The sequence below is a fragment of the Chelonia mydas genome, chromosome 10 (genome assembly GCF_015237465.2).
Source record: "Chelonia mydas isolate rCheMyd1 chromosome 10, rCheMyd1.pri.v2, whole genome shotgun sequence".
Taxonomy (NCBI): domain Eukaryota; kingdom Metazoa; phylum Chordata; order Testudines; family Cheloniidae; genus Chelonia; species Chelonia mydas.
This window is the reverse complement of record NC_051250.2, coordinates 47,040,074-47,168,008: the sequence shown is the minus strand read 5'-3', so window position 1 is coordinate 47,168,008 and position 127,935 is coordinate 47,040,074. Positions and strand designations below refer to the sequence as shown.

The 127,935-nt window shown below is 46.7% G+C and overlaps 1 protein-coding gene and 1 pseudogene across 9 annotated transcripts; one reads left to right on the top strand and one right to left on the bottom strand.

Annotated features, from left to right (window-relative positions):
• The first annotated feature begins 31,687 nt into the window (after positions 1-31,687).
• On the top strand, positions 31,688-91,665 carry SIN3A (SIN3 transcription regulator family member A). Of its 9 annotated transcripts, none has more exons than XM_043523460.1 (21): positions 31,688-31,774; positions 52,439-52,660; positions 55,425-55,601; positions 57,748-57,854; positions 58,442-58,724; positions 61,869-62,120; positions 62,778-62,930; positions 63,257-63,415; positions 65,240-65,329; positions 66,975-67,093; positions 71,449-71,659; positions 73,383-73,499; positions 74,828-75,066; positions 78,067-78,250; positions 78,806-79,379; positions 81,040-81,209; positions 83,618-83,791; positions 84,950-85,042; positions 85,449-85,543; positions 86,163-86,370; positions 88,858-91,665. In XM_043523460.1, the coding sequence occupies exons 2-21, from the start codon at positions 52,472-52,474 to the stop codon at positions 89,086-89,088; spliced, it is 3,825 nt and encodes a 1,274-aa protein (XP_043379395.1). In that variant the 5' UTR covers positions 31,688-31,774; positions 52,439-52,471; the 3' UTR covers positions 89,089-91,665. The 9 variants fall into 9 exon arrangements, with proteins under 9 accessions (XP_043379395.1, XP_037765855.1, XP_037765859.1 ...); XM_037909927.2 differs by having other exon boundaries at positions 31,759-31,774; positions 52,436-52,660; positions 58,442-58,781; positions 86,145-86,370; XM_037909926.2 differs by lacking the exon at positions 31,688-31,774 and adding an exon at positions 37,770-38,190 and having other exon boundaries at positions 58,442-58,781; positions 86,145-86,370.
• Positions 91,636-119,053, bottom strand: LOC122462025 (annotated as a pseudogene).
• Positions 119,054-127,935: the final 8,882 nt, after the last annotated feature.

Here is a 127,935-nt window from a genome sequence, read left to right as displayed (position 1 = left end):
GCGTGGCTGGTGGGGTTTTCCTTTCACAAAAGCTAGCGCTCTTTTCTGTAAGCGATGGGTTTGGCCCAGACACCTCTGCCCCTTCACTATAAAGGAAAAGGTATGTGCAAAGTCCACTGACCCCGCCCCCTGAGCTCTGGATGAGAAGGCTGACAAATTGTGTGTGCCTCTTTAAGGGTTTCGTTTGCTGATTTTCTGCACAATTTAATACAGACGCCTCAATTATATAGTTAATTACAGCTCACTCAACAGGCTCAATACAAAGGTGGGGCAGGGTTTTGAGCTGCTCAGGTAAATCGGAGACACCCTGACACGTATTATTTATGTCCATTATATTAGCACGTAGAGGGTCCCACCCCTGATCAGAGCTGAACATACACATAATCCCTCTGCGGACGAGTTTACAACTGAAACAGAGGAGACAAAGGAAGGGGAGGGGAAACTAGCACAGCGAAGGGAAGTGGTTTGCTCATGCTCATGGTCACCCAGCAGGACAGTGGCAGAGCCTGGATTAGAACCCAGCTCTCCTGGCTCCCAGTCTAGTGCCCTATGCATTGGACCACGTTGCCTATCTGACACACACATGCACAGCCTCCCTCCTCAATCATCATCATCCAAAAGATGATGTCAAAGAGCTGCATGTCTTACAGGTGTATTTATGCACCCAGTATAATACTGTGTCCAACAGGGACAGGATTAATGTTACCTGTTTTCCTTGGATGCAGAAGGTGCTTCTGTATGCATGGGGATACAGATGGATAAAGGTATATGCTTACCTACTGGAGTATGCCGAGGTGTGTGTACACATAAAGCATCATGTACGCATAAACATCAGACACACACATATTGGGAGAGTGTCAACCATGGGCCTTCAACCACTGAATCACTGCTATCCAGTATAACCATGCTACTTGAAGGTCCATATTGCTTTTATTCACTTTTTTAAATATTTAAGTGGGAGGGTGGTTAAAAATCTGTTGTTGTTGTTTAAGTGACTATTTTTAATTCTGTCCCCCTCCCCCCCGTTGAGGTACTACAGCCACCAAGTGTTTCCCTCACTGCTATTGTTTCTTTAATTTAAGGCTTCTAACATCTGTAGCTGCTTTTTGCAAACCCAGTGCTCGCTGTTGATGCCTGTTCGATCCCGTTTCTGTGGAAACAGTCGCCAACAGGTGCTAGGACCCTGCAGAGAGCTGTGGAGTCATTCTGCAGCCTGACAGCCAGACCAGGTGGGTCTCCTTAGCTCCAGCTCAGGAGAATACAGGTATTGAGAGCTTCCCTATGGCTGAGGGAACTAGGGGCAGGGCCAGAGGGGGCTGTGTAGCAAGGAGCCCCAAAAATAAGCAAGCTCAGGAGGAAGCTCACTTAGATGTATGTCCTGAAGAGCGTACAGTCTAAAGAAACAAGCCAGGCAGGCAGCAGGAGGGGAAGTGACTTGCCCATGGTCACTCTGTAGTCGAGCTGGGACCAGAACCCACAACTTCGGAGGCCCGATTCAGTGCTCTATGCACTAAACCGCACAAGGGATTCATTAATTAAAAAAGCCAAAACAGTTTAGGTGACATTCTGGTCCCTTGTCCCATTGTAGTCAATGGCTGTTTTACTACTGAAGTCTATGGAGCCGGGATGTTCACCCTTATCTTATTTTTGCCATTCCAATGCCCCTTTGCTGTAGAAAGGGAGAGAGCACCAGCAGCTCCATCTGCAGTTGGTCAGCTCGTGATTCTGTTGAATTGAAATGGACGCTGGATCAGTCCAAAATAGGAGACTTTAAATCCCTTGGTTTGCTGGTCCCTCCTTCTTCCCTTCACAGGTGAGATTGGAAAGGCAGCTGGCAGCTGAAGGATTGCAGCAGCTGGCTGTCCACTGAGTAAGATAAATCCTGATTTGCAATAACAGCTTTAGCCTTTGGGATCCTTGGAAATAGGCAGTAAGAAAACTCTTCTGCCCTGTGGGCATACCACCCCCAAGAGACACGTTCTCAGAGAAACCCAGAGCTGGACAGTTACAAGAGCAGCCAGAGCCTCCTCCAGCCATTTGAATGCCTCCTTTCCTGATGCCATGTGTGTTTATATGGAGGCAGGACCAAATTGTGCTCTCCATTACACCTGTGTGAATCTGGGGTAACACGATTGGCTTCATTCGTTACCTGAGATTTACACCAGCGTGACAGAGAGCAGGATTTGGTCCAGGCACCGTGTACACTTAACAGTGAGCTGCAAAGCTCGATAAATATACGTATCTACACATTCTGATATCATGGAACTAGTATGCCAGTTCTGCCATCCTTGGGCATCCAGATCTCTCCACTGATTTACAAAGGGAGTAAACAAGGGCCTAGTAGCCTGTGTTATCAGAACACTGTCTCCTTCCAGTTCACCTATTCTGTGTTACATTCTAGTGGGGTTTTGCTCTTGACTTATCAGAGTGAAAGTTGCAGAAGAGTTTCCATTCCAATCCCCTGTTTTCGGTTGCTCATAATTTTTTAGGGCTGAGATTTTTCTAGGCGTGGTCTCTAAACTGAGTAAACCCATTCCGCTGGGTTTGAGTACAAGGAGGTGGGCGCGCGTTTCCCATTCTAAAAAAAATCATCTTGCAACTTTTTGTTTGTTTAACACAGCCTTGCAGTCAAAATGACAGATGTGAATGTTGCAATTTGGTCTGGAACTAGCCTTAAATGAGGAGCAGTGTGCAGCCTTCTTCCCAAAGGTGACAGGGTTTGATTTTAACTGTGTTATGAGCGTTTGAAACTCGCATGCTGAGCAAGTGCTGTAGGTTGTTTTCACTAAGTTCATTAGGGCCCCAGTCCTGCCAACACTTATGCACATGCTTGACTTTAACCACACAAGTAGATTCCATTGATGTCAAGGGGCTGATGGAGGCAGCAGGAATCTTGCACTTGACTACAGTGAGCATTGGATTGCACCTGAAGTGCAGACCTGAAGCAGGCTGCTCTGTGCACAGCTGCGTCGGGCTCCTGGTTAGTGTTCTGTCGCTGAAATTGGCAGGGACAACTGGAGCTGAGAGAAGAGCTCTTGTAAGGTGCACGGGGACCGAGGCCAATGCAGGCTCCTCGCCACAGCATCTGTAGATCTTGCGAAGCAGAGCCCTGCAGTCCTGTGTCCGGTGTGCAGGAGGGAGCCCTGCTTTGATGCGTCTCATCACCTGTGTCAATGATCAAAATTCAAATCCCCTTCACCAGCTGTGGACTCCCTGAGGTGTACAGGCAAGGACAGAGCTCCTATGAATTCTGAAGGCGCATGGCAGGGATGCTCGCTCTGGCTCACTGTGGGAACCCAGCAGCTGGGTGCAGAGTTCCTGTGGTGCACAGGTGAGCACCCTGCCTCCTCCTAGGGTGCCGGGGGCAGGGGCCTTCAGGTGGGGTCTCCCCACATATTTCTCGGTGACGGGATTGACACTTACTTACCGCGGTTTTGGAAAGTCGGCAGAACATCCAAAGGCTGGAGGCTCAAGTGCTGCTTTTTTCTGTATAAAACCTAAGAAATTTTATTTTCAAAAAAGCTTGTTTGGAGAACAGAGAGGAGGCAACAGAGAGGCATTCTAAAGGCAGGGAACGCCAGCACACAGCTGGCACCCACAACCTTAGCTCTGCCCCAGCCTTAATTACACGATCAGATATAATGTTTTCTACAATACTGTTCATGTTAACATCTTGTTAATACCTAGCTCTTCATCTGTTGATCTCAAAGCACCTCACAAAGGAGGTTTAGCATCATTAACCTCATTTTACAGATGGGCAAACTGAGGCACAGAGCTAGGAAAGCGACTTGCCCAAGGTCACCCAGCAGGCTAGCAGGAGTAGAATAGAATCCAGGTCTCCTGAGTTCCAATCCAGTGCACTATCCACTAGGCCACACTGCCCACTGTACAAAAAATACACAGTTAAAAGTACACACACACACACGGTAATCTGTATACAGTAATTGTGACAATTAGCTAGCAGATATAGACCACCAAATGAGCTTTCTAGTCAACTGTTTCATCCCCTGAATTGCACCCAAGGAAGTCGGTACTATTGGTTGAAAACAACATTGTGCAGCTGTTGATTAAATTCTTCCTATGTACATTAGAAAGGTGAACTGTATGAAAAGTCTGATGATAAAGTGATACTGAACTATTATGACAATAAAATTAGTGTTAGGATTAAACATTGGAGGAAAAAAGTGCAAGCTATGTTACACTTATGTAAGAATGTGAGGCAAAATGTCTGATTACACTGCATTATTGAAAAATTGGAGAATCATAGATTTTTAAAGCAAAAAGGGACCATTCAATCATCTAATCTGCCCTCCTGTACAATATAGGCTACGTAAGGCATGGACATAGAAGGAATGGTCTTATGGATTGAACACTGAACTGGTATTTGGGAGACCTACACTCCTTCCCTAGATCAGACAGACATCCTGTGTGACCTCAGGGAGGTCCCTTAATCTCTCTATGCCTCGGTTTCCCATCTGTAAAATGGGGTTAATAGTAATTCAGTAGCACTGTAAGAATAAAATCCATTGATTAATGATGACTCTTAGTTATTCAGATCATTTGGGGAAGAGGAGCTATACAAGGACCTAGTTAGATGAAAAATGAGGAAGTGCAACCCTAACTCTGCCGTTGTAGAGGGGTTATCTGCACAGTCTTAGCATTCATTGAATGTTTGTTTCTTTTGCGGGGGGAAATACTGGGAGAATGTGACAGCATTTTAACAGGAAGAACCTTATTCCCACGCCCTCCCGCATCATGTTTTAGAGAACCAGGGAAATGGGATGCTTTTAAATCTCTCCGTGATCTCAAGAGAGTTAGTAACCATGGGATTTTGACCGCTGGAGAGGACTGATCAAATTTGCGTCATTAAGCCCTTTGCCTGCGGCACTCTATGGACTAAAATACTAGAAAACCGATTCTGGGTCTCTCTTGCACTTTAAAGAAGTCATCTAACAGCTGTGACCCCTGGTCCTTGGGGGTTGTGTCACCACTTTGAAAAGTGGCCTGTTTCTATCCTGCCTGGCAGGGGCTCGGGTGTAAATCAGTGGAGATGTAAATCTTTAGAAAGCTCTGTTCAGGCCGGGGCTGCTTGCCTCACCTAAAGCGACAGAAAAGCCAGGCGTGCTGATGAGCCAACGTGTTGCTAGAATCTCCAAGCTTGCAGTGGTGGGGGGGCTAAGGACAGAGTTCAGCCTGAGTGCTGACATTCCTCCCCCCCCCCCGCTTTTTTTTTTTAAATTAAACATTACAGGGTTTCTTTAAATATTTAAGGTCTCTTATCACAAATAATATTATTTACAGTACAAACTCGAGGCCCCAGTTGAGATCAGGGCCCCATTGTGCCAGGCCCTGTACAGACACCTAGTAAGATACTGCCCCATCCCAAGATGTTCACACGCTAAATAAAAAGGCATAGGGTGGGAGAGGAAACACAGGCAAAGTAAGTGATTTTGCCTAAGGTCACCCAGCAGGCCGCCCTTCCCGCAGCCCCCATTGGCCTGGAGCGGTGAACTGCAGCCAGTGGGAGCCGTGATCGGCCGAACCTGCGGACGCGGCAGGTAAACAAAATGGTCCGGCCCGCCAGGTGCTTTCCCTGAACAAGCAGCGGACGGGCTTTTAGACCCACTAGCCTAGCACATTTTGAACAATGTGCTGGTTAGCAACGAATGCTCCCCACCTGAATATTTCCAAAGAGGGGTTTCCTCCCTTAAATATTTTCTTTTATTACCTAGCTCAAAAATATTTTATTCATAGATTCCACAGCCAGAAGGGACCATTGTGTCTGACCTCCGGTATTACACAAGCCACAGGACTTCCCCAAAACAATTCCTAGAGCAGCTCTTTTAGGCTATTATTTACGTAGCATCCAGAACAAAATATATGAGGCATCTCACAAACATGATAAGAAAACAGGGCTCTGCCCAAAGATGTTTACAAATCCCTGAGTTTAAAAAAAAAACCAAAAAACCACACACACACTTTGCATGACCCTCTCTGCAACTAGTACACGTAACATCACAAATGGAGCATTCTGACTTCAGCTGGGGGATAAGCAGCAGGTGTAGCAATACAAGATCAATGTGCTTCCGATCCAGAGGTGATGTGCCTCATGCATTTCTGGATGCTACGTAAATAATAACCATCACAAAGCAGACGAAAGCAAACAAAATACTTTTTTTGAGCGAGGTAATGACAGAAAAACTTGGAGCCAGTGTAATTGGTTATGTCTGTAGCATAAAAACCATCAGCAGCAAAATGCAGTGGGTTAAAATCATACTTCTCTCTAAAAAAGCTTTAACCCACTGTTGCTGTAAATAACACCTGAGATTAGAGGAACAAGGGTCTGTATTTATTTCCAGGTGGCAGTGCTTTGCATATAGTCAGTTTCCCTTGTTGTTTGTTAGGGTCTCTCCTGCAGTAACAGAGGAGGTAAAAACACTATTGTAAACCCACAAAATTTGGCAGGAGGACTCCAAGGCAGGTCTAGAGGCCTGCTTTTAACTCCCTGTGTGAAACTGACCAGATTTCAGGTTGGTGTTGCTTTATTCTGTAGCTCTGTTCTGAACAGCTAGTGCACAGATTTAAAAATAAACAGAACAAAACCGATCAAACGAGATGGCCTCTATCCTTGATATGACTCCCTATGTTATTCAGGTCTCTTAACTTGCATTTTATTGCAAAGCCTTTAAAAAAGGAAAACAGAAATCTCAATTTTATACTAACTTGAGGAATTTTATTTAAAGGGAGAAGAAACTTAGATGTAATCTAATGTAAAGAAGATCCTTAGATGTAAATATGGCAAAACTTTATCCCTCCCCATTCTTCAGACTGTTCCTTAAAGGCAGCGGCCATAGAAATTAAATGTTCAAATAAAAATAATACATAGCTCTTACATAGCACTTTTCATCCATAAATCTCCAAGCACTTTACAAAGGAGGTTAGTATGACATCCCAATTTTACATTTGGGGAAACCGAGGCACATATATGTGACATGACTCGACGTTTTGTGTCTGTAAGTATAATCAACAACTCGCCCTTCTTTAAGATGCTCTTTGGATTTATAGCCACTCCTTCCTGTAGTTGCCCTGGCAGCTTTTGTAGTCTCAGCCAGTGGTGAACATCTCCAAACTGGCCTTTAGAGGTGATTAAAGGGAAGCAGAGAGGTTGGGGACATAGGAGGTGGAAACAGAACGGTGACTGATTAAGATATCTGACACACATATGGGGAAAAGCTTGTCATATGAAGGTAGCCTGTTGCAGGTGCATAGTAGTTATTTGGATTAAAGCTATTTTTCCCCTCTTCCCCCTCCCCCGGAGGATAGGAACTGGGCTATAGGCTGGGCTGGAGGCCCAGATTTTCAGAAGTGCACAAGCATTTTGCTTGTGTTCGACTTGTCCCTGTGCAATGCACCTGGTGTGAGTGCCCGCATGGGTATGTGCATATCCCTTGTGTGTGCACACTAGGGATTGCACATGGACAGAAGCATGCACACTTTGAACGTTTGGGCCATTTTCTTCCCTCCTGTATACAAGCACCATTCCCCGTAAGGCCAGTGGGAGCTGCACATGTAATGGTAGCTAAAGGCAGAATAAGGCCACTAGAGAGGAAACTAGATGGGTAACTGCGAGCTAGGTGGCTAGCGAGAGAGATCCATTCTGATCACACTGTGATCAGCACAAGAGTGAAGCGTGAGTGACTGGAGGTGTCTGTAAGATATACAGTCATGTTGGGCCTTAACATTTTCCATGCAGTGTTCAGACCACAGGATGTTAGCCAGAAAACCAGAGGTGTCATGGCAGTGACTGACTGCCAGTATCTTAACCCAGGGTCCCAACAACAGGCTTCCCTAGCCAGTAATAACCCCTGCGTCCCAGCTGTACATGTGCTGCAGAGAAGATGGACAGGGACGGGGCAAAATGTCAGAGGCAGGGAAACCATCCTAACCTTCCTTTCAATTCATTTCAAGAATTTTTACCAAGTGCCTCCTGCCACACGTCATGGTTTGATGGGCACCCCATCAAAGCTGATCTATTCCCCCTTGCTCTCTTTGCTCCCCCTTTCCTGGCCATGGCTCCCTCTAGCCCCTGCTTCTGGAAGGGTTGCTGGTGAACTAGATGGTTCTTTCTCTCCATACGATGCATGGGAGCAAGGAAATGTTGTCTTCACAAGAGCACCTGTGCTGATTGATCCCTCCTGCCCGCTGATTTTCGTAAGTGTCTGTGCAGAATGGGAGAGAAACGTTGGGGTTTTCTCCTTGCCAGCTGCCCTTGTTGTTGAGGGCAGGAGGCCGCAGGGCAAGGCTGGTTATGCAGTGGTTACAGGACCCGTCGTGCCAGGGCAGGCCAGTCACTGCTCAGTAGGTTGCGCACTCCTGCGTTTTGTCCTCTTTTTTTTTTTTAAAAAGAGCAGTGTGCACTCCTGGCGAGCATGTGACACCAGCTTGTGTGCTTACCAAATGGGCTCTTGGCCATGCCCCCTTTCCAGCAGTTCTTGTCAGTAACTTGCCTATCAGCCACACCCTCTTGTAGGGATTCTGCCTTGCTGGTGGTGGGGAGAAAATGCTCCTGTCGTGCTTTGGCCCCCAGTAACTGGCCCTGGCAGTCAAAGGCAGGATCTAGCCCTCCGATTGCGAGACAGTGCTGAACAGCTGATTGTTGTGATGCCAGAGGTAACACAGCAGTTGCCATGCAGCTGTTTGCACATTGCAGACCTGCTGACTACAACTGCTGTAGGATTGGGCTTTCCTTGCGCTAAAAAAGACCTTTCATGGCTATAATCCTTCCTGCTGTGAAATGCAGCCCTCTGCCTCCCTCGTGGCAGAGACACATTTCTCTCCCTGTCAGCAGTGGGACTGGCACTGTTGAATGTATAGACACAAGCGATGGTGTGGCCGTGCAGTGCCCTTTCTCCCAGAGTCAGACGGTGATCCCACCCTAAGGCTGCTGGAAATACGCATCACGCGGCTCCGCTGATTCCGCTCTGCTCCACCTGGAAAAGAATGAACCCTTGTGAGTCAGAGGGCGGCTTGGAGCAGGAAAGGGATAGTCAATTCTGAAGTCTAACTGAGGAAAAGACAACAGGGTCGAGCCCCATCCAGTGGGATGGAGCCCAAGTGGGGGCATCGCTGGGTTGGGATGCAGCCTCTTGGAAGCTTGGGTATGGGAGCTTTGCGACAGCTGGAAGGGCTGGTGCAGCTTCCTCCCTGGTTTGCAGCAGCTGTGCCAACACGAGGGACAATTGTTGCACGATTTACTTACTAAAATAAAATCTCCACCAGCTTTGGGGGATAAACTCCCTGTAGAAGCTTGAATCTGTGGATTCCCAGCAGCCTTTCGCAATCCCCAGAACTCATGAGCAGCAGAATTCCTCCATGCACTTAATATAGTCTGGTGAAATACTACAATTCACTGATCTGCACCCGTATGGGTGGGAAACTCCTTTATCTGTAGGTACTATACATCTGCTGAGCTACTGAACACTTCTTTTGAGAGCTGGAGCTTCAGAGGATGCCAGGACATGCATTATCCAGCCTTCAAAGTGGAGCTGCCCAAATAGATATATCCAGCCGTGTCCTAAGGAATGTGTAAGCCAAGAGCTGATGGACCAATGAAGCAGCAATCGCTGAGAGGGGCACATGGTGAAAGCTGCATGCTCAGAGCAGCTATGATGTTGCCGGGGGACCCAGCTAACTTCTTCACAAATGTGCTCTCTCCTCTTGGTCCATGTAATATCTTGTATCCATTATATAACCAAACGGCCATACAGTCATATGAAGTAACAGTCTGTGGTCCTAAAGATATATGCACGCCTTGTGGGAGGAGTACAGCAGCACTCTCTGGAGTAAGTTATTCCACTTATAAAATTGTACTTTTAAAAAAAAAAACAAAAAAACACGTTAAATGGTTAATCCCCTCCACCCAGGGCTATGAGTTGTATTTTAAGTGTGTGCATGGAGGAGAGGAGATTGCGTCCATGGCCATGTCCAGGTTTTATTGTCAGATGTTTGGTAGGGGTGGACACAAGCTGTGGCATTGGCGGGGGAATGAATGAGACATTCTCGTGGCTGTCACCAAATGCCCCAATTCTGGAGAGTTCCAAAATCCACCATTATCAGGGTGACGGACCAGTCAGGGGCACATCCTCATGGCGACGTTCAGCTGAACTCCGATCACAGTCTGTTGCACTTGGGTGCAGCAGTTTACTGGGAGCCGGAACAGAGTAGAAGAGACTCCCCTTCAGAACTTGGAGGGATTCCATCCGGACTTATCCCTGGAAGCTGCAACAGGTGCATCTTACACGTTGATAAGATTCATGTTTTTAATCAGTTAAACCTTCCTCTGTGATAGGCAACATTCCCAGAACATAAGAACGGCCATACTGGGTCAGATCAAAAGTCCATCTAGCCCAGTATCCTGTCTTCCGACAGGTGCCCCAAAGGGAATGAACAGAACAGGTAATCATCAAGTGATCCATCCCCTCTCGCCCATTTCCAGCTTCTGGCAAACAGAGGCTAGGGACACCATCCCTGCCCATCCTGGCTATAGCCATTGATGGACCTGTCTTCCATGAACTTACCTAGTTCTTTTTTGAACCCTGTTATAGGCTTGGCCTTCACAACATCCCCTGCCAAAGAGTTCCACAGGGTGACTGTGTGTTGTGTGAAGAAATACTTCCTTTTGTTTGTTTTAAACCAGTTGCCTATTAATTTCATTGGGTGACCCCTAGTTCTTATGTTATGAGAAGGAGTAAATAACACTTCCTTATTTACTTTCTCCACACGTCATGATTTTAATAGACCTCTATCATATCCCCCCTTAGTTGTCTCTTTTCCAAGCTGAAAAGCCCCAATCTTATTAATCTCTCCTCATATGGAAGCCGATCCATACCACTAATAATTTTTGTTGCCCTTCTCTGAATCTTTTCCAATTCCAATACATATTTTTGAGATGGGGCGACCACATCTGCACACAATATTCAAGATGTGGACGTACCATGGATTTATATTGAGGCAATAGGATATTTTCTGTCTTATTATCTATCCCTTTCCTAATACCCAACATTCTGTTCGCTTTTTTGACTCCCGCTGCACATGAAGGTGCATCCTCCTTCTCTACTCTGATTGGCAAAGTTTGCAGACTGGTTGCATTGTATCATTTGCCTTGGGGGCTGTAAATTGGGAGCAGCACCCTGTTATGCAAGGACAGGCTGCACATAGAGTTCCTGCCCCCAAAGAGCTTACTGTAGGAAGGACATGGCAGGAGGGTAGAGTAGGTGGATACAAGCGCATGGGGAAAGCCTGAGTGGACGGTGAGCCAATTGCAATCAGCATGATTAGCAGGGGTCATTGCACACCAGCTGCCTAGAGTGTTTAGTAAGCATCCCAGCAGAAAGGAGTCTTAATGAGGACAGGGCGGTGGCTGTGGACTTTTGAGGAGCTCCTTCCATGCCAAATGGGCAGCACAGAAGAAAGGGCAAAAATACTTGTGCGCAGACTGACGCGTGAGAGCGGCTGTCATCACTGGCAGGGTGGAGGCAGGAGGGGACATCATGGTGGCATGTATAAGGCGATAGGCAGGCAGGAGCTAAGCTCTGAAGGGCCTTGGCAGTGAAATCACGATAATACCTGGCACTTCTCAGCAGCAGATCTCAAAGTGCTCCCCACAGGCGGGCAGGGTCACTGCTACCCTTTTGCAGCTGGGGAAATTGAGGTGTGGCGATGGGAAGCGACCAGCCCAAGGTCGCCCAGGAGTAGAGCTGGGAATGGAATCCAGCTCTCCCGAGGCCGTCCACTGCTCCGCGCACTAGGGCACATTTGCTCCCTCCAGGGAGATTGTGTTGGATGCGGTGGAGAAGGGGGAGCCGGTGGAGGGATACCAAGAAGCGGGTGACATGGTTAGAGCCCCAAACCAGGAAGAAGGCTGCAGCAGCAATCTGACTGGGTAAGAGGGGCCGGAGGGCATTAGTCTGTGACAGAGAGAAGAAGACGCAACTGTCAATCTGTGTGCTGATATGGGCCTAGGCAAATTGCATTTCTTTCCATCTCCCCTGCAGGGGCTGACTGCAATGGATTTTCCCCACGATGGGGGGAAGGTGTGGAGGCAAGGGAGTGTGTTTCCATCCCAGCGAGTGGTGGATTTGCAAACGGGGCTGCAGGCTGGCAGAGGTCTATCGAGCACGTCTAGCTGGTCTGCGGAGCTGTTCCTATCACAGCGATTACACCTCTGTGGCTCTCCTTGCTAGCTGAGCTTCACTCCAGAACTGGTAGGGTGGCCAGAGGCTTATTATCGCCCGTCCAGGTTCAGTAAATCCAAGCGCCCCTCTAGCCACTGGCTTCAGGTGTTGCCTTGGGGGGGAATTCCACCCTGGTCCAATTTGCAGGGGTCACTAAAACAGGAAGAGCAGCCGCAAACAGCCAGGCCAGAGCCAAACCGCAACAGTGGCCAGAGAACGGGGAAGGCTGCATGTAATGGAGGGCGCCTTGGTCCCAGCGTGTACAAAGTGCTACAGCCGGCAAGAGGAGAGAAAAAGCCCAGCTACAGCTGAGGGGTCTAGCACAGGAGCCGTGCCCACCGCATCAGAGCGGGTGGACTGCCAGCGGGGTTCTAGGATGCCATTCTGATTCGCTTCCAGGGGCCGGGCGTGGGGACCCTCCGTGTTGAACACTGTTGTAACAGAGCAGGAGACCCACTTGTCTCCTTTCTCCTGCCTGGTTGAGAAGTGGGAGCGGACCTGCCATCCAAAGCATAGTCCTCAGGTGAGCAGGCAGTGTGTCTGCCTAGTCCTGGCTGGCTGCTGGCAGAGCTGGTGGGCTCAGCATTTAGGCAGCTCAACACCCCTCTTCACTATCTGAGCATGTGGCTGCATGGGTCAGTGGACAGGGCACTGAACTGGGCTTCGGGAGACCTAGGTTCTAGTCCTGCCACTGCTCTGCTGCATGACCATGAGCAAATCACTTCCTGGGCTTTGTGCCTCAGTCTCCCCTCTGTCTTGTCCATTTAGACAGTACGCCCTCCAGGGCAGGGACTGGCCTTACTTTGTGTTTGTACCGCACCTAGCACACTGGGGCCATCCTCTCTGTTGGAGGCTGTTGAAATGCAAATGATAATCAGCAGCGTCATTAAGAAGTGACTGATTCTGGGGAGAAGGAGGATCTCATCTAACCAGAGTCTCACGTGGGAATGCCGTCCCTTTGAAACAAACAACGGGTCAGTGCCAGCCACTGAAGTGTTTGCTCAGCTGCAGCCTAGACGGTGCTAAAAGGTGCTAAAGTCAGCAAGAATTGCAGCATTTTAGGCACACACTGAGAAGCATCATCTGTGCTCGAGAGGGGGAGAGATCTGGCTGCATGAGACAGTCCTGCAAAAGGACTGGAGCCAATGGAGCTGAAAGCACCCAGCAGGAGTGAATCCCAGAGTGGCAGGGATGAAAGGTGTCGGGGCAGTTCTAAAAGGCCACTGGCAAGAAAATCCAATCCTCTGATTGACTGATGCGTAGGGCTCTGAGGAGCGCAGATGTCACAAAGTAAATAGTTTCTGACTGGTGCTCCTCCTCCTGCTAAAGTCAACACAGCCAGTAACGTAGGTGTTTTCTTCCTTTGGAGAACACGGAACCAGAAGGCGCTCCAGGCACCAGACACTTGGCTCCGGGCCTTACAACACACCTGAAACACGTATTCTAGGAGACCGTCCCACCACACCCTAGGCCTGCATATAAAGCCCAACAAAGTCAAGGGGAATCTTTCCACCAGCTCCACTGGGCTTTGGATCAGGCCCTTCCTGCATCCACCATCCCTTTCAGAGTCTTTCTTACATCCTCTCTCTGGCCCTGGACATGCTATTCCCCACCCCCCCAGAAGTGTGTGTAGGTTTTGTGTTGTGGTTAACGAATGGTGCGAATGGCTCCTGCACTGTAAGCAGTGACATGGCTCACGAGTGCTGCTTTGTGCAGGACCCTGGGCTTGCCTTTAGCTAGGTGCACTGTTCCGTGAACTACCTCCGGGACTGCTTGTTCAATCTCATCTCATCTTCTTCTGCCTGATCCTGTGTGTGAGGATAAACTGTACAACTCCTGAAGCTCTCCCCACCCGGGAATCAATACATCTATTGCCAACCTGCAGAAGAGGAGAGTGGAGTTGAGATGGAGCTACTAAAAGGTGGGTGCATAACTGAATGGAAAACCATTCCCAGAGAGTAATCATCAGTGGTTCACAGTCATGCTGGAAGGGCAGATTGAGTGGGGTCCTGCAGGGATTAGTTCTGGGTCTCGTTCTGTTCAATATCTTCATCAATTATTTAGATAATGTCATAGAGAGTATGCTTATAAAATTTGCAGATGATACCAAGCTGGGAGGGGTTGCAAGTGCTTTGGAGGATAGGATTAAAATTCAAAATTATCTGGACAAACTGGAGAAATGGTATGAAGTAAATAGGATGAAATTCAATAAGGACAAATGCAAAGTACTCCACTTAGGAAGGAAAAATCACTTGCACACATACAAAATGGGAAATGACTGCCTAGGAAGGAGTATTGCGGAAAGGGATCTGGGGGTCATAGTGGATCACAAGCTAAATATGAGTCAGTGTAAAACTGTTGCAAAAAAAAAAAAAAAAAAAAAGCAAACCTCATTCTGGGCTGTATTAGCAGAGCATTGTAAGCAAGACACGAGAAGTAATTCTTCCGCTCTACTCTGCGCTGATTAGGCCTCAACTGGGTATTGTGTTCAGTTCTGGACACCACATTTCAGGAAAGACGTGGACAAACTGGAGAAAGTCCAGAAAAGAGCAACAAAAATGATTAAAGGTCTAGAAAACATGACCTATGAAGGAAGATTGAAAAAATTGGGTTTGCTTAGTCTGAAGAAGAGAAGACTGAGAGGGGACATGATAACGGTTTTCAAGTACATAAAAGGTTGTTACAAGGAGGAAGGAGAAAAAAATTGTTCTTGTTAACCTCCGAGGATAGGACAAGAAGCAATGAGCTTAAATAGCAGTGACGGCAGTTGAGGTTGGACATTAGGAAAAACTTCCTAACTATCAGGGTGGTTAAGCATTGGAACAAATTGCCTAGGGAGGTTGTGGAATCTCCATCATTGAAGGTTTTTAAGAGCAGGTTAGACAAACACCTGTCAGGGATGGTCTAGATCATACTTAGTCCTGCCAGGAGTGCAGGGGACTGGACTGGATGACCTCTCCAGGTCCCTTCCAATCCTACAATTCTATAATGATGATACTAATAGTGAAATATATCACCCTCTCCCTGGACTATGGGAAGAGTTCCCTCTCTAGTGAGGTGCTGCCATGGTGCTCCCAACACCCTGTCAGTCTGGGAAGAGAGTCTGTTACTTTTGGAAGCAAACCCAAATTTCAGCTCAGGCATTAACCATTAGGCCACCATGCCACCCCATCTCTGTCTTCAGCCGCAAGGGACCATTATGATCATCTTGTGTGACCTCTTGCATAACAAAGGCCAGAGAGCCTCACCTAATAATTCTTGCATCAAGCCCATAACTTGTGGGTGAGCTAGAGCATCTTTTTAGAAAGACATCCAGGCTTGACTTAAATGATAAAGAATCTACTGCCTAAATTGGCAAGGAATGACTCTTGGCCCTCTTCCAGAGAGACACAAGTCCACTTCTAGATGCTTGTCAGGTTAAAAACAAAAAAACCAATCTACAAACAGAAGCATGTCTGGCTAGAGCTGGTCAAAACTGTTAAAATTAAAATTTGTCATCAAAAAATGGCACTTATTTTAATCAAAATGTTTTGCAAAAAAAGTCAACATTGTCCACATTTTAAATGAAAAAATGTGCCTAAAAAAATTTACAATTTTCGTTTACCAAAAAACCCAATTTGTCAGTAAATAAAAATTGTTGATTGATATTTTGATTTGAAAAACAAGTCACAAATATTAAAATAAAACCCAAACCACAGTGCTGCACTGAACAGCTTTTGAAACAATCAGGTTCAAATTTGTTTGTGAAACTACTTTTGGTTTTTTGGGACCACCTCTGGTGTCATTCAAGGGTTTAATTGCATAAACATGTTGGTAACTTGGACTCCTGGCCATGCTCCCCATTCGACAGCTACATTCTGCCCTCCTAACATTCCCTTCCAGCTCCAGTTGGATACAATATTCATCACTTCCTCTCCTAAAGCGGCATGCCCTACTGCTGAGAGCTGTCTAACCGTTGCCACATTTCACCCCGGAAGTGGCTGCATTTCAGTGGCACGTGAAGTGATTTATTCAGAGAGCTTATTGCGAGATCTAGGCCCTGTTACAACTATTAAAATTATACTGTGTGATTATAGGAGTTTGTAACCTTAAAATTCCCCCTCTCCTGCAGGGAGAGTCATCTTTTACAGGAACCCATTGTTATGCAGGAGAGGGGGAATTTTAAGCTTCTGGTCCAGTACATCGTTTGTAGAACACAGGAATGCTGTTGGATGGAGGTGGTAGATGAGTTCATGCCCGACATTGCCTTTAGCATGGAAAAGGTTCAGGATTTCCTTGTCAGCACACTTCACAAGGGAAGGGGAACCTTCTCCTAACGCTTATGGATCTCCTGGGAGAGATTCAGCTGGTGCAAATGATTTTAGTGGAACCAAGATTTGGGCCAGTATCTCTAAGAACCAAAACCCAAGGCGAACAGAATGGGTGTCAGGCTCTATCTCGTATCACCAGTCTCCTTCCTCTACCAGGTCACGGGTTCATATCAACCTCAGGTCAAACTAGGTGATCAAAATGGAAACTCTGTCAAGTGTGCTCACCTCGGAATGGGATGGCGTGTAACATCCCTTAGACTTTTATATAACATCCCTGCATGGGAGTCAAAAGCCAATTAGTCATCTTTGCTGCTGCTACAAGCTGCATGGATTGTTAAAAAATTGACTATCAATACACCTGATCCTTTTCTTCTACCGTACTAACTAATGCAATGCCATTTAAACTACACTCAGCTTTTGCATTATTTCTACTTGCATGTATCATTGCACACTTATGCTATGTCTACACTAGGAAAACAGGTGTGTGTTTAGAACCTGGTAGCTGGCACTACAGAGGAGGGTTCACCTCAATCAGCTAACAGGTGTTAAATTACCACTTGCTCTGTCTACACAGTTAGCTAAATGCTACTAAAATGTGCTAGTTCTCATGTTTTAACATGACTTGTTTCTTAACCTGGACAGAGCCTTAGCTACAATTGGCCCATTTCATCCCAGCTGTAATTCTATTGACTCGAGGAAGGTCGCAGCAGGGATGAATTTGGATCCTTACATTTCATATTCTATCTCTGAGCCCATTTATCTGGTCTGTCACGACTGTCTTGTGAACCAGAACTTTGGCTTCTACGTGTTTGGGATCCAATCCTTAGCTGGTGTAAATAGCTGCAGCTCCACTGAAGCTCGTGCCATTTAAACCCGCTGAAGGTCTCACCTTTGCTTTTCTCTCATGCTAACAAGCTTCCTCAAGGACTAAAAGTTAAGCCTTTGAAAAAAGTCCCTGCTGATTGGCCACTTGGATATAGCTCCTCCCACAATCAAGTTCTCTCTGCTCCAGGAGAACCAAGGCTGCCTCCTCACAGACCCTGTTCAGTCCCGGTCTGTGCTCTTCGGCCATTTGCTGTGGCTAAGGGCTTAAGGGAAAGAGCCTTGATAGTTTTGCATTATAGACCAACACTTAACAGCTTGGAAGCTGGACTGGAAAAGGCATAAATCAAATGCATGGATGCTATGAAGCTGGAGCCCCACAAACACTCTGGAGACAGGATTAAAAGGAAGCACCCTTGTGACAGGTCAGTGTAATTAGCTGAAATCAGGAAGGTTAGATTTAACTAAAGAACAGCATGAAATGGTTCCTGCAGGAAGGACTACGCGTAGGCAAAGCACCAGCTGGCAGGGTCAGGGCACCAAATGGGAGGGAATGGTGACGGGAGATCCTGACATGGCGGCGGCCCCGCAGAAAGAATCTGGAGAACCACTGGCTGAAGCCGAAGCCATGCAAGACAGGTGGTGCTGGTGGGCAGAGGAGAATCATAGAATCATAGACTATCAGGGTTGGAAGGGACCTCAGGAGGTCATCTAATCCAACCCCCTGCTCAAAGCAGGACCAATCCCCAATTTTTGCCCCATATCCCTAAATGGCCCCCTCAAGGAGTGAACTCACAACCCTGGGTTTAGCAGGCCAATGCTCAAACCACTGAGGTATCCCTCCCGCCTAAAAGCACTGTGAAGAGTTAGCAGCTGCACTCCCACCCCTTTGGTTGAAATGATCCACAGTTGGTCAGTTCTGTCCACAGTGTGGGAGTGCTCTTGGATTCCTTGCTGATGCTAAGCTCTTGCATTGCAGTCTCCACAGGTAACGCTCTCTGCCATCTCCAGCGGGCTAGGAGATTCTGTCTCATTCTGGCAGATGATGACCTGGTCTCAGTTATTCACCCCATTGTCACCTCTTGGCCGGACTACAGCCCTGCAATGTACTTGGGCATGAAGCCTGCAGCACTTTGGAAACTCCAACTTGTACCGACCGCTGCACTAGGTCTCCTCGGCAATACAAGCAGCTATGGGCACACCAAACCTGGCCTCTGCTCTCTACACTGGCGTCCCATAGAATATCAAATCAAAGTCACAGTCCTTATTAAGGCTCTCCATGGGTCCTGGGTATCTAAAAGACTGCCTAAAGCTCTGGGACAAAGACTGTGGGTGACAACTGTGCTTCTCGGGCACAACAGGACTCTCAACAAAGCTCGTCTGTGCAGGAGAGAGAATTTTTGTCAGGGTCTGGCTAAGACTGTAGAACAAACTCCCCCAGGAGCTAAGGACCATCCCAAATCTCATCATCTTCCACTCAGTGCAAAGTACATTTCCTTGGCCTTGCCTTCTCTACCACAAATACACAGCAACATGTGTATTTAAATGAAAAACAGAAACAAAAAATAACCTACCGAAATCAGACACTCCATTACACGCCCAGCAGAGGTACTCACTTTAAGTAATTCTCTACTGGAAGGTGCTCACATACTACGGTAATGAGCATGGTCTAAGAACTTACACAGCATAGAATCCAGGGAGGATGGAGAATGATAAACAGCATGACCCCACAATGCAATACAGCTGCATAAAAAGCAAATGCTACACTGGGTTGATTTAATAAGTGTGTGTCAAATAAGCAAGGTAATCAGTTCTATTGAGCGCTGATCAGGCCTCCACTGGAGCATCCTGTTCAGCATTTGTTCAGCACTGCATCTGGAAAAAGACAGACAAATTGGAGGGAGAGTCAGAGGTGATCAGCAGGAATGGCTAGAGATTTGGAAACTGGCCCCTGTGGGAGAGGTGATGAGAACTGAGCAGGCTCAGCCTAGAGTCTAGACGACAGAAGGGAAATTCAGTAATTGTCTACAGCTACATAAAGGGATGCTCTAACGAGGAGAGGGGCCAATTATTCTCATTAGTCAACAGGGCAGAACAAGCAGCAATGAGCTTCAGGGGCAGCATGGGTGAAATGAAGCTTAATATTAAAGAGAACAAAATGGTCTAACTAGGAGGGTAGCTCAGTGATGGAACGAGCTGTCCAGGGAAGCTGTGGAATCACTGACCCTGGAGATCAGACCAGATGCATCATCGTTACATCTGGTTTAGGGACAATGAAATTGACCCTGCAAGGAGGATTTGGGCTAGATGACCTGCTAGATGCACCTGCCAGCTCAAGTGGCTCTAGGAGTTGTTCATTTCCATCCTCAAACTTCACTTTCCAGCCCCACTCCTGATTAAGCTGGCCACTTGGGGCAGATGTACCAGAGCTGTGTACAGCTCCTGATTGCAGGTGAGCCCTGATTACCAAGTCTGTGCTTTGGAGGCCGCTGGCCTAAAGCCCCTAGAGACTGCTGAAGGCATCAGCAAGTTCATGAGAAGCCCCCTTTCAGACTCCTCTCTCAGGAGTTGCATTTAAAGAGGCAGTGTAAGGCATAGGAGGTTGGCTGGGAACAAGGACAGGGAAGCTCCACATTAGTCATATGCGGGCGCCGTGAATGCTGGACCTTGTTGGGTGGCTGTGGAGAGCCCCAGATCCAGTATGAACAATGTGACTCCATGGCACAGGGTGAGAAACACTGGAGGAGACCACACGCCCTAGTAGCTGGTTCCCTCCGAAGTTTCCCTTAGGATAGCTGGCACTCGTCCGTCTCCACAGCCCAGGTACAAGGAAGCTTCCGGCCCACCCTTACACAGCAGGGCTAGGAGGCAGATCAGAGGAAGAGCGTTGGCAGGGCTGGTAGATCTGCTGTTATGTGGAGAGCTAGGAATCAGGACCATGGTAGCACCAGCCTGCTACTCCAAGGCCTAGGGGAAGGACTCCTTCTCCTCCATGCCAGGCCCCTCTGAATCAAGCCCAGCTCAGCAAGCAGGATGTATTGGAATAGCACTGGGGTGAAGGAGAACCCCTGACAAGAGGACTCACTTATTCTTTTTGCTGCTATATTTAAAACTAAAGTGGAACTCCTTCTCGGCATCCAGGGTCACAGACTGAGCCTACAAAGACCCTGATACTGGCAGCTACTAAGCAGCCCCAAGTCCTGTTGGATCAGGCACAGATCCTTGTTTTGTCAAACATGGACTGGATTTTCCACTGGAATTCTCAAAGGCGCCAGATCCCCTGGAAATCTGATGGGAGCTGGCTCCTAACTCCCTCACATGGCTTTGGAAACTCCATCCTCACCCTCTGTCTGCAAGCAATGTTCTCTGTTCTGTTCCAGAGCCTGGTACACCTTTAGTTGCAAAATAATTAGCGGTAGTAATAATTCTTTCTCAAGGGCTCTGAACAGAGTGCATTTCCCTGGATATTGCTCATTAAACACAAGCCAAGAAAAGACAATTGTCATTAAGAACTAAATTTAAAAACATTGGATTGGACATTCCAATCTCTGGCAATGTTTTGCATTTACTCTTAAAAGACAAAATCTTGTTTTGTTACTGTTTGCACTGCGGTAATGCAAAGATCCGAGCTCCATTGTGCTAGGTGCAGTACTAAAGCATAGTGTGAGATTCCTTTATAGTCCAACAAGAGACGGAAGAGGGGAAAGAGACTTGCCCATGATCACACAGCAGCTCAGAACCAGGAACAGAACCCAGGTTAGGGTGAACAGACAGCAAGTGTGAAAAATTGGGACAGAGGGTGGGGGGGTAATAGGCACCTCTATAAGACAAAGCCCCAGATATCAGGACTGTCCCTATAAAATTGGGACATCTGGTCACCCTAACCCAGGTGTCTTAAATCTCAGTCCAGTGCCCTATCCAATAGACCATTCTGCTTCTCATTTTAATAATCACCATTCTGCTTATGGTTTTTTATTGCTCAGATGAGAAACCAATAAAATAATTATGGAAGGGATGATTTGGTGTGTGATACAGCTTTTGCTCAGCTGATAAATGTGATCAACTGAATTTTCCTTATCAATGATCAATGTCTCTTCCTCTTTTCAGATATATGCACTTTGGGAATCTGTCTAGAGAACTTGATGGGAGAGGATGGACCCCAACTATTGGCAGAAGATTTGCCACTTGTCATTAGCAAAGTCATTTTTCCCATGCAGATTACCAGGTGTGGGTTTTTAGAGGAGACCTCAGAAGCATAGGGCCAATTACTTTGTCCCCTCCCTGCTTTGATGGTACTGCCCAGTGCAGACCCAGCATAGTTCTGTACCCCCATTCACCCCTCTCTCCATGTAGTGGACATCCCAGGGAGGCAGAAGAATCTGAGTGTGTCGGATATAGGGTAGAACACAGCTCTCTAGTGGTCCCTGGCTGGGGCAGCCACCCCTGTGGGACAGCCTGCCATAGGCTGCCCCAAAATACACCAAGGGCCAGTTTGGCCCCAGACTGCCCCTGGACTGACAGAGTGGAAAGGTGGCTCTCTTCAGGGTGAGGATGAGAATCTGGTCCAGGGATGCTATCTGTTCACAGCCAAGGGAGGCTGGGCTTAAGAGGCCTACATCAGGAATGGCAGAGTTCAAGAAAGCAGCAAGCTGACATTAAATGAATTTACAAGCTTGTAAACTCTGAGAGCTGAACTATTCTGACTTTTTTTTTTTTTTAAATTAAAAACAAGCGGGGAAATTGATCCAAAGGATGGGCAAATGCCCAATCAAGGCTGAATAGCAGAGTATGCCAAATTTAGGAAATTCCAAAAGTTAGGGATGAGCTCGCAACATGACCTCAGCCACACTGCTGAGAATAGAGACGTTCTTTTTCATCCCTCTATTCCTTGCAATGTGCAAATCTTCATGTCTTAGTTGTTATTAACAGATACTGTACAACATAGAGTTTGCACAAAACAGCAGAATTAAGTCCTGCGTGTTTTGAAATATCCTGATTTTGGAGTGCTTACTTTCTCCACCTTAATATTGAATTGCCACAAGGTATATATTTTATTTTATTTAGCATTTCAGGACTGCCCTTTCTTTTACTGAAGTCAACGGCAAAACTCTCAGTGAACTACATGAGAGTAAGATCAAACCTGTTATATGAATATATTTTATATTTACCAGCCTTACTGGAGAACCTTCAAACTACCACTGTAATTTTAAGCCTCCAGGTCTTGCAAAGAAACTGACTTTCCTAGAGACAGTTCCTGATCCTTCTGTCCTAATTACTCATGTTTTGTTAGTTCCTCATGGGGCCTTCTGATGTGTTCATTGATCCTCAAATGTAGAGACTCCAGTTTTTTGCCTGATAATTGCATGTCTGTCTGCAGACTTTACGAACACTGAAATAAAGGGTGAATCTTGGAGAGGGGAACGTGACATAATTTCTCCTTAAAGGTGATGTGGGTGTGTGACTGTATTTTTTGCTTCATTGTGTCGAATGAAGAGGGCTGCATTATTTTTCTGCCTTAAAAAAGAAGAAGAAGAAATTCAGATCTTTTATTTTTCCTGGAATTTCTCTCTGGATGACTGGAGAACTAAATGAAACTGACCTAAGTGTTTCTGGGTGGGGGAACCTTAAGAAATAATTCCCCTTTCAGATATTTTTAATATACTATAAAGCAGCACAAAAGGGCCCATTCCCCCCCTCACCACACACACACCTTTATCTTTCTCTGATTTAGGGATATTGTCACCCCATAAATGCACCTAGAATAGTCAGAGATTTTTTTGTCTCACTCACACTGTTTCTCAGCTGCTCTAAGTTTACCCCACTCTGGAAGCACAAAGCGCTGTGAAGTGGGTGTAACCAGCCCCCTGAGAACACCAGTTGTGCAGGGAGCGTCCCCAGCCCATGCAGAGCAAGTGAGTCCACCACTGGGTTAGTGGGGATCCATCCACAACATGCTGACAGGCCTCAGGATAATGGTTTGTTCCCCCCAGGCTACTTCCCACTTTGTCACTCCAGTCAGTGATCTGTGCATTTTCGGGGTCTCTGGGTTCTTTGGCCAGTGCAATTTCTTGTAGCTCAGACCTCCCTGGGGTGTCCACAGGTACCTGGGTATCCGTGTGGGTCTTGGCGCCTCTGGCTTCTGCAGTCCAGGACTCCAGTGTTTCCTGAGCAGGAGCCAGCAAAGAGCATCCTTCCTCTTCAGCAGCCAGCCCAGACTGCTCCCTCTTATACGGCTGCTACACCTGGAGCATGCCCAGTAGGGATGTTGGGGCGTGGCTTCCTGTACCCCCAGTGAGGAGTTAACTCTTCCCTGTCCAGTGCAGGGTGAGTTCACCCCATCACAGGTCCCCTTCCCCAAGCGGAGGAATACGTTAACCAAGAATCAGGCCCTCAAAGTCCCACTGCTCCTTGACTTACTGTTGATCCAAGATGGGTTTGCATTTAAACATCTGGTTTTAAATTTGGTCACTTTGAGTTACCCAGGAGGCTGGTGCAAAGAGTAGGAGGGGTATCAGCTGATCCTGGCACAGTAGAATCTTCTTCATTGGCTAGCCTAGGTAGACCCTATTTTTACGAAAGAAAACTGGAACCTCTCTCACATCACTGTGGAGTGTAGCTGGTAGGAGGGGTGTGGGGAGCTGGTGGGATAATTTGGGCCTCTAACAATACCTTATTCTAGGAGGGCCAGGGAAGGGTTTAGCAGCTGGGAGGAAGAGGGAGATGAATTTGGGGTGGGGGAGGGCTTGTTCTAGGGAGTGTGGCATCTGAGTGTGCGGAAGGGCACATGGCACTGGGAGCACATGCAGGGTTTGGCAATCCAGTAGCAGAGGAGGGTGTGTCTGAGGGAACTGGCAGTGTGGGAGGGTTTAACAGATGGAAGGGGGAAGGAAGAAACGGTTCATAACAAGCTGTCTTACAAAACGGGGGCCTCTGCTAATCCCTAATTAGCCTTTCTGCCAGCCAACATGCCCCCAGCTATTCGTCCCAACTGACCAGGCATCTCCCCTCCCTTGGAGGTAAGCCGTGAAGGAAAATTAATTAGGATTGTGCACACTTTTTCTTTATGATGTATCAAAGAGAGGCTGGGGGGCTTTTCTCAGCTTGGTCCTTACGTTAACAATTTCCGGGCTGCCTACCCTGGGAGGCTAGGATGAATGGAGAGCCAGCAAAGTGGTGACATCCCAAGTGTCAAGATAGCGGAAGTTGAGTAATTGAGAGGGGAAGGGAGAGCTAGTCCTACCACTTCCTTTTGTATTTACTGCACCTATTTAACGTCAATGACTGATTAGCCAGTTTGGGTAAGCTAAACCTTTGGTTCAAGATTCAACACTTTTGCCCTTTCCATTGAAGTATCAGCACACACAATAAGACCCCCAGCAAAACCAGAGGAGTCCAGATAGAGCAGTCCTGATTTTCCAAGACAAAACCAGTAGGAGGGGGGAAAAGCCGCCTTTCAGGTGCACGCACCTTTCAGGCCTTCTTGATCTATCATAAAGAAGCAAAAAACAGGCACAAATCCAATAAAAAGAAATCCTTTGCAGGTCCCATTTACAGAAACTTGTGGCAGGGTGGCACACTGACTGTCTCCAATGGAATTGTGTGTGCCTGGAAGTAGCAGACAAGGCAGTAAGTCATTGGAAAGGCTGGCGCATCTCAGCTGCACATCTACAGTGCCCCAGGATTTGCAGTATCCCACATGGCACTACATGCTCTTTAAGGATCTATCTCTAAGGATCCATACTGTTGCCCAGCACCATACTATCTGAGCACCTCCCATGTAAAATCGATCAGCAATAGTGAAGTTCCTAGTGGATTTCTTTGAGTCTCTGGCTCCTTTTCCCTTTTAGAGTAAACTCTGTGCTTACTTGGTTGGTTTCAGGGTTTTTCTGGCTGGGTTCTTGTGTTGATGGAGTGTCAAAGTTGTGAGTGTCGTTCTTATTATGGTGGTAGGTTTATAGATTCACAGACTCCAAGGCCAGATGGGACCGTTGTGATTTAGTCTGATGTCCTGTCTCACACAGGCCAGAGAATTTCTCCAAAATAATTCCTACAGCATGTCTTTTAGAAAAACATCCACGTGGCATAACCTCCTTGTTAATCATTGCAATTTGTGCCTCCAAACTAGCTGCTTGCATTTTTGTTGTTTTTGTTTTACCCTTGCAATAAATAGCTAGTGCAAAACTCGGGCATTATGGCTAACCCCATGAGCCCAACTGGCTGACTTTTGCCTGCAATGATACCAGTCATCATTTAACTACTGCAAATCATTGCAGGCGCAAAAACTTCACACACATTTTTAAGAGTGCAAGTTCAGCCCTATTGCCTTAGAATTCCTGGGCACTGCTCCACTCAGAGTTCCATCAGAGGGAGACAGACACGTAGTGAACTAGTCGCCCTAACACAGAGACAACTCATGGCCCAGAATATGGAGGGGGAAGAAAGGAGACAGGAGCTTCTTCTGAATGGGGATAGGTAAGTGACCAGCCACCCAGCTATCTCATTACACTAAAACCAGGTCAAGCTCCTAGTTTAACTGTCTGGGTCCCTGGCACAGCCCCATAAAACTAGATCTGGTCACCCCGAAGTGAGGAAAATCTAAAAATTCCAAGTGAGAAACTGTCCTGACTATCCAAGATCATAACAGTAATTAGAGCTGAACAAATAATTCTTAACTAACCAGTTAGAAGAGGATTTGCAAAGGCAAAAAAAGGAAGTTCCTATTTATGTTGTTGAAAAATTTCCCCTGGTTTGATTAATTTTGCCTTTTTCCTATATGTGGAACATCTGAAAAAGTCACAGGTCTGGTCTACACTTAAAACTTATACTGGTAGAGCTATATTAGTCAGGGATTTAAAAAAAAATACTCCCTCCACCGACACAGTTATGCCGACAAAACCCCCAATGGAGACGTATCTAGGCTGCAGAAGGAGGCTGCAAATGGTGTGTGGAGAGGCAGTGTTGTTACACTGGCAGAAAAACTCCTTTGATTGGCTTACACTGTGTCTACACTAGAAGACAAGCCCAGAAAAGGCTCTTTAGGGTAGACGTGGCCACAAATGTCTGAAATGTACCTGCTCTGCAAAATTATTTGATTCATTTTGTTTGCTGAGTTACTTGCTATTTAAATTTCCCATGCATTGCCTTGGAGCAATTGGTCACATGGTCACGTTTCTGTTCTCTGATTGAATGCAACTCTTCTGATCTGCAAACGCTTGCAGAAAGTCATTCGTACTTTTTCTTTTGGCGACTGAACATGGGATCTGGAGACAGAGTTTCCATGAGTGCTTGTGCTCATAAATCTTGATTACATACTCTATTATTAATATCATATGTAGTTCTCAGGAGCCCTAGTCATGGACCAAGACCTACTGCACTAGACGCTATACAAACACAGAATAAAACGATGGTCTCTGCCCCAATTGCTAACAATCTAGGTAATAAGAAAAGGAGTACTTGTGGCACCTTAGAGACTAACCAATTTATCTGAGCATAAGCTTTCGTGAGCTACAGCTCACTTCATCAGATGCATAAAAGTGGAAAATGCAGTGAGGATATTTTTATACACACAGACCATGAAAAAATGGGTGTTTATCACTTCAAAAGGTTTTCTCTCCCCCCACCCCACTCTCACCTTTGGGAGAGAAAACCTTTTGAAGTGATAAACACCCATTTTTTCATGGTCTGTGTGTATAAAAATATCCTCACTGCATTTTCCACTTTTATGCATCTGATGAAGTGAGCTGTAGCTCACGAAAGCTTATGCTCAAATAAATTGGTTAGTCTCTAAGGTGCCACAAGTACTCCTTTTCTTTTTGTGAATCCAAACTAACACGGCTGCTATTCTGAAACCAATCTAAGTAATGTTTGAACAAAGCAAACCCAAAAGAGTATGAAAATGTCTGAGGCTACTGGATCAAACTATGGCCCCAATCTTGCAACAAACTCCATGTGGTCTACCTCTGCAAAATTTACTGCAGGATCCACACCACTGAGTTTTGTCTGTATACACATAGCTCTAATAATAATTCATTAGCACAGATGTGCTTCTCATCTTCAAAGCACTTTATCTGCTAATTCATTAACACTCCCTGGTGAGATAGTAAGAATTATTGTCCAATGTTACAGATGGAGAAACTGAAGCAGAGACGTTAGTGCCACGTTCCTTGTGTCAGAACCTGGGCTTTGGAAGTCAGACCGTCCTGGCTGTGTTTCAAAGCAGCACATTGTGCTGAGAGAGATTCCCTTTTATTACCTCACTTTACAAACAAGGGATGTCTGAACACTTAAAAAAAAAAAAAAAACCAGAGCAGGAGAACAATGTGAAATGAACAAACGACTGGCTAAGAATAGATTCGCATTAGCAGATGCTAACTTACACGTGTCAGCTAGTTTACAGGTACTGCCAGGTATGCCACTTAAGGGCTTCATCCTGTAAGGTGCAAGAAAGCACCCTCAATTCCCATTGAAGTAAATGGGATCTAAGGATACTCAGCATCACACAGGATCATGCTCTAAGTGAGCTACAGACCCTTTTACGCTTATATCATTGCCACCCATTTTTCTACACCAGTGGACCCAAGAGTGTAAGTGCAAACTTTGACTGAACACTGACAAGTCTGGAAACTTGCTTGTTTTTCACCACTAATGTGCCTGATCTAAACTTGCAGTCACTGGTGGTAGCATAGGTGCAGAAAACCAGGTTGCAGTTTTGTTACGTGTAGATGCACCTGAGGCAGGCTGCTTACCCATTGCTTAGAGCCACTGAAATGTACTTGAATCTCTCTTAGGAATCGTCCTAGCTGAGTAGACCTGCTGTTTACCAGTGAATGGTGATGTGGCTTCAACCACATAGGTGAGCTGTCACATTAGGATTATGGTAGATGATCTTTCTCACTCAACGTAAATACTTGTGTGCAGTGTTGTTGTAGCCATGTCAGTCCCAGAATGTTAGAGAGACAAGGTGGGTGAGGGAATATCTTTTATTGAACCAACTTCTGGGGGTGAGAGAGACAAGCTTTCGAGCTTCCAAAAGCTTGGCCTTTCTCACCCACAGAAGTTGGCCTAATAAAAGATATTACTAGGGCTGTTGATTAATTGTTCACTTACGTGATTAACTAAAAAAAATTAACTGCAATTAAAAAAATTAATCGCGATTAATTGCACTGTTAAACAATAGAATACCAATTGAAATTAATTAAATATTTTTGGATGTTTTTCTACATTTTCAAATATATTGATTTCTATTACAACACAGAATACGAAGTGTACAGTGCTCACTTTATATTATTTTTGATTACAAATATTTTCATAGTAAAAGTGATAAACAAAAGAAATAGTATTTTTCAATTCATCTCATACAAGTACTGTAGTGCAATCTCTATCGTGAAAGCGTAACTTACAAATGTAGAATTTTTTTTATTACATAACTGCATTTAAAAACAAAACAGTGTAAAACTTTAGAGCCTACAAATCCACTCAGTCTTATTTCTTGTTCAGCCAATCGCTAAGACAAACAAGTTTGTTTACATTTACGGGAGGTACTGCTGCCTGCTTCTTATTTACAACGTCACCTGAAAGTGAGAACAGGCGTTCGCATGGCACTTTTGTAGCCGGCGTTGCAAGGTATTTACATGCCAGATATGCTAAACATTTGTATGCCCCTTCATGCTTCCACCACCACTCTGGAGGACATGCTTCCATGCTGATGATGTTCGTTAAAAAAATAATGCGTTAACTTAATTTGTGACTGAACTCCATGGGGGAGAATTGTATGTCCCCTGCTCTGTTTTACATATATTTCATGTTATAGCAGTCTCAGATGATGACCCAACACATGTTTGATTTACGAACACTGTCACTGCAGATTTGACAAAATGCAAAGAAGGTATGAATGTGAGATTTCTAGCACTCGAACCAAGGTTTAAGAATATGAAGTGCCGTCCAAAGGCTGAGAGGGACGAGGTGTGGAGCATGCTTTCAGAAGTCTTAAAAGAGCAACACTCCGATGCGGAAACTACAGAATCCGAACCACCAAAAAAGAAAATCAACCTTCTGCTGGTGGCATCTGACCCAGATGATGAAAATGAACATACGTCGGTCCACTCTGCTTTGGATCGTTATTGAGCAGAACCTGTCATCAGCATGGATGCATGTCCTCTGGAATGGTAGTTGAAGCATGAAGGGACATATGAATCTTTTGCGCATCTGGCATGTAAATATCTTGCAATGCCAGTTACAACAGTGCCATGCAAATGCCTATTCTCACTTTCAGGTGACCCTGTAAACAAGAAGCAGGCAGCATTATCTCCTGCAAATGAAACTAAACTTGTTTGTTTGAGTGATTGGCTGGAGTAGGACCAATGGCGGATTAATGATTTTGCCGCCCCTAGGCACTGAAATAATTGCCGCCCCCCAACAGCAGCTCCCCGCCCCAGCTCACCTCCGCTCCGCCTCCTCTCCTGAGCGTGCCGCCGGGTCCTGCTTCTCCCCGCTCCCTGCCAGTGCTTGTGCACGAAAGAGGTTTGTGAAGGAGGGGAAAGAAGGGGGAACGCAGCGCGTTCAGGAGAAGCGGCAGGGCCGGGGCGGGGATTTGGGGAAGGGGACTAAAAGGGGCAGGGAGGGGGCAGGGAAGCGGTGGAGTTGGGGTGGGGCCAGGAGTGGAGGGCGTGAACCGGCACCGAGGGAAGCAGCCTCTGGCTGCTATTATAAATTTGCCACCCCTGCAAATTTGTTGGCCTAGGCTTTAATACGCCGCTGAGTAGGACTGAGTGGACTTGTAGGCTCTAAAGTTTTACATTGTTTTATTTTTGAGTGCAGTTATTTTTTGTACATAATTTGAAATTTGTAAGTTCAACTTTCATGATAAAGAGACTGCACCACAGTACTTATATTAGGTGAATTGAGAATACTATTTATTTTGTTTTTACAGTGCAAATATTTGTAATCAAAAATAAAGTGAGCACTGTACACTTTCTATTCTGTGTTGTAATTGAAATCAATATATTTGAAAATGTAGAAAACATCCAAAAATATTTAAATAAATGGTATTCTATTATTGTTTAACAGTGTGATTAATCGTGATAATTAAATCCCACCCATATTTTCCCTTAGATTGTAAGAACAGAGCATCAGCCTCCCAGGATCCAAGTGTCTACTGGTGTTCAGGGCCAGTCATGTGTCATTGTTTCCCTGTTCTCCCCCCATCTGCCTGTACCCATCTGTTGTCTCTTGTCTTATATACAGATTGTAAGATCTTTGGGGCAGGGCCTATCTTTTTGTTCTGGGTTTGTACAGCACGTAGCACAATGGGGTCCTGGTCTATGACTAGGGCTGCTAGGTGCTACAGTAATACAAAAAATAAGAATTCCTACACATTTACATACAACAATAGTGGGGAGAGAGTGCTCCTTCCTGGCACTCACCCCTTCGCTAAATGGTTCCAACTGCTCCTCCAAAAGAGGTTCCTGTGCTCTTGGTCCACCCGACAAGGGTCTTGCCCTTCTCGCCCATTAGATGTTCTCTGTTTGATAAAGTGTGTGTAGCTGGTATAACAACTTAAATTAGAGGACTGAGACTCAGAAGATCAGAGTTCTGCCACAGCCCTCAGGCAAATCACTTAATCTCTGTGCCTCAGTTTCCCTGTCTATTTTCCACTGAATGCATCCGATGAAGTGAGCTGTAGCTCACGAAAGCTTATGCTCAAATAAACGTGTTAGTCTCTAAGGTGCCACAAGTCCTCCTTTTCTTTATACGATGAGGGTAATACCTACCTCCAAGACCTGTTGCAAGGGTTAATCTTGCATGTTGGTAAACTGTCCTGAGATCCTTAGAGAGAGGACACTATACAAGCAGGATGATGGTGTTACAGGAGTTAATGGTTGGATGGGAGCTGCCAGGACAAGGCACAGTATTAATTAATTATTATTATTATTATTAGAAAAGAATCACTTACTGTGCAGCTGCTGTGTTCCCTGCTCTGGAGTGGGGCTGCCAAGGGGGCACCGCACCGCTCCCATGGCCCTAGGACTGGCGCTGTGGCGTTCAGCACAACTTTGCTTTTGTGATCCTAACACTGTAACAGGTAGGTTCAGAAAGTGCTTCAAGTGCAGCTAGACAGATGGAAACCGGAGTTAATACAAGCCCCAGCGTGTGAGCGCTCACTTCAGTCCCCGACGTGCAGGCGTGAGTTTGATGTACATAAATGGCTGATCAGCAGCCTAATTCCACTTTCGCACAAAGCCCTGCCCTGCGTGTTTTGGGGAAGAGGGGAGGGCGTGTTCAGGGTTGCAGGTTTGGATCCAGCCTTCCCTCCCCTGATGGGTGGGATTGAAGTGACGAGTTTCAGCTAGAGGCCAATCCCGTTTGGGGGGAGTTCCCATCCATTCAGGACTCCTCGCCTGGGCTTTGAGGGTATGTAACAGCTGCTTTCAATTTAGTCCCCAAAATATTGGGCGTTTTTTGGGGGGGTGTGTTAAGATCACCCAGCTCAAATCGGGCCAGAACCAGAGGAGAGAAAGGGGGTGGTAGGCGGAGCTGTTGGTAATCAGGGTGGGAGAGGGACTGAGCAGTCGGATCCGTTGAGGAAGAGGGGAGAAATTAAAAACAGTTTTTCCCTGGGTTTTGCTTTACCCTCGCTCTCCCTCCCCCTCCCTGCTCGGAGATCCGAGGAAGAGCAAGCGTTTGGCCGGGTGGTATGCGTGCTGGTGGTGTTTGTTTAACATCGCGCTGGGATCCATGCAGTTTGGAGGAAAGGAGGAGGAGGAGGAGGAACAGGGACACTTCACTTCCCCCGCCCCTTATTTTGCTTGGCATAAACAAAGCTGCGCTGCGGGTCAAGGTCCCGAGAGGAGGTTTAGGAGTTTGTTGAGTAGATTTTTGGGGTGCGGGGGTGGCTTTTGCACCACGGCTCGGTGCAGGGCTTTGCAGGCGCTGCCAGAGCGTGGATCTAGTTTACAAATCCCAAGGCCGGATGTCTTACTCGCAGAGAGGGCGGAATCGGAACCCGTAGATTTGTGCTTCTTTACGTGAAAACTTGTTGGGGGAGGCGTGTGAACGGATCTGCCAAGAGGCAGCCGCCGGCAGGGGGGTCTGGGCTGCAGCTCCAGTTTCTCTCTCGCTGAACCGGCAGCTGTGTGATTGTTATTTTTAAATTCACACCACAACAATCCTCGCCGGAGCCCCGCTGAATGGAGTGTGGCATTTAGCAGCCGCCGTGGCGTTCCATTGCCGAACGCAAAGTAGCCAGACACCGGGTGAACGTTCCAGCGCCGAACCCCTGTTCACGCGCGAACGTTCCGTTACCGAACGCTTGCTACCTGCAGTGCACTGAGCCCACTTTGCGACCGAAACCGGAGCAGCCGCCTTCCTCCTGGTCTCGATCCATCGAGCTCTCATCTCCCAACTGATTGAACCTGATTCCCTTTGCAAACATGGAGTTGCATCTCTAGTCTCCACCCCACCTTCTATGCCGGTGGGAGGGAAAGATGGATAGCTCCGGGGTTGGGCTACCCCCGCTGGCCCCTTTTCTCCCGCAAGCCGGTGGTCCTTGTCGCTTTTTTGCAGAGCGGCTCAAAATAGTTTAAAGAAGCAAAGGAACTGTGAAGGTCGGGGATGGGGGGGGAGGGGGTCAAGTTGGTATGGTTCTGACCTGAGGAAAGGAAACACCGCAGAGGGGGCGTCTATCAGAGAGACAGGGACGAGGATTTAGGGTGTTGGACTGATCAGCATGGAGTTAGCTACCGTGGCGGGCTGGCCCTCTCCATGCTGGACTCGCGGCCCGAGAGACGAAAGGGGCTTCCTTGCGCTCGTTTTAGCGCTAGCAAAGTGAGGCCGCGAGCCGCCAGCAAGGCTGGGTTCTGGGGCGGACTCTGGAGGGGGCGGGAACAGCAGGCTGGAAAGCGAAGGAGGGTTCACGTTCCAATTTACAAGGCGTGGATGGTGAGGGCGGAGGGGATTCTGCCTCTTCTCTCTTTCCAGCCTAGAGGAGACCCCACTGAGAGAATCCACTCCAGAATCCTGCCAGTCTGAGTCGCTTTCCCCCTTTTGTGCTGGAGGAAGACTGCTGTTTGCAACCTCAGCTATGCATGCAGCGTAGCGTGCCCGTACTGCATGAGACTCATAGAGTGAATACGCAGTACACACACTCACAGTCCTTCCCCCGCCCCCTTCCTCCCTATGTAGTCATAGGGTGGGATTAGCCCTTCTCCTTGGGTAGAAGAATTAGCCCCACCCCTTCTGCTTTATTGGCTAGGGTTCCCAAATCGCCCCGCCTGTCAGAAGACCTTGCTGTTTTTCAGGTTGGTCTCCCGCCCCAAATGGTAAAGGACTGCCTAATTCCATCAGGAAGAGGGAAGTTTTCCTCTCCTTGGAGCTGATTGGTAGAAATGAAAGCATTGGCCCGCCCCCTTCTGCCTCCAAGGGAGGGAGAATGGGGGAGGGGGAGAAGGCAGGTCCGGTGTCTTCCCCCATCCTCCCCCCCACGTGTAATAGATCCGCCCCACGTGGGGCGCAGCCATCCCGGAAGTGAAGCTGCGCAGTCAATGGTGGGAGGGACTTAGGGACAAAAGGATTCGCCCAGAGATCAGTCAGATCTGCCCGGCAAAGAGATAGGGAGAGGCAATTCCCCCCTCCCCCGACAAGCCCTCCTGCTGGGGCGGGGGACCACCTGCCAGGGTGCCTCTTTCCTAATAACCCCCCCCCCCACCAGGCAAGGGCAGGGGTGGCTGCTTAGGATATTTTCGGAGGGAGCTCTCTCCCGCACCGCTGTGGATTCATAGGCCAGCCCCCTTCTCCTCTAGCTTCCGGGGGAGGAGAAGGCGGGAGCGTCACCCTAGCGGCGCTCTCTGGTCTTATATTGCTTGGCAGCAAAAGCACTCGGCGGCCCTGTTTCCTCCCCCGTGCCGCACGGGGTTTTTTTTGAGCGGGAGACAGCAGAAATCCAGCCTTGGTTTACTCGGGAGATCTAAGTGGGAGACTGCACGGAATCTGCCTGGCTGGATATCTGAAATACTACACATCACTCGCTTGCGGGTCCCCGTCCCACCCTCTCCCCGATCTCCTTCCCCCCAATGCATAGTGCGCCCGTGAGGTGAAAAACTGAGATTAAGAGCAAGGAGCAACAAACCTCGAGCTTGGTTTGGGCGGGGGCGGGGGGGAGAGGTTGTTAATGCGAGAATCTCCCCCACCTTTCCCCAATTTCTTTTCGCTCTTTCCAAGTCCCGTCTGGCGCCAGAACGTTTGGACTGCCTCGTGGAGGCAGAGTTTTTTTCCTTTCCCCTTCTCTGAGATCGATCCTGAAGGTAAAAAGTGTGGCCCAAAGTTTTTGGCACACCCCCCCCAGCCGTCCTTGAGCCAGCGTATGGGAAAGGGGATGGCTTTCACCATTTCGGTGCCTTGACCGAGTACCAGCTCCTCCTTTGCTGTGATTCCCCACAGTCCCTGGATAAATGAGCCTCTGTCACAAGCAGACTTTTGCTGGGTTGATTTCAGTTTAGGGGGCTATAAAGCTCTTTGGATGTGGATCATACAATGTATCTGCCCTCTGGTTAGCTACAAATCTTGTACTGTGTAGTCCACGAGGAGCACAGAGAGAGGGAGCTCTGCGTGCGTGTTGTTTGTCTTTACTACCTTGTACTTCTATGTCCTGAAACGTGGAAATTGTGTGCAATCTGCAGTACAGCACGTGGATTTTCCCTTAAGCCCTGTTTTACCCTAGTGATGTCCTGCTTTGCTTTACAGTCGGGGTGGAGCCCTAACCTCTCGTATGCTTCCAGGGACAGAGTTAACACGTAGAAAAGGGGGTACCTGGTTACTCCATGCACTAACGGGGCGAGGCAAAAGAGTAAATCACCCCAGTTTTTAGGGAGGAGTGAGTCGGTGGGACAATCCAGTGCAGAGAAATCGATTCCTTCCCTCCCTGCTTTTATTGGGCTCAGACTCATTGTAAAAAGATGTGAAGCGAAGCCTCTCCCATTCGCAGGGGCTGCTCTTTAGAAGGGAGCCTCATTGAAGTCTCTCTCTTAATTCAGAACTACAAGTTCGGTCATGTTGGAAGATATTTTAAAACTGAAGCCTGCACGTCTGCTCCAAAGCTACTGGGAGCTAGCTGGAGGCGTGTCTGTTGGAGGAAGCTAAAGAGGGTTTAATAGTAGCTCTTACTGTTGGTGTGTGTGTACATCATGCACTAAAGAGACTGTGTGAGCGAGGGGTGCTGGCACTTGAGGATTTCTGAACTGGCTGGGCAATGCATAACCTGCTCACCTTTTTATTTTAATTACAATCATGCCTCAAAATATGAATCAGAAAGTCGCTTGTTTGAAACTGCAGCAACAGGCAGCGTCCTGCCACCCAGTACTATAATTAGCAGGGTTATAAGTGGAAGGTGAGGGACAATCTCCAAGTGATCCAGATATTGTCCCTTTTTACACCAGGGAAGAGAAAGGAGTTGTGTGGGCAACACACAACAGAGGTATAGAACCAAATATTAAAAATAGCATCAGCCATATACTTAAGACCTGTGTGCTACTTTGCCTTGACTGTACCATGCCTATTACAGCAGGCTCTTCTAGACAGGGAGGTGTTAAGGTCTGTGTGTGTACTCTTGACTGTATCTGAGGTACAAAATATACTTCCAAATAAGGTTTCTGGACAGTTTTAAGGCTTGGAATAGAAAGTGTGTGTAATGGTATTGGCCTTTGGGAGGCGGGAGGCAATAAGAATACAGTTTCATTAGGGTACCACCAGAAGGTATCTTTCATTTGTTGTCTGCATGGTGACTGTTATTAAATGCCAAGAATTCATTGTGATTTACACTGCTAGGGATTTGTTTTGACTATCCTCCTCTCTCTTGGAAGCATGGGGCTTGTATTGAATGGGTACACTGTGTCACTGACTTCTGTAGTAAGGAAGAATTGAGGATGAGAATTGTACATGTTGCTGGCCTGGGAAAGCCTCTAAGGCAGTTGGTCAGTGCTCCACAAGTCAGCGGTAGCGGAAATACACAGAAATTCCTGTGTGGAATTAATAAAGCAAAGTCACTGTAGTGGCTAAAAGTAAGCTAAGACTTGGATTTCCAACGCAGTTATTTAGCGATGGGGTCATGCAACTTCAGGTAAATAAATGCACACTTTATTTTTTGCTGTTGTTTGTTTGCCTTCTGGGCCTGTCTGTCCTTTGAGACAAACTTAATGCTTCCTCGCAGAAACTTTGGGGGAAAAGCTTTCAGACTAGAGGGAAAATTACATCTGTTTAATCCTATGACAGCTTTTTCTTCCACGTGAGTGTAAAAACATACCTGAACTTTATATTGGAATACAAATCTACCTTCCCTATCTGCTTCAGTTTGGAGTAGCTCTGATCCAAAATGTGCTCAAGTTGCTCAGTAGGTGACCTGCAGTTCTTTGAGGCTGGATTCCAAATCCAGGGTTGTGGTTTAATGCGACCACCACGTACAGCTTTGGTGTTGTCTAAAAAGGTGTTCTTAAATAGTGCCTGTTTTGGTGTATGGTTTCACTTGTTACCTCCTGTAAAGTTGCTGCAAGTTTCAAACTGGGTTGATAGGAGTAAAAGGAAACTAATTACCTTGCTTCCTAGCGGGCAGTATGCAAGAGGTTTCATCCCAGTTTAAATTGTATGCAAGCGGATGAATCTCACAGATAATCTGGAAACTGGATAGCATGATTGACTTCATGCAACTTGTTGCATTCATGCATTACTATTGCGAGTGCATAGCTGCTTAAGTTTGGTGCCTGCGTGTATTAAACTGGGCTACTGGCCGTGCGGCTGAGTCTTGTTGCACCCATGCATGCATCGTGCGTTAGCGATACTGGGCGTACCGCCGCTGCAGCTTGTAGAGTTGGACAGAATTGGCGCCCGTGCTGCTGCAGCTTGTTGCACCCGTGCATTGTACAGTGTTAGTGCACGTGCTGGGGCAACACTCTGAAGCAACATGGGTGCAGATACAGGGCTTGCAGTGCACCCAATGCACCAGCTGCAGCCCCCGGGATTGTGGGCGGATTTGTAGGGGCACGAATCTGGATCCACTTGCAGATGTAAACATTCCACAAAAGAGCTCCCCAGAGAAGGGGCGGAGCTTCCTAGTGGCTGGGGGCGGGGCCTGAGATAGGGGGAGTCTAGGTTTGACCGACGTGCACCTAATCCAATCGTTGACCGGTTCCTGTAGGCGGCATTCAATGAGAGAGGAATGGAGGCGGGACTAGGCGGGGCTTGTTTCCTATACGGACATTTTTCCTCGGTCCCCCCCTTCACATCCCCTTCCTGGGGGTTGTGTCCAATAGGGGCGGGGGATGGGGGTGGGCACTGCGCTGTGATTGGGAGAAGCGGTGAGTGGCAGGCTACGTACCCAATGGAAGCGCGGGGGTCTCCCCCCGTGCCGGGGAGGGGCGGGATTTCCCGGGGAACAGAGAAGCGGGCAGCGCTCGGCGGCCGCCGCCGAGAGACGGTTACTCCATTTTACCCCCCCCCCTCACCGGGGCCAACCATCCCTCGTATCCGTCCAGGCCCAGCCGTCCCTCACCCCCTCCACTGCCCGAACCGAGCAGCCGCCGCCCCCGCCCGGAGGAGGAGGAGGGGCCCGGGGACCCCCCACCCTGCCCGGAGCAGCCGCCGGGGCCGGGGAGCCCTCCCACAGCGCGACACCGCCAGGGACCGTCCCTCTCGAGTAGCCGCCGGAGCCGGGGGGGGAGCAGCCGCCGCCGACCCCGCCAGCGGCGGGAGGAGGGGCCCAAGGGCCGCCCCCGCGTGAGGAGAAGGGGCCCGGAGAGCCACCGGCGGGGCGCGAACCCCCTGGGCGCAGGGGTGGCTTTGAGGTGAGCGCCGAGGGGTCGGGCGGTGTGACAGTCCCGCCGGGCGCCGCGGGGGGCGGGTCGCTCCTTTCCCTTCTCGCTCTCCGTATGGGGCGGGGACTCGCGCCGGTGGCCCGCGCGCTTCGGGCGCCGCCGGGGGAGGGGAGGGAGAGCAGCCTCCCACGCTGCGTCTCCCCCGGGGTTCCCTGCCCCGGCGAGCGGGCGGTTCCGCGCAGCGGGCCCCCGCGTGCGCCGGACACAGGCGCCCCCCACCCCCCGGTGCAGAACGTACACGGAGCCCCCTCCCCCGGCGAGCGTAGCGGACAAGTAGCCGCTCCCACCCTCCGTCCCGGTCGGGTTGTTTTCCCGGGCTCTGGATTAGCGGAGATGAGCTTCCCGAGCCCTTTCCTTCGTTTCGGATCACTCACATTGCACATGCAGCCGCCCCCTTGCCCCGGGAGTCGGTGCAGCGGACACGGGCCCGCCTCCCTTTCCGCGACAAACTCCCTTCCCCTAAGAAGCGAGTGCATGGAGTATAAGCCGTACTTGGATAGCCCGCGGGCTGCATGGCACTCAGCCCGCCCCCGTCGTGCCCCTACCGGAGTCCACCCCCCGGAATCCCTCGGTACCGAGTACATTGCACACGGGCCCCGCCCCCGTCCCTGGGACACCCTCTTCCTCTCAGTACTGGATGCGTTCCACGCAGGCTCCTCCCTCTCCCCATCTCTGCTCTCACCCCGGTGCCGGGAGGGTGGCACCCAGCCTCCTCCCCCGCGCCCGTCAGTCAGTGCTGGCATTGCACACAGGCTCCGCCTCTGGGGACGTCGCCTTCCCCGGTACACTGCACGCTGCTTGCTCCTCCCACTCCTCTTCTCCGTCCGTGCAGGTCTTGGGTGATTTGCACACAGCCGCCTCCTCCCCTGTACTCTTCCCTTATGGGGGCTTTGCATTTCGGCTCCTAGCCCTCTCCGATCCCTTACCGGAGACCCGCGGTCAGCGGGTCCATTGCACACAGCACCCTTATTGGGGACCCACACCCTGTGGTCACTCAGCCTCGGCTAGTTACACGGAGCAGTATTGACCCATGCACTCGTCTGGCGGTTCTCCCCGGTTGTATCCCAAACGCTCCGGGGTAGCCGACTGGATTTGATCCCTGCAGCGAGGCAGCGATGTTCGGAGGTCTCCTTCCTTAGCAGGGTGGGGGTAACTGGACGCTAAGCACTAGGTAACTGGCTGGCGGAAGGAAGCTCTGTCAGCAAAGGCCAGTGGCTTGGGGACAGCCTGTCTTCCACGTGCCTGTGATGTGTATCTGGAGGGTGTCCAGAGCACATCCATACCTCCAGCCGAGTTAGAGCTGTGTTGTCCACTGGGGCTCCTGCAGGCTCACTCCAGTTATTTAAGAGCATGGGGTGAAGTGGGGGCTTGGGTGTGTGTGGGGGGGTGTTTTGCATTTTGGGGAGAGAGGCAAAAGACTGTCCAGTGGTCCTTTATACTTCAAAGTACCCGATCACAGGGAAAGGGCAGCCAGTCACCTCCCATAGTATAGTATGGCTGGAGCTTCTGCATTAATCATCAGCCTCTTGTGCTTGTGTAGTCTGTCCTCAAATGCTCCATGTATGTGCAGAGCCAGCTAGGAGATAATTGGGCTGAGTGAGCATGCTGAACAGCAGAAGATGGGCATAGTTACTACAGAATATTCCTGGGTTGTTGTAAAATATCCAGTGTGTAATTCTTTCGTTTGGAGAATTTAAATCTCTTGTTAATGATGTACATTTCTATGGTAATCAGAAACCTCAGGTTTTTACAGATTAAAAAAAATACAGGCTGCCTTTTAGTACTTTACTCTCACTTGATTCCTCATTGTACAGTTCATATTGTTTACAAATACTCAGGAAGAGGGAGCTAAATAAAACATGTTTGAGGTGTGGAAATAAACTGAACTGAGTTGTGTTAGTGTGGATGAGCAGCTGAAAATGATGATATCAGTGGGGTTTCTGCAGATTTTCATAGAACTTAACTAAAATCTTCAGATTTATTCCTTCAACCCACCTCGTTCATCACCATATTAATAGTGTAAAGTAGGGGTAGTCAGTTATTTTTTTGTCAAGGTCCAGACTCCAGAGAAAATAATAATAATAAAAAAAAGTAAATAAAAAGATTTTGGGATCTGTTAAAAAGCACCTGGTGGTCTGGATTTGGCTTGCAGTCCGCCTATTTATCACCCCTAGTGTACAGCAACTGTTTAGAGTATTTCCTGTAGAAAGTATTATTTTAAAATATAAAAACAATATTTTACATTTGCCACAGTTCCTAACAATAAATATACATGGTTAGGTGCCTGTGTTTCTTGTTCTGCTGCTACTTTTTGGTTTTGGACACAGCATCACTTATGAGTAACTGGCCTATTCTGCTTTCACTCTTTATACCCACTCTGAAGGGACATGTAGATTTATTAGAATTTCCAGTTTCTTTTGAAATAACTCCTATCAAAGGACTGTTGCAGTTTCTAGATAGAAAAACTGCAAAGCTATGCATAAGAACCCTGCACGGAATAACATAGAGGCATGTAGGAGTCTGAGAATTACTCTTAGAGTATTCTGCTACTAACATTAATTTTTTAAATATTTTAATCAAGAACTGGCATCCTTCTCTACATGTATACTCCTCACAATCTTTAAATTTATCAGTGGCCTGCACTGAGTGTATCACTTTCAGTATCTTTGGGTTGTTTTTTTTTTTATCCCTTTGCTTACTGTACATCAATAGAAACTGCATTAGGGTTTTACCTGGGGTTGTAGGTAACTGGGAATGGTATTCTCATAAACTGTAGAAGCATTAATATATTTTGTATTTGTTTTGTCAAATGCCAGATTCCTTCCTTGAATCTGGGCCAATGAAACACAGAATACAAAGTGTTTTTTTATAGTATTGCCCATGTAGATATGACATCAGTACATGCACCAATATAAACTGGTATTTGCTTAAGATACATCTGCTGTATCAGAGCAAGATATGTTCTATTTGGACGACTGAAACTGTTTTGTAAAACTGACAAATACTTGCTGTTTAAATGGAAGCTGCTTGAGTGACCAAATGTGTCATGAGGAATGTGTGAACTTTTTGATTACCGGTTTTTTCTGAAAAACTATAATCCAGAACTAGGTTAGTCTAAGTATATTCAATGAGTGGGATTTATTTCATAGCGCTGTGTTAGGCACAGTACCAACTGGAAGGGGTTAAAAATTTAATATAAATATAAACTTACCTGTATTTAAATATAATGGTCAGGTATGACTTGTTTAGTGTCTGCTATAAGTGAACAAACTCATTTAAAAGAACACTATGTACAATGAAGCACCTTTGAATGAGTATCTAATTAAAGAATAGATGTCCAAGGTGGCCTTGTGGTTGTGGTCTGTACTGCTGTGCCTGAGGCCCAGGTTTGATTTGGGGACTCGTCTTCTCCGTGCCAAGTGTTTGAGTGAGTGATATGCGTCAGGTATGCCCCTCAGCTCCTCACCCCAGTCTTGCAGTGTGTCCTGGGTTCATGCCCCCAGCCTGCATGTCCTCAGCTCCCTCCGCAGAGGGCAGGGTTTCCCCAAATGCCTGCTCACTTGGGGGAGGGGCCCAGCGGGACAGGGAGAATCTGAGTCTTTCAGAGTGAAGAGGCCTCCCAGGATGCTAGCTCATATGAGGGGCAGGAAGAGGAGCCCAGGTCCCCCTAGAGGGGCAGATGCCCTTAGATGCTGGCTTACGCATACCAGGGGAGAATGTGGGGCTGACAGGTTCACCACCCACCCACCTGAATGTCACCTCTCCCTGCTTTGAGTGGTGGAGACCATTTGGGCCACAATCAGAGCCACAGTTTGATTCCCTAGGTCTGCTCAAAAAAAGTTGGTAGAATCTGTCAACCTTAAGAAATGCTTCCTCCTCTCCACCCCCAGGGTTCTACGTCTTGAGAACTTCTTGCTTGGATGACCCCAAATTTGCATCCCCTTGAGGCATACTAAATTTCAAAACAATATGAATAAGCATGTGGATTTTAGAGCATTTGAAGTCAGCGGAAGTGAGTTTTCAGCCTTAACTATAGCAGAGCTGGTTTTCTGCAAAAATAAGGGCTGCAGTATGGAGAGGGAAAAGGTGTGTGGTTACCAAATGATTGTATCCTCAAGAGTGTGATTGGGATTCAGTGGACTCTGTGCAAGGGTTTAAAGAAACTTTCAATACACTAAAAGGTAAAGTGTAAAAGAAAACTGAAGCAGTAAAATAGAAAACTATTATTTAATACTCTATTAATGAAAATGTTTTAGGAAACAGTACTATCTTAAGTGAGTGTCTAGTGATAAGATTTTAGTGTAACAAGATGCCAAAAAAATCACCTCTGGTTGAACTGAGGAATTGTCTGAAACTTGAAGTGGTATATAGGTAGCTCACCCATTAGTTGCGTGCCATCTCAGTGCAAACCTGTGAATGCCAGATGTCCTCAGCAAGGATGGTGGCACTTCAGACTCCATCTTAGCTTTCACAATGCAGGCTTTAGGATAAAGTGGCACTGGTAAGTCATCCCCCTTCCTTCCCCCCCCCCCCTTCTACCATGGGTGGCTTTAATTGGCCCTTTTATGTGCAGTGTTGTTGATCTCATGGTTAAGGCACTGGGTTGGATCTCAAGAGATTGCAATTCAATTCCTGGCCCTGCCACAGACCTTCTGCATGACCTTGGGCAGGTCACTTAATCTTTCAATTTTCAATACAAATGGGGATAAATACTCTCTACTTAATGGGGCTGTTGTGAAGATAAATTTGTTGATAATTGTCGTGCACTCAGTGATGGAAGCGATTATACACACCTAGATGGCATCTGGATTCACTAACAATTAGACACATTTAATTTTGCTAGCTGGAAGGACTGTCCTGGCTGTCTCTAATGTCATACTGCTTGGCACAGAGGTACAGATCTGACTTCCCAAACAACATTGGGTTTTGTTAAAATATTGGCTTTCAGTGAAATGGTGTGGAGACTGTTGTCTACTGTTACCACTGGAGACAAGTATTGAAGAAATAAGAGTAATATTAAGGAAATTGAAATTGTTATTAAATGGTGGTAGAGCTATACATTTTCCAGTTTCTCTGCCTTGAACAGCATATGGACACAGTGCCGTTATAACAAAATACCACAGACACTGAACTATGGAAAACTCAATTAAGAAATACTAGGCTGACTGGAGTTCTTGAAGTCATGTAAAGAGAAGAGAAATACAGGATGTTTTTCACACTGGATTACAACATGCAATAGATAGATCTCTTCAGGTTTACTTTGCCTGCTGTTGTGATGTGTCATTCATGGTCAGGCCAGTCAGGGAGCACTCAGTACAGGCCTTGTTGAACATGTAGGTCTTGGAATGAGAAATGTTGTGTTGAAATTGGCATACAAACCAGTTTAGTTTCCAGGATTTATAAATCGTTTTCTGTCTAGATTGCAGTTTTGGTCTTCTCCAGCATTGAAAGCTTTTATGGTTGTTAAAGCCAGAGCAGAAAATGTAGGCCTATATGTATTCCTCTGTCTGGATGGGGGTGTGCTCTTGGTTGCACATTTGTATCTTTTTCCTCCCCATTGCTGCATTCTTAGGTATTCTGAGCACTAATGATGGAAGAAATGTTTTTGTAGAAATTGGACACCATGGAGGTGGGGAAATTTACTTCTTATGTGAAGTTTTGATTCACTTTGTGTTCTCACAAATTATTACTGTGTAATTTTCAGAGTTGGGGCCATCACTAACAGCTGCTGCTGTGACAATGTGTAAATTAATGCCTCACCACCACTTTTCTCATTCTCCCTTTTCATGTCTGGGTTGAGGTGAGTGGGGTTTAAGATTACCCTAGCTGCATCTAGTCTGAGGCCTGGGTAAGATCCATAGCTGCATAATCAATGGGCTGCCAGCACTTCACCTTGCTGTCAATTCTCAATGTTTCAGGGAGTTCATTTAATGTCTTTTCAGTATCTATATTAGGTACTTATATGGTCCCCAGTTCCATAGTATCTGAATGCCTCACAACCTTTAATATATATTCTAGCAACACGCCTGTGGGGTAGGTCAGTGCTGTTTTTCCCATTTTTCAAATGGAGAACTGAGGCACAGAGCAAATAACTAGCCCAAGGTCACATAGGAAGTCTGTGGCAGAGCAGGAAATTGAGTGCAGGTCTTCTGAATCCCAAGCACTAGCTAAGATTTCTCATTTCCCTGCCCCTACCCACCACTCTTTCCATGGTCCAAATGAGAAGAAACCATAAGTGTTTCAAGCTATTTTACTTTCTCAGGTAAAATCTATCCCTGTCTGACCCCCTCAGCTCTTCCCTCCCCAACTTTTCTGTCCCTCTGTCCCTTTTCTCCTCCCCCACCCTATTTTGCTTTCTTGCTTCTGCAATCCTTTTATTTCTGCTAACGTCTGAAATCCCCACACTTCCTTTCTTTTGTCTTTTGGATGTGTATGTATGTGTGTGTAGATTTCTAAGGTCCACTTGTTGTCTATCCATATCAGGTCCTCTCCTCGTTTTAAGACCCTTTTCTCTCCCTCCTCTCCCTTCATTAAAGCAGGTTTAGCAACCTCATTCAGGCCAAGTCTATACTACACACTTCAGTATAACTGCATCACTCAGGGATGTGGATTTTTCACACCCCATAGTGACGTAGTTAACCCCCCCAAGCTGACAGCGCTATTGTTGGTGGGAGAGCTGCTCCTGTCGACATAGCTACCACCTCTCGTGGAGGTAGAGTTATTAAGCCAATGGGAGAGCTCTCTCACGTCAGCTTAGCGCTTTTGGTGAAGACTCTTCTAGCGGTGGAGCTGCGCTGATGCAAGTTTGTAGTGTAGATCTGCCCTCAGTTAGTGCAGTTCTGTCCAGAGTCTACAATTTAAAAAACAAAGTAATAATAGAAGTATCAGCGTTGTACATATTATAGTTATAAACCTGTATAAAACCTTTTAGGAACATATGTTAAAACTTCAGACAGCTTGTGAAAAGATGTCTGCAGCATGCAATTTGAATTAGGACATGAGGGTCACCGGATACATCACTCTGTATTAAACTGTTCCTTGTTATGCTTTTTCTGAGAAATCCTGGAATTTGGGGATATATTGAGCTCTCCCATTTGTTAAAAAAAAAAAAAGAGTCTAGGGATACATGTTCAGTATGTGACTACACAGTTGGCATAGCCTTTCTCAGAAATCTCTTACATCTTTGGGGATTGAGATCTTCTTTCTCTGTGATCGCTGTTCCATGATTAGTTCTTGAAAAAGGAACTCATCTGCTAAAAGATTCCTAGTCCTGACAGGTGTTGAGATAGAAGACCTTTAAAAATTACATTATTCTTATTACCATATTGCTCTTTTTCCATTTTGTGTTTAACAACTTATCTCAAATCTGTAGAGCTGGAAACCAGTGCTTAGATTGGGGTGGGCAAACTTTTTGGGCCGAGGGCCACATCTGGGTGGGAAAATTGTATGCAGGGTTGGGGTGCGGGAGGGAGTGCGGGGTGTGGGAGGGAGTGCGGTGTGCAGGAATGGGCTCAGGGCAAGGGATTGGGGCAGAGGAGGCGTGCGGGGTGTACGAGGGGCCTCAGGGAATGGGGTTGGGGTGAAGGAGGGGGCTCAGGGCAGGAGTGCAGGAGGGGTGCGGACTGCTGGAGGGAGCTCAGGACGGGGTTGGGGTACAGGAGGGGTGCAGGGTGCAGCAGGGGGCTCAGGGCAGGGGTGCAGGAGGGGTGCGGACTGCTGGAGGGAGCTCAGGACAGGGGGTTGGGGTACAGGAGGGGTGCAGGGTGCAGCAGGGGGCTCAGGGCAGGGAGTTGGGGTGCAGGAGGGGTGCGAGGTGCGGGCAGGGGGCTTAGGGCAGGGAGTTGGGGGGTGGGGTGCAGGAGGGGTTCGGGCTCCGGCCCAGCACCTCTTACCTAAAGCGGCTCCGGGGTGGCAACGGCACCCCCCCTTCCCCCTCAGGAGCTGCAGGGATGTGGTGCCGGCCACTTCTGAGAGCGGCACGGGGCCTGCGGCACCACGGGGGGGGGCAATCACGCGGGTCGAATCCAAAACCCTGAGGGGCTGGATCCGGCCCATGGGCCGTAGTTTGCTCACCCCTGGTTTAGATCATCTAAAAGCTTGGAATGACCAATATTAGTTTCTACCCGTAAGCAGGTGCTTGAGTAAATGCTATGTTCTGGATGTAGAATCCAGACACAATCTGGGTTAATCTATTTCTTTGTCCTTTTAGTCTACAGTAGAGGCTTAGTGTTGGATAAAAGCCTATTTTGTACATTGGAAGTATAAATAAAAATAACATGGTATTTATGTTTTAGCATTGTCCTTCATCTTCAAGTCCTTGATACTCACTCTAGGTACTTAAATGGGTCACAGTCATTACACATGTATCCTCAAAACAAGATGTGAGCTTTCCCCTTTCACAAGGACATGGAGAGAAATCAGGTGCCAGAATAGCCCTCCCCAAGGCAGATGCATATATTTTACAGGTTGTCTAAAAGATAGCACAATTGCTGGGATTTTTGCCCCATTATTGACTCTGCAGTCATATCTTCAACTAAGAATTGTACCTGCCCTGTGGAGGGGTCAGTGGCTTTGAAGGACCCTGTGACTGAAATTTGGAAATTTACAAATTCCTCCGTGATGCCTCCCTGGTCTTGGTCACACAATCTTCTTTCCGTCTTTACCAGTCACTTTATGGATGGGAGAGCCTTCTAGTAATGCTCTTGGAGAGGAGGAATTTGCAACAAAGCAGGAGCTCATTGCATCTGCCTTTTAATGGGGAAAAGATATTTGGGGAAGCACTAGATCAAGCCTTCAGGATCTCAGTGATGAAAATAAAGTCATTCCAGAGCCCAAGAGACCATATTTGTCTTCTCAGATTAGAGACTGGTTGGCATAATGAAGATCTCCACCCAGGCCTTGGTATAGGCCAGCATTCCAGAGATTGTACCTGACCAGAGCCCCTTGAGCCTGCCCGTGTCCCTCTCCCCCTGAAGCAGACTTCAGCAGAATAGAGGATCACTGAGTGCTCTCTGATTTTTGCATGTTACTCTGTGGACTTTTGTACCTTTCTGCAATGTTACAGGTTTTTCCCCTGGCCATTGGCTCAATCTCCACAAAGAGTGTAGTGGTGGTAGAGCCACAGAGGAAACGTCATATTCTTCCATATCTGGCTGGCTGGCTGGCTCATGAAAGTCTTCACTCTGGTAGGAACCAGAGAAGCTGTCCAGGAATCAGCAACTCTCTTGATGTGGCTGGGATTTATGATCAGATACAAAAAAGCAAAACCTGATCCCATGTCATCAGCTGAGTTAGTATGGTGGTAGGAATGGGTCTTCCATCACAGAAGAGAGTACAAACGGCAAGACAACTTAGCAGAGCAGATCAGAGCATCCTTCAGCATCTGAGCCAAGAAGATGTCTTCCTTAATTGATCTAGCTCTGTAGGTCAGGAAGCATTTTGGTTCACAAGCTGCTCTCACAGTGGTGAACAAAGGAATGGGGTGGGGATTACATGTGAGGATTCAGAGTCTCTTGAAGCTCAGGCTGTCCCTACAGTTGTGGGAGAGATGTAACTAAACTCAAAGTTGGAGGTCACTTCAAGGACCTACGATTTGGGGTAAGGACTGATGCCAGCCTCAAGGGTTGGGGAACCACCCTGCAGTCCCATTCATCCCACATGGGAGAGATCTCTGCGTGTGAACTGGCTGGAGCTTAGAGCAGTCAGAGTAGTGTGTGCTGGTCTGCAAGGACCAGAGACAGGAGTAAGCAGTGTTGCCTGGATTGCCAGCAAGCAAGGTGGTGCCAGGAGTGGAAAGTTATTCTTATAGGGCAGAACACAATTTGTTGCTCACTAAAGAGGTCCATGTGGCATGGTCCCTCAACATTTAGCCTGAGCTGCCAGAAATTCCATCTGAGAGATTGGTTGCTTAGGACAGGGTTTTTTCCATCTAGTCTGCATTCTCTAAAGACCTATGCAAAGGGAAGTCCTTTTTATGGATTCCATAGGGGCTAGAAAAGATGACAGAGTCTCTAGGTCTTTAATGCACTTGAATAATCATTTTTCTATTAAGGAAACTTTAGTTTACAGATGGGTTCCCTTGCTCTCCCCCCCCCCCCCCCCCCCCTTGAGTGAAGGTTTATTTCATGGGGCATAGTCACTTCTTGGGCCAAGAGGAAGTTTGTGGATGAGCTCTGACAAGCAGCAATCTGAAGTTTGGTCCACATGCTCACTGACCATTACAGAGTGAAGGTTGGTGTATCTGTGGATCTGGCCTTTGGGTGTAGTTCTAGGAGCTGCTCTCAGACATGAGGTATCCTAATCTCCCAGGTAGTGAGCCTGCATGGTATATCCCAATCCAAAATATCGGACCTTCCATCATAGAAATGAGGCTTTTGGTATTCTCTTGTAAACTCACTTTCTGCACAGGAGTACCCACCAGTCTGGAAGCCCAGCCTAGTGTGAGTTCTAATTGGGTTATTGTCAGTTTTCATACTTGGTTATATTAGCATTAGATGATGAGTAAGCATTCAACTAGAGAGCCGAGGCAGCTACAGTGCTTGCAGGGGAGTGGAGGTGCCAAAGCTTCACCTTTGCTACCTATCACTAAGAGTGAGGAGGAGAAGCCCTTTCCAGGTTTGGACGGACTGCTCACCCAGTAAGTGAATGTACAAGAGAAGGATAAAATTTGCCTACATACCGTGCCACTCAGTTATTGTTTACTCTGGTGTGCAAGGCAGCTGTCAAGCTTATAGCATGTAACCTCTGTGTGTAATTTGTGCAAAAATGGCCTTGGATCTTTAGTAAAAATTAAGAGCAAACAGGGCCTGGTTTTAAGTTTACATCCAAAATATCCACATACAGTATCCTGTGTGGAACTTCATTGTCTGCCTTGGGAAGCTAAAGGGTTGAGTTGACCCTGTAAACATTTTAACCAGGCAGTCTAGGAATTCCAGACTTGATGGTTAGACGATTAAGCCAACCTTGCCAGCAGATGACATGTAGCAGATAACTCATCCTTGCACCTCTGCAAGACTATAGTAAATCTATAATCTGAGATCTTCTGTTGCTCCTTGGAAGAAAAGGCTGACCTTGTAGTCCCAGGTGGAATTGTAATCCTCATAACAGGTAAGTGTGCAAGACTCTTTTAGCAGTTATTTGACCTTTACACAGCCTTTTAGGCAGCTCAGCATCTACTTTAAACCTTGACTAGCCCAGCAAAAGTGAAAAGTGGAATGTGTTTCTTTGGGCGAAGACACACAAACAGCAGAGCTTTGTTAGACATGCACATTGTATTAGATGGTCTCTGCAACTGTATCTTTCACTTCAGTGTTTCTGTATTCTGGAATTATACCCCTGTGCAGGTTATGCATTAGGCCTATTATAGCTGGCTCACTTTCTGCTTGGCTGCAAACTGTGAATTTGGATTGAAAAGTTTCATGCCCAGTTTGTTGGGGAGAAGTGGGAGGAGAGAGAGCATTAACTTTGTAACTGCTGGAAATGCTTTTGTGATGATTGCATTACTGATGGTATGCTACTGCTCTGTTAAAAGGGTAAGGAGTGAACTAAGCCTAGAGAGACTAACAATATAAGAATGGGGAGGGGACAGAACAAAAATTAAGTGGACACATAGGGACTTACCTCTCAGCTGCTCCATATTCCTGAGCACGCATTGTAAGTGAGTACTATCAAGGCTTTGCTTTGACTTGACTTAGACCTGGACTACACTACAGCATTAGATTGACATTAGGCAGCTTACATCGACCTAGCTCTGTAAGCATCCACACTAAAATGTAGCTCGTACCAATACAAGTTGCCCTGAATGTCAACGTAATAACTCCACCTCCACGAGAGGCATAGCGCTTAGGTCAATATAGTTAGGGTGCCGCATTGTCTGTGTAGACACTGTATTACTTACATTGCCTGTTGGCTATCAGCCCAGCGCAGGGCTCACAGCTGGAGTCTCTGCCTCCCCACCGGGATGGGGACTCCAGCTGTCACTGTCCCACATGATTAAGTCAGCAGAAGCTCCTGGTGAGGATGCACACCACCGACAGAAGGGGCAAGGTGTGGACGTGAACCATCACTTTAATTACTGTGGCAGCTATATGTTGACTTAACATGTCGACTTAATTTTGTAGGGTAGACATGCCCTTATTATCACAATGTTGATGTGAAATTCTAGATGGCGCTTCTATCAAAGGTGCGTGGCCAAATTCTGCTGTTTTACTTGATTAGATTCCAGCTGTGCTATCTGTAAAATATTTTTTTACAAAGCTAAAATGTTTCTAAACCCTAGGAGGGTAACAGTAAATGAAATCATGGGGCAGATGCTGGAGTCATTTGCAGAGACCAGTCCAAAAACAGCAGACAAAACCGGGAAAATCAACTCAGTTTCTCCTGGATTTTTGCCTTTCTGTTCTCCAGATGTCACTGTGGTCTGCTAGGCTCAGTACCCTATGAATTAGGTTTTAGTAATTTCCTCCTCCCCATTCCAGAGTTTATTGATCAGTATCAGAAGGCCCCTCGCAATAGATATGGTAGGTTCCTGATGGGAGATTCTTTTCTGAGAGATGGAGGAAGCTTCACAGTACAACTTCAACAACTAAAAAAGTGAGATCCAGCAAGAAGGGGAGAGAAAGAAGAACTAGTGAAGGAGAAAAGAGGCTCCAGGGAAAGCAGTAAGAAGTTACACAATTAGTCTTTCTTAAATACTAAGAAGCTACACATGGACTTTTGATACACAATTTGTTGTGCATATACTTGTTATACCTACATATATTGATGATCACTGTTTGTCATCTGGTTGGCTAATTAAGCACTCAAACTGAAGAGTTAGTATAACTTAGAATTTTTTTGGAAGCTGATATTTGAAGTGAGGCATGAAGGTTGTTGGTTTACCAGTGTTTTATTGGGGGGAGGGATGAGCCCAGTTACATCTGCTGGGGGACTGCTTCTGTTAGCTTCCTTGCTAGCAGTGAATTGTGTTCATTAATTACACTGAAACTGACAAGGCTATATATTTGCTTTGGAAAGACCCAGTTTTATTCCAGACCGCAGAGAAAAAAGTTTCACTCTTTAGGATGTGGTGCTGGATTGGAGAGAGAGACTGAATGTGCTTGAACACTCTCAGTGGTTGTATGAAGAATAAGTAACTTCTCAGGAATGACATTAACTGTCATCACCTAGAAGGAAGCAGTTGTTGAATATACTGGCTGGAAAGGAGAGGTCATGCAATTAAAGAGAAGAATTTACAGAATTTGAAGGGGTGGGAGGTCAGAAGAATGACACAAATTTAGAGTGAATTAGGGAATCGCTATTTGGGTTAGAGCAGGAGCATATGCCTTTTTGGATGTGTGTTGCAGGAAGATCTTGAGGGAGCTGCAGGTGGGTTGTTCATCGTTGTCTTCTGATGTCCTGAGGAAACATTGGGGCCAATTTTTGACACTTAGCCCTGCTCCACTTTGTGACACTGGTGATCTGCAATGACACTGGGGGCTGGGTAAAACTTATTGGCGAGGAATGTGGAATCAAAACTAAATTTACTAGCAAGTCTGTAGTTTTTTCTTGTTCTGGATTTACTACTAACTTTTATTTCAGCGTGTAAAATCTGAGAGAACCTCATCTTTTGACCCCTAAATTATTTAGAATTAAATTCCGTACCCACTCCCAAAGCTTCTTGAAACCCCTTCCCACAGGGCAGGCTAACATCCTACCTGGGCTGTTGCCGCTGCAGGTTCACAGCTGACATACTATGAGTTTCACACTTTCAATGTAAGCACTTAAAAGACTTTCAGCTATCCATTGAAGATTCACCACCACAGTGAAAGAGCTACTTGGACTTCTGTTGCCAGAAACTTCTCAACCATCTCCAGTCTGTGTAGTATGCAAACGTGGCTTTGTTCAGAATCTACATATGTTAACGATGTTCAAATTAGAAATGTACTTCGGTTTAGTTTGTTGAAGAAATTATCAACTTCTATTTTGAAACTGAATATTTGAGTTCTAAAACAGGCTAGTATTTAAAAAAATGCAATTTTACTATTTCACCTGAAAAAATTAATCCTGATTCCAAACCCACATCCCCCCTCAAAAAAATTATCCAAGAAATAATTAAGTTAAATGGATGCCCAGAAACCTGCCTTACCTATGCTATGCCTCCTGTTGATGAGCTCAGCATTGTATTCATTGAGGGAGAATGATTAATCACTTCTGTTTATTAATTGAACTGTTTTAGCAGGTTTTGTAGAGCTTCCCTGAGCATGAGTTCAGAATGAAGCGGCGATTGGATGAGCAGGAGTCACCGGTGTACGCGTCACAACAGAGACGTATCACCAGCAGCACAGAAGCTTTCCAACACCAGCACCGTGTGCTTGCTCCAGCACCTCCTGTATATGAGGCGGTTTCGGAGACCATGCAGTCTGCCACTGGAATTCAGTATTCTGTAACTCCCAGCTACCAGGTATGCCCGCTTGTTACTTAGTGTGAACAGCAATGACTGTACAATGCAAGGTGCAGGTTTAATAATCTATGGTGGGGTTCTACATGTGACAGCAGTTACTATTTTGCCAAAAATGGCCTCTTAAATTAAGACCCCAATTTAACAGTATATTTAAGCACGTGCCTGATTTTTAAGCACTTGCTTTAAGTCCCATGATTTTAGTGGCAACTGATCATAAGCTTAAAATTAGGTATGTGCTTAAGTACCTTGTTGAGTTAAGGCCTAAATTGGGGACCCTTGTACCCTGATCTCTGAATTATCTCCTATTCAGAAGTAGGCCAGTAAGTGCGGTTTTTTCCCTTTTAAGTAGGATAGTTTGTCCTGCAGCCACTCAACCTTTGCTGTGATCTTTTCAGCTCATAAACTCAGAAAGACTGGATTGGGTCAGTACTTGGATGGGAGACTTCCAGGAAAATCCAAGTGCAGCAGGAAGTGATGTGGGTGATTGATTAGGTGGCATTCTTCCTTTTCAGATCCTGACCTTTTGTGCTTATTAAAGGAACATTGCCAATTTGAAAATCGCATCATCTGAAAAATTTGTACTTATTAATCTAATAGCAGCATGTAAGATTTCTATAAATGAAACACTTTAGAGAGAAATATTTGTCCTCTATTTTTCTCAGTGTTTGTTTAGTTTTTTCCCAGCATTCTATATATCATCCTTGCCTTGGTTTTGTTGCTGGTCAGTTGCACTTCCCATCTCATGCACTGGCCTGGGGAGCAACTCGTGCACATGCTACCCCAGGCTCTCCAAAAGGAGGTTCACTACTAACAGCAACAGCAGGCAGATAGCAGGCGGGCATGTACTCAGAGATGGGGATAGAGGTCTGGAGAGTTGGCCCAGGTAAGTTTGATGTTGCTCTCCGGCCTTCTTAAGAGTCTTCTAAATGTGAATGGAGGAGCAAAAAACCTTGCTTGTTTTTGTTTTGTTTTGAAGCATGTTCTCTATTAAAAAACTGGATTTTTTTTAAATCAAATTTTTAAAAAATTCAAGCTAAGTATTCATTAAAGAATTTTTCAATTTAACTTTTTGCTTGTTTATGATGTATAAAGGAGGCCTGAAAAGTGCATGCCCAAAAGAGTTTGTTCTGCTTGTCTATCCTGATTTTTCTAAAGGTAAGCATCAAGTTTGGGTATTCCCAAGTTTTTGCTGGAGGATCTCTGGGAGGTCCAAAGGATCTTAATTGAGAGCTCTAACACCTACATTGAAGAGCTATGGTGTTGAATCTTTAACAAAGGCTTTCTTTATCCAAAATTTTCATCATTGTGCCATTAAATAGGTGGTAATAGATAGAAACGAAACCAGAATTTGAATCTCATAGAATCAGAGTTTAAGACCAGAAGGGACCACCAGAACATCTAGTCTGACCTCCTGTAACTCACAGGCCGCCAGCCCTACCCAGTGCATGCACACTAAACACAACAACTGAAATGAGATCAAAGTATTGCATTGCACAGGAGACTAGGCCGTTATGAGCCATGGGCAGAGAATAGGAGGGACCCAGGTGCACTGGTGCCTGAGGCCCCAAAGATGTCAGGGAAATGCTTAAATGAGAGAGCCCCAGAAAATACTGGCAAGTGACCTGCACTCACACTCTGCAGAGGAAGGTGAAAACCCCCCAAGGTCACTGCCATTCTGACCTGGGAGAGAATTCCTTCCTGACCCCACATTCAGTGATCAGTTGGACCCTGAGCATGTGAACAAGAATCAGCCAGCCAAGTAACTGAGAGAGAATGCCACCTTAGAGACCTGGCCACCCCCCAAATGTCCCATCTCCAGGCATGGCTATCTCTGATGTGTCAAAGGAAGGAGATAAAAAAAACCCTGCCAGAATACATGGGGGGAGGAGAATCCTTCCTGTCCTCTGCCAGTGGCTGGCTGAAACCCTGAAGCATGAGCTTTTTAGGAATGTAAGACATAAACCAGATGTGAGCCCTGGGGTTGTTGAGCCCTGCCTCCTACCATCACAAGCAACCCTGATCATGCAATCGCACTGATAAATTTGTCCAAATCTGCCTGAAAATCTCTTTCCCTTCTCTACTTTCGCTCCTGGCTCTTGTGGTGGTATCACATCACTAGTTCTCCAGTCATCAGAGAGCCTTCCAGGCTGGACAGGACCTGAATTTCTATCATAAACACAGAGAGGGTTCCCTCCTTTCGTACTTCTGAAAAAAATCTTCAAGGCCTTTGTAAATCAGAGAAAATGAAAGAAACCAGCCATTTTTTCCCCTTTTTGCAGGTCATGGTTAAAGAGCTCAAAATGCATTTAATGAATAAGGCTGTTAGTCTTGGTGCTATGGTGAAAGTACAGACTTGGTGACATTCTGCCAATTCAGAATTGTAGTTTGTATTTTTTCATCCAGAGATGCTGAAGCATTTATTTATAAACAACTACAGTGCACAGCTGCCCAAAGAATTGGATAAAGGTTCTTATACCCATTTTACAGATAGTCACCAGATGAAATTTATGCAGCATCTGTGCATTAAGGAATGGATAGGACTCGAGGCTGCTTTTAAACTAGCTTCACAATAAGCAGCTATTGTTTCACCACAGAAGTGGTTGCATTTCAGTACTGTGAGTGTTGTGCCTTGGTGAAAGGCGCTATGTAAGTCCATGTCCTCATTGAAGCATGAATTGTTAGTGTACACAATTTTTCCAGTAGGGAATTTCCAAGAGCAGATAAAGCCCTAACCCCCAGCTGCTTTCTTATCTTTCCTCTCCAGGTGTCGGCTGTGCCACAGAGCTCAGGCAGTCATGGTCCTGCTATAGCGACCGTCCATAGCGGACATCATCACACTACACCAGTGCAGCCTCATGGAAGCCAGGTGGTGCAGAGTCATGCTCACCCGACCCCTCCAGCAGCACCAGTGCAGGGGCAACAGCAATTCCAGAGGCTTAAGGTAACACCAAGTTCCAGTTTATCATTCTGTAAAATAGGTGTTTTGAAGGGCAGCATCTGCTTAGTTGGTGGTAGTTTCATCTGCGCAGGTGTCTGATGTAACTGGATGAGAGATCTCAGGTAAGAGTTGCTGGTTTTGTAATAATCTTTTTGTAATGAAGGATCGTTAGTCTAGATTTATGGACAACTTGGTGGGAGTTGGAACTTGGCCTTTGGCATGGTGCTCAGAACAAACCCAAGAGTCTGGCACTAGCATTATGTGTAGGGAATACAGAGTCCCATGTAGTCTGTGCTGTACCAGTGTTCATCAGCAAAACCCCTGACTTCTGTGACCTGGTAAACTCTGTGGTGAGCTTTAGTTTGTGTAGCAGCCTAAATGAATGGAAAAATCACATTTTATTGAATGTCAGAAGTAAGTATTGAAGTTCTGTATATTCATTCACTAAAATCTTTAACGCTATCGACTTCTGTCTGCGTTGTGCTGCTGCAGAGCAGGCGGCAGTTTCTGAGGCCTGTGCCAGAAGTTTGGGGGTAATCTGGGGCCCTTGGCTATTGCATATGTAATACCAGCCTCCCGGAAGAGCCAGTTGGACTGTCTGTTAAAAGCTTTCCTGATGAGCCACAGAAGCCTGGAATTCATGACTTGAAAGCTGGCCCTGTACACTGTTAATATTTCAGTATGAAGAAGGGGATTTAGGCTGTGTAAGCCAAAGACTCCCCCGCCCGTCTCCGTTAATGCATTTTCTTTTCAAATGCTGTAGCAAAATAATGAAATCTGGAATTCTAATCAACAGGTTTAGGGAGGAATGAAGGGGGGCCAAGGAGCTTTGATGCAGAGCCCATGTGTGAAAGGGTTAAACTACCATGGCATCTAGAGGCTTTTCTGAATGTGTTGCTTTGTGTGGGTGGGTGTAGAGGAGATGCTTGGGAGTGAGCAAGGCTCTGTTCTTAGACTGTTCGCAATAAATTCCCTTAACCCCCTCCCCCAACGAAAAATAACACATTGAAGTGGTTAAATTCAGATCAGCTGTAGTAAGAACACATGTATATGATTTTATGTCTATTTCTTACTCCTCTCTTTTGGAAAACGTATTGAAGTGTCTTTCATTGTTCCCACATTAAAACAGTAAACAGAGCAACAGAGCACTTGCTTTCCAGGGGACCTAGTTTCCCATATTCTGGGATCAGATTCTGCTCCTTTTGAAATCAATGGCAAAACCTCTGATGGTTCAAGATCAGGCTTTAGATGAATATGGATTAAAATCTCTTTTTTAATTAACTTTTTAATTAACTTCAGTATTTCCCATACAATAGAACAGGAACAACTCCAGTGTCGGTCTCAGATATTATTCCAGAAGGCTTCTGTTGCATGTAGGAGCTTTCATACCTCTAGACAATCTGGTAATGAGCAAAGTGGGAGATGGATGGCTCTTGCAGTGTATTCATTTGTAGCCCGACTTTCAGATGTAAGAAGCACCCAGAATTCTCACTGAGGGCTGCAGTTGCTCAGACAGCACCTCCTGAAAATCAGACATTGGTATATGGACCATTCGTAAATAGAAACTAAATGTCCACATGGCCTCCTTGCTGTTTGAGGTACTTCTGAGTTAACATCCACAGTTAGCATTTTCCAAATCCTTATGAGCCAAATTGAAATGTCTGTCTCATGAGTTTTTTTTTTTTAAAAAAAGGGCAAGTGTGTACTTGGCAGCACTAATACATGGAATTTCCTCCTAGGATCCCCCGCCATGTTTATTTTTAGACTTCAGTAATAATTTCCACAAAAAATGGAGGAAAAATAGTGCATGTCCAGCTCTGAGTTTTTACTAGCAATCACCCCACCCAGTGATGAAATGGTTACTTTGAAGTGTGTTCACTGTGACTATTTCTGCTGACACATACATTGCATCATCACAGAAAAATACCAAGATCTTTCCAGTGTGAGCCCAGCAATAGAATGTGGCTGTATCAAATGGTCAGATAGCACTGATTATAAACTAGCCAATGTTATGATCAGGCTGCTACCTAATTACTTACTCTTAGTGGCTTACTGTAGGCAGGTGCCTTTCCAAATGTGTGTTCATGCGCAAGAGTGGGCACCCACTTGTCTCTGAGGTGTATTTTTAGCTCCTTTATTTTGCTCTCAGGTGGAGGATGCCCTGTCCTATCTTGACCAGGTGAAGCTGCAGTTTGGTAGTCAGCCTCAGGTCTACAATGATTTCCTGGACATAATGAAGGAATTTAAATCTCAAAGGTAACAACTTATATTCTGCTTTCCTCATATTAGATTAGAGAGAGTGTGTGTGCGCGTGCGCATTTGGGAGATGCAGGCAAGAGATGGTTAGCACTTTCCACTTTGGAGATTATCCATCCCTTGGTAATCTCTAGAGTCCTTTTCCTCCTGTTTGCTCCATCCGTGCTGCTGGTTGGACAGTGCTGGGAAGTGCAGTGTTGGTCAGTATTTTCCATTCTGGAGCCTAAGCCAATCCCCTCATTTGTGCCAAATCTCTGCTTAGAAAGTTGTAGTTCCCAGGTTCAGTCCTTACAGCTGATTCATTTGGTTGTCTGCTTGCCAGTAGGTGCAGAGCGGTCAGACTTGTGACCAAATCACATTGAGTTAGTGTTATTTGGAGAAATAAAATTGGCTGTAACGTAAGAACAAGTTAAATAATACATGAGGAAGAATCAGTTTTGTCTTGTTTCCTGGCTTTGTCGCAAGCTAGTGATGGCTAGATAAAAATTTGAATGGAAAGTATAGTTCCGTTGTGTGGGGTTCCCAGTTTGCCAGTGAGCGCCCCTTTGCAAGATCTGTGACCTTTCTATCTTCTTGTTCCTTTTCAGTATTGACACTCCAGGAGTGATCAGCCGCGTGTCTCAGCTCTTCAAAGGTCACCCTGACTTGATCATGGGCTTCAATACCTTCTTGCCACCTGGCTACAAAATTGAGGTGCAGACTAATGACATGGTGAATGTGACAACACCAGGGCAGGTTCACCAGATCCCCACACATGGCCTCCAGCCGCAGCCACAGCCGCAGCCTCAGCATCAATCCCAGCCTTCAGCACAGTCGACCCCCACCCCAGCACAGCCTGCGCCACAGCCACCACCTGCCAAAATCAGCAAGGTGAGAGACTTTGGATACCACAGGCAGAGTGAAATACCTAGTCCCTGTTTAGAAATGGTAAGAAACTAAAGATTGCAAAAGGCTTAACATTTCAACAAAGGAAATGTAAAAACTGAAATATCTGTAAAATCACTTTCGCAACTTTTTCACATCATGAAAACTAGAGTAAACGTGTACCAGGTTGGCTCCACAGCAGCAGCTGTGAGTGTGCATGTGAATGATCGGATGATCACTCATGGAGACCATCTCTGGAGAGCGGTCATATTGCCTGGTGATATGATACGAGTGTGAAAATAATCAGTCACTGAACTGCCAGCACAGTGAAAAGGACCATATGTGAATATAAATGGTTCTACAGAATTGTCTAGAAAATTACTGACTTTGGAAAAGTCTTAGGATGTAAAGTAAATTTTAGATGGAATCTAAAGTGATGGATTTGGTCCAAAACTTCAGAAACTCCTTTTTTTAGTTTTAGATTTGGAGCAGGCAAATTCAGGTATGAAACGGTGACTTTATTTTTGTTACTGTAGCATCTCAAAACCCTAGTTTGTGCTCCTGCCTAAATAGTCTCTTTGGCTCCAGCTTACTTTCCTTTCTTAAAAGCTTTTATTTAAAAAAAAAACCAACAAAAAAACCTTACTGATTAGTTTGGAAATATTGCTTTGATTAAAAAATGAATTTGCTATCCAAAATCAATAAATTATTTCAAACCTTTCAATTGGAGACTACCAAAGGAGATGGAAGCCAATGTTATACATTTTATTTGGGGAAAGAAAGATACCCAGAGTCTCTAGCAAAATGTGGTAGAGACCAATATCTAAGGATGGTCTGGTACGCCCAGATGAATGCCTTTTTTAGTTAGCTCAGTTGCATTTGATATGGGGCCCCGATAAAGCAATAGATAAATATTGAACAGAGAGGACTTCTCGATATTCCCCTACATTATTTTTGTTTTCTGCTGAGAAACAGAAATCCTGATGGAAGGGTTGGCAGCTGTATGAAACTCTCATGTAGAATTTTCCATTGTTGTTTGCAGTGTTGTAGCTGTGTTGGTCCCCAGATATGAGAGAAACAAGGTGGGTGAAGTAAAATATTTTATTGCACCAACTTCTGCTGGTGGAAGGGACAAGCTTTTCAGCTTCACAGAAGTCCTCCTCAGGTCATATGAGAGAGAGCTCTATGAAGCTTGAAAGCTTGTCCCTTCCGCCAACAGAAAGTGATCCAATAAACGATATTACCTCACTCACCTTGTATCTGTCATGTAGAATTTTAACATTTGGGGTAATTAATCACTGGAACAATTTGCCTAGGGACATGGTGGATTCTTCTTCTTTTGAAGTCTTTTTAATCAAGTTTGGGTGTCTTTGTAAAACATGCATTCTAGCTCAACCAGAAATTATGGACTTAATGCAGGAATCACTGATGAAATCCTATGTCCTGTGTTATGCAGGAAGCCAGACTAGATGACCATAACCTTCCCTTTCTCCAACACTGGTAGCATGCAGCAGGATGCTCTGACAATTAATAGAACCTCAGAGTGATGCACTAGTGGTAGTTCTCTTCTGCCTTTATATAAAAATAACATGCAAAAAATACATGAAGAGAACATTAAGGTTGGTTGCAAAGTCAAGCACTCAAAAATTAGGAAATCTCAGATTTCAAGTCCCTGCTCCAAAGCGTGGAAGCCCTAGAGCATCTCAATGAAAAGGTTGTAAGCATTTGTTTTAGCATGGGCAAAACATGCTTTTCCTTGATCTCTTTCTCAGAACTAGCTGAACTGTTTATGCTGAAACTTTAGCCTGAAGCAGATGCCAGGCATAAGAAACTTGAGCTTGAAGAGTTAGTTTGACAAAGTTATAAGCAACTGAAAACAAGGTCTTATAATGGTTTCATATAGTTAAGTTTAAGCCAACCTTAACTACAAGGATTGTTACCAGAACTGCCAGTAACACTCTCCAAAATACAGCTTTGATGCATGTTGGAAGGCAGTGGAAGGTGAAGTATTTTCAGTTGCATTGAAAATTACCAGCTCCAAGTTGGCTCTAGACCCTTCTGTGATTTTGTTGAGCCTCCCACTAAAGGGTAGCTGTGACGAAGTGGGAATGGTCGTAATGTTTTCTCCGAATACTGTGTGGGTGCCTCAGTTTCCCTAAAACATTAAGAACATTCCCACTTCGTCACAGTAGCGACCAAATTTTAAAATCCTAAATTGATTTTCATATTTGTTAGTGTCAGTTATGTGACTGCTAACTGAATATTGGAAAAGGAAAGTATCTTCAGATTCAGTTGCCTGGCTTTATGGAGTACAGGATACCTTCATAATGGAGACAATCACTAGCCACCCTGGAGCAAATTAAGTCTATGTGGTTTGGTTCCTGTTAATTTGAAATATGAAGACAAAAATGACTCAGCCAAAATCGAGTTGCTCTGTAATGTCAAAATGTTTCCTCATTACTTGAAAGGTGAGGTCTTCCTCTGTTTTACCAAGTGTGCTTTGTATCAGTTCTTTAGATGATTGTTACATCCTACATTAGTTTTCCTCTGTTTTCTTATATGTATTTATTCGGTACATCCATTAATATTCAGAAGCAGTTTTTGAAAATAAAAATAAAATTCCATCCAGGATCAACCATTAGGAAATTTTCTTGTGTGGATGAGCTGCTTATTGTTAAGATAGACAACATTGACTTAGTTTCAGTGTACCTTTCCTCCTCCATCTCCATCAGTGCAAACAAAAATTTGCTGTAACACTCCCAGCTGTGGAGTTAAGAACACCAAGAAATGAACATGCCACAACCCCCAGTGCTGAAACATACGGGTGGGGCTATTTCACTGGGCATTAGTATCATCAGGGTATGTCCAGCCTACTCAGCCTCTCCATTGGTCAAATCAAAGTATCTTGGGTAGACTGAGAGCTTCCATCTCACAGAGGTACACTGTGCATGGTGCTCTGCTGTTGGCATCAGTTGTGGGAACAGCTCCTGCCCCTCTCCACCTCCCCCCACCCCCCCGCAGGTTATTGTGTGTGACTGATTTTGTTGCGTTCTAATACTACATGTTCTCTTCCTAGGATTTGATCTGAATGAAATAAACTACCACAACACAAATCTCTAAGACAAAACTAAGTGTCCCTTTTCTTCTCAGCCATCACAATTGCAGGCACATACGCCAGCCAGCCAGCAGACTCCCCCAATTCCTCCATATGCATCACCACGCTCTCCACCTGTGCAGCCTCATACACCTGTGACAATCTCTCTTGGAACCACACCGTCCCTGCAGAACAATCAGCCAGTTGAGTTTAATCATGCCATCAACTACGTCAACAAAATCAAGAATCGGTTCCAGGGACAGCCAGACATCTATAAGGCCTTCCTGGAGATCCTCCACACGTATCAGGTTAGTGGAACACTGTATACGTGCACTACCCATGCAGGTGCTTTTAAGTATGTATAAATGTGTGTCATGCCTTACCATAGAAAATTAATTTACGCCTGTATTGTGTATTTGAAGGGGGTATGCGGAAGATTGACATACTGACATGCTCAAGTAGCAAATAATTAGCTAGAGGGAGAGTGGGGGGCAACTGGTGTATTTCAAACCAGTTTAACTTCGTGTGAGTTAACAGTGCAAAATCAGCATTCGTCTGTAGTTGCAATTATCTGAAATAGTGGGCAGGATTTTTAAACGCAAATGTTGTATGAACCTGGGGCATAAAGGGGTGATGGATATAATGCATCTTCATACAGTAATGTGAAGGAGAGAGAACAAGCTATCCAGCATCGGTACCTTTTCAGTTGATGATTGCCCCCTGAGCATTTGGAATGACTCTTTGTTTTCAGAGGAGCTGCCAGCCACCATATTCAGTTTTTCTTTCGGTTGCTGATTTTCCAGTTAGCGATACAGGAGCAACAAACATAAACTCTCAACTCAGGAATGAATGTTTTGAGTTGCATTAAGTATTGCTCCCTAGGGAAAGAAAAGCAGAAACTAGGGAAAGCAGCTGTAATGGTTCTTGTTTCCTTTGCTCTCTCACATCCCCCGTTCCTGTGACAGAAAGAGCAGCGGAATGCCAAGGAGGCAGGTGGTAACTACACACCAGCTTTGACAGAGCAGGAGGTGTACGCACAGGTAGCGCGCCTCTTCAAGAACCAGGAGGATTTACTCTCTGAGTTTGGGCAGTTCCTGCCAGATGCTAACAGCTCTGTGGTGAGTTCAACCCCACTAATTTAGTTGGTAGAAAGCTGGCTATGCAAGAAAACTGAGTTCAGAAAAGTACACTGCTTTCCTCTTTGCTAAGTGTGTTTTCAAACAGTCCTTCGTTGCACATGGGGAAAAGAGGGCAGGGAGTACAGTCTCTGTTGACAAATCTTTAAATGTGACTCCTGTGCCTCAAAGACCTGTTCTAGGACTATAATCACTGCTGTAAAATGCACTGGTCAGCTAGAGCTAAGGTGACGGGGTTTCACATGCACCTTTGCCCCAGCGCCAGAAGCTCACATTACTAATAGTCTTGTGGGTTTTTTTTAAATAAGCTGTTAAGCAAGACAACTGCGGAGAAAGTGGAATCAGTGAGAAATGACCATGGTGGTACAATCAAGAAACCCCAGCTCAACAACAAGCAACAAAGACCCAACCAAAATGGCTGTCAAATCAGACGGCACTCAGGAACTGGAGCAACCCCACCAGTGAAGGTAAGAACATGCATAGTTCACAGCTTTTCTCCCAGAAATAATGGTAATGGGCAAAAATTGAGGGCACAGAGTAGAATGCACTTCATGTACTTGTTTATATTGAGGCTCAAATTCCAGGTTATGAATAGATTGAGGGCGAAGGAGACCTACCCAGGCTTCTAATTAGACCCTTTTCAGGTCTGCATTTAAGTGCAGGACTTAATAGTATCCATACAAAGAGGGCTAGAGACTTAGATGCAGCTTATGTGAGTAGTGTGTGAGTAGTGTGGCAGTAGTTACCAGTGGAGAAAGAGGAACAGTGCTTGCTTTCTTCTCCTGTGTTGCTAGAGAATACACAGGGATATGTTTATTGATTATATTGTTTTATTTAATAAAGCAGCATTTGGAGGGAGTAGATAGGGAGAAGCCTCAGTAAACCTGACCAAGTGACAGGTTGTCTGAAAAGCTTGCAATGCTGTTCTCAAGGCATTTGGAGGAAGTAAAAAAGGGGAATAGTTATGGTTTATCCCAGGGGTTGCATTAAATCAAAATTCAATGCAGGTACGTTGGGCTCTTGTTTGTTCTTCCCATGATAAAGGTAATTTGAGAGTTCTGATGAGTCTGTGTTCTGTTAACCAAGCCTTGCTTTTACAAGCTACCAGAGTTTCTGGGTGGATAAGGCTTTGCAATGAAACAGAAATGGCAAAGTGGTCTAGTGTTTGGTTATTGAGGTTGTACAGGTCAGGTTTGCCTCTTTTCTCCCTGTGCTGGTAGTCTTATCCAGTGATCCCACAGCTCTACATTTTGCTTTGTAAAGGAAAGGAACAGCACCCATCTCTCTAGTAATTTAATCCCACTTGCCTCCAGAATGATGGAGCAAATAACAATAATGGTCAGCTTCCAGCAATCCTCTGAGAATGAGATGTGTAGCTGTGGGAGGGCGGGATCCTTGAAGACCCTGGGAACAAATAAAAGAAGAGAGCAAAGAAATGCAGAAACTATGGGGAGGTGCAAGATTTGAGTAGGTGGGAGAGATTCTGGCAGAAATCTAAAGGAGTTTGTCTTCATTGTTGTTAAGTACAGAACTAATATATTGAGCTGTATTCTGTGCAATGACTGTTGCAAGTGACTTGATGCGTTTTTTCCATCTTTGCATTAAACATTATTTAAAGTTTTGCTGCTAGTGAAAAATAAAGGTTCCTCCTCCACCCCTCCTCCCCCCTTGAAACAGGAGTATGGGGAAAGCAATTATGCAAAGTCCAGGGGAAACAAAGAGGGGAGCGAAGTGAATATTTTAATTTTGGGGGACCAGTAGAAACTCAAATATAATTCTCCTCCTAAAAACTTGATGGTGACTGCTCTATTTGAAAGTATAGTACATTCTTGCTATAATGAACCTGTTGGGATCCAAGCCTTTTGTTCGTTATAGCCAGGGGTTTGTTATAGCAAAAAGACAATCAAAACGAATGGGGGTCTGGGGCTCCGGCTTTCAGCCCTGAGCAGTGGGGCTGGGGCTCCGGATTTCAGCCCCAGGAGAGGGGACGGGGGGTAGGGGCCCACTCCTTAGTTTCTGCCCTTGGGCTCAACATATGAGGCTGGATAAAAATTGTGCAAGTATGTGCAACGTGTTTTTGTTTTGTTTTAAACACAGTACAGTATTGTACTGTAGTTGGGCTCCAGGGACCAGGTTCATGATAGCCAAAGGTTTGTAATAATGAAGCAAGGGTGTACTGTACATGGGGTGTCGGGGAAGGTGAAACACATGCCCTCACATGATAGCTGTGCAAAATATTGTTATTGCATATTTTAATCCTCCTTTTGTGGTTTTACTTTTGCTTTTTGCAGAAGAAACCAAAGCTGCTTGGTTTAAAGGACCAGTCATTGGCAGAAGCCAGCAAACATGGGGTGGGGACAGAATCTCTGTTCTTCGAGAAGGTGAGTGATGAAATTCTGAATAGACAGTTCTGCACATCTGATTCATGCTCATAGCACATTGGTTTTCCAATGTAACTAAACACAGCGAAGTCTGTGGCGTTCTCTCCAGAATGAGACTTCTGTCATCTTTTAACTACATGTGCCATCAGCTGGTCTATATATCTGATATATATTAATTTAAAAAAATTCTGTGCATGTCCCTGCCCCTGAAGTCCATTTTTGGCTCTTCAGCTGCCTTTGATCCACGGCTTTGTCCCCTCTGGGTAGGTAAAGTTGGCAGCAGAGCATAACTGTCAGGGGTTGTGGCTGCCAGTTGTCATGAAAGACAAAACTCTGCAGGAAAAGGCATCTTTGTTCATAGTTCACATTCATCTCCCGTCACTCTGGGCCCCCTATGCTACTGGTGACATGGTCTACCTTTTTGTGTTGGCAGTGTCACTCTTTCCATTCCCCTCCCCTGTCCAGCTGCATGAAGTGGGGGCAACTTTGCTTAAATGAGTCAGTTGCATTATAAGCTACATTTTCCTGAGTGGGAACAAACCATGTTGTGCAGTTTTTACCTATTTCTTGCCACATCTCCTGGCCACACAGACTAGACTGAGGCAGGTAGGCCGTATGAGATGTCTCCAAGTAGTCCCTTTTACTCTTCCCTGAGGTGTCCACAATTTTCTCTCTCCTCCATTGCATGTAGCAGAGCATGTGACCCCAGGTAAATGCTCATTTTAACTACATATCCACGTGCTAGTGACACCATCCTGATCCCTGGGGTATGGCACAGTTTGCAGGACAGGTAATGGTAACTGAAAGCCCACACGTTGCTTGGAAAACACTGAGGTGTTAACCTAAGTAAATGTAGAAATCCTAGCAGGAGAGTCTGAATCACAACGATGAATAACCTGATGATGCTACTGCTCTATTTGATGTGAAGATGCAAATTGTTCTCATGGGGGAAGGTAATGGTATTTTAAAGAATCTGATTCAGCTGTGTCTTACTGAGAAGAGGATTACAAACACCACTTTGTGGTGATAATGGCAAGCTGGAAAGTTGTGACTGCTGTAGCGTGGATTACTGATAGGCTACAGTGAATTGTTCTGTTGTCTGGACTTGCAGTTTGCCCTAGTGGGTAGAGGATTACCTGTGTGACGCGTCTGCTTCTAGAAGCAGAACAGCAGACAGCTGTTGTAGTCTCTGCTGACAGTGTTCTATGAACCAGTTTTGACTGAGATTCTTCCCAGTGTTCCCATATTTTGCTCTTCTCCTTATGGGTGGACACAAACATCTTGATTGCTTACCTCTTTGGGATGGAGGAGGATGTCCACTAGGAGAACGGCATGCTTGGATCAGTCGTCATTCTTGCCTCACGGTCTGCACAAGCGAGAACCAGAGACCCAGTTTAATTTATGCTCTGTTCTATTCTACAGAGGTTCTTATACCTTACCTGTTCACAGTAGTGGTGCATGGGCAGGGGAAATGCATTTAAATGTAATTGCATAAAACTCCTAAGTCTAAAAGAGTGTGTCTGATTCTGGCTGTGAGAGTAACCTCATCTGTTCAGGATAACACCTGAGAGCACAGTATTAAGTCTAGGTTACACTCATTCTCAACTCTGTATTGACTGTTTTCTTCCTCCCATATGTATGTAAGGTCCGCAAGGCTCTGCGTAGCACGGAGGCGTATGAAAATTTTCTTCGTTGCCTGGTTATTTTTAATCAGGAGGTGATTTCCCGGGCTGAGCTTGTGCAGCTAGTTTCTCCGTTCTTGGGGTAAGTGGAGGATGGGCAAATCCATTTCTTTATATGGTCAGTGCTTGGAGGTGGGTGACGTTAGGGGATCTAGTCTGTTTTTGTTCGGGAGCTAGGAAGGAAATGCTGACTTCTGTGGCCATGTAAAGAAAGAAAACTTACTGCTGGTTCTGTGGCCCAGCACTCCACAGCTTCAATAGTTTGAGTGGGCATCTGATTTCCTGAGCTACCTGCAGCACAAAGTGTGTGCACCAGAGATGGAACATTAAAGTTGATTAGTTTATCTGTGTGCCCTGCTGTTTGCTTAATTCTTTTCACAAAATAACTGGTAGAGAGTTGCCCTTACAGCAGTGAGCTAATACCAGTTCACCTCTGAGATCCAAATGTGTCACCTCTGAGGTTCCTGGCTCCTCCAGCCCTCCCTGAACACTTCCTATTATGAATGTAGGTGGCAAATTGCCACATGCTACTAGCAGGCCTATGAGATAAAAGGAACACTAATCGTACTTTGAGATCCTTTATAAGTACTTTATAAATTCAAAGTGCATTAGATTTTAGATTCTTCTCTTTGGCTGTCCTTCATTGAAGCAAAAGAACAGCCGTTCTTTCTTGCACATTGTCACCTGATTTGATGACCGCCATTTTCCCTTTCTGGTGAAGTGCCTGAAAGAGGCAGTTTTGTGGCTTCCTAGCGACTGCAAAGAATGAAAAGGCAGCTAAGAGGAGTGCAGAAGTGGTGCTGTTATTACTGATCCTTTTACCCTTCTTCAGAAGATCAAACAATGGTGCCCTAGCAGCCTCTTGCTTTGTGATTGTGAACTATTCCCGCCCCCGTAAATATAGTAATTTTGTCTTAACTTTATGATACAGAACATACCAACTCGAAAAAGGAATAATTGCTAACTTCCAAAAGTTAGTAGAGTCACAGGGAGCAGATCAATTTTTGCCCCAAAGCAAATTAATGTCCAGAACAATACACCATGAAGTGCAAAACTGTAAACCAAGAGGGTACAAACCCTTCTTTGGGAGTTGATAGTGAACAAAACAATTCCACCATAAGTTATGGCAGAGACTGTATGTAAGTTTTATATACGTTAGTTATTCTTACATCAGTTTGGGGCTGCAAGGTTAGTATTCCATGCTGCTCTAGACCGAATTAGCACACAAGGCAGAGAAGGAGGCAAAGCGAAGATGATGATAAATTAAATCAAGACCAGAGCCTCGTTTTTCTGGCTGCTGTACAAACACAATATGAAAGACTGCCGCAAACAACTTACAATCTTTGTTTCACTTCATTGAAACTTGGCAAACTTGGGGTCATTAAGAAAGAGCCTGATGTTAGCTAGAAAAAGTAAAATATTAGACCTAAATCAATAAAAATAACTTTTTAAAATGACTCTTCCTCTCATGTATCTTGTGTGTTCTGAGCTAGAACAGGAACTATCTATATCTGGAAAGGTACAGTAAAGCTCACTTTATTATTTTAGAGCTGGAGACATTAGTCCCTCTGTCATGTAATGACAAAAATGCAATAAATGAAATGATTAATTAGCATTAGTAATAAGGCTAGAAGCTTCTCTTATTGCTGAAGCTTTGTAGGAGATCACAGAAATGTAGGACTGGAAGGGACCTTGATAGGTCGTCTAGCTCAGTCCCCTGTGCTGAGGCAGAACTAAGTATTATCTAGATCATGCCTGGCAGATGATTGTCCAGTCTGTTCTCAAAAACCTCTGAGGGTGGAGATTCCACAACCTCACTAGGTAATTTGTTCCAGTGCTTAACTATCCTTACAGTTCTAATGTCTAACCTAAATCTCCCTTGCTGCAATTTAGGGCCACTACTTCTTGATCTGTCCTCAGTGGTTAAGGAGAATAATTTGTCACCCTCCTCTCTTACTAAACAAACCCATCTTTTTCTCCCCCCCCCCCCCCCCCCCCCCCCCCACCCCGCTCCCCTCCATCTTTCCTCATAGGTCATGTTTTCTAAACCTTTAATCATTTTTGTTGCTCTCCTTTGGACTTTCTCCAGTTTGTCCACGTCTTTCCAGAAGTGTGGCACCCAGAACTGGACACACTACTCCAGTTGAGGCCTTAACAGTGCTGAGGAGAGTGGAAGAATTACTTGTGTGTTGCTTACAACACTCCTGCTAATACATCCCAGAATGATGTTCGCTTTTTTGCAACAGTGTTACGTTGTTGACTCATATTTAGTTTGCAAAAAGAAAAGGAGTACTTGTGGCACCTTAGAGACTAACCAATTTATTTGAGCATGAGCTTTTGTGAGCTACAGCTCACTTCATCGGATGCATACTGTGGAAACTGCAGAAGACATTATATACACAGATACCATGAAACAATACCTCCTCCCACCCCACTCTCCTGCTGGTAATAGCTTATAAATAAGCTATTACCAGCAGGAGAGTGGGGTGGGAGGAGTGGGAGGAGGTATTGTTTCATGGTCTCTGTGTATATAATGTCTTCTGCAGTTATTACCAGCAGGAGAGTGGGGTGGGAGGAGGTATTGTTTCATGGTCTCTGTGTATATAATGTCTTCTGCAGTTTCCACAGTATGCATCCGATGAAGTGAGCTGTAGCTCACGAAAGCTCATGCTCAAATAAATTGGTTAGTCTCTAAGGTGCCACAAGTACTCCTTTTCTTTTTGCGAATACAGACTAACATGGCTGTTACTCTGAAACCTGTCATATTTAGTTTGTGATCCACTATAACCCCCCAGCCTTTTCTGTAGTACTCCTTCCTAGGCAGCCCTTTCCCATTTTATATTTGTGCAATTGATTATTTCTTCCAAAGTGTAGTACTTTGCATTTGTCTTTATTGAATTTCATCCTGTTTATTTCTGACCACTTCTCAAGTTTGTCAAGATCATTTTGAAGTCTAATCCTGTCCTCAAAAAAGCTCGCAACCCCTCCCTACCAATTCTGTGAGTTTTCTAAAGTCTGCCTTCTTGAAGTCCATTGTCATAAACTCTTATTTCATTATCACTTTCACCCAAGCTGCATTCCACCTTCAAATCCTCAGCCAGTTCCTCTCTTTGTTAGACTCAAATCTAGAATAGCCTCTGCTCTAGTCACTTTCTTCACCGTCTATAATAAAAAGTTGTCTCCAGTGCATTCCAAGAACTTGTTGGATAATCTGTGCCCTACTGTATTATTTTCTCAACAGGTGGTTGGGTAGTTGAAGTCCCCCATCACTACCACGTCCTGTTGTTTTGGATAATTTTATTAGTTGTTTTAAAAAGAAAAAAAAGAAAAAAAAAAGGCATATCCACCTATTCGTCCTGGTTTGGTGGTCTATCATGGGCACCTACGATAACATCACCCTTGTTTTTCTTACCTCTTTTATCCTTACCCAGAGACTTTCAACAGGTTTGCCTCCCATTTCTATCTCATCCTCAGTGCAAGTGCATACGTCTTTGATATACAAGGCAACCCCTTCTCTGTTTTTTTCCCTGCTTGTCCTTTCTGAACAAGCTTATCTTTCTATACCAATAGTCCAGTCATGTGAATTATCCCACCAAGTTTCTGTGATGCCAGTTATGTCGTAACTGTGATTATTCACTAGTATTTCTAGTTCTTCCTGTATTGGTTTTAGTTTCTAATAAGGCCTTCAGAGAGTAAGATTATTTTTTCACAAGCAGAATCCACTTCAGTTACCAATATCTATGTGCTTACATATCAGCTGGTATTTTCTAAATCTTCCACCTAATTGTGCAACACCAGCTGAAGCTTTGGTGGTGTGAGGTTCACTCTTCAAAGGTGGAATTTTTCTTCAGTGGAGTCCTAGAATCAGTATTCAACTTCTTTACCCCTTTCCAATCAGGAAAGTAATGATCTATTTTAAGGCTGAGTCCCTGAATGGCAGATAGGTTAGAAACCAGCCAACTGGCTTTTATATCTAACCTAAATGGTCAGAGATTCAGTTTGAAAATGCTGTCAGCGTGCTCCTGGCAAGTCTTGCCTGCTCTGGGAGAAGCTGCAGACCCAGTTCCTCATATGAACCCAGCTTTTGAGATGAGTGAGGATGAGGCAGAAGAAAAGTGTTCGATCTCAGACATCATGGCAACAGCCTCCCAGATGTGAAGGCATTTGCCACCCAAAAAAATAGCCTTCAAGATGAATAGAAGCAGGAGCAATCCAAAGAAAAAGAGAATGACTTTCTGCACTGGCATCCACTTACCAGGCCACCTCAAAGTGCAGTTGAGTGGCCAAGAGTCTTCTGTCCCCAGATGTGACTTCCAAGGGCCGTCTTGGATTGTCTCTCTCAAGTGGCAGCTCTGACCCAATATCTTAGAGCACTGGTATTTGATTTCTAAGTCGCTACAGTTTTCAAGGCTTTCTTGTATGTTTCTTTTCCCTTAGGAAATTCCCAGAACTGTTCACTTGGTTTAAAAACTTTCTGGGTTACAAAGAGTCTGTTCACATGGAGACATTTCCAAAAGAACGGGCTACAGAGGGGATTGCCATGGAGATAGACTATGCCTCTTGTAAGAGACTGGGCTCCAGCTACCGAGCCTTGCCCAAGAGTTACCAGCAGCCCAAGTGCACAGGGCGGACTCCGCTATGTAAAGAGGTAAGGCACTCTAGCCAAAGGAATTGCATGCTGGGGGAAGCCCATTTCCAGTCTGCTAGGACTTGAGTGGTAGCTGGTAGAAAAGAGCAATAAGGGGAGTTGACTGCATAACTCTAGTGTGCTGAAAAGTTGCAAAGTCCAGCACTCAGAAGTTAGGAAATGCTAAAGCTGGCCAGTATAGCCTTAATTCGCCCACATGTGCAAATGTATTATGATATAGTCTTCAGTTTCATCATCACATACTATTTTTTCCACAGAGCCCCTGCCTCATTCAGTAGTCGTGCTGCTACCAGCTGTGTGAGAGAGTGTGAGAGTGAAAACAGATTCCTCACAAAATTGTGTTTTCTGAGAATTCCATAAAGTTTTCCTTCGTTTCAGTTGTGGTGTGTATGTACACCAGAAAAACTTTATGGGATTCTCAGAATACATAATTTAAAAAGAATCTGTCCAGTTTATAGAGACTTCACAGATCAACAACCAGAGTTTCATTTTCTGGTCTCCTGGCAGGAGGTGCAGAGTCAGGGGATGTGCACAGTCCTTGCTGTGCTCTGTAACGACCTTTTTTTGATCAATGCAGGAATGGTGCTGGCTAGTACTGTTTACCTATCAGTTGGGGAAGGCTAGTGGTTCTGATGTGGGTGGGATAGGGACTTTTACAGGAGGTTAGCTAAGTTCCTAGTGGTTTATAGGAGGGATTAAGAGGATTCCCTGGAGAAGAGGGGAACCCCAGAGCACAGCTAAACGTCTTGCCTAGATGGCTGTGAAGATCTTTGCCACCACAAATGTTGCCACAAGATTCCATTTGAGGGGATAGGCAGGGCTTTGCTCATGATGCCATGGAGAAGGAAAGGCAGGATGTAGCTGACCAGTTACCCGCAAATGGAAGTGCTTTTTTGTTGTAGGTGATAAGCATTTAATTGGACTGATGGTAGGCTAGCGTAAAATAACATGGTGAAAACCAGCTGCATCATTTGAAAACCTTACTGTAACATGTCTCTAAAGGATGACCTCTGTGGTATCCTAACAAACTCTGTCTTGCAGGAATTTAGTGATTCAGCCTCTCACACTTCAGGGTCTGTGAAAACGGGCCAAAGTTTTCAAACTTGCTTGGCTGAGATTGGTCTCCCAATCTGTATTTTGGCACCTTGCCTCTTTTTTCAGAGGTTCTGAGAAATCCCAGTTCCCACTGAAGTCGGTGGAAGTTCAGTTGCTCAGGACCTTTGAGAATGAGGCCAAGGTGCCAGAGTATGGATTTAAGCACCTGACTAGGTTTATATCTATGTTTGAATATAAAGTCCCTACAAAAAGCCATGGGTACCTTAACAATTAATTTTACTTACAATAATCCAGTGAGACCACCCAGCATCATTAAACAATCATATTAACAGAACAAATTTAACTCAGCCAGCCAATAAATCCAAAGCAACAGAAATACTACTTTTACCCTTCTTTTTGACTTCCCTGGGAGAAAAACCCCTAGCTTTCCCCGCAGACAATGTCAAATCATTGGCTTTTGCAGTATGCCCAAAAGGTCGAGTTTTGGCTATAAGGGGTCCTGTGGTATGTACAGGAGAGAATGTTCACCAAGGAAAAGAGACCATGGATGTAGGGAATCTGAGATTCCTTGTCAGAGGAACATGTGATGATGTAAATTTGGGTGTCTGCTTCTCTGATGACTCAGAGAAAAGATCCCTCAGTCTTCTGCTTTTCTCCTGCACCTAAGGTTTTGAATGATACTTGGGTATCCTTCCCTTCCTGGTCTGAGGATTCCACCTTTGTTAGCTCCAAGAAGACACAATATGAAGAACACATCTACAGATGTGAGGATGAGCGTTTTGAGGTAGAAGTTCTTCCAAAATCATTTCTTGGGAAGTCTGGGATTCTATGAACTGCCTAGCTGTATGGTATAATACTGCTTAAATACTGATGCCCAGAATCATTTTTTCTGAGTGACCCACGTCTCACATGGTTATAGGATCATAGAATCATAAAAATGTAGGACTGGAAATAACCTCAAGAAGTCATCGAGTCTAGCCCCCTGCACTGAGTTGGACCAGGTAAATCTAAACCATCCCTGACAGAAGTTTGTCCAATCTGTTCTTAAAAACCTTTAATGACAGAGAGTTCACAGTCTTCCTTGGAAGCCTACTCCAGTGCTTAACTACCCTTATAGTTAAAAAGTTTCCTAATATCTAACCTAAATCTCCCTTGCTGCAGATTAAGCCCATTACTACTTGTCCTGCCTTTGGTGGACATGGTTATGCTTCTAATTAAGGACTATTCAGCCTTTGTGAATACAAGGAGCAAAATTCAAGTAACTGCTTCTGATCACCAACCACTTCCCTTCCAGCCCATTGACTTTATCCTGGTCAGTAGCTTTGGCACAGCTTTCTTCCTCTTCAGTTTAGGTCATTCCAAATAAAACTGTTCAATGACAGGTGCATAATTAATGCTTCCTTTTATTAGCCACGTAGTACATAGGGGCTGAAATAAATCCCCGTGTTAAGTCTGAAAAATGACATTTACAGAGTGTTTAAATGATTGACACTCCAAGTGGAAGTCAGCTCAGCAATTATTTGCCTATGCTAAGATTTATGACTTCCTTTTGTAGTAATGCTGTCAATTGTGTACCTCCCACACATGGAAAATCTTATTTCCTAAAGGAAGCATTTTGGTAACCTGTAACTTCTTGTGGAAAGATGCAATACTATATAGGAAGCAGATGAAATATAGGTAGATTAGAACAACCAAATGTGGAAATATTAAACCGTTTCTCAAGTGCCTCCTGTTTTACATGCAAAGCATTACAAAAGTATTAAGTTCTTGTTTTGCTTCACTTAAATGTTAGGGTAAGTCTACACTTAAAACACGGCAGCTGTTCTGATGCAACGCATAAGTGAAGAAGCTCCCATGCCAATGGGAGAGCTTCTCCCATCAGCTTAGTTAATCCACCTCCCTGAGACATGGTAGCTGTGTCAATGGGAGACGCTCTCCTGTTGACGTGACCCTGTCTACACAGGGGACTAGGTTGATGTAATTACATTGCTCAGTGTGGATTTTTCAGACCCCTGAGCAACATAGTTACACCAATATAGGTCTATAGTGTAGACTCGACCTTTATTTCCAGCAAGTAATATTGTACTATGGCTAACGCATCTTCCCTTTCAGCTGGATGTTGTCTTGGAGACCAACCTGGCAACAATCAGAGTCTTAGAGGCAATCCAAAAGAAACTCTCCCGCTTGTCTGCTGAGGAGCAAGCCAAATTCCGGCTGGACAACACTCTGGGTGGCACATCGGAGGTGATCCACCGCAAGGCGCTGCAGAGGATATATGCTGACAAAGCAGCCGACATCATAGATGGGCTGAGGAAAAACCCATCTGTTGCAGTTCCTATTGTGCTAAAAAGGTACTTCCCAGGTTTTGGCATTATTACTTGTGTTTGGGTAAAACTCATCGTACACTAGGCACTATCCAAACGCATAATACACGTAGAGGCTCCAGTTCAGGAAAGCATACAGTCTGAGAAATGCAGATTCTTTTTATGTTATAATAAGTTGTTGCGTTTCATATTACCCAGCTACTATTGTGTCCATTAAAGCCAAAACATCACTGGGCCTGCTGGCAGGGTATGAATTTTTTCTTTTTCCTACCCAAGATATGGCAGTCTTGAGTTCAGAAATCAAGATGGGGTGGGGTTCTGTGTTGTCAGTTTTGAACACAACTGAGTTTGATCCCATTATAAATCCCATCTGTGAAAGTGAACAAGGCTTTGAAGTGCAGAGTCTGTACTGGATTCAGGTTCCAACTCAAAGAATACTACGTTCTACTGCCAGCCTCCTGACCAGAAAAAGGAAATGAGTGCACAACATTGAGCGAGGCCAGAGACCGCTATCTTGAATAATAGTTATAACTGGCAGTTTCAACTCCCCACATATAAAATGTCAACCTCTGAATAAGGTGAGGAGAAGGAGTTTTTCAATATTTTAAATGATTACTTCTTGTAATTGCTAGTCTGTAGCTACACAAGAGGAGAGGTTATTGACTTAGACCTGAATAACACTCAGATATTGAATCAAGAAATAACTATGGTCAAACCATCGCGTGGTAGCAACCACAATATATAACAGTCCAGCATCCTTGGTAGAAGGGATTATACTAAAAATTGTGATATGAGATTTAGGAAAGTGGAAGCTAAGTCAAAAGTTGGACAGTTTTACGATCTTTAAAGCATAGGTTCCTGATCTGTAGACTACAGGTCGTCAATGTGGTCTTGAATAGAAAGAGAGGTGGTCGACAGAATCTTCTTATACATCCTCAATCTCTGCTATGAATTGAAGCAAATATCCCATTACTGTATGTTGAAAAAACTAACAAATCCCCCAGCTAGCTGGAATTCTGTGTTGTAGTCACCCTATCTCGAGAAGGACATCTCATTAACAAAGGCTCAGAAACGAGCGGGTGGAGGGAAAGATGAGACATGGGAAGACTGTGAGAAGTGATTGATGGTAATGAAACTATTTAGGGTTGAGAGATGGTGGAATCAGAGGGGTTTTTCCAGAGGTATACAAAATATGATTGCTGCTGCTTTACCTTTTCATATACAAACAAGGGGATATTCAGTGAAAATGAAAGGCAGGAAATGTAAAACTGATGAAAGGACGTATTCTTCTCGAGTACCATCTGTGTGGGACTTTTTCCTCTTGTGTCTTAGACCCTTAGTGCAGGACTTTCTGAACTTCCTTAGCTCTTCCTTTTTTTACCCTTGAGGGCAGCGGTCATAGAGTAGAGTAAGAGCCAACCCTCCTAGTGATCACCACGTGTCACTCCTGAGTTTAAGTGCTGTCTTCCACCCAGTTCCTTGCTGAGCATGGTCAGTGAGCTGGACAGGTGAGCTGTAAAGAGAAAGTGGAAATTAAATATTCAAAGAATGTGTGGAATGTGCCCCTACTAAACTGGCTGAAGGGGATATTCCATAAATGAATGGAAACTAATCTTTGTGTTCTTTATAGCTTCTCTGTCCTCCTGGCTGGTTCTGGATTAACATAGCAAGAGGCTACAACAGCGTTTTGATGGAACCGTGTCATCATACATTTCCGCTTTCTAGATACATCTCTAACAATGTAGAACAAAGGATAATTAGAAATAAAAGTAATTCCCTTTAGCATTGTAGTTGTGGATTGTCAGATCTTTATTATGGTGGCTCCCTAATGCCCCAGTCAGAATTGGGGCCCCGTTGTACAAATGCAGAAAGAGAACTCCAGTCCGGAAGGACTTGCTTTTCTGTTGCATCATGTTGAGGACCCCTGCAGTCTCCAGCAGGTTCTCTACTGAGGCAGAACATAATGTGAGAACTAGATATAAAGAAAGAAGAGATGAAAGGAGAGGGGTAAGACTGTGAGGAAGTGGTCTTAGACACCAGGGTATGGACATGGTATAAAAACTAGATTAGAGGAGGGATACAGTTTTGAGAAGGGACTTGCCAAGTAAGAGGTACTTCTGGGATCTGTGTGCTTCTAGACTCCTGGAATGTTCAGCAATTATACCTCTGCAAAGTTCCCATGTCTCATAAAAAGTATCTAGGCTGCCTAGATGTAAATTGTGATTTCTTAATCCCCTGTGAAGAGAGAGCTGGCTTTTCCATTATGTCAAGATGTGAGAGGTGGAAGGATGTGTGTTTCCCAACTTGTGTATGTTTTTCCTTTAAATGTGATCAAGTTGGTTACGGTGCACTCTTTGTGAAGTGACAGAATTGACTTCTTTCTTCTAGGCTAGGTATAGGATGGCTGAGAGGTTCAGAGTTTTGTATACGCCTGTGTTGCATGGGGTGAAAAGAATATCTAGTTACAGGACCATAACAAGTATCAGAGAAGTTTGAGAGTTCAGAAATTTCTGGCAAGTGGTTAAATCCATGTATTAAATAAATTATGGGATGTCACAGATACCAGGGACTCTTTGGACCAGCTGTTTACAACAGCTGAGATTTTTGTTGTTTGTAACTCCTCACAAAGCAGAATTCTGGGATATTGAGTGAACCCAGAACCAGTCCTGGGACTCTGTAGGAGCTATACAGGAGGAAAAAAAAGTTTGGTTTATGTTCTGTTGAATGCCCTCATCAGCCCGGTTAGTGGGGTCTACTCTTGCATTTGTGGCCTATTTAACCTTCTGTAAAATAACATAGCTGCAAAACCAATCTAAAGATTCATGGCCATTTCTGGAGAATTTTGCTATGTACGTTGTACCTCATTTGAACTCCTGCTGAAAGTTTCTTTTGTTTCAGTGTGCGATGGGCACTGAGCAGAAGCCTTACTGCCTCCAGCTTGTCTGGTCTAGGTTTTTATCCTGTACCCATCAATGTGGTATCTTAGCACCTCTTAGCTCCTGTTTTGTTTTTTGTTGCTTTTTTAAGGTTAAAGATGAAAGAGGAAGAGTGGCGAGAAGCCCAGAGAGGATTCAACAAGGTCTGGAGGGAGCAGAATGAGAAATATTACCTGAAATCCCTGGATCACCAGGGCATCAACTTCAAACAGAATGACACCAAGGTCCTGAGGTCAAAGAGCCTCCTCAATGAGATTGAGAGCATTTATGATGAGGTAAGGTGGTCACTGATAGTGTTGTTTTATCAGTTATCTGGGCTCTGAGCATGTGCTCTCACCTCCTCCTTACCCCGGCCCCTCCTTGTTTGCCGGGGTATATTAATAGTGTAGCATTTGTATCAATGTAGGCCATTCACGGCCACCAGTTTCAGGGGGAAGGAGAGAATGCACGCTGCTTGCCTGGTCATGGTAGTTAGTGGTGGTTGCTGCTACAGAGTGACTGAGTTAGCACTTGAGGGAACTTACCATAGCAGGATCTCTGTTGCCAAAAAGGTAAGAGCCACAGGTTCAGGAAGGGAAGAGATATGACAGAAGGAGATTTGGAGTGTGTGCGTGCGTGCATGTATGTAATATGTGTAGGCCCTTGACACCAGAACTTGTGGTGTTATGATGGATAGTATGAACTCTGGTCCTTCCCCCATAGGGCTTGGGGTTGTAATGAGAGAGGAAATCCAGTTCACTGCCAGTGCTTTGTACAAGGGTCTTGAAGACGTGGTAAGTTGCATATGTGAGACTCACCCATGCTCTGTCTATTTGCTCTTCCTCCCTCAGAGGCAAGAGCAGGCATCAGAAGATAATGCTGGAGTACCCATAGGCCCACACCTGTCACTAGCCTATGAGGACAAGCAAATCCTGGAGGATGCGGCTTCTCTTATCATCCACCACGTGAAACGGCAGACAGGAATTCAGAAAGAGGACAAGTACAAAATCAAGCAGATCATGTACCACTTCATTCCGGACCTGCTGTTTGCTCAGCGGGGCGAGCTCTCAGATGTGGAGGAGGAAGAAGAGGAGGAAATGGATGTGGATGAAGCCACTGGGACTGCGAAAAAGCACAATGGAGTTGGGGGCAGCCCCCCGAAAGCCAAGCTGCTGTTCAGCAACACAACGGCCCAGAAGCTACGGGGCGTGGACGAAGTGTACAACCTCTTCTATGTCAACAACAACTGGTACATCTTCATGCGGCTTCACCAGATCCTGTGCTTGCGGCTGTTGAGGATTTGCACCCAGGCCGAGCGGCAAATCGAAGAGGAGAACCGGGAAAGGGAGTGGGAGCGGGAAGTGCTAGGCATAAAACGAGACAAGAGTGACAGCCCAGCAATTCAGCTGCGACTGAAGGAGCCCAGTGAGTGTTCTCTTAGTAGGGGAGGGCAGTTGTGATAGGTGCTTTAATTTGCAGTGTGTGGATCTGGTACTTGATCTGTTTCCTGGTGTCTTGAGGAATCTGTGTTCCTCCCACCTCACCTGCCTTTAGGTATTGTCTCAGTACCTGCATTTTGGTAGTTTCCAAAATGTGAAATATAAGGATGCTGGTGGGCACTGAATGTAGCACAGCATGTTATCAAGGAGGAGATCTCTAGACCTGACCCTGGGACTGGAAGCATCCTAGTTCATGGGGCTGTGGGTAAGAGGCATGGTATTTTGTATTGCTTTAACACTCCTTGCCAGCTGAATTTCTTAATTTTGGATTGCGCTGTTTTTCTACCTCATGGATTTACAAGTTGGATAAAAATCTCCTCTGGCCTCAAGCTTGTTATAAAATATCTCAACGGAGGAGTCAGCCCCTGGCAATTGACAAAGAAGTCAGTTTTGGCTCTGGTATTAACAAGTGTGTGTCCTTTTAAACTGGTGTTCAAATGATTTACCGACTAAAAAAAGCAGAGCAGGGCAAACCTAAGTAAGTATAGGCAGTCATATGTAGACCAGTAAAAAGCCTCTTTGAGCTTCCATTTTCTGTTGTAATGTTAGTGTAATCAGAGTGGTCTCAGGAAATATATGTATTTAGAATTCTCCAAGGATGGTTTCCTTAGTGGTGATAATGCTACAGTACTAAACTGCCTATGACTGTCTGTTTCTTGCAAGCTAAAACCAGAGTAAAGTACCTAATTTGGATTAAAGCAAGGGAGGAGGTGTGGACAGTCTTTGTTGGCCTTGAGGGATGCAGAGGTGTTTGAACCTATAACAATTAAAAACAAACAGAAAACAATTGTTCCTTAACCAGTATTTTCAAAAACTTTATTTTCATCTTCCTTTGATACCTATACCACAGTGATGAGTGTTAGTTCAAAACTGGGTGTACCCTGAATTACTTTTTTCGTTTTCCTCCCGTTTTTGCTGTGTTTCTGTTACAGCACACAAAACCTTTTAGAAGCTACATTGGCTTGGAAAGGCAGTAACTGTCCATGTAGCTTGCTGGATAAGGTATTGGAGAAACAGGAGACCTGGGTTCTAGTCCGAGATCGTCTACTTAATTACTATGTGACCTCGGGCAAGTTGCTTCCCCCAACCCCCTTGGTTTCTGTTTTACATTCTTCAAGGCAGGGGCTTGTTGGTTATGTGTCTGAATGGTGCCAAGCACAGAGGGGTCCCAGATATAGTTTGTGACCTCTGGGTGCAACTGAAATACAAGTTGTTAATAATGTGCAATGTGTATATTTCATAAGAGCCTTAGTATGTGTCTGCATTCATGTCTTTTTGGTGAGGTCTCCGCCTTAATAGTATGCATAATGTTTTAGTAGCAAGAACCTCTTTAGTTCCGAGAATTTTACCTCTGCCTTCCTCTATGAGGCCTCTCACGGGTTACAAACCTGGCATTAATTTGAAAAGCTCTAATTTAAAGTCTTACAATGTTGTCCTTCATTTTATAGACCATTCTGGTAATTCATCAATTTGTCTGAGACCTTCAACACGTGGCCCTTTTGCTACCAGAACTCATAGCAGGCCTGAAGGAACTGCCTTTGAGGGGTGTTACAATATAGTTCATGCTGCACCTTATCTTTCTCTAGTGGATATTGATGTGGAGGATTACTACCCAGCTTTCCTGGACATGGTGCGGAACCTGCTAGATGGCAACATGGATTCATCCCAGTATGAGGACTCCCTGCGTGAGATGTTCACCATTCATGCCTACATCGCCTTTACCATGGACAAGCTGATCCAGAGCATTGTTAGACAGGTGACTTGTAGCATACTGCCAGGGGAAGGGAAGGGTGGTGTCCAAGTGATAAAGAGGAAGTAGCTGATACTTTCCCACAAAAGAGCACTCCCCAAGGTTTAAAGGAAGCTTGGTAATATTGAAATGTATTTGTGTGATGTATTTCAGAGTGGAGGAGAGAACAGCAGGGGTTTCCTCCTGTGTCTCTAACATATTTCTGGAGATGGGGCAGGATAAGTGTTAGTGTATTTAAGTGATGAGGTTCAACAAGGTGTGTACGGATATTTAGGTTACCCAGCTACCTTGTGGTACTTTGTCTCCCCTCTTCAGCTTCTTCAAAGGTACGTGTATCTGGCATAACAACAGTTCCCCAAGTAATGTTGCTTTAACAAAGAAATTGCTAGATTAAGTGTGCTTAACAATATTTAAAATGTCAGTTTTTGAAGATTTGTAAACCTTCTATAAAAAGCAAAAAGATTGACTATTCAAATAGATAGAGTTTTGTTTAAAATACACGTCTGTCTTGAGGGCAGGAATAACATGAGCCCAGAGGACTTTTTTCAGACTGTAGCATGTGCCTGAAATCATAAGAACATAAGAGCGGCCATATTGGGTGAGACCAAAGGTCCATCTATCCCAGCATCCTGTCTTCCGACAGTGGCCAATGCCAGGTGCTTCAGAGGGAATGAACACAACCAGGTAATCATCAAGTGATCCAATAATCAGGGGGATTATAGTAAAGCTCCTCATTCAGAAAGATAGTGCTGCTACCACTGTGTTGTAATAAGTGGTCCACCTAGTGTGTGACTGTAATACACTCCTCAGGTAGGTTCAAGCCTCATTCTTAAGGCAGGTTTCAGAGTGGTAACCCTGTTAGTCTGTATCAGTAAAAACGAGGAGTCCTTGTGGCACCTTAGAGACTAACAAATTTATTTGGGCATAAACTTTCGTGGGCTATAACCCACTTCATCAGATGCATGGAGTAGAAAATACAGTAAGCAGGTATAAATATACAACACATGAAAAGGTAGGAGTTGCCTTACCAAGTGCAGACTGTCCTCAGCTATTCAAGAGGTGCCTTGTATCAGATGGGACCACATTTGAAGTGTTCTCTTGCTATAAGAAAACCTGAAGCATTTGTAAACACAAGAACCAAAACTGTAGGGACTCTTGGAAAAGGTTCTGTATTTCTTTTGAATAACAATTTCCTTCTGGATTTCACACACACTGGCTGGCTCTTGAACCTGGTATATTTGTTGATTTCAGCTGCTAGTTGTCACTTTAACTCTGTAAGCCCAAGTGTGAGCCCTCACGTGCTGGCTACCTTGATGATCCCATTTCTTTGGAGAATTGTTAAGCACAAAACTAGAGTATAAAGATAGGGCTAAAAAGAAGTTCTTAATTTCAGTTTTGACAGGAAATTGGCAGCCAACCGGCTCTTTATTTAAATCTGGGGAAATAATTAAGAATTAGAATTTGATTTAATTATTTTTAATTTCCCCTCCACAACCAACCAACCAATCAACCTTTGAATTTGGTGTAGCGATTTCATGGCAAGAGAACTGCCTAACAAGCCCTTCCCACGTACCTCGATGGTCTAAATCTTTGCCAGCTGTCAGACATTTCCTTCATAATGCTTACTTAAAGGTTATTTATCTGTAGTTACTTTGTATGTGTAACTGTACTTTGCCAGCATCATTATTTATTTTAAAGGACGTGATGTTTTCCAGTGGATGTAGTTGTAATTCACAATAGAAGAGGCTACCATGTTCGTAACCTAAATAATTGTTTTTTTAGTTTTAATACTTAGATGGCTAGAATTTTTTTTGCTGTGGTTTGACCAGACAAAGGTTTGAAGCAGGAATTTTTAAGGGTATGTTCATTTCTAATCTGCATTGATGGACATATTCTTTAGCTGATTATGAGACTTGCATAGTGGAGAAAAACTGGAAATCTGACCAATTCTGCCACAGCGTATATGTATGCAGGGGAGATAAAATGGTTTCCCTCTTATCAATTATAGTTTTTGACATAAGTGTTTGCATAAAACTAACAAATCCCCCAGCTAGCTGGAATTCTGTGTTGTGATCACCGTATCTCGAGAAGGACATCTCTGTAAGAAAGGGCTCAGAAACTCTGAGTATAGAAGCGCAGGCAGATGGTGAAGGCTCAGCCTTGCTTGTTTTGATTAATGTCAAACTCTGCTTGATGCCACATGGAGAAGTTTATTTTGGAGATTTTCTTAGCGTTCTGTTTTGTTTACTGCCTGACTGCAGAAGGCAGGTTGTCCATTCTGCACACTAGTGCAAAGCCCTCTGACTGTCTTGGGTTGGGGAGAGGGAGCTACTGCAGTATGCAGTGCACCAAGTCCAGAGGCATTTAAAACCCTCTTCACTAACTCCTCTTCTCCGTGTCCTTCCTGCTCCCAGCTTCAGCACATAGTGAGCGATGAGATCTGTGTGCAGGTGACAGACCTTTACCTGTCGGAGAATAACAATGGAGCTACCGGAGGCCTGCTGTCCTCACAATCATCTCGGACCCTTGTGGAGGCCACGTACCAGCGCAAAGCCGAGCAGCTCATGTCGGACGAGAACTGTTTCAAGGTAAAAACCATATCTGCTGACACTTGGAGGAGGACTCTGGATGAGCTTGCTGAGAGAGGAGGGGAAGTATGAAGGCTTGCTGAGAAAGGAGAATGGGCTCAGCTTTTCATTTTACGTAACTATCCAAATATCCCAAGGACCTCTGGACACCTGTGTGCTCCACAGCGCTCATAGAGCTTGACAGGTAGATCTGATTGTGCATTCTAGCCTGGAGCTGCCGGGTACCTGCTCTGTGACTGTCAGTTTTTATATAGCCCTTGGCGGGGCTTGCATAAACCCAGACAGGAACTGTAGAATGTACAGAAAAAAACAGATAAATATTTCTATAAAGAGTTCCTCGGAAATGGGACATTTGCAAGGAAGATGGAAAAATACATATCCTGAAATAAAGCTAGGATTTCCCTGTATTTCTCAGTATCCCAAAACCAGAGTAATACTGTATTGATTGATTGCTGTCACTAGGTTTTTAATCTCTCTCTCCCTCTCCCTCCTCTGGTGTGGGTCACTGGAGCTGTCCACCTTTTTTCCATCTCATCCATTGTAGACTGTAATGGTCTCTTACTAATATTTGCCACCTATGCGTTAAATAAACTTGACTCACAGTTAAAATCAAATCCATACTTCTCGTCACTGTGAAATCAGAAGTGGCCGGGCCCATCTTTAACTAGTGAAATTCATTGATAATGGCTTTGATATTTATAGGGTGTCTCTGTGTTCCCACTGAGAGTCTCAAAATAAACAGGGAAGCAAAGAACTGAAACTGCATAAATTGATCAGAAAACAGCATGCTGCTAAAAGGGGTCCAGCTTCTTGCTTTGCCTTTAGAAACATCCCAATTTTGAGTGAACTTTGTGGGTAACAGCGATTTTGTCTGATCGTTAATAAAATACCAACTGTTCACTACAGCAGTTCATGCTTTTCTCTTCCAACTCTCTTTAAGCATGTCATGGTTCTCTGTCCAGGAATTCTCTTCTGCTGATATATGTAGAATAATTTCTTTAACCTTATTCCTTTTACCCTCTGTTAGATTAGCTCCTTAGTGATTTAGAACTTCCCACTCATTGTCAAAACTCCTTCCGTGTTCTTTTCCCTGGTGGAAAGGGATTTATTTTTCTGAATAATTTGTTACGAAGTCCTCTTCCGCATTCTGTTTTGTAGCTGATGTTCATTCAGAGCAGAGGCCAGGTCCAATTAACCATCGAGCTGCTGGACACCGAAGAGGAGAACTCAGATGACCCTGTAGAGGCAGAGGTAAGAGCAGATTGTCCTCGGAGTTCAGCTGCAGCTATTAAGCTTGTAAAGTTTAAACAGGGGTATACTGGTTAAAGATGGCAGAGCTGTCAGTGTTTCAGATGCTATTGTTTATGACTTGCTTCTAGTCCTACGGGACACATTCATTATGTGACACAGTGCACTCAGTGAATTGGGTTGAACAGTCCTCGTTGGCATCTCTTTCATTAACAATTTAAAAAACCAGACAGCACAGGTGCAAGTCCGTCCATGGGGGGAGAGTGAGTGGGACCTGTGTGAAATATATGGAGTCTCTAAAGATTGCTTTTCTTTCATCTACTTCAAACCTAACCCCTTCAGAGTTGGGTTTGAGTTGTTTGATTTGGCAGATGTTGGTTAACTCCTTGTGTTCTGTGCCCAATTTCAGCGTTGGTCAGACTACGTAGAGCGGTATGTCAACTCTGATTCTACCTCTCCTGAACTTCGGGAACACCTGGCCCAAAAGCCGGTCTTCCTACCAAGGTGAGTGAACAAGCTGTGGCTGTGAAAAGTGACACACAGACCACAAGTACCCATGTCAGCAGGGGGAGAAAATCTTACTCCATCACAGTGTTGGCTATTGCAGTCTCTTGTTTGTTTTTAGTACTCTGCCACTTTAGAAGACATTAACCTGGGAGTAGCATATAGAGACACTGTGCTGCTGTTTATTCCAAGAGCCCACCCTGGGCTCCTGCTCTCCAGTGACTGAGAGAGGGCATAGTCCACAGGCAGCAGGGAGGTCAGAGGTTTGGGGAGTCACCAGCTCCCCCCACCCCCCACCCCCTTTTTTTTTTTTTTTTTGGCAATACTGCCTTGGCTTACAATAACCCTCTAGCTGAGTGCAGCAGGTGCTGAGACAGTGCTTTTCATTAGCAGGGAGTTGGTTGCAAAATAGCTTTGAAAGGCCCTCACTCTCTGTAAACAGCTGAGATCAGTGGGTTGGCTTATGGTAGGCACATGAGCCTAAATGACTTTAATTTGTGACCATTCCACTCTGAGCAATACTTTGGGTTCCGAAGGGCTGGCCTGGAGCCACCAGATGTGTCCAGCCTAGTGGACAGAGGATGAGCACTAATCCCAGCAGGGATTCTCTGGTTTACAGGAACTTGAGGCGGATCCGTAAGTGTCAGCGTGGTCGGGAGCAGCAGGAGAAGGAAGGGAAGGAGGGAAACAGTAAGAAGTCCATGGAGAATGTGGAGAGCTTGGACAAGCTGGAGTGTAAATTCAAACTGAACTCCTATAAGATGGTGTACGTGATCAAATCGGAAGATTACATGTACAGGAGGACCGCTCTGCTGCGTGCTCAGCAGGTAGGAGTTGAGTGAAAGGAATGGGATGAGCAGCTGGTGTTTCCCTGAACCTCTTGCTCCCAAAGGGCATCTGGGGAGAGTCAGATAAAGTTTCCGGGGCGGGGTTGTTCTCCTGTAATGTTTAGTCGTCTTTATATTGCTTTGAGGACTGGACACAACATGGTTTAGTCCACTGGACGCTGTAAACTTCCTCTTAATGTTCCTGAGATGTAACCCTTCCTTTCCTACCCCTCCATTTCCCAAACTCTCCCGTTTAGAGTAGGCAGCTGTTAGCATCCTTTTACTCGTAGGTTTCTTGCCTAGGGGGACCTCACATTGGTTGCTATCCCCCTTGTTAGGGTGGGCCTAAAAAGGGGGATAGCAAAGAACTGAAATGCTGAAAAACTGACATAGCCCTCCAAGCTCATCTCATCAAGGAGCTGTGCCTTGTCCCTGCAGTCACTGAGAGTGGGAGTCTAGGGTTGCTCCCGGGCAGCGGAGCACTGCAAATGAATATACCAGCTGCTTGAAAGTGCTGGGTTTGTGACAAGGATAGCTGCAGTGATGTCATAATACAGAAAGGTCCAGGATGGATAAAAATTGGAAGACTGGTTTGTTTGTTTTTTTTGTTTTGTTTTTTTTTAATTAAATATAAGCCTTTTAAAAAATGTTTGTTAGTTACAAGTTTTTCTTCTTAAAAATGAGCCCGTTTAAAATGAAATCAGAATTTAATACAATATATGTTGAGGCCTAAACTTAGAAGATTATAATAAGACATTTAAATAACAAATAAATATGCTGAATCCAGAACCCACTGTTTAAAAAAAGAAAAAAAAAAAAAGCCTTTGAATTAAAGGCTTCTTTTCTAATATAAAGAAAGAGCCAGGGAAAGCATCTAACTTTTGAGGTCAAGCTTCAAAAATATAGCACAGTTGGTGAGCCTAGGTAATGTAGGAGATTGTCTGTCTTCTTTTCAAGAGACATAGGTGAGACTAGAAATTTAAGCCCCTGTTACTTTCACTTAGGCATATTTGAAAATTTCCCCAGACCAACCTGAAATAATCAGTTTAATTCACTGACTACAGTTAATCCCTCTGTTTAATAAATTATTTAATTGTCAACGTGAAACATCTTTTGATAAGAAAAGTTTGTGCCTAAAACATTTAAGGTTGTCTTGTCTAATACAAATACATTTTATATACTGGTTTATTTGTTTGTTTACATTCCAGTTACCATTCTAATGCAGATTGACACATAACATGAGCAAAAAGTTAATTATCTAGTAAATAAGTAATATATGATTCACCATTTTCTAACATACTAAAAGTGTTCAGTTAATAAGAATCTGAAAATATTAAGCTATATAAATTGCTTAAATTTATAGAGTTATGGTGTACACTTCTAGGTAGCAAACAGATGTACCAAATCTACTGTAAAGCGTCTGTTTAGTTGTAAGTCAAAGTGTTTTAATGGTTATATCAACCAGAGTGCATCTTTCTTTAGAAAATCGCTGAAATACAAATGGAAAAATGGATTTAAATCCGTCCGCCTTGGAAATGTCACAATGCGTATTTTCCCAGGACTCAGACGTTCTGGTTCTAGCAGAATAGCACAGCGATGGGAATATGTATAGTAGCTACTGGGACTGACCACTGTAATTAAGTCAGTGTTAAACTTCAAATAACCCTTTATTAAATTACTCATAACTTTACTCAGATTCCTTTTTGGTTTGAAATTTCTTAGGCTCTGTTTCAGTCTAAAAATAACTTTATTTTAGTGGGGGTGCCGTGTGCATGCGCTGTGAGAAGTTGGGAACAAATATATCTGTCTCAGCACCCCCCTCTTCTCTTCCAGCTGGAATTCTTGCACACACGTGAAAATGTTTCTGTATTGTTTTTTATAAACACCTGCCTTGAAGGCTGAACACAGTCTTGCATCACCTGACACTGCCATTAATGGGGGAAATGATATGAGAAACTTAGCGTTATTGCAGCGTTAGGGTTATAATCAAGCAGTCAAGTCAGGAACTTCTGGACATTACTTCTATTGAGGATTTAATTCTGCTCTGGTGCACATGTATTTTTTATGTGTCCCTGTTTTGATCATGAACACAGTGTTGAATCCATTCCATAAAATATACAGGATATACACTGTGGCAGAGTTAACATTATAGTTCAGAGTTCAACAAACATTTGATGACTTTTGAATTTTATGACTTCTGAGCACTTGATTTCACAGACTTAATTTCCATTGACACTAGGCTTTTGAGGATTTCCAGTTGGGCAATAAGGGTGTCTGTGTCTGCTTGTTCATACACTGCCTCCAATTTACTGACACTTTCCCTTGATTAGTCAGCGAGGGCCAGTGTTTGTATTGTCTGTTCCCCAGCAGAGCTAAATCTGTCGGCCTAAGGAAGTGGTTGTGTTTTTTCTTTGTAAGTGCTTCGTCATCTTGAATGTCGGGGGCTGTAGCCTTTTATTTTTTTTTTTGTGTCTCCCATTTCTGTAGTCCCATGAAAGAGTGAGCAAGCGGCTGCACCAGCGGTTCCAAGCCTGGGTGGACAAATGGACCAAGGAGCATGTGACCCGTGAAATGGCAGCTGAGACAAACAAGTGGCTAATGGGAGAAGGGTTGGAGGGTTTGGTGCCCTGTACCACCACCTGTGATACAGAGACCCTGCACTTTGTGAGCATTAACAAGTACCGTGTCAAATACGGCACAATATTCAAGACACCGTAAAGTCCCTGAGTGAGGGAAGATCACGTGGGGTGTGTGTGTGTGTGCGTATCAAGGAAACGAGGAAGATGCCTTTCTCCCCTCACTGTGTATCTCCGTAACATGGCCAGTTGACTAGTGTGCAGCTGGTACAGCCTGTGACCAGCGGGATTCGGTTTAGGAATACGGATCTCTACAAACCTAAGCTGGAACTGTTGCCAACAGGCCTCTGACTTCAGCGTGCACTGTGGAGGGAAGGACCCTTTTCAGAACTGAGTGATCCTAGAGAAATGCAGCTAGCTCATACGCACCAGCAGGTTTGAGACTAACTCCTCGATGGCCTGAGCTACAAGGGACGAGAACTGGATGTTGCATACATCCTGACCGGAGTGGTGCATTTAAAGTTACATGCTCAGATATGTCGTGAAACCCAGAGGTGCCTATCACAACTGGATTCTCCTCTGTTAGGCTGCTGTAGGTTTGCCAGGATCTCACACGGGGTCACCCAGCTCTGCAGTCCGGGTGTCGAGAACACCATCTCCTGGATCTGACCCTCGACTTCCCTCCTTCACCCTGCTGGACTCCTGTTTCAACCAGTTCAGATCGGTCTGTCCTTTCTAGTGCCAGTGGGACCGTTTTGTACCTGCTTGTTTACTAGTCTCTCCTAGTGCCATGCACCAGCTTTTCACACACATACGCACACACAGCAGAAACAACACAATTTTAACATGTTCCCCTTCCTTTTTTGTAAATAAATGTACATATTGTCAATTTTTTTTTTGTTTTTTTATTAAAGGAAGTATGCTTGATGTGCTAGCATAACTGTACCAGCTTCTTGTGTACCATAGTACCAGGTGGCTTGAGAGTTAGTACCTACAAACAGACCTATGGAGACATTTATTACACTTTTTACCAAAGGGAGTTATCATTGTAGTGCTTTTGTGTGGAAACTTTTCTCTCCTTTCTTTTGTAAATAAAAGTACATCTTGGTTCTTATTGAGGAAGACACTCGCTCACCCACGGCCCTGTTCCTGCTCTGAAAGGCACCATGCAGCATGCAGTTTGCAGTGGGGAGAGGGGACATTTGACCATTTTATTATTGGCTTCACAATCTGAGGGGAGAAGGCAGAGGCAATGTGTGTGTTTTGTGGTGAACATGATCATGTTCTAAGCAGCCTGTTATGATATATAAATATATATTATATAATTTTTAACTTTTAAATTTTTTTTTTTTGGTGGGTAATTTTTATCCACCTGGTCTTCCAGCTCAGAGAACCTTCGCTTTTGGGAAGTGTTGCTGAGCTACCTAGCTGGGGTTGATTGTGCTTATGTATTTTCCCTCTCAGTATTGGAGAAAACATCCTAAGTACCAAACCAGTATTTGATTAGAGCTGCTTTGTGTCTCTGTGTGTGTGTGTGTTGGTGTGTGAGAGAGAGAAAGGCAAGGCTGGTAGGCTGTGTGACGCATTTCACTAGTGAAATCCACAAATGGGATATATATTTTTTTAAGCATAGAAGTTTAGTGCTGGCAGATATTTAAGCATTGGAAGATTTTGGTTTTCAGACAAGTTGGCCTGGACTTCGTAAGCCACGACAGACCCAACTGCACTGTCTCTCCTCCTCAAAGGAGGCATCTTTTCCTTGCACAAAACAATGCTGCCAGTTGTGCCCGAACAGCTTCCGTCATCCCAGCTGGAGAGCTGTGAATGCAGCTTTGCTGCTTTTCAAAGTCCACTTCTTAAATCTGTCCCAGGGATTTCAAGACAGCTGGTTGTCCCCTCAGAACTGAGTTCTTACCTTCCCCGGCAGAGAGATGGAGAAGCTGGGGAGAGAGGGTCGGGGGGAGGGCAATTGCTCCAGCCTTTGTGCAGCCTGGGAGAGCAGAGTGGTGAAAGTGCATGGCCTATAAGGGTCACTAGTCATTGGCAGCCAATGTACAGAGAGTAGTTCCAGCCATGGTGAAGAATGGGAGCCTCCTATGGAGAAAGGAAAAGAGAGTAAAGAGCCCACTGGGGAGTTTTCAGAGTTTGCCAGCAATAAGTTACCTGTCCCGTTTCTCCTCCTTTTGCTGTGTTCAGACAGGAAGGGGGTTTTATTGTGTCCTCTTCCATTTCAAAGGTTTTACACACACTCCCCTGCGCCTCACCCCACCCTCAGGTGTTTCTTTTCAATGTATGTTAAAGCTGATCTGAAAGTGGAAGTCTGGATGATTTAGACTTTACCAGCTTGGAAGTAACAGCTGCTGCTGCTTTGTGGGTGTTTTTGTCCAAGAGTCTGTGCCTGCATGTTATTTGAGCGGAATGGGGTTAACATGGCGGGATTCCTGCTGTTCAAGGTACCCAGGAAAAAAACCCAATAAAACACAAGGAGATCTTCTCCTGCAGCAGGGTTTTCACCTACAGCTTTCATCCCTCCTGATGTCTGACTTCTGAGCTCCAAGCTCTGATCCCAGCCTGTACAATAGCAAAGATTTCTTTTTACTTTAAATTGCTTTTTGTATTCTGTAATGTGATCCTTGGCCACCTATCCATGTGATGATTTCTATACAAATGTTGTAAACTTGACTGTAGTGCAGTATTTCCATTAAAATATCAGGGCTAATCATTGTGTACAGATTCTTCTTCCTTCTTGATCATACACAATGAGATCTTGACACACACTCTCTTGAGGGAAGGGAGGGAGATGCATCTGATGGAATCGCTCCTGTTAATAAAAACAGAATTAGAGGTGGTGAGAGAAGATAGTACGCCTGAAAGTTTGATCTCTGTTTAGCACACTCACAAATGACCAATGTTTAACTTACCCTAGCAGATAAATTTAAGGGTATCGCCTCTGGATTCCAGATACTAATTTGTAAGCAATTCCCAATTCCTGTTCAGAGGTTATAAACTCTTTATTTTGTAGCAGTTGCAACATTTTGTGGTGGCCACAAGCCAATAATTAACCACCTCTTCCCCTGGAGTTGGGAGGTCATTCCAGCTGCTATAGATCAGAACAAATAAGGAAGTTATCAGCCATGTAAATTTCAGTTCCACTAAAGCTGCTGGGGGAAGGGGTTGACATCCCCACCCCTGCCCCCATCCCTTGAGTCAGTCTGGGAAATGGGGTAATACAATTTACCAGCCAGTGGAAATGTCAAAAAAAAATCTCTCCCTCTGTCGTGTTAGCAGCAGGGCTGTTAAATAACAAATCAATCCTTTTTGGTTGCTTAACAAATTAACAGATCTCTTTAGCCGGATTCTTTTTTGATTTAGAGCTGTCTTCAACACTCCCTTTGCCTACATCCAGTGCTTCGAAATTGAGGTCTGTCACATACCCAGTCATGGAGTTTAGGGCCACTAAACACCCAGCCACCCTGACATGAACGTTGAATGTTTTTAGCTTAAATGGTAACATTGCACTTTGTACTCAGTATTTTCTGGAACAGTTTAATAGTTTTTCCTCTGTCTCTTCCTGTTGGGTGAGGAAGCCCCATGAGGTAATTGTGTTGTGGAAATACACAGAACTACCAGAAAAGCTCAACCAGCTGTCATTGGGTATCCAAAGCCATATGCTAAGGCACACTGAATACAGACTGCAAGTCCACTAATAATGAATAGGGGGACCCGAGAGATGCAAATAATGGCAATGTCGGAAGGTGCTCTAACTCACTGGATAGCCTGTCTGATTCATTTTCAACAGTGCCGTTGAGCCTCCCTTTGAAGTCATCCCTTTTGGACTCTGAACTTAGGGATGCCAGCAAGCAAGGGTCATAGATCACAATGATCCCTTCTGGCCTTAGAACCTTGTCCGACCTCCTGTAGAACCCAGAACTTCCCCCGAAACATTCCTTTGGGACTGCAGCTTTAAAAAAATAAATAAAAAAATCCAACAAAGATGCATGTGTGGAAGTGCAGCCCACAGGCTTCAGTTCAGCGGAGTCATTTGTCCATCTCCCATTCTTTTGAGTTTTGAGGCTGTTGCACAAAAAAAATATTTTTTTAAAATCCTCCGATTTGCCTGTCCTGGGACACTGCCCCACAGGCACGTCTAAAGCTGGGCTGTTGGAGGACTTTCCAGGGAGCCAGACCATCTGGTGAATGCTGTCTTGACTCAGTGATGCTGCCACGCGTGTTGGTGCGGCCAGACCAGGAGCACTGCAGCATGTGCAGCTTCCTTCGCCAGCTGTTGGTGACAGGCCAGCAAAAGGCTGTGACTTCAGGGTAGCTCTTCTGTGTCTCCAGGCACTTTCTTGCTTGTCTCTGTAAGAGCTGCCACATCTTACTGAAGGTTGAAAATCTGAGGAAGCATTTGCCTCTCTGGTGCCTAAAGCTGTAACGCTTTCAAAGGTTCTAAAGAATCTCTTGTTCCTTCCCAGGCAAAACCAGAATTCTGTATCTAGGTCAAGCAAAACCGCTGCTAGAAAACCACCGCATTTGCCTTTGCACTCTGTGATGTCCCTGGCATGCTGGATTAGTGACATGGTACTGGAGGCAGTTAATCCTGGCATTGTCTGGTAATCAGAGTGGTTTCACTAAGGGGTGCTTTAAAACTTCTCACCCTCAGCTGTAAGCGGCCCCGTCTTTGACACACATGGAGACTTTTCCCAGTTGGGTGGTAGAGAATCTGTTGGAAGTACATGTTCACAAGGCAGCTGAAGCACCTCTCTCCTCAGCTGCTTTCTGGAAGGTGTCCCAAATGAAACCTAATCTCTTTGGATTCCCCTAGGAAGTGGCTGTGTAGTAGAAGCAATTTAGTGGTCTTCCAGGAGTATTTTTATAAAACATCACCTCCATGACTGCAACCCCACCCTAGTATCTTCACATCCAACCAGCAGAACTTGCATGGAGGAGAGAGTTGGCTTTGTATTGCCCAAGCATTATTCAAAGTCTGCCTTGTGTGCATTTACCCCATTTTAGACCTGGATGGTGCAGATACCATATTCTCATTCTAGATTAATTCATCAACGCTGCTGCTGTATGACTGATGTGCAGCGTGTAGTCTGTTTAGGGTGACCAGATGTCCCGATTTTATAGGGACAGTCCCGATATTCAGGGCTTTGTTTTATATAGGCTCCTATTACCCCTCCACACCTTGTTCTGCTTTTTCACACTTGCTATCTGGTCACCCTAAGTCTGCTAAAGAGCAGATTCGATACGAGCTGTGGCTTCTCTTCTCTTCCCTGAGCTCTCCTACTGAGAGGTGAACAAGAGATGCTTGTTCTTGCTTTGAGTCCAATAGCTTGGGGGCATTGTTCAAGGATCCTCCTATATAAAGATGCTACTGTTAATCTGACTACTTTACATCCTTACAAGGCCCCCATCAGTGCAGTATTTGAGTGCCTGTTTCTGCCTAGGTTGCATAACCTCACTGCCTGTTTACACAACACGGACATCTGTCGCAGTCTTTAATGTCGAGAAGGTAAGAGTTTGATTTCAAGTTTTGGACGAGGACAGAATGGAGACTTGATTACATGCCAGGCGTCTGCTCGTGGTGAGGCTGAACATGATGATGATGTTGTCTTGGATTTGCAGCGTGAGCCTCTGCTGCAGATTGCCCAGCTCTACTGTCCCAGAAAGGAAGCCCATCCTGGGCTCATGTCATTCCGATCCCCCCACCCCCGCTCTTGATAGGGCTACCTGCCAGAGGTGAATTCTCACTGAGCGATACCCTCCTTGCAGCCTGCATGTAGCTCAGAAGTTCTGGGGAAGATTTGTTGACGGGCCAGAGAAGCTGCTTGGCAGGCCACTAGCCTTTTCTCCTGAGCCTTGGTTCCCAGAGGGGATACACGGCAGCCCTCTGTGCCCTTGGCCACTAATCTCTTGTTTTTCTGTCAGGCTCCACCCGGAGAGAACGGATTGTAGAGGGCAAACTCAAGAGAGGTTCTGGACTCCTGGGACCTGAATCTTAATGTTTCTCCACCCTAGGCAGGTTGGGGAAATACCCTTGTCTCCAGGGTTCCCTATTTAGTCCCCTAATAAGTCACTGGTGATCAGTGTGTGTCCCCAGTAGTACAATTCAGGAGCTGGAGCTTCCAATCTCTTCCCCTCTGTGGAGGAGGAGAAGATGGAAAAGTCCTAGACATACAAAAAGGGCACCCTCGAGGTGAGTGAGTCTGTTTGTTCTGTATGGTGCAAATGGGGCTCAAAGGCCTTGCTTGGTTGGCAGGTGTATGAGTGAGGCCTGCAGCGCCAAATAAAAGGCTCCTAACCTAGAGATCAGAGCTCGGGTAGATCTTGGTGAGAAAGAGACACCTCCCTGCTGGAACTCGGCAAGGCAGTAACCTGGGCATCCTCCTGCTTTCTCACAGGTCTCTGCAAGTGCTCTCTTGCCTATATGGGGACATTCACTGGCAGCCTGCCCATTACTCCTGGGGTGGCTCCCCCTGCTGGACTGTTGTAGCATTGCATCCTGACCCAAGTTTGGTCTGAGCATCTTCAGTGAGTATGCCGTTTTACACCCCACCTTTCATAGGCTTCCCTCATCCACACAGCAGCGTGGTCCAGCCCACATGATCAGCCTGCCTGTGTGAGCAGAGCATCTAAGTAGCTAGACCTGCAGGAAAAACTATGCCGGAATTTCTCTCCGCCTGAATCTTTGTTTGCAAAGAAGGAAATGGATAACAAAACGTGAGTTTGCAACACGCACTTGTCTTTAAAAAGCAGCCAACTGCATAGGTTGTAAATAGGGAGGGTGTCAGGAAATGTAACAAGCTGAGTTTTGTGGTGAGAGGTGTCTACTGTGGGCGTGGATCTTTGCAAGTCTATCTGGGGAGTGAACATGAGATCTTGGGTATCATCCCTATGCAGTCATTAGCATGCAGCTACCCTCAGACTTAGCAGCTACCCTCACTTAGGAAAGGCAGTTATGCCCTTGTGTTCTTGTGTGTTGCTTTATAAAGCTGACCTGTAATGAGGGCACAACAGAATATATAAGCCTGATTCTGCACAAAGATTTCCTTTCCCTTCACTAGGCTGGAGTATGCAGCAGCAATTGCTGTGAGGATAGACCCTGCAGCGAGGCCCTGAGAACCCAACAGCCACCCCGCAGCTGCTGGTCGTGGCGGCCTGGACACTGGGGATGCTAGTTACTGCAAACAATATTACAAACTTGTGTTCAGGGTTTGATACTCTCATGCTTTAATTCACACGCAGATGGGGACTTGTCCAAGGTAGGACTTCTGAATTTTAGAAAGAAAAAATGGAAGGTTCTAGATGCAAGAGCAGAACGAAGTCCAGTTTGAAGAACTGGGGGAGATTACTTTTTGTAAAGTATCAGCTTGGTCCAGGACCGCCTCTGCTTTAATCTCAAGCCCCAGTGGCACCTCTATTACGAGAAGAAAACTGGTCTGGGACAGATCTCTCTCCAACAGCCTCTGTGGTAACGGCAGGAGATGTGCACACACACAAATATTAGCTTCTCAGCAATGTCCTTGTCGTCTTTAATTGCTCTCTTGAATCCACCCATTCTTTCACAGGCTTCTGATGCCTTAAAGTGTTTCTTAGTGTTTGTCTATATACCTTCAGTTATTTGCTCTTCACAAGCCATCTTAGCACTTCTACTTTCCCGCTTACATGCTACCCGCTGTAATTCAGGCTCCTCTTTACTCTCCGCCCTGCCTCCTTTAAAGTATTTGTTTTGCTCAAGTAACCTCTTGGCTCTTGCTGTTATTAGTGGTCTTGCTGGTTAGGTGCTCGCTTCACTACAAAGCTAATGTAAAGAGCTCAAACTCCCCCTCCCTAAGCAAGAGCTGGCCCCCTGCAGTTTGTCCTAGGCAGTGCCCGCAGGGGGTGGGGTGGGGAGAGTGGCTTGTTAAAGGGAGCTGGGGAGTTTTCTGACAGCCAGGGCCGCATGCTGGGAGAACCCAGGACCTGCAGCCTGAGTCAAGGAAATTCTGGCTGCAGCAGCCTTATTCCTCCTTTGCTCTGTGGATTGGGGCTGTGAGAAGCGATGCTGGATCTGCTTGCGGCCTGTAGTTCAGCCTGTGGCTCTATGCCAACCCCTGCCCACCCTTCTTGCGCTGACTGCAGCCTATGTAGGCATTGAAGCACCAGGCCTAGGACAGCCTGCTCAGCACCTGGCCGGCTTCTGCCTAGGGAGCAGCTGACAGGGTCAGCCTCTGACTGAACTAATGCCTGTGATGGGGCGGGGGGTTGGACTGCACACTCCAGCCCTGGGATGTATTTCCTCAGCACCTTGCTCTGTTTCCTCTGTTCTGGTGCAGGCTTTTGGGGCATGATCATCTGTTGAAGGCAGGGAGGCTCAGAGCTAGATTTCGTATCCCCATAAGCTTAGCTGGGGCTGTGTGGAGGTTTGGGGTGGTGGTCAGCTGCTCTGTGCGTGCAGGGGGCTGGCAGCAATCCTTGGGAGACATGGTTCATGGTGGGTCTGCAACGCGACTTCCTGGCGTATGCCAGGCTGGGTTCTGCAGAGTTAGCACCAAATGAGGCTCAGAGCAGCCCCCTGCCTTGCGCTGGGCTGGGGCTGCTCAGAGTCCCTGCCGGCGGCACCACAGCTGGCGAGGGAGTAGGGGGTTCTCTGCTTGCCACTGCCCCCTGCCTGCCAGGAACGACCCACCTCTGACTCCCAGACCCTGCTGACCAGCCATGGCTCCTGCCTGGGCCAGGATGAGAACACCCCAAAGGGCAGGGAGTTTCAAACTAGGGCCTGGGAGAGGATACCCCAGAGCCAGCCCTGAGGGCTTTCTCCCTGCTCCTACACTCTGCATGTCACTCCATCTGGGTTCTGGCTCCCACCCATTGTGCAATGTGGCTGCTGCCCCCTGCCCCTAGAACCCCTCCTCATCCCGTTCCCCCCCCCCCCCAGCAATATGCCTCAGCTGTGACTTACAGTAGGGCGGGCGTTCCAAGCCTTCTCTTCTCTGTCTTCAGTTGTCCACCATGTATCCTAGGGGAGGCAGGCGGGCCTGGTTATTTAACAGAATGCGGGGCACTATCCACCGCTTGTATTTCTGTCCTTCAAGGTGCCCCCCTGTCCCCAATCCATCCATGCAGAGGAGAGGAAGGAGCTGGGTGGAGAGTCAATCCCCAAGATTATTGGGATCATTTTGCCTTTGGCCTTGTGCCCCACAAAGGCCAGGAGAGGTGTTGTGCCCAAGGCTGGGAGCTGGCGTGAAGCACACACCTGCTGCAGGTGCTGGGCTCGCCCGGGCCCAGGACAGAGGAGACCCTCTGGCCGCAGAGCCCTCCTGCATCTGGCTCCAAGGAGCCTTAGCTACCCCTTTGTCCCAGGGAGGTGGGAAGGTGGCGGGGGGTGACATTACACTCTATATGATTTTATAAAAATATGCTAATGAGTGTGAATATAATGTAACTGGAATATGTTTCATGCTAAAGGTCTCTTGTAAGGTATCATTACAAAGCTTATAATCTACTGAGTGAGGTCATCCTATTTGCATAAATGTATCACTCTTGTATCTGAAACTAGAAATATGAAATATAACTCTGAGGTCCTATTGTAGTTATGCAAAGTGTGGGCCATTAATGATGGTTTGGAATCTTAATTGCTCCCATTAACCAGGACAATTGACTGTAGATGGCTCTGTTTTACTTGTAAGTCTTCCTGTATACCTGTGCGCTGGCAAGTGGGTAATGAAGTCTTACGGTGACATGTGATCATGTCACCTGAACTGGAATCCATCTTTAACATGGTGCTTTTCCATTGAGAGGGAGGGGTGGGAACCCAGAGGGACAAAGGATTCCCGCCTTATGCAAAAGATATATAGGTGGGTGGAACAAAACAAATGGGGCAGCCATCATGAGAAATCCCCTAGCTACACCTGAGCTGGAACTAGGGCTGTACTGGGGAAAGGATTGTGCCCAGACTAGGAAGGCAGCCAGTCTGTGAAAGAAACTTACTGAAACATCTCTGAGGGTGAGATTTTATCTGTATTCAGTTTTATTACTGTACTAGGCTTAGGCTTGCGTGTTTTATTTTATTTTGCCTGGTAATTCACTTTGTTCTGTCTGTTACTACTTGGAGCCACTTAAATCCTACTTTCTGTATTTAATAAAATCACTTTTTACTTATTAATTAACCCAGAGTATGTATTAATACCTGGGGGAGGGGGGCAAACAGCTGTGCATCTCTCTCTCAGTGTTATAGAGGGCGAATAATTTATGAGTTTATACAGGGTAAAATGGATTTATTTGGGGTTTGGACCCCATTGGGAGTTGGGCATCTGAGTGTTAAAGACAGGAACACTTCTTAAGCTGCTTTCAGTTAAGTCTGCAGCTTTGGGGCACGTGGTTCAGACCCTGGGTGTTTGGCTCAGCAAGACAGGGTGCTGGAGGCCCAAGCTGGCAGGGAAAGCTGGGGCAGAAGTAGTCTTGGCACATCAGCTGGCAGCCCAAAGGGGGTTTCTGTGATCCAACCCGTCACAGGGGGGAAATTGGGTGGGTTTATGTGTGGGCAGATGAGGCCAGCCCCTCCCCCCTGCTGGCAGTGTGCATGTGGCACTGGGCCCCGGACTCGTGGGGCAGGGAGAGATAATAGGAAGTAGGGCTGGGGCCATTCCCTGTGGGTCCCTGTCAGGCCGTTAACAGCACTGCCCAGTGACCAACGTACGTGACCTCCCCTCAATCCCAGGCACTACTGGGGGCTGCTATTCGGGGGGGGAGGGGGGGATTGCTGCAGGATGCTAGTCATTACCAGACAGGAGCTAACACACAAGTGAGGGCAGGGCAGCAGCAATGGAGAGCCAGCCGGCCTCAGCGACCTTCCCTTCCCTGAGGCCCTGCTTGGGTCAGGTCACTTGCTAGGGGCCATAGATAGACCTGGGCCTGGCCACTAAACAAGGCAGGCTGTAAAATGGAGCCAAAGCCACCGAGAGTCTGGCTGGGCAGGGAGGCTGGAAGTGTCTGTGGGGAATGGAGGAGGAGAAGGAAACCCCACAGATCTGCCCTACAGCTACGCTCTGAGGGCTGGCAGAGCTCTGCGTGGGGTGAGGGAGGGCTGGACTAGTGGGGGGGTCCCTGTCCTGGGTGCCACAGGTCAGCACTGAGGAGAGCTGGGGCTTGGAGGGTGGAGTTTGCACCACCCTTGCCATGTTGTTATAATGCCCCCAGCCACCCCTGCCCCTATGAGCCCTCAGCTGCACTCACCTGGGTCACCTGGGGGTTCCCATCCTGTAGGTGAATGAGCAGCGTCCCCATGCTCTTCTCCACCTCAGCCCTAAAGAGGGACGACTTCTTGGAAACAAATTTGCTGAGGTGGCCAAAGAGCTCCATGGAGGCCTGCCTCAGGCCGCTGTTCTCCTGCAGACAGGGGGTGCAGGGTGGTTAGTGGGGGACAGGCTCAGGCCCTCACATGCTTTGGGAATCAGCCTGGCAGCTGCAGAGCCCGGAGAGGTTTCAGCTAGTTCAAACAACAGGACAATTCTCTGCAAACTCCCCTCCTTCCTGCTGGGCCACAGTGCTGCCAAATAATTGTGGGCCCAGGGCCCAAGAATGACTCTATCCCTGTCTCCCCTGGCAGAGGAGCTGAGCTTCCCCACAAGTCCAGGAACATGCCTGCATCGGACACTGAGCCCCCTCTGCATGAGGGCAGGTTCTGAGCATCTCCCCCTGTGGGGTGCCCTATAGTGCCATGGGGCCTGCCCTGCTTGGTACTTACATCCTCAAAGAATGTTCTTGCCTGCAGGGCCAGCAGGACGGCGACGTGCCCCTTCAGAGGCACCTTGGGTTTCCGCAGCATCCAGCAGAGCCCTTCCATGGTGTCCAGAGCGGCGCGGGGTCGCAGCATTTGCACATGGCACAGACAAAGCTCCCCAGGATCTGGTCTCATTTCTTCCTGTCCTGTAGAGAAGGGGCTGGAAGCTGCTCGGTCAGCAACGCTCTGTCAGCCTGAGTGTAACCACAGTCCGGGCAAGTGAGCCTACAGCCCAGTCTGCTCCACAAGAGCCAGGGGCTGGGGAGAAGGGGAACCAGGAGCTTCCTACCCAGCCCTCTCTGCCTAGTACCCTGCCATTCCAGACCCACCTTGTCCGGGAACTAGGTTACTGCGTTCCTGAGGCCGTGCAGCGCTCTGCCTTGAATATGGATGTTGCTGTCCTTTGTCCACTGCAGCATGACCCTCACAACCTGCTTCTGCATCGCCTTGGGCTCAGTCTCCATCAGCAAGGGACTGCCGAGGAACTAAAGGGACCAAATGGAGCTATCAGAGAGGGCTGGGCGAGGTCAGTGGGTCCTAGCCCGGCCGGAGCAAGGGGAAGGGAGTATGATCAGGGGTCAGGAGGTGACTTAAATCCGTACCGACTGCTGTTCATGAGAGGCTGGCTTCAGCTGAGCTTAACAGAAGCGACACGAGCAGAGCAGAGCACTCCCTCTGGTTCCAGTGGGGCGCTCCCAAACCCCACGGGAGTCCCCAGCAGAGGGATTAATTTACAAGCAATACACCAGCAGGACCATCTCTCATTGGCTGACCAGCTTGGCCTCCTGTTCCATTAGCTTTTGGGCCTGGTTAACCCTCCCCCAAGTCCTCCAAGCTCACCTCTGCAAACAGGGCGGTGCAGGCCATGAGTTCACCCTCCTGGCTGGCCTGGAGGTTGGGAAGGAGGAGCCGCGGGATGCTCTTCAGGGCCTGCTTAGTGTGGATCACCATGGCCCTGGAAGAGAACAAGAGCTCCTGTTGACGTGTGCATGACAACGCTGCACATGCCAGAATCCGGCCCGGTCCTGGCCACCCCCTCTCATCTCTGCCCCACTAGGCTCCAGAGCGAGAATGTGACTCCTCCAGTCTCTGTCCTCACCTGCTAAGGAGAGCGAACCCCTAGGGCTGGGCCTCCTCCAGCAGCTGCCAGCCTCGCTCCTGGTCCATTAGCTCCACAGCTGGCTGACTGCCCCTGAGGTGCAGCACCCGTGCCAGGGCGTGCACAGCCATGCTGGGAAGAGAAGGAGGCCGGAGATGGTGACGCAGGGATGCTTGCTCTCTGGGCAGGGTGCGGGGGGGGGGCAGGACTCCCTTGCTGCAGCACTGAAGGGATCAGGGTGAGACTAGAAGCTGCCCCACTTCTGCCTTTGGTTCCCCTGCCGCCAACTGTGGAGGCTGGAGGGGCAGGGGGGAGCGTCTGCACATGTGACCTTCGCTCTCCTCCAAAGATGTGAAAATTGCCCCCTCCGCCCCCAGCCAGGAAACTGACCCTGGGGAGAAAAGTACATGCAGTGCCCCCCTGAACACCCTGTTGCCCTGAGCCCTGCCCCCATGAGCTGCCCACTCTGAGGAGCTCTCTGGTTCCCTGAGTATCCAGGGGAAGCTCTGCCCACTCCTAAGCATGAGAAGCCTGGCTGATCTGAACCCTCGGTCTCCCGAAGGTGTCAGGGGTCCCTGGACAACAAAGGATCCAAGCAGGAAGCTTCCCCCTCCTCGGGGTTAGCACAGACACTGCATGGGTGCTGGCATCCATCAGGCCCACACGTTACCTGTGGGGACTGGCGTCACTGGGCAGGTCCTGCTGGGCTCCTGAGAGGTGCCGGGCCGGGGAGCAGGTGATGGTGAGGAAGTAAGAGGCGAACAGGTCGTCCTCGAGTCCCTCCAGCGTGTCCACTTGCCCCAGGGCCCTGACCAGCTCCCACAGGCCACGTGTGGTCTGGAAGGGAACAAGATACAGTCAGAGGGCAGTGGCCGTGTGCAGAATGCAGCTGGAAAAGAGGGCTGAATGCCAACGTTGGGAACTTACCGCCAGGGGCAGCCAGGCTGGCTGGGGGCAGCTCCTGTCCTGGGTCTGTTTAGCGTTAGCCTGGCCCTTCTCCGGGCTGTCATACAGCAGGATGTGCAGTACCGCCCTGGCCAGCATAGGGTCTGCACACAGGAATCTCCAGATGGCCTTGGCCTGGCTGTGACAGACAGAGGGATGGCAGGTAAGGAATTAACACAGAGGACGGGACCCGTTGGTACACACCGGGGATGATGCCCTCCGAGGGGTGATGGGCCAGAAGCAGCAGGTTGAGCCTGCTGCTGGCTGACCTCAAGGTCTTTCAGGCACTGGCCAGTCCTAAGGGGTCCATACCCTCCTGCCTGGGCACTGCCAGGGGGCACTGTGTCACAGCAAAGGATGGCAGAGGTGGCCAGACTCACTTCTCCCAGCTGGGGGGGGCCCCTCCCTCCCTTGCCGCCTTCTCCTGATGGGAACCAGAGGGGCTGGGGTTAGAGCCCCCACGGGGGAAAGCAGTGACTCCAGGCTCAGCGGTGGGGGCTGGTGTGAGGAGGTGCCCACCCCTGGTGGGGGGTAGGGCTAGGTGCTGGGCTGGATCTCCTGAGCTGGGGGAGGGGCACAGAGTGGGGGCTGCAGGCAAGGATAGCAGGAACTCCTTCCCCATGGGGCAGGGGGTGGGGGGTTCAGGAGGAACAAGGCTCCAGTTCTGGCCATGCCATGGCTCTGGGGTGGGGGGTTTGGAGAAGGCTAGAAAATGGGCGCTGTGCTTGTCGGCTCTGGGCAGGATGCAGGGGAGGTGCTGCTGGCCCGGGGGACCTTGGCAGGCTGGTGAATCGGAGAAGACCAGCCTCTAGGGTAGGATGAGGCGTCTAAAAGCATTCGATGGGGAAGATACCAGGCTGGGATTCCGGGGGGAGAGAGGGCATTTCCCAGCTGGGGGAGGGGGTGCCCCTGCGGGAACATGCTCAGTGTAGGGGCGTCTGTGGGGGCGATGCAGTTAGGCTGGCCCCTCTCCTGCCTCAGCCTGGAGGGATGCCCTGCCGGGAGCGGGGGACCATGCTGACAGAGGGGGTGAACCTGCTCACATGGGGTCTCTCCTGCTCTGTGTTGTGATGGGGGGGCCCTGGAGGACTGTTCTGGCCTTCAGCCAGCCAAGCCATTGCACAGCTGAACCGGGAGGGGGTGGACTGGCTGGCACAGAACGAAGTGGGGGAGGGTGACAGCTGTGTTAGGAATAGCTCAACTGGGGGAGCCCTGAGCTGGGGGGTCACAGAGCACACAGAGCCCTCCAAGGGACAGGGAGGCTAATGGTGACAGCATGCCGGGGCAGGGCTGTTCCCTGGGGGCCTGTGTGCAAGGGGAGGGTCTGTGCTGCGTGTAACCATGGTGCTGTGGAGTGACCCCTTTAAGGGGGGGCTTGGAGGCTGGAGCGGGGTGTTCTATCCTTCCCCCGGGGCCAGCGCTCGCCGCTCGTAAGGCCAGGGCGTCTGCAGGAGGATGCTGACCGCGGCCTTGGTGTGCTGTCTGACCAGTAGGTGTAGGATGTCTCGTCCCTTCACTCAGCCGCCCCCCCTTGGGGTGGGCACAGTGTGTATGAAAGAGCCGCGTGCAGATCCTGCACCTGCGGAGGCAAAGCAGAGGCTGAGACCCTATCCCCGCTGTGGGTGTCTGGCAGGCAAGGGCCAGAAACAAGTCAGCGGTCACATGGCCCGGCAGAGGCCATGGATAAACTCTCCTAGTGAGTGACTGAGCCGAGGCGGGTTTGGTACCTTGAAACCCCCACCCCTGATCCAGCCCTGTAGCACTAAGGGTCCCAATTCTGCTGCCTGGTGACACCCCCCACCCCCCTCCGGATATGCTGGCTGTACCTCCCCTTGTGTACCTCCCCCTGTACCTCCCCTTGTGACAGCACACCTGGGCTGAGTGGGACCTAAGCATCTGGGAATCATTTCAATCCGTGTCCACTGACTCTTTGCCCAGTGGGCACGGGGGACCCCACTGTGGGCTCTGTTCCCCCAGCTGGGGGATGAGTCTGGAGACAGGGCACTTTTCCTAGGGAGTGAGCTGGGCAAGCCAGACTCCTGGGATCAATGCCTGCAAATGATTACAGGGCCGTGCCCAGCGGCCACCCTGCAGACAGGGGATGGGTCCCATTGATCAATGATGGTGAGAAGGGACATCTCCCCTCCACATCCTCCCTCGTGCCCCAGAAATTCTGGGCATGGGGCAAGATGGAGCTGCCCAAGATGTCCAATGCCCAGCCATTACTTGGCCCTGTAGCTCTGATTCTTTCTCTCTCTCAACACCGCCTCCATGACGCCTGCCCATTGGTCAGCACGCTCCCCCTTCTCCAGCAGGCTGACCAGCAGGGTGAAGCTGAAGGGCATGAGGTCACGCGACGGCAGGTGCTTCGCAATGAGCTGCAGCGAAAGGCACAGGCCGAGTGTGAGCAGTGAGCCCTGGCCCAGGGAGGTGGATTTGCTCCTCAGGGAATGGAGATAGAGGCACTGGCAGCCTACGCCCAGGGCTATGTGAGTGGGCATTGGAGCCCATACCCAGGAATTTCCATCTGCCGGCTCCTCATGGAAGGAAGGAGACAATAACGCCCCCTTTCCCATGTGTGTGTCTGTCTCTCCAGCCACAGTCTCTTTTACTCCCATAGGAACATGGGCAGGGCTCTCTCTGCAGCTGGCATCCTTCTGCGTCTTGCTCAGCACAGTCGCCGTGCCCCTGTCTGGGTGTACATGATGGCTGCCCAAGAAACCAGCAGCGCTCAGGCAGTGCTCTCGGGGCCGGATTCTTCCCTCTCCCCGTCAAGCCAGGTCAGAGGTGCCAAAAAGCCAGACTCCAGACGCAGCTGGGAACGCCCAGCTATGGTGAGCTCTCAGCTGGCTCCTGGGCCAGCTGCCCACCTATCACCCTGATGTAGAAGGAGTGTTGGGGGTAGGGGTGGGATCAGGGGAGGTCATAGATGGTCCCAGGCACCTGGTGAAGGGCAGATGCCAGGCCAGCCTGGTAGGTACCAACTCACTTCTGCTCTGTGTCCCTCTGGTCAGAGCTGGGATGAAGGCGCCACGTTCTCTCTGCAGCCCTGCTCGCTAGGTCACGGCCGGGGCTGGCAGGTGAAGACTGTTTGCTTCCGCTCCATCTTACCTTTGCAAGGCGTGAAGAGCCAGTAGAGAGCCTGAGATGCCCAGTGTCTGGTGGCCTCCTGAGCATCGAAGGCCTGGCTTGTCAGCAGCCTGGCCATGTAGCCCTGCTCTGCCATGGGTCTCAGGTCCTAATGAGCCACTGAACAGAAAATCAAGGCATGGACTGGGGCTGAGCCCAGCACTGTCTGTATCATCCCTCCCCCTCTCTCTGTGAGTGCTGCGGGGGGCAGCAGGGTCCGTGCTGCTCACCTTGGTGATGGCTTGGAAGCAATAGAACATGAGGAACCGGGCGCTGGCTCTCACAGCTCGGCTGCGCTCCTGGGCCCGGGGAGAGCAGATCCACGGCTACAAGTGCTGGGGAGCAGAGAGAAAGCCGTGTGAGCGGCAGCAATGCCGGGGCGACCTCCCCGCCATGTCCTTTGGGCAACCCCCAGAACCTGCTTCCTGCCCCAGCAGGGAGAGGAGATGGCGCATTTAACCCCTTCTCCTCCGCTGCCGGACACTGGAACTCGGCGCTCCTCTCCTGTCTGGGGGGCGCTGGGACGGGTCCGAGAATCTTGGACTCAGCGCTTTGAGGACTCTCCCCATTGATCCTGTGGGGTCTCGGGGCTGTTTCCTTCAGGAGCACAGGGGTGCCAGCCCAAATTTAGGAGGCCAAAGTGACACCCCCTGGAGCAGGACTAGGATTGTCTTGCTGGATCCCAGGGTCGGGTGTATGCCCCGTTGGGACTGGCTAGTTCATAGCAGCTGGGAGGCCTGCTCAGCCCCCTCGGGATCAACTGGAGCCTTCCCTCTTGTGGTCCGGGTAGAACCTGACCAGCCGGCCCATCCCCACATGGCCAGCGTAAATGGGCCCCTCTTCCCCATCATACCAGAAACAGACGCAGCAGCATGGTGGGGGTCAGGTGCAGTTCCAGGAACGGCTGCAGCATGAGATCCAGGGCCTCCCAGGGCAGTTGTTGGAGACACTGGAGCAGAGAGAAGCGGGGAAGTAAATAGCAAGGAAGGTGGGGTGCACAAGGCAGGGGGACGAGTGGATCCCCTGTCTGGAGCCAGGTGCTGTTGGTATTCGGGGTCCCTTTCCCCAGGTGATACTGATCCCCCTGCACATAGACATGGGTCTCACCTGGACCACGGGCTGCCCTTTCCCAAAGAATCCTTCCTCCCACCTGGGTCCAGCTACTCAGCAGGGGGGTGGCTGAGTTTCCCAGCCAAGGAGGCAGGTGGGAGCTGCAGCTTTGTCCATGCCTCACTAACCTCTACCCGGATAGCGGAGCTTTCTGCCACCTTCAGCACCAGAGCCTGTCTGCTGGGCTAGGGGCCTGAATCACTCAGTGCCCCTTTTGTGCCCGGCTACACCATTGACTGCAGTGTGTGGGGAAACAAGCCCTAAATCTTTATCTTCTGATCCCTGAGTGCAGCACAAGGCTAGAGGTACCAAACAGGGTACAGTCATCTCTGGGACAATAGCATCGAGTGATGCACAGTTACATTCTAACAAGGCCCAGATGGGAGTCCTTCCATTAGCTTCCATGGGCCTTGAATCAGAGCAGAAGCTAATCAAGATTGGAGGGGGGGAACAGAGAGTGGTGCTGCTCCCGTGTCTCCTGTCCCTCCTGGGGCAAAGGGCCAGCCTTTTGAGCTGAGTTTATGCAAAGACATGGCTTTGTGCTGCTGTGCACACCCTGGGTAGGTGCTGCGTGGGCGGTCAGGGGAGGGCTTTGATTTACGTGTGGGCTCAGGCAAAAGGGCTTCTGGATAGGAGACAGGATTTTGCAGCCTATGCTCTCTGGGATGAGATCCATGGGGCCTGAGTGGACCACATGCCTATAGGTGAGGAGCAGGAGGCTTCTCAACTGCTCAATGGAAGCTGGCTCCTGAGAATTGCAAAGGAGAGAGTGAGGAGAAGGGATGGCTTCCAGCTGCTCCTAACTCACGAATGGGGCCAGGGGAGGATTTTTCACCCAGCCGGGTTAGCAACCAAAGGCTACTCTGCTGAGCTGAATTGCCTGGACTCCAAGGCCCTTCCCAGCTTCCCAGGGTTGGGTGATTGAGGTGACCCAGCAGCCAAAGGGGACACACTAGCAGTTGCTTTAATTCAGCCTAGCTCCAGAGATGTCACTGGGACTACAGTGGATTGCACCAGCTGAGAATCTGGCCCAGAGAGTTACTAGGAAGGTTTGGAGAGTTGCGGGGAAATGTCAGACACGCCGGCCCTGGTGAGTCTGCCAGGAGGGTCTGTGAAATAGTTCAGGGGAAGACCAAGGGTCTGTTTTGCTGAGAAATGTGTCAGCTGGAGCTGATGGCATGGCAGTGTCTTTTGGGCCCTCTCTGAGCCTTGTTTATGGGGCTGCGTGGAGCATGTCTGAGCTGCCCAGGAGATACCCTGGAGAGCTTATACAACAGGACCCACCTTTCCCTCAGGATCCACCCCATTGTGCTGCGATTTCAGCTCCATGGAGGAGTAAGGAAAGGGCTCTCTCCACGGAGCCTGAGCCACTGCTTGGAAATTCAGCTCCTCACCAAACAGGCTTCTGGGAAGCAGTGTCCTCCCTGGCAGGTCCCTTTATCTGCAAAGGTTTGTGGAGGGATGGATGAAAGAGCAGAGATGCTAGGGGGGACCGTACCTGCAGAGAGCTACCGGCAGAAGTGTGGAGCTGCACCCTGTGCTCCAGGATGTCGAAAATCTCACCTAGGTGTTGCCTGGCACGCAGCCCAAGCCCTCAGGCCAATCCCTGAAAGACAGAAAGACGGAGGTTGGGAATGTGAGCAACAAGCCAAGGGGCCAGGATGGGCTCTCAAGGTCATTGCCAAGGGCATGTGTATAAGGAAGGTCTTTTCAATCCCCTGGACTGTGTCCAAGGCAGAACATACACACGTAGCATCAGGGGATTGACAAGGAACAAGTGATCTCTTGTCAGTGGAGGAGCAAAGGCCTCACCTCTCTTTCCTCTTCTTCTCGGAAATTGACCATCTCCACCATAAGCCATAGCTGGGGCTTGACGCTCTCTGCTGGAGACAACATCAGCCCGGTGAACCAGCACTTGTAGAGACAGCTCTGCGAAAGAGACACCATCATGCTGGCTGCTGGCATGCACAGAGCCCACGGGGTATAGTTGTGTGCTTCACTGGCCCCAAGCTGCCCCTGAGGAGCGACCACTGTTCTGAACTAGGCACTGAGCCCTAATTCCTTCCAGGACACTGACCTTGTCACTGGGCAGCTTATCACTTAGGCCAGCTGGCGCCTGATACTAGTGATGAACCAGCCCAGCCAGATGTGGTCTGAGATTAAGAAGAGAAGGTCTTCCAGGAACTGCCAGGGAAAGAAGAGCCAGTTAAACTCAGACAGGCCAAGAAACTGGTCTTCTCAATAACTCCAGCCAGGAACCCACGACACTTGGGAGGGGAGGGGAAGAGGGAGCATGAACTGTCACCCCCACGTCTCTCTTAATGCTTGTGAATCTTTGTGAGCTGCCCTTGGTGCTTCTCCAATTGTATCTGCTGGGCTCAGCCGCTTCCTCTGTCCCACAATGCAGTGCTGCTGGGGGGCCTCTTAATCCTGCCCCAGTGCGAGGGACAGAGCCCGGATGGCAGCTGGGGGAGCGATCAGAGAGAATGGACTGGGAGGAAAAAACACTGTCTTCTATTTGTCATCATCTTTCATCAATAGATGGAGGGTGCCATCCCCAGTTCCATCTGCTTCCCAAGCCCTATTTGCTGCACATCGCCTGCCCCTCCCACATCTGCAGCTGCTCCTCCTTCCCTATCCCTTGACCCCATGTTCTACCTGTTCACGGACTCCCATCGCTAAGGTCTGTGTGGATTCTTACCGTGCTGTTGAGGATCAGGGTGCACTAATGCACCAAGAAATCAATTAAGGATCTTGATGCAGATTTCTCCAAGAGCCCATGCGCCCCCATTGTCCGTATAAAGTAAGCAAGGGCGTCTCTGACCTGCCAGACCCAGACAGAAACAGAAATAATTTGCACACAGTGTGGAGGCACCTTGTCCCCTCCCAATCCAGGCTGGGATCCTTTCTCAGCGGGGTGTTTGGTGAAATGCTGCTAGGCAGCCCAGCAGTGGGAGTGCAGCGGGAGCCCTGCTGGGATTCTTTCTCCCACCTTCTGCCCTACACTATGGAGCACTGATGGGTCGTGTGTTTCGATGCACAGGGTCCCAGCAGGCTCTGCACTGGCAGGCAGACATTCACCAGCTTTGGCCGCTTTGGCCATGGTTCCAGACTCACCCGTAGGCTTGTGCTCTGCAGGATTGGCCCCAGGGCTATGAACAGCTTCTCTGTATGGTTTGTCATTTCAGAAACTGTAAGAGACACAGACACATGGCTCAGCAGGGCTGGTGTTAAACCAGGGTGTGCAGGGACCTGAGATCTCAGGAACCTTAGAGCAACCTCAATGTCCCTAGCAGCAGATTACCCCCATGGGTAACCAGCTGGATCTGCCCACACTTGCAGTTCCAGCAGTGATTGTCCTCTCTCATTGCTGCAGCATCGGCTGAGGGGGCTGCAGGACTTGGATTATCTACTGCAGAGAGGTACAAATGACCCCAGTGAGGCCCAGTGCTAAGCGCTGCTAATTGCACAAGAGGCCATAACACATCAAAAGGCGAGGCCTCACTGTGGAGTCACTTACTGTTGGATCAGACTATCAGGTCCAGAATGAAGAGACTGGCACAGGTCTCCTCTTCCTCGTCCTTGTTCAGCCTCCTGAAGAGGAACACAAGCAGCTCCACCAGGAACAAGCGAGCTGCAGGAAGAGGAGTGAATCATAATGGGGTGAATCATAAAGGGGAAGGGAATATAGTTCTATGCCTGGGCTCTGGAATTCCACAGGCTGTGATCTCCTTCTCTGGGAAAGGTGAATGGGTTTCTAACCCAGATGGACCGGAGAGTCCAGGGCCTCTCTCCACTCCTCCAGGTGCTCTCTGGGGAGATGACACACCTAAGGGAAGAAAGCAACACCAGCAAAGGCAAACTAGATCAAGCATCTCTCAGGCCAAGCCCTCAGATGGCAGAGTGAAGGGGTGAGGGTGGAGGAGCAGATTTTAATTCCCATCTAAAGAACAGGCCAGCCAGCTGGATCAGTCTATGAGTGACGCCGAGGCTTCAGGGGCCATGGCTCATGTAGAAGCAGAGCATCTCAGGTCAGGAACTGAAGATGTGGAGCATTGGAACAAGGTGCGGGATGCTGATGTTCCCGGTCAAAGGGGTTGGGGTGGGTGGCAGAAAAAGAAATCAAAGGAGAGTTCTCCAGGATCCATCACCCAATGGGAACAGGATGCGGCAGGGACAGTTCTTCCCACAGCCTACCCATGTTAAGCCAGTAGGCCCCGGCATTTTGCCTGAGTGATTCCAGCATCTCTTACCATGGAGTGGAGTGCTGGGAAGAGGGTGCCAATGTCCTTCCTCAGGGCAGCCTCATCCATGTCTGAAGGATTCATGCAGGGTTCATGCACTTGGCAACATTCAGGGCACACCCTGAGTGTTGTGTAGGAGCAGTGCACACACGGCTCCTCTCAAGGGCATGAACCTTGGAAACTCTCCCAGAGGACATGAACCGTGGGAAGCCTCCCAGGACTGGGCTCAAGGCCCGAGAGCAAGGAATGCGGTAGATAGAAATTGGTAAATAAGAATATTAAACAAAGCCAGTGTATTCCTTTTATCTGTTGGAGTATGTAATGCGCAGGAGGAGAAAAAGAATAAAAGAGAGGGTGGAAAGCTGACAAGGCAGACCAGCCTGCTTGCTTGCTTAAAGCCTTGCTCTGTCTTGCATTTGGACCGCAACACATGTCCCTCACGCGAGCAAGGCTCTGTGCAAGAGAAGAGAAGCAGGGCATGGGGATGACGTGTCAGCCAGACAAGCCCCAGTGAGCAGAGTCTCCATCAGCGGCTGGGTTACCACAACCCAGACTTGGAAGAAATAAAGTTATGGCCCTGGTGGAGAGCAGCTTCCAGCTGGTGCTGGACTCTCCCTTCTCTGGGAGGGGCATTTGACCCCTTTGTTTGCACTAGCCTAGTATCACTTATGGTTGGTTCAACAGGATAGTTGTACCTGGCGCCAGCTGGGGTGGTGTGTGCTGAGAGGATGGCAGGGATGGCGGGGCCTGGTTTGAAAGAGCAGGGCCTGCCCTGATTACTTATCACTACTGATGTTATGGCAGTGCCCGGAGGCTCCAGTCAGGATCAGGCCCCGTTGCACTGCGTGCAGCACAACGCAGACAGACAACCTCTGTCCTGAAGGGCTGACAGTCTAGAGTCCCACACAGACAGGTCAGCGATGGGGAGACAGCATCCAAGGGCTCCTCCCTGCCCCCGCACTGGGGTGAGGAAACAACGTGGCAGCTTGGAAGGGAGAGCTTAAGGTCCCTTCATGCTGCCTTACCAGGGGCCAAGGATCTGGCCCATTGTCTCTGCCTGCTCACCTCCTACAATGGTCACTTCCAGAGTGTACCAGGGATGTATACTCCTGCTTTCTGGCCTTGGGCCAGCCACTTCCCCTCCCGGAGCCTTGCTCTCCGCAGGTGTAGGCTGGGCTAACAGCTAACCCTGCCCTGGGCCCAGGGCGAGGTGTGTGCGGGACACTCTGGGGAGAGGGGAAGCTCAGGCTGATGGTTATTATTTCTCTCCCTGGTTCCCTAATGCAGCCCGTTTGGAAAGGGGGTCAGAGCTTCAGAGGGTCAGTGCGTCGTGGGGAAGGCAGTAGTGGATGGGAGTCCTGGCTGGGTTGGTGATGGAGGGAACCTTGTACTATCTGTGCCACGGGCACTTCCCCAGTGTGCTGTGCATTTCCCGCTCTCTCCTCATTCACTCTTGGCCTTTCCTCATCCTCGCTGACTGGGGCTAGCTGTCCCCAGGCTGACAAATAGGCCTTTCGCTTGGTGCCTAAAATGAACAGAAGGAAACTAAGTTTGCTCTTAAGCAAAGTAAGCAGTCATGGGATTAGAGGGAAGGTCCTCTCATGGACTGTAGCTGGTTAAAAGACAGGAAACAAAGGGTAAGAATATAAGGTCAGTTTTCACAATGAGGTAAATAGTGGGGTCCCCCAAAGATGTGTACCAGGGCCTGTGCTGTTCAGGGTAAAATGGTGAGGTGGCAAAATCTGTGGATGATCCAAAATTACTCACCATAGTTAAGTCCCAGGCAGACTGCAAAGAGTTACAGAGGGATCTCACTAAACTGGGTGATGGGGCAACAAAATGGCAGATGAAATTCAGTGCTGATGAGTGCAAAGTAATGCACATTGGAAAACATAATCCCACATACAAAATGATGGGGTCTAAATTAGCTGTTACCAGTCAAGAACAAGATCTTGGCGTCATAGTGGATAGTTCTCTGGAAACATCCACTCAATGTGCAGTGGAAGTCAAAAGAGCAAACAGAATGTTGGAAATCATTAGGCAAGGGATAGATAATAAGACAGATAATATCATATTGCCTCTATATAAATGCATGGTACGCCCACATCTTGAATACCATGTGCAGTTCTGGTCACCTGACCTCAGAAAAGGTAGATTAGAAATGGAAAAGATACAGAGAAGGGCAACAAAAATGATGAGCGGGATGGAGCAGCTTCCATACGAGGAGAGATTAAAAAGGCTGGGACTGTTCAGCTTAGACAAGAGACAACTAAGGGGAGGCACGATAGAGGTCTATAAAATCAGGAATGGTGCGGAGAAAATGACTAGGGAAGTGTTATTTACACCTTGACATAACACATGAACCAGGGGTCAGCCAATGAAAATAGGGAGTGGGTTTAAAACAGACAAAGGGATGCATTTCCTCCCACAATGCACAATCAACCTGTGGAACTCATTGCCAGGGGATGTTGTGAAGGTCAAAAGCATCATTGGGTTAAAAAAGAACTAGGTAAGTTCAAGGAGGATAAGTCCATTAATGGATATTAGCCAAGATGGTCAGGGATGCAACCCCATGCTCTGGATGTCCCTAAACCTCTGATGGCCAGAAGTTGGGACTGGATGACAGGGGATGGATCCCTTGATAATTGCTCCATTCTGTTCATTCCTCTGAAGCACCTGGCATTGGCCACTGTCAGAAGACAGGGTCCTGGGCTAGATGGACCATTGGTCTGACTCAGCATGGCCATTCTTATGTTCTTATGAAGAGCGACTGGGGAGCTGAGCTGGTAGAGGGAGCTGCCTGGTGGGTCAGTTCCCCCTTTACTGGCACCCAGGCTGCCAGGTGGTGATTCCATTGCTGCCCTATGGCAGCCAGGCTGTAGCACAGGGTGGGATGGCGCAGAGGCCGGCCTGGAGGGTGGAGCACAGGGCAGTGGCTTATGTGCATGTGCAGAGCAGGGCACAGAACCTGGGTGGAGTCTCTTCTTGCCCTCTCAGCACTGGGGTTTTGCTGTCACTTTGCTGTCACTTTGCTTTCCCCCGCTTTATTCCTGGCATGCAATACTGGGCATGGGCCCACCTGGATCAGGAGGCTCAGCACTTGGTGCTGCAGTGGCTGCTCTCTCCTGCAGCCAGGGTTTGTGGCTCTGGGTCTTGGTTTTGGGCCTCCTTCTGCTCCTCTGTGTCTGTGGATAGAGGCAGATGGGGGGTTAATTCCCCCCTATCATGGTCACTAATAGAATGCCCTGGGGGTGACAGGGACATACAACCGTGTGGAAACGTCTGCACTGTATGGAACCCCTGGCGAGGGATTTCCACCAATCACAGCCCGCACAGTGTCATGTTACTTAACACTGAGATCAGGCATTTCCTCTTCCAGTCCCTTTACAAACATTACCCACACCTTCCAGACCCCAGTGAAGGTTGTGAGTCTTGTTGGCCCCATTATACAGCTAGGGAAGCTGAGGCACTGAATGATCCTGTGTGCACTGCGATGGAACTTCCTGGTGGGACAGAAATAGAAATGTGGTGATTTGTCACAGCCAAAGGCTGTTGACTCCTACCTGGGGCAGAAGAATCAGTGGGGCCTGGCTGGCTGGAGTCCAGATTTGTCCTGTCCATTCGGAAAGGTGTCCATCCTGTAATTCAGAAGGGCAGTAGTGGGGTGAGGTATCATGTGACTCATTCTATGTAGGGGCAATAGGAATCGGAGGGAAACTGGGGGAAATCTGTAGCATGGGGGACGCTTCTGGGCAGAATTCCTACTCACCAATAGTCTGAGTCAGTCTTTGGCAGAGACAGTCCAAAAGCGCCATATTGACTCCTAAGACAAGAAACAACGTAAACAGATCACAGGAGTTTCTCTTCTACCGCACGGACCTCAGAACATTCACACCTTACTCTTGGGAGGCCAAGCTAGCACTCTGGTGCCCAGTGCTCTGCATTGCCATGTGGAATGAGACCCAAGCTTAATTCTCTGTGCTGGTCTGCGGCTCCCAAGATGGCTGGAATTGCTCCGGGTGGGGGGAGCCTCCATTTCCTAGGGGAAGTTCTCTGCTTGACTAAGGGCTTTGAAATGGATTCCGTTGGGTTCCCCTCAGCCAGAAGGACGTAATTCATGAGCTGGAGAACCCCAAGGAGCCAGAGACATTGCGAGGCTCGGACAGAGGTGGATGCACAGAGCTGCAGCTGCTGAAATGTGGGATCCCCCTTCCTTGGGGATAAAATCTTTGTGGTACCTCTCCTCTTCCTTGGGATTCAGCAAGGCGGCTCTGTCACCTAGAGCATTGGTTCCATGAGGTAACTGAGTTTATGAGGTGTGTTCTGGCTGGAGAAACTCTGACCAAGAAGTGATCTATTCTGGCCCACCTCACTGCACAGCCCCCAAACCAGCAGTGCCTGAGACAGCATCTGATCGTGACTCACAAAGCCTTTTGTAATGTACATATGAAAACCACGGGCAGCTCAGTCATGAAAAATGCATTGGTGTCTGCTTCCAGGAATGGAGTGTGTGTGGCTCAGTAACACCCACAGTTCCAGCCCCAGCCGTGATGGCTTGACACACAGTCAGCCGGTTACACATCACAATGATCGTTTGCACAAGCAGTCACCGCAACTGCTTGGATCATTGCTGCAACCGTGCACACAAGTTCATAAGCCGTTGTGGGCATCCTTCTGAATTTTGAGGCTGATGAGACATTTGCTCTCATAATAACAGCTGTGATGCTCTAATATAGCACTCTGCGTTAATATACCACTCTTCACCCAGAAGGATCACACGGGGCTTATACTCTTTGCACAAGCTAGAACTAAACATTATGTTGATTCTGTAAAAGACATTGTAGATGACCAGCAACTTTGGCCTCGGAAAGGAATTCTGGCTGTGCATCATGCTGCTTTCTGCCTACCTGGACCAGGAGACTCTGTGTCAGGTGGGTTGCCATCTCTGGCTGACACTGCAGTCTCTTGCTCTGCTGTGTCTGTCAACAGAAGAGAAGGGTTAAATTTCTCCATTAAAGGTCTCTCGTTGAACCGCCAGGGGAGTGATCTGAATGATAGTGCTGAGGGGAGGGGAGTTTTCTGTACCCAAAGCAGCAGGTTCCAGTCCTCTTGTGGAACTTCAATGAACCTGATTTCACTGAGTAACAAATACAGTCACACCTGGGTCACCAAAGAACTTCCTCAGTTACAGAGAACATGTGTGTGACCCAGAAAGGAGCGATTCTCTAAACAGAGGCAAAGCCACCCCAGCTTTCCTTCTCACTGTCACAGGTTGGTGCCAACAATCACAGCCCTCCGGACTCCCCCACAGTGTGCAATGGGGTCTCAGCAGTGCAGGGGATGGGGACTAGCTTGCAGCAAACACAGCTTGGAGGATTTAGAAATCTAGCACGTGCAGTGCCTGGGGGAGGGAGAACTGCAGGGAGATGGGGACTCCAAGAGCCCTTCTCATTCAGGCAGTGCAGACCACAAGGCCTCTGGAAAAGTCGAATGCCAGGCACAAGCATAACCTCATTAATGGGAAGGAGGGGGCCGACCCACTGAAGGGAGTTGGCAAAGGGCAGGTATAGCCTATAGGTAGCACCCTACCAAATTTACGGTCCATTCTGGTAAATTTCATGGCCACAGGATTTGAAAATCAATTTCAGGTTTTCAGATGTTTACATCTGAAATTTCACAATGTTGTAGTGGGGGTTCTACCCCAAAAGGGAGTTGTGGAGGAGTTGCAAAAGTGTTGTAGGGGGGTTGTGGGATTGCCACCCTCACTTCTGTGCTGCCTTCCAAACAGTGGGGGTATGTACCCAGAGGGGGGTCTGATCTCCCCCGTGAGGGCGGCTGTGCAGGGGAAGTGTGAGTTCTGTCCCTCCCCAGCCCAGAGGGGACTAGCAGCTGGAGCCAGGGGCATGGTAGGAGCCTGCCCTTCACCGCCTCTCCAACAGCTAGATTTCATGGTGGAGGTCTGATTTCATGGTCCATGACTTTTCATGGCTGTGAATTTGGCCTACCAATGGGATGGTTTAGGTTACAAAATAAGTAGAAATTAGGTTTTTGGCCTAAGTTAGCTTAAGTATAGAAGAGTTTGGAAAACTGAAGTTGTTAGTGTGAGGAAAGCTAGCGATAAGTTGGAGATCCTGTTATGGGAAAGTAAGAGTTAGCAAGGACATGGCCTGGGGTTCTGCTACTGTTAGGTTTTGGTTATAACTGGCTTAAGCAGGGTTTTTAATGAGTGTTTTTGAGAATTGTGATTGTTTTATTAAAATGCTATCTATACTGCTGGTAAGGGAAGATATTGGTGCAGATGTTAATGTAAACCACGTGTAATGTAGAGTCAATAAGGAGGCGATGGAAATATAATTAGTGTAAGGGGCAGTTGCACGTTCAATAGTATGAGAATGGCTCCTACTGGGAGTTGTTTTGTTAATTCGGTGAACTCTCCAATTAACACCCCAAGGGTACCGTTATGTCCCAGGGTTCTAAGGCTGTACTTCACTCTGTTGTCAGTGGGCTGATCCCCCACTGATCCACAATACAGCAGTTATATGCACACTCGGTGTTGACAGTGTAAGTGGTAATTGTGCACCTGTTTGCTTAACTAATCATTTTCTTTTTGAACGAAGTTTGGTTTTTATCATTCACAGTGTTGCCTAAATACATTTTCTGTAACCGACCTAGATGCTTGAACCTGGGTTTTGTTGCAGCCTTATCTGTAACGACTTACTGTGAATTGGAAATATTTCAACATCAAGGTTACAGAAGGTTATGCAGGGAAAGGGGTGAATCTGAGTTGTATATACCCCTGTTTCCTATTTACCTGAAGCAGCAGGCCCAGATAGGGAAGGGCTGCAACACCCAGTGGCTGCTGTATTCTCCTTCCCCTGGTCTGTGGCTGTGGATAAGTGCAAAGGGGGGGCGGGGGGGTCATTTCCTCCTTTCCTGGTCACTGATAGAAACCCCAGGGGGGTGAGGTAGACAATACAGCTGTGTGGGGAACTAATCACACTGCATGGCTTCTCTGGGGAGGGACTGCCACCAGTCACAGCCCAGAACATTTATATTGCACACCCATCTCCAAGGCATTTGACAAACACCTCACCCCACAGGTAGGGAGCTGAGATAACATGGACAGGGACAATAGGGACCAGGGGGAAATTTGGGGAGAATCTGCTCCAAATTCTTCCTAAACCAGCAGGATTCCATTAGAGATTTTAGCCCAAGAGGCCAGGACTTCACGAGCTCTGCTTGTCCCCACTTCTCTAGTTAATAACAGATCTCCCTCAGGAGACGAGGAGAGTGCAGACAAGGCCGGGATGGCAGTGCTGCATTGGGGTCCCATCAGGGAATTCCCTGTTAGTCCAGAAGGGCTAGAAATGTCTGTGGGTTTAAATAAAGCTAAAATGCTCCAAGGAACCTTCGAGAAAACAAACCTCCTACATCAGAAAGAAAAGGAGTACTTGTGGCACCTTAGAGACTAACCAATTTATTTGAGCATAAGCTTTCGTGAGCTACATCCGATGAAGTGAGCTGTAGCTCACAAAAGCTTATGCTCAAATAAATTGGTTAGCCTCTAAGGTGCCACAAGTACTCCTTTTCTTTTTGCGAATACAGACTAACACGGCTGTTACTCTGAAACCTCCTACATCAGGAGACCCTGTCTCCCCAAGCACATGGAGATTCCAAGCACATTCCCAGTAGTCCCCTGCAGGTGGTCTGGAGAAGACAGCAATAGGGGGAGAGCAGGCTCCATTTCTGGGGAGAATTCCTACTCACCTCTAAATCAGACCAGCAGTCGGCAGAGGTGGCCGTAAAGATCCATATCTGCTTGTTAGAGGGGGAAAGGACTGAAAGGCAAAGGAGGAATGTGTGTGTGTGTGTGTGTGTGTTAGTTAAAACAAGAGATATGGATATGCTGTTATAATTTAAGATGTTAACAGTTTCTCCTGTTAACCACTAAATGGTTAGACCATGCATTTGGGGGAGAGACAAGGCCTAACATTGGGAAAAGGAGAAATAGTGGGATTTAACTGAATTTAAGATTCTAAATATTTTGTTAATTGGCCAATCTCAAGACAGCTCCTTAAATGGCTTCTTCTAACTAAAAAAAGAAAAGGAGGACTTGTGGCACCTTAGAAACTAACAAATTTATTTGAGCATAAGCTTTCGTGAGCTACAGCTACATGCATCCGATGAAGTGAGCTGTAGCTCACGAAAGCTTATGCTCAAATAAATTTGTTAGTCTCTAAGGTGCCACAAGTACTCCTTTTCTTTTTGCGGATACAGACTAACATGGCTGCTACTCTGAAACCATTCTTCTAACTAAGTAATTTAACTACTTTCTTCGATTTCAGAGGATTTAGTTAAAATTGCTTACTTTGCCCATCTATATAAACTGTCTAGTTATTAATAGGATCTTAAAATTATTTTGCTCATCCATAAACAGTCTTAGTATCGATGACTCACAATAATTTTGGGAAATAAGACCTTGGTTTCAACTTACCAAGAGAAAAGTGCCCCATCAAAGGCAGGCCTGCTCACAAAGGTGTAATCTGTTAAAAGCTCTCCAGAGAGAAGCATACAGAAGAGATTGACTAGAAATCAGCCTTTTATCCTTTGTGTTCTATCTTTTGTTGTTTTTAGTGTTTTCTTTTCTTTAATAATAAAATAGCCATGGTTAATAACAGTGATTATTTTGCTTGGCTTTAATCATGGTGTCCCCTAAGGTATGTAAAAGAACCCCTGTGACTAAAATAGTGGAATTGGGAAACAGGAAGAGACAGCCGAGCATTTCTTGTTTCTCTAAACGAACTATTTTTACTAAGTTTTGGGATGAAATTACTTGACATTCAACACAATTTAAAATTACCCCTTTCCACCCCACACTGAGTTCACGGCAGTATGGACTGGTTTAAATCAGAGCGAGTCAAATCAATGATTTTCATTGTGATTTAAATCAGCAGGCACAGGAAATCTTGATTTAAATCAGTGATTTTAATCTTGTTTTCCATTTTTGCTTTTTAGATATTTACCTAAAGAAGGGCTGATTCTCAGAGCTTGGTATAATTTTGTACTTCTTTTTCCTAATCCCTGAGGGTGCACTAAGTGTAAGCAATTATATAGCTTAACGTATGTTTATTCAGTCTTAATTTTTACATTTTTTATTGTGATAGAAAATTGTGAATCATACATTTCCTATTTACTGGATGGCGATTAATCTTTTACTCATGATTTGTGTCAAGTTAAATTTAGATGGAAATTGGAATACAATTAAAAATGTACAAAAGCGTTTTTAAATTGTTTCTTATTAAAGAAAATGATGTTAAATGTGCTAGGTGCATAAGAAAATATGTAAGTTTATCAAAGCCTGTTTTGCATTTAAATCTAACTGATTTATTAAACAAAAGAAGTATTATCTGCAACTGATCAGATGAAATGATTTTTTCCGGTCACCACGTCTGTCGAGATTTTAGAACTAATAGATCTCATCCTCTCACATCTCTTTTTAATTCATAGATTAGAAGAGGAAAACAAGCTTTCCTGCTTTTTCAACTCCCAAATGAGTCCTAAACTTTACATGAACTACTCATTGAACTGAACTAGTTGGATAAACTGAAATGAAGAAAATATTCTCTCTGAATCTGCAGAAGAGGCTACTGCCATCGAAAGAGGGTTTAGTACTTCAGCAAACTCTGGTTTCTTCCAACTGGTTAGTCAGTGACATCTACCAGGTCAATGCTTTGACTTTCTTTAAAACTTTGACAGCAAGCCCAGATGGCTAGAATATTTGCTTATTTAATTTCAGTTATATTAATAGATTATATTCATTTTAGGGCTGAATATAGATTGTCATACTTTCACATTTAAATTTTAAATATATTTATCTGTAAAAGTGTATTTAATTTGAAGAAAAAATCTGATTACAATAAAAATATCTGATATTTTTGATTTTTTAATTGATTTTTTTATTCACCCTCGTTCATGGAGGAATCAGGAGGAGAGAGGAAGGGGCACTGAGGGAGAAGAACGAGGGGGCAGGGAGGTGGAAGAAAGAAGGGAAGAAGAGGAGAGCTCAGATTCCTTTTCACAGCCCCTCACTGGAATGTTTCCCCCAGATCAGCCTGCGGGAAAACTGGAAGATCCCCCTTCTCTGTGGAGTATTTGGAAAGGTCCCTCACCCCTGTGCTGGGATGTTCGAGCCACAGAAGAATTTTGATGTTTCATGTATAATCGCAGATGACAGTGAGGATGTGGATTCCTCCACGAGTTCTGTGTAAACAGATGCTATCCACTCCAAAAAATGCTCCCAACTGTCTGAAAAGCAGAGCCCAGACAGCCATGTGCTCCCTCCTCCAGCTCCCAGAGCACACTGAGCCACAAGTTGCCTACCCGCTTTGTGACCCAGGGCCACTGCTGACATCACAGGGGCAAGGTGCCTGAGGCTGTCTGGCTAGGGCCCTTGGGGTTTGCATCCCCCAGATAGGATTAAGGGAGGATTGCTCTTGGCGTTTGTTGGGGATTTTAATCCAAGGGAGCCCCGGGGCCTCCCCACAAACCCTGTCCGTATAATGTGTCATGAGAAAAGGAGATTCGACCACAAGGTGCAAAATCATTCTGTGTCAGACACTCTGGAGATCATTTGTTCTGTCCACTCCAGTATCTTGCCTCTTGCAGCAGCAAAGGGGAAGGTGAAATCCCCACAATGCACCTGGCCAGCTTTGCAGTTCTGGGATATATGGGTAAAAAATTCCTTCCTCGCCCCTCAGTGACCTTGGAATCCCTGAAGCATGAGATTGGACTGGCCATCTCTCTCAGTGTGAGGCGCTCCAATTGCTAGTCCAGCCACAGCTGCATTGGTGTCCTGGGCTGAGAGAATAAAAGGGCTGAGAAGATTCTTTCCTAAGGATACACACAGACACTAAATCCCATTCTTAAAGGCTGCAATAAAAGGCAGTCAGAACGCAGGTCCATGGGTATTTATTGAGTCCCAACATCATGCTGGGGGCTATACAACACAGGGGAGGGCACAGCCCTACCCCAAAGAGCTGAGAATCTCTTGCTTGGTTTATTTGATTTCCCATTCTCCTGAGCAGGATCTTGTTTAAGGAGGAACTTGAAGGAAGAGAGGGAAATTTGGGGCAGGAGAAAGAGAGAATAATGTTAGCCTGAGGAGCAGCATGACAGGGGGTTGGCAAGGGAGAGCCAGGGAAGGACACAAAAGGAACGGCTGGGAGAGTGGCGGGGGAATGAGCCCGGAGAGCTAGGTGGGGACGAAGTTCGCAAAGACTCAACACGGAGCTGCACTCGGGTGCTGAACGGAGCTGAGCGAATCAGTGACTTTTCAGTTTGGGGGCCAGTCGGAGAAATACAAATACAGGTTTGGTCTGGCCTGAAACAAAACTTGTTTTGGTTTTTTGTTTCAGGTTGGTTGTGGATGTTTTTCAACCTCCACTTTTTTTTTAAATTGCCTCAATTTCAAAATGAAAAGTGACGTTTTGCTGTGGAATGGTCCAAACAGACTGGTTTAACTTTTAAAGCAAAACATTCCCTTTTTGTGTGTGGCTGAAAGGATTTGCTGAATTCACACGTGGTTTGGGTGGCCCTGAGAGATGCATTCTTGGGGAATTTGCTAGCTCTAGCATAGGACCTGCAAGGGAGCCAGGGGATGGATCGGAATGGGCTGATCTGATGGGTGAGAAGATGATTTTACAGCAGGCTCTGAAGAGGAATGAGAGGAGATGTGGGGGGAGGGCAGAGTTAATGGGATGGGTGATCGAGGCCTGGAGCAGGTGGGCTGGAGAGGACAAGGGGGATTGTAGAGACGTGGTAAAGAAAGGACTGGCAAGATTGGGCAGCAGCCTTGATGTGGGGTGGGGGGAGGGGGAGAAGAAGGGGCAGAGTTGTAGCTGATCCCAAGGTTGAGACTGTGGGGTTGATGGAGAGGAGGGTGGCTGTGGGGCCGGCATTGGAGGGGAGGGTGTGGGGCAGCTGGGCAATGCAGCTCTCACAAGGGCTAGTATGAATTGTGGGGAGAGAAGCAGCCATAGCCTGGAAGGTTTTTGTATTTGTTTTATTGGAATAAATTGACCTAGAGATTGAAAGGTGTTAACACAGGGGTTTTCAAACTGGGGTTTGGGACCCCTCAGGGGGTCACGAGGTTATTGCATGTGCATCGCGAGCTGTCAGCCTCCACCCCAAACCCTGCTTTGCCTCCAGCATTTATAATGGTGTTAAATATATTACAAAGTGTTTTTAATTTGTAAGGGGGGGCTGCATTCAGAGGCTTGCTATGTGAAAGGGGTCACCAGTAAAAAAGTTTGAGAACGACTGTGTTAACATGACCCCTGCCACTGTACAGCACTAAACAGTGAAATAAGGCTTGGGATTTTGGAACACACAGACATTGGTCTGCTCAGTCCCATGGCAAACACCCCGTTAAAAATCTTTGTAACCTTTTATTAAAGACACAGAACAAGAAGGAAACAGTTCAAGCATTTGAAATGCCGTGTACTGAGTGAGGCTTTAGTTTTTAACAGTATTCTTTTGCAATAGAGAGAATTTTTAGAAGGGAAAAGCCCTGTCTGAAGGTCCCTTTGAATGTATTAAAGATGATTATAACTGTCCTTTATTTTTCCCATTGTTATTTTGGTTTTGTTTGTTTGTTTGTTTGTTTTTGATAAAGAGAAGGAGTTTGTTGAGATGGGCTGGATCTGTTGTTGCAGATGAATGCTGTTTCCAAAAAGACAGAACAAGCCAAAAACACACCAGTAGGGGAAGATTGAAAAAACAGCTTCAGTTTCTGGTGTTGACTTTCACTTGCAGCCTTACTGCTGGTGATCTAAAGGCACAGCAGCACACGGTCCGATCAGCCACCACTGTGAGACCTGGCAAACTTGTACCAGCGTTGGGCTGCTTAGAACATTGCTTTTCGCTGCGCCTTTAGTCACAGGATCACAGCAGTGTTGCAAAATATGCACTCTTGGCCAGCTCAGCCAGACTCTTACTAAACAGAAGGCAAAAGAAGAGGAAAGAGGAGAAATAGGAGGGAAGGAAAATGACACACAAAGGTGGGGGCGGTGGTGACAGCAGGAACCAAAGTCTTACATCCCAGGTGGTGTTTGGGATTTGGCCGGTGGAGGTGGCAGTGTCATCTTGGTTCCTCTCTCTCAGGCCTGGTTGGACAGGACATTTCTCAGGATCAGGATCATGAAGGCCCAACAGCATTATGGTGGATCCTGAGGTCCCTAGGAGATGGTGGATGTGGCAGCCATGCGGTGAAGCTCACTTCTTCCTGTCTACCTGTCTCCCAGCTAGTCAGAACACTTCATTCTCCCCGCAAGGTCTTTTTTTCTAACACACCCCAAAGGGAGCGATGGGTGAAATAGTCCTTCCCCTTATTATTTAGTCCAACAATTAGGCCTAATTTCCAACACACCAGTTTTGGTCCCTTGATTTCCAGCCCCACAGTTCTCTTGTTGGCCAGACACGATCTTAACACCAGGTCCGGCCCACAACATTTTGGCACCTGAGGTGGGGAGCTCAAATGACGCCCCATGCCCCCTTGCTTGGGCCAAAACTTTGAAAGGTCTCAATTCTGCCGCCTTCCTGTTCTGCTCCTCTCATGGTACTGCTCTGCTACCTACCCCAATAAAGGAGAACTAACAACTTAAAATGCCTTCTTCAAAAATTTTAGGTAACACTTAACTTTCAAACACCTGAATGTAACTTTTCTTGTCTGCATAGTAAACACTGGCATTTTTATCTGTTTGAATAATCAAAGTGGTGCTTTCTGTGCCTTCTTGGTTGCAAAGATTTGAACTGCTTCCTGCTGAAGGTCTACAGTCTGGGCCAGCTCATGCTCTATTGAGATGGTTGCAAGGCCGACCAGCCTCTCCTGTGTTATTGTGGAGCGTAGATGTGTTTTTATTAACTTCAGCTTGGAGAAGCTGCATTCTCCACTGGCAACTCTTACAGGAAGTGTTAGAAGTATGTGCAGAGCAACAAAAGCATTTGGAAAGAGGGTGGTCATCTTATTTGGGCACATATATTCCAAAACAACCTTTGGAATTGATTCTGCTGAAATGTATCTTGAAAGGGCTTTCAGTTCATCACCTAAATCACTCGCATCAATATCACACATGTCATCATGTGTCAACTCTGTCTCTAGTGCCCTGCACTGCTGGTGTAGGTCTTCTTCAGGTATAGGGAGTTGTCTTGGAATATCATACAACATCCCAAATATACTGCTGTGTTGCTTGAGCTGCATGAAACATTCTTCAACTGACTGTATTGCACAATCTAGCACCTGGTTAAAGAATTCAATTTGAATTGTTGTTTGGGGTCTCTTATGGGATTATCCCGTGCCTTGTAACCAAAATGTCTTCTTCTTTGGTGACTCCTGTATTCTTGAATGGATGGGAAAATAGTTTCAGTGTGAAGTTCCCCTGCCAACTTCTGTGCACTCTTCAGCATGTTTTGAAATCCCTCATCTGACCGGTAAGACTGTAGGTAGGACTTTGCTTTGTCCAGTTGTTCCATTGCTCCAGACATATCAAGGTCAGCTCCTTGGAGTCTCTTGCTTACAACATTTATTTCAAACAGCATGTCATGCCACAACACAATGCAGAAATTTGAAGTTATGTATGTTTCTGGTGATTCCATTTCCCTTTGCCACTGTTCTCCCATGAACAGTTCCTGTCATAGCGTTATCCTCCATAATGGCAACTATGGGATCATCTATCTTCCCAATTTGGTGTTTGATAGGCTTTATCGCCTCCACTCGACTTTCCCATCGTGTTGCACTCAGTGGTTTCAGTGTCAGAGGGGATGTTCCCAGATGTTGCTTCAAAATTTGTCATCGATGAGTTGATGCAGAGAAAAATACATAGATGCTTTGAATTACATTAAAAAATTCAGCAGCCTCACTAGAAGCTGATGCTGCATCACTGACCACCAAGTTCAATGAATGAGAACTGCCTGGGACAAAAAAAGCTCGAGGGTTTAACTCTCAGATCCGTGTCTGCACTCCTCTGTTCTTTCCTCTCATGTTGGCACCATTATCGTAGCCCTGACCTCTATCGCAATTCCCGTATCTTCCAGCTTTTTAAGAAGCACATTTATCATACCAGCTCCTGTAGTATCATCAATGTCAATACATTCTAGAAAATGCTCTCTGACAGTCACCATTGCAGGGACATTTTCACTAGGTTCTGTTGTTGTTACAAAACGCACCATTAAAGTAATTTGTTCCGTATGGCTGATGTCAGGGGTGCAGTCCAGAATAACAAAGTAATATCTTTCTGACTTCAGATCTGCCACAATCTTCTGTTTGACTTTTGTTGCCAGTAACTATGTGATCTCATTTTGAATTGTTTTTCCAAGGTAATGGTGTGTGTATATTTCTTGGGTGGTGACTCTTCTTAGATGCTCCTGGAGTACAGCATCAAACTCAGCCATCAGCTCCACAATTTTAAGGAAGTTTCCATTGTTTGACACATACAGCTGATCTGAAGTGCCATGCAGTGCTAGGTTTTGGGTAGTAAGCATTCTCACAACGGCAAGGAGCCTTTTCAGAACATTTTGCCAGTAAAGAGACTCTGATGCAATCTTCTCTTGATGCTGATCATCTATGGTGGCCTTTAACCTCAGTCTCATCTCAAGCTCTTTCCACCTATGGAATGCTCTCTGGTGATTTGCTGCCTTCTCATGGCATGCCAGATTTCTAGCCAGATTTTTCCAGTCCTTTATTCCTGTAGAGCCCAACGTGGCTGGAACATTAGACTGGAAGAGTTTGCAACAAAAACATTATGTAGCATTCTGGGTTTTGAGCACATAAGCCATGGCCTCTCCACTTTGTCACCATTGGGGATTTCATGCCAATAATGTGTTGGATGAAAAATTCTATTTTCATTGTCTTTGGGGAACATGAAGTTTTTCACTTGCTGTGGCCCATGCAGAACAAGGAAGTCCCTCAGGCTACTGCTCAAGTGGGTCCACAGTCCTGGATCGTCTAGACTTAAGGAACTAAACTCAGCAGCAGTTGTTTCTTGTGCCTCCACCACACCCTTCTCTGATCTACACTTTTCTTCAGGAATGTGAATGGTTACATCCATTTGAGATGGAGATATGGATGCTGCAGTAGCTGCCAGGTCACCTGCACTTTGATTAACTGGAAGATCAGACATCTCCTCACCATTCACATCCTTACTGGGGCCGGAAGGTATCTGTGTCTGTGTATCTCAGGAGAGATCTTTGCTGCTTAGATAGAAAAGCTTCCTTTGCTTGCTTTCTTTTTCTGAATGTGCCCCAGAGGGGTGTTTCTTCTTTCACTCATGATTGCTGTTCTGTGCCAGCTTTAGTGGCTCTCAACACTCAGTTGAAGGGGACAAATAAGCAGGCTGGTAGCAGGGCCTGAGTGAGGGAAGATATCAGCATCTTAAGGGCCTAATGACAGGTTTCAGAGTAGCAGCCGTGTTAGTCTGTATTCGCAAAAAGAACAGGAGGACTTGTGGCACCTTAGAGACTAACCAATTTATTTGAGCATAAGCTTTCATGAGCTACAGCTCACTTCATCCTATGAAGTGAGCTGTAGCTCACGAAAGCTTATGCTCAAATAAATTGGTTAGTCTGTAAGGTGCCACTAATCCTCCTTTTCTTTTTAAGGGCCTAGCTGGCTGCTACTACTTCAGTTGACTGCCTGTTCTC

Excerpts from the sequence above, each read along its gene's own strand:
- SIN3A (XM_037909927.2), top strand. The coding sequence starts at position 52,472 with ATGAAGCGGCGATTGGATGAGCAGGAGTCACCGGTGTACGCGTCACAA. Across the intron at positions 55,602-57,747 it reads AGCAATTCCAGAGGCTTAAG|GTGGAGGATGCCCTGTCCTA; the intron begins GTAACACCAAGT and ends TTTTGCTCTCAG. Across the intron at positions 58,782-61,868 it reads CTAGTCCCTGTTTAGAAATG|CCATCACAATTGCAGGCACA; the intron begins GTAAGAAACTAA and ends TTTTCTTCTCAG.